Source organism: Aquarana catesbeiana, linkage group LG04 (assembly GCF_042186555.1).
Source record: "Aquarana catesbeiana isolate 2022-GZ linkage group LG04, ASM4218655v1, whole genome shotgun sequence".
Taxonomy (NCBI): Eukaryota; Metazoa; Chordata; class Amphibia; order Anura; family Ranidae; genus Aquarana; species Aquarana catesbeiana.
Window position 1 is genome coordinate 166,873,703 of NC_133327.1, and position 144,179 is coordinate 167,017,881.

Here is a 144,179-nt window from a genome sequence, read left to right on the forward strand (position 1 = left end):
CCCCAGATCCCGGCCCTCCCCCCTGTGTGAAATGGTAAGGGGGTACAAAAGTACCCCTACCATTTCACAAAAAAACTGTCAAAAATGTTAATGTTATCTTCCTTCGGTTTCTTCCTCCATCTTCTTCTTCTTCTTCTGGTTCTTCTGGTTCTTCCTCCGGTGTTCTCGTCCTGTATGTTCATCCATGGCGTCTTCTTCCCTTCTTCTCCTTGGGCTGCTCCGCATCCATGATGGCATGGAGGGAGGCTCACGCTTCTCCTCTTCTGACGGTTCTTAAATAACGGGGGGGGGCGGAGCCACCTGGTGACCCCACCCCCCTCTGACGCACGGGGACTTGACAGGACTTCCCTGTGGCTTTCCCCGTGATGTCAGAAGGGGGCGAGGTTACGTAATGGGTGACCCGCCCCCCTCTGACGTCACAGGGAATGCCAAAGGGAAGTCCCCGTCAAGTCCCCGTGCGTCAGAGGGGGGCGAGGTCACCGGGTGGCCCCGCCCCCGTTATTTAAGAACCGTCAGAAGAGGAGAAGTGTCAAAAAGCAGGAGCCTCCCTCCATGCCATCATGGATGCGGAGCGGCCCGAGGAGAAGAAGGGAAGAAGACGCCACGGATGAAGATGCAGGACGAGAACACCGGAGGAAGAACCAGAAGAACCAGAAGAGGAAGAAGATGGATGAAGAAACAGAAGAAAGATAGAAGAAAGAAGACAGAAGAAAGAAGAAGCATTTAAATAAAGGAATTGTCAAAAACTGTCTCTTGTCATTTTTAACATTTTTGACAGTTTTTTTGTGAAATGGTAGGGGTACTTTTGTACCCCCTTACCATTTCACACAGGGGGGAGGGCCAAGATCTGGGGGTCCCCTTGTTAAAGGGGGCTTCCAGATTCCGATAAGCCCCCCACCCGCAGACCCCCAAAACCACCGGGCAAGGGTTGTGGGGATGAGGCCCTTGTCCTCATCAACATGGGGACAAGGTGTTTTGGGGGGCTACCCCAAAGCACCCTCCCAATGTTGAGGGCACGTGGCCTGGTATGGTTCAGGAGGGGGGGCGCTCTCTCATCCCCCCTCTTTTCCTGCTGCCTGCCAGGTTGGGTGCTCGGATAAGGGTCTGGTATGGATTTTTGGGGGGACCCCACGCCATTTTTAAAAAAATTTTGGCGCGGGTTTCCCTTAAAGTCCATACCAGACCTGAAGGGTCTGGTATAGATTTTAAGGGGGACCCCACACCATTTTTAAAAAATTTTTTTTGCCGGGGTTCCCCTTAATATCCATACCAGACCTGAAGGGCCTGGTATGGAATTTAGGGGGACCCCCACATCATTTTTTTTTTTTTTTATTTTGGTTCGGGGTTCCCCTGTGGGGAATTCCCATGCCGTTTTTATCAATGAACTTTTATGTGTATTGTCTGACCAGCAATTCATTAATAGCCGCGAGTAGTTTTAAATGACTTTTTTTCCTTTGAAATGTCATTTTGCTGTCAGACTGTTCTAAACACGGGAAACATATGCCCCTTTACAGGCATACTATAGACACCCCCCAGGTACGAAATTTAAAGGAATATTACACTTTTATTGTTTCACTTTAAGCATTATTAAAATCACTGCTCTCGAAAAAACGGCCGTTTTTTAAAACTTTTTTTGCATTGATCCTTGTCCCCTGGGGCAAGACCCAGGTCCCCAAACACTTTTTATGACAATAACTTGCATATAAGCCTTTAAAATTAGCACTTTTGATTTCTCCCATAGACTTTTAAAGGGCGTTCCGCGGCTTTCGAATTTGCCGCGAACACCCCAAATTGTTCGCTGTTCGGCGAACAGGCGAACAGCCAGTGTTTCGACGCATAATTTGAAGCTCATCCCTACCCATTGCTATATGCTGTATGCTCCATCATGGAGGCTCTCATAGATTAGAGTTTGAACCACATTATACAGAGGGGCAATAGAGCTTACACATATATCTGCTGTGCAATTAAACCTCTGTTTTTAATGCAAATTTTTAGTGTATTTTTTTTCTCTACCTGGAAATTGTGTAGGAAAATACATTTTGTTTTTGTTAGTAAGCCTATTCTTTATTTCCTATATGTTGTGTCTGCTTTGATTACACAGTAGTCAACTGAAAACTGAATCTCACATATGCATCTGCTACTTTACTTTTTAAAATATTAATAACAATACGAGGGGAATTCAAACCAGGACTTTTGAGTTTATATAATAAAAGAACATATTTCAAGGAGTAGAAACCGCATTTATTTTTTGTCATACTCCCCTGCTACATTTATACACTTATCCCAGGATTTAATGAATGCCTGGAAAGCTTCGGCATAGAAAGATTTGTAAGCTTGAACCATCCTAGGACTGACGTTGTGTTCATCGTTCCCACAGGAAGATTCGCCTCTTGTGCAATTTCATGATAGGTTATATATCCATTATCCAGGATCAGGCGTTCCACGCGCTGAATGTTCACAGGAATGACTGCTGTAGGCTAGGAACTACCACTGCTGGGATCGTTACTGACGGACCTACGGCCAACTTTAAAATGTTTACACCATTAAAATGTCTTACTGCGGCTAAGCATCTCATCACCGTACTGTGCTTGATGTCTTCTGTAGATACCTGCAGGTTTTATGCCTTCATTCACAAGAAACTTTATCATCACACACTGTTCTATGCACGCACTAACACTGTTGTCTGCCATCTTGAATAACAGTCTTTGGACTGACCCGCAATATGTGCGCCACCTATCAGTAATAGGACACACTTTCTACTTACTACTTTGAGGCCCCATTTACACCTGAGTGTTTTGTAGCTTGAAACCTGAAGCTACAAAACGCTTGAGGGGAAAAAATCAATTATTCTCTATGGAGATGGTTCACATCTCCACTCCAAAACGCCTGAAGCCAGAAGCTCCAAAATGCTTGAAACTTAAACAAGTTCTGGAACTTTTTTTTAGGCAGATTTGGGCGTTTTTCTGCTTTTACATTGGTGACCTTTTGACTTGTACAAAATTGCAGCAAAATCGTGCGACTTTCTGCCTGAAATTGCTACGATCAAGTGTAAATGGGGCCTGAGGATCATTCACTAAGAAGAAGGCGCTCCACCAGTTCATACATTAGTTGGTGCGCCAGAAAATCATTAACTGAACGCGGGAACCCGGCGCACGGCGAAGCGCAAATAGCGATAATAAATACCCGCGTATGTAAACTGCAACTGGCGCTAGGGTAACTGCGGTTTTCTCGTTGATAATAGCACACGCTCAATACAATTGGTTAATGTAATCTCATTGGATGTGTCTTGTTAGGCAATTAGTAGGTGTTCTCAGTTAATTAACCCTTTTGATGCTAATCTCATTCCTATTACTTCTAATATATCTTTGAAATGTTTTTTTCTTTTTTTACCCAAATCTTTCAATACATTTCAAAGAACAGAGAAGTGTTTCTAAACAAAATAAATGTATATTTTCAGATCTTGATCTTTAAAAGGTGACCAAACACTGCAATCAGTTAGATCTTGAATAAATTAGATTTAGTGCAAGAGCCTGTTTGATTTCCTATAATTTGAATTAATTGTTCAAATGTATCTTCCTATTACCTATTTTGCCTAAATTTCAAGCTGTACAGAGATTGGCCAATCAGATTGCATAGTGCATGACAATCTTAAGTGCAAAATTTTGAAATAGATGTGCCATGACCCACTTGTATTTTCCAAACGATATTTCTTGGGCATTATACAAGGCACATGAGAACACACCTTTTTTCAAGACATGCTAGAGTGATCAGGAATCTTCAATCTACAGCTCTCCAGCTGTTGCAGAACTACACATCCCATGAGGCATTGTAAAACTCTGACATTCACAGACATGACTAGGCATGATGGGAATTGTAGTTCCTAAACAACTGGAGGGCCGCAGTTTGAAGACCCCTGTGCTAGACCATTATTATGCCTCCAGAATTGGGAGTGTGGCATCTACCCAACTTCTCTCTGCTGGTGGACACAAGAACCTACATCAATATATCTATATCTATATATACACACACACTGAAGCAGGAAGCAGTATACATTGACCCGGAAGTGAATCTGTACACAGGAAGTAGGTGTGTGTTTTGAGGCAAAATCATTTAAACATACACACATGGCCCACACAAACACCACCCCATGTAAAAAATAAATCAAAAATTATCTTCATTTGCAAATAAGGATCATCTCTTCCTCAGAGAACAGTAAGGGGGCATTTTGGTGAGAAGAATGTAGCAGAAGTACACAGCGGTCGCGCATCTAGGTGCAGGCCTATAAGTTTATTGGCGAATAATAGGAAAGCAGATGCATATTTCCAGGACTGAACTAACAAATATTTCTAGTGAAACAAGAAGTGAGGGTAAAATCCTACCAATGTCTTTCCTTGGGGACACACAGGTCAATCTAAATAGTGTCCCCATTAGGCAAATTGCACTCTAGAACTTTGCTATGTACACCCCTAATTATTAGGTATCTTGGACTTTGGGGTTTATTTACTAAAGGCAAATCCACTTTGCACTACAAGTGCACTTAGAAGTGCAGTCGCTGGGGATCCGAGGGGGACATGCAAGGAAAATAAAAAACAGCATTTCTGCTTCTACATGATTGGATGATAAAATCAGCAGCGCTTCCCCTCAGATTTACAAACAGTGCGTGCACTTATAGCGCAGAGTGGATTTGCCTTTAGTAAAACCGTGAAGTCCAAAATACCTAATCATTTGGGGTGTACACAGCAAAGTGCTAGAGTGCAATTTGTCTAATAGGGACACTAGTTAGATTGACCTGTGTGTCCCCAAGGAAAGACATTGGTAGGGTTTTACCCTCACTTCCTGTTTGGCTATGTGACAGGAAATTAAGCTAATTTTCAGAAAAGGGACACAAAGCCCAACCTAAAAAGACAGGCAGGGGTTCCAACACTCACTTGGTTTCCTTCAAATGCCCACAATTAGGATAATAGGATTGTCTTGAGCTAGATTTTAGCTCAGTGCTCTAAATCAGTGGTTCTCAACCCTGTCCTCAAGTACCCCCAACAGGCCATGTTTCCAGGTTTTCCTTTATCTTGCACAGGTGCTTTATATCAGAGTCAATGGCTTGGTATTTTGGACAGCTATTTTATCTAAGATAAATTCCCAAAACATGGCCTGTTGGGGGTACTTGAGGACTCAGGTTGAGATTCACTGTTCTAAAATAGCTTTTAGACAAATCACACCTTTTTTTGTTTTGCTATGCCACTCAGCCTATTTAACCACTTGCTTACTGGGCACCTAAACCCCCCTCCTGCCCAGACCAATTTTCAGCTTTTAGCGCTGTCACTCTTTGAATGACAATTGCACGGTCATACAACACTGTACACATATGAAATTTGTATCATTTTTTCCCCACAAATAGAGCTTTCTTTTGGTGGTATTTGATCACCTCTGGGTTTTTTATTTTTATTTTTTTTAAATTAAAAAAAAACGAATTAAAAAAAAAAAAAAATACAAAACCGTTTTATATTTTAAGAAATTTTGCAAACAGGTAATTTTTCTCCTTCATTGATGAGGCTGCACTGATGGGCACTAATAGCTGGCACTGATGGGCGGCAGTGATAGCATTGATTGGCAGCACTGCTAGGTGGCACTGATATACTTGTGGGCACTGATTGGTGGGCACTGTGGGCACATGAGGCGGCTTCGCCTCTCCCTACTCGGGACCGATGTCCCTTCAACAGGAGCCGGTGATCGGCTTTTTTTTCTCCTCACGCTATCAGCGTGAAAAGAAAAAAAAAAAAACGATTACCGATCCTCTGTTTACATCACGTGATCAGCTGTCATTAGCTGACAGCTGATCACATGGTAAGGGATCGGGATCGACCCCTTACTCCAATCTGTGATCACCCGAGTCTCATTGACTCGGGTGATCACAGCGCGTGCCACGCGCCCCCTGCAGGGGGGGCGCAGCCAGCTTGCAAAGGGGAGGACGTCTATTGACGCCCTCCCGGCAAAGCAGATCCACGCTGTAGCCGTGATTCGGCTATAGCCTGGATCGGAAGGAGTTAGGCTGCAGTTGGGAAATCTGTCCCAGGAAAATTGTTTAGGAGGGAGTGTAAAATGCATTAATTGGATTGAGCGTGCATCTGCAAGACAAATACCAAACACATAAAACATAAAAATTTGCTACAAGATTTATTGGTCAACAAAAAGGACTTGGAAAAGAGCAAGGAAAGCAAAAACACATGAATGCTAATTTGAGACATTAACAGAATATGGTTTTAAGGTCTGACCATTTTGCAGAGGAAAATAACAGGAGTTAAAAGGACTGCGCCCACAAGCAGACAGTCTCTTAAGGATTTAAACATTAGTAATGACATCTTGAGTAAGATTTTGCAAAATAATGCAGCACAGACAATTAAATCAAAGTGAAACTAACAACCTACAAACGACACATATTGACGACATCAAAAATATTTCAGGGAAAAAAATCCCCCCCCCCCAAAAAAAAAAATAAATACAAACAAAAATAAAAAAATACTTGCTCTAAAACACTTGCTCTAAACAAAAAATCTGTTTTGCAAAGACATAACAAACAAAATACAAACAGAAAATACATGTGTTACAAACTATATAAGGCCGCCCAAATGTACTCTCTTGCCCCACACACAATCTGTCCTCTTTTCAGGGCAAAGTAAAGAATGCTATCTGCAAGTTTTATATAACATAGGTTTGTGTGCTAATGAGGCAATTCAAAACACATGCACAGTCCATGAAACCCACAAAATGCAAGTTCACCCAATGTCAAGACATTACTTTAAAGTGGGTACACCTGTTAAGGATATCCTTAAAATTACTAACCCAAAAAACACACTCTTCTGAGCATGCCCAGAAAAATCTAAGTGCTGTTCACACACAAACACACAAGTTGGCCCATGAAAGGGGGGGTGGATGCTTGGGGGCAGGAGGGGCTCAGGCACTCCAAAAGTCAACCACCTTGTTCCCATATTCAAGGGGACAAGGGCCTCTTCCACACAACCCTCTTTTTACATAATTTTAACAAGGTGCATGTCACATGTTGGAAACGTAACATGCTAACATGACTTGTGTGCAAATCTCCTAAAAAAACATAAAGGTGAACCAGCTTCAAAAAAATTAGTCAGGATTAGAGGTGCGCCCTTACAACCCATGAAACTGCATGTACGTTGCTTAACATTTACTAAGAATTTGGGCATGTAATGAAAAAACTCATGACGACGAATGCAAGAGCTGCTTGCGCATGCGCAATGATTACCTGGATCTCACGCGGTTCTAAATGTACTTGCAGGCACAGCAGGCTATCTCTGTAAAAGTTACTGTCTCATTCTATTTTAGGCATGTTTGTTACTTGGGCAGTTGTTACTAAACTTCCTCACATCACCCCATAATATTGGCACCTCCATCTTATGTTAATATTGATTTGGAGATGCCGTGTAAGATGTCCAAAGTGGCGCACAGACTGCATTCTCCCGTGTGCCGAGATCACTATAGAAAATGGTGGATTCGAGCTCTGTTACCAGTGCACAATGTCATAAATATGGAAATGTACGTTGCGCCTCTACTGACAGCGCACTGCTTTAGTAAATCAACCCCTATGTGTAGTAGCTCCACGCTAGCATCTTTTTTTAACCCTTTAAAAGTCCCAGTTTGACTTGAACGCCCCTCGTATATGGAATGGAAAAAAACAAATAGGATACTTGGGTACAATGACAAATCATGAACACAGCAGAAAAGGATGCCAACACTCCCCTAGAAAAAATAACATTCTTTACGGCTCTGTACAACGTAGGCATTTTTCTTGCGCTTTGTAGTAAAGAGTGATCTTCCTTGCATTGGAGTCCCAATATCATTTGTCTACGATCAAAGATAGAGATATGTTTGTAGATGTGTTATTTCTTATTGGTTTGTATGTTATGCAAAGTATGCCAGTGCTTTTACAGACCTCCTGTCTAAATGAAGGCTGCAGGGTGTTAAGGAACAGATGATGCTGAGACAGGTGTCCCCAATGATACTATAGAGCAACACATGCAGGATTAACAGTAGGGCAGACTGGATGGGAATAAGCACTGAACAGAGGAATGATAGGAATGACATGTTCAGCTGGGGTGAGGGGAGGGGGTACTGATCAGGTGTTCCACAATATTGGTTACGTTAAATGCATTGCAAGCTACAGTATGTTAGCCATCTATGCAAGAGTTGATAATTGGGTCATGTATGTTAAAGTGTATGTAAGAGCTTACAATGAACTTCTCTTGCTCACTCTATTGTGGTCAGTTTATTATATCACTGGAAGCATTTTGTTATATCTAATAGGTAAAAAAACATTATATGGTTAACAATTCAAATTCAGTCCTATATCCTCTCCACACTTCCTGTTATATCAAAGATGTGAGTATGGATATTGTTTTTTTTTTTCATAGCCCTTTACTTCTCCTTTGCCGCTGACCTCCAGGCAGATATAAAAGCACACAAAAAATAGCAGCCTTTTGTAATTCTCTGTACAGACTGGTAGGGGCGGTGCTACCACTAGGCAAACTAGGCAGTCGCCTAGGGCGCCACGCCACTGGTGTTCCTACTCTTTTCTCTCTGCAGCAAGCAACTAAGTCTCAGCAGGTGGGGGGCTGTGTCTGTGTCCTGACTCCCGAATTAATAGACGCAAGCAAACATTCATTGATGGGTACTGGTAGGCCGCATTGATGGGCGTTGGTAAGGCTGCATTGATGGACACCGGTGAGCCTGCATTTGATGGGCACTGGTGAGGCTGCATTTGATGAATGCTGGTGAGGCTGAATTGAGGGGCGCTGGAAAGGGCTGCAATGAGGGGCGCTGGTAGGCTGATTTGATGAATGCTGGTGAGGCTGCACTGAGGGGCGCTGGTGAGGATGCATTGGGGGGCGCTGGTGAGGCTGCATTGAGGGGCACTGGTGAGGCTGCATTTGAAGAGCGCTTCATTAAAAAAGGTGAAGTTTACATGGGCAGGGAAAAGGGGGTGGAGCCGGGGGGGCGGCAAAATTAGGTTTCGCCTAGGGTGTAAAAAATCCTTGCACCAGCCCTGCAGACTGGGAGAGGAAAGGGTAGCATTAGGAACCAATCAGATGTGCTGCATGCACATGTGCTGAGAAGGAGTATGTTGAAAGGAAGAGGTGAAATGGAGCTACACCTTCACAGCTTTGGTGCATTAAGATAACCTACATTTATTGCTTGACTGGTCATCTCCCTGGTGCAGTTCCCTCTTTCCTTGACCATTATTGCCCTCTCCACTTCTGGAAGTGTCTAGCCATTTTAGCTCCGGAAGGTTTTACCCCCTTCCTGACCAGGCCTTTTTTTGCGATACTGCACTGTGCTGCTTTAACTGACAATTGCATGGTCATGTGATGCTGTACCCAAATAAAATTGATGTCCTTTTTTTCCCACAAATAGAGCTTTCTTTTGGTGGTATTTTGATCCCCTCTGTGGTTTTTATTTTTTGCGCTATAAACAAAAAAAGACAGACAATTTAAAAAAAAAAATTTCTTACTTTCTGCTATAAAACATATCCAATAAAAAAATGTAAAAAAATCGAATTTCTTCATCAATTTAGGCCAATATGTATTCTGCTATGTTTTTGGTAAAAAAAAAATATATTGTTTGGTTTGCGCAAATGTTATAGTGTCTACAAACTATAGGATAGATTTATGGACCTTTTTTTTTTTTTTTAATTGTTTTTGCTTAGCAGAAACACAAGACCTCTGTCTTTGTTACTAGCAGAATGGCGATCTGCCTTGTTTACATAGGCAGACCACCGTTCTGCCTCTCGCCAAACGATCACTGATTGGCTCCCACTGTGTCCAATCACAGCGGGAGCAGAGCTCCGGTGGCACGCACGCCCCAGAGCCAAAGAAAGGAATCACGTACAGGGACTTGATTTTTCACTTAAGGGCCACCCTGCCACAGTATATGTACTTTGGGTGGTCCTTAAGCAGCTAGTCACTCTCTGTAATGGCCCAGCACTTCCACCCTTCCCTTAACCTCCCTATTATAATTATACAGGATTTATATAGCACCAACAGTTTGCACAGCGCTTTACAATATAAAGGGAGACAGTATAGTTACAATACAATAAACTACAAGAAGGTTAAGAGGGCCCTGCTCATAAAAGATTACAATCTAATAGGGTGGGGCAAGTGGTACACGAGGTACAACCGTGGGGGAAAAGCTGATGGAAGTGATAAAAGTGTAGTTACTTGGAGGTGTGATAGGCTTCCCTGAACAGTTGAGATTTCAGGGATCGCCTAAAGGCAGCCAGAGTAAGAGATAGCCAACCAGACTGAAGTAGAGAGTTCCAGAGCATAGGAGAGGCTCCAGAGAAGTCCTGGAGATGAGCGTGGGAGGAGGAGACAAGGGAGCTTTAGAGCAGGAGGTTTTGAGAGGACGGATTGGGTAATTTTTGGAGACAAGATTTGTGATGTAGCCTGTGGCAGAGTTTTTGGATGGCTTTGTAAGTTGTTAGTATTTTGAATCCAATTTGCTGGGCAATCGGAAGCCAGTGGAGGGATTGGCAGAGAGGGGTGGTAGACACTAAGCAGTTGGTAAGATAGATAGACTGAATGATAGACTGAAGAGGGGATAGCCTATGGAGAGGCAGGCCAATGAGAAGGGAGTTGCAATAGTCAAGGTGAGAGATAACGAGGGAGTAGCTTGGTCATTAGTTTAAAAGGGGCACATTTTAGAGAAATAGAGAGAGAAAGTTTTTTTTTTAGCTTGTGATGTTACGGAAGTGAAGGTTGTAGACTTCACCTCCGTAACATCACAAACTAAAAAAAAAAAAAAACTTTTATATTACTGCTGGGGAGGAGCAAAGGGGAATATAATAGTGTCACTTGATTGACAGCTCTGAGTCTGCTGGGGCAGCACCCATTTGCAGTCTTACAGCATTTTAAGTTCTACGCAAGGGAGCCTTTTACAAGTAAATAGCACACATAAATAATGTTAAATTTATATATATATATATATATATATATATATATATATATATATATATATATATATATATATATATATCTTATGGGAAGATTTAAAAAAAAAAAAGAATGTTCTAGTAAGAGGATCTCTCAGCACAGCACAGCATGACAGGACTGTGTAAATCTTAAAACTGGATGAACAGAAATATGAATCCTTTAAACTTTATGAGCCTTGTTAAAGCTTAATAGCAAAGTCAGGAACTTAATATGTACAGTCTGGCGGAAAGAAGGGAAAGGGAAGAGAGGATTGTAACCTTTAACCACTTACGGACCGCCCACCATCGTTATATGTCAGGTGTTTGACGCTAAATACCATTGTTATGGCAGCAGATAGCTGCCATAACCCCGATATCTTTTTAAACAGCAGCGGTCCACTTTCATATAAAAGTGGTCTCTGCGGCGGATTCGCCGCAAGATCACTTTTATCAACGGCAGGAGAGGTGCCCCTCCCCGGTGGTCTCCGCCGCTTACTGGAGCTGTCAATAGCAACGGAGACGATCAGGTCCTTTCTCCTGTGAGGCTGGATGCCGAGTGAGGGAAAGATGGCCCCCACTCTGCTCCATACCATAGGATGATAGCTGCAACGTCAAACGTCACTTCCACCCAATAGTCTTAAAAGGAGAAACATTTTTTTTATTGGGGAAAAAAAAGACTTTTTTTTTTTTTTAATTTATTGCTTTTAAGTGTAAACGTAAGATCTGAGGTCTTTTTAACCCCAGATCTCACATTAAAGAGGACCTTGTAATAGGAATAAAATTGACCCCAATTTTTTTTTTTTTTTTTTAAATGGACAGTGTAAAAATAATTAAGAAAAAAAAAGCGCCTCGCCGAGTTCGCGTGCAGAAGCGAACGCATACGCAAGTCGCGCCGCATATGTAAATGGTGTTCAAACCACACATGAGGTATCACTGCGATTGTCAGAGCGAGAGCAATAATTCTAGCAAAAGACCCCCTCTGTATTTTAAAACTGGTAACCTGTAGAAATTTTTAACTGTTGTCTATGGAGATTTTTAAGGGTCAAAGTTTGTCGCCATTCCACGAGTGGGTGCAGTTTTGAAGGCTGACATGTTGGGTATCAATTTACTCGGCTCGGTGTAACATTATCCTTCACAATATAAAAAAATTGGCCTAACTTTACTGTTTTCTTATTTTTTAATTTAAAAAAAGTGTATATAAAAAAAAAAATATATATATAATTTGTAAGACCGCTGCACAAATACGGTGCGACAAAGTATTGCAATGACCGCCATTTTATTCTCCAGGGCAGGGATAGGCAACCCCGGCACTCCAGCTGTGGTGAACCTGCAAATCCCATCATGCCTCTGCCTCTAGGAGTCATGCCTGTGATTGTCAGGCAAACTAATTGGAGGAAAGTTCAAAATTAATCTTCCAAAGTATTATTTTACTGAAAGAGTAGTTGATGCTTGGAACCGACTCTCAGCAGAGGTGGATTCAAACATGCTTGGAACAAACATAGACCTACACTCAGACAAAAAAGTTAAAAAAATGTTTGTGTATGAAAGAAAAAAAAAAAAGGGGGGGCAAACTCAATGAACCACTTGGTCTTTTTTTTCTGTCGTCTCTTCTATGTTTCTAATGCAGGGCTTCTCAACCAGGGTTCCTCCAGAGGTTGCTAGGAGTTCCTTGAGCAATGAGAAATTTCCGCCTTTTATTTAGTTCCCACTGACCCTTTTAGTTATCTGTAAGGGGGTAATTATTCCCAATGACCACAAATGTAAGGAACATTCTTCCCACAGACCATCACACTAATGTATTATGAGTTGTAGATATAATCATTTTTAGCAGGGATTGGAACGTTATTTCAAGGGTTCTTGAAAAGGTAGAGAAAGGCTGTTCTAATGCATCTAAAGCTGGCCATAGATGAGTCCGTTTTTTCATCCAACCAGCGGGTTGAATGAAAAAAAAACGACCCAATTCCCTCCAATGTGTAGATGGGGGAATCTTCCCACTTGTGTCATTGTATTCTGACAGCAGAGAGACTTTCCTGCCGTCACAATACACATATCAGCATTGCAGGCTACAGCCACAGGGCCCATATATATATATATATATATATATATATATCTCAAAATTAGTCCGGCCACATTTCCATCCATTTATGGGCAGCTTTAGGCCTCATGTACACTGCAGCTGCACTTATCTGAACTTATCTTATATGTACATGTATACCCAGTCGTTTATAAGTAGTTTAGAGGCAGTTAAGGTTACAGGCATTTTTTTGAAAGCAGAAAAATTGCCTTCAGGACTATCGTTTACCAGCATTTCAAACGCCAAATGCTTGTAACCGCATTTATGTACGTTTGCTTTTATAAGTGCTATTAAAGGGGAACAAATTTCTGATCATTTTTGAACATATGAAAATGTTGAAAAAACACACATTTCATCGCTTGCTGCTGCCTGCATCAATGGATGAATTCAGTAGCGATGCAATTTTCTACGACTTTGGAACCTCAGCAACATCAGGAGCATTTCTTCACACATGCTCATGATGGGATCCAAAGTAAAAACACAAAAAATAAGACCGCACACTGCTCTCTCTTCTCTCACAGAATGGCTGAAATAATACTTGTTTTTCATGCATTGTGGGCATTTGGGAGCAGGGTTGCCAAAGCCAGTAAATTTACTGACAGTTTGTAAAAATCTGTTATTTTTTTTACAACTGCCAGTAAATATCAGGGGCTGATAATTTCATGCTGTGTTGACTTTTTAAGTGTAAATAAAAAAAATTACTTTGTTATAGGTATTATCAGTGTTTTCATATCATGTTTATACTGTTCAAATATTCACTGTGTTCATTTTCAATAGGAGTTCTGTAATTTCTCAGGTTGTCAGTAAAAAAAAGGTGCTCTGCCAGTAAATTTCCCATGTTTTGTCAGTAAAAAATGCTGTCGGAGGTTGGCAACCCTGGTTAGGAGGGTCTCCTAAGGTTATCTTTAAGGCTGGGTTCACGTCTAAGACGGATTCGGCTCGCAGCAGGGGTCCGGTGTGTCCCTGTTCTCAGTTTCAGGGACAAATTTTTCCCTGAATTCGGCCCTGAAACAGAGCCAAAGATGCACAGGACTCTGTGCAAGCCGCTCTGTAGCCACCCCCGAGATATGTGAACCAGCTCCATTGAGAGCCGGTCACAATCTCCTTTCGTGTGAATGGATGTGGGGAAACCCTCATCCTAATCACACTAGTGTGAACCCAGCCTAAAAAAAACGCTTCTAACTTCAAATGCTCATAACTGCTGCTAAACTCGCATAAACTCAGTATGTAAAAGCTTTAAAATGGACATTTTTCACCATCGGTTTCCAGCGTTCAGAAAAGGTTTTCAACCTCCCTGTGTACACGAACCCTAGAGTATCCGACTGTGAATAACACACTCTTCTCTGACATGATTAGTAATCAGAGTGGAAGTAAGTCTGAACTCAAAACAATACATTGATGTTAAAGCATGATTAACCGCTTGACATCTGCGCTATAGCTGAATGACGGCCACAGCGCGGACCTGAATATCTGGGAGGCCGTCTTACGATGGCCTCCCCTGTGCACACACCCTGCGCGCTGTGATCACCGAGTCACGGAGACTCGGGTGATCACTGATTCAAGTAAGGGGCCGGTTCCGGCCCCTTACCACGTGATCAGCTGTCAGCCAATGACAGCTGATCACATGATCAAAACAAAAGCTCTGTGATCGTTTTTTTTTCTCCTCGCGCTGATAGCACGAGGAGAAAAAAAAGCCGATCACCGGCTTATCTGCAAGGGACATCAATCCCAAAGAGGAAGAGGCAATTCTGCCTCATATGTGCCATCTGCCATTGCCACCTGACAGTGCCCACCAGTGCTACCTATCAATGCCCACAAGTGCCACCTATCAATGCCCACCAGTGGTGCCAATCAGTGCCACCTAGCAGTGTAACCGATCAGTGCCCATTTTTACCACCCATCGGTGCCCATCAGTGCCGCCTCATCAGCGTACATAAATGAAGGAGAAAAATTAACGGTTTTACATTTTTTTAACAAAATATAAAAACTGCAGAGGTGATCAAATACCACCAAAAGAAAGCTCTATTTGTGGGGAAAAAATGATAAAAAATTTCATTTGAGTACAGTGTTGTATGACCGCACAATTGTCATTCAAAGTACGTCAGCGCTGAAAGCTGAAAATTGGTCTGGATAGGAGGGGGGTTTAAGTGCCCAGTAAGCAAGTGGTTAAATCCAAAAACAACAAAAAAGTATTATATTGCAGTTTGCCTATCGTATGTGGTGGTTGTATTAGTTTTTTTTGTTTTGTTATTTTCACCTGGTAATCCAGCCAATAAGTCTGTTTATGCAACTTCATTTAAAAGGAATTAAACATTGATTCAATGGTTTCCCAAAACAGGTTCACTCAAGGCAAGCCACAAATGAGAACAGTCACAGTTTCTTGAGTTCTCAAACTATAAAGCCATCAAAGAAGCTGGTGTCATAACTGATCACATGTGCAGCACCAGGGTAAGTGCAGATCAAACAGAGGCTTAAACAGTGTCTGCCTTGGCTGTAAAGGATAGGAGGGTTTAGTTCTAACAGACCAAGCTGTGCAGCAAATGTGGCAATTAGAGGGTTGAGACAATCCATCAAACACTGACAGAGGTGCTTACAATGATCAGTTTTTATTAATTTATGTAAAACCTTTATCGCAGTTGGTGTAACTTAGAAAGTATTTACTGTAGTTCAGCTTTCATTTGTTAGTCAAGTCTATCTGAATCTGCTAGTACACTACCCTCTCCCTAAACAATGCTTCTGTCCAAAGGTGTCTCTGATGCTCTTCCACCCAGAGTGGAGACACCCCAAGACAGGAAATGCGATACTGGCCTGATCACCAGGTTAACAAACAAGGGGCAAAAAAAAAACACTAATGCAGTTACCACATCTAAGGACTGGTAGGCTGCAATATATTAAATTTTTTGTTTTTGGGTTTAATATTGCTTTAAACAATAAATAAATCAGATTTTATTACAAGTGCTTCATAGTTCTGGATAGAGTGGAGAGGGGTTCGATTACTTGTCAATTTTTATTGCTGTCTGTGCGTTATGGAAATTCACCCTCTATTTGTCCTGTTTACCATTATCATCAAGAGTGACCATGAAAGAAATGGTCCCCAGAACAGGAATAGGGGAGAAATATTCCAACAGGGACACTAGTTATAGTGACAACCAGAGATTTCCTCTCTTTGGAGAGATTTCCACTTCCTGTTGTGGCTTTGGGACAGAAAGGGAAGGGAAATCTGCACAATAGGACAAACAACTGACAGGGGTTATAACTTCCCTTACTCTGTCCAAAAAAAAAAAAAAAAAGGGTTTCCATCAGGTCTTACATCTAATGAAATCCCTAGAAGAGAAGAGGCCACAGTATAACATATTTAAAGCTAAACTCCAGGCAGAAATAAAAAAATTATACTCATGAATACATCATTAAGGACCATGAATGACACAGGAACGCATAGTGCTTTACGGTACGATCTGGGTGCAGTGCAATTTTAGCGCAATCATTTGAATGGGCTCAAATCACACCAGACCGCAGCAAAAGTAGCCCATGTACTACTTTACAAAACGCAGAGCAACTGAATCACACAGTACTTCTGTACTATGCGATCAGGCGCAGGCAAACGCACTGCATTTGGGGTGTCATTGGCATTGCACTGATACCCGCTGCAGATTGCAAGTGCAATGTGGGAAATGCACAAAAAAAAGCAGGTTTCACACACTGTGTTCTGGTGTGAACTGGCCCTGAATGTATTATTGAAATGCATGTAGTGTGCATACCTGTATTTGACCTGCGATCATCTTACAGTCCGTGTACAGCAGGGCTGGAGTGTGAATGTTAAAAAAACAGCACAAGGAGCCATTCAGGTTGTGTGCTGACAAGAAGCATTCTGATAGGAAGAGAAAGCAGAGTGACAGAGAGATGAGTATATCACTGTGCTGTTTCTTTTTTCCCTGTACAGTCACAGGCTAGTCTATACAAACGGCGCTTAGAGGAAGTGATTTGAATGCTGTAATGCCATTTTGTTCAGTTAAGCAGCCAGTCATGTTCCTTATTACATTTCTTCTAGTGAAGGTAACAATGAAGATTTGCTGCTGAAGGCTAATAATCAGATTTTTGCTGTATTGCCTTTTTTTTGGGGGGGGAAATCATATCCCATGTGTTGGTTTAATTCACAAGCATGCTGCATTTTGACAGCGTTTAGCTTTTAAACAGAGTAGTTGATATTGTTTCTGCAGGAGGACATAACACAGACAGGTGTCCTATTCTGATGCTATGCTGTGATAGACTTGTCCCTTTAGATTTAGCTGTGTCAGTGTACTACACACAGTAGTAAGACAGAGCACATTCCGCTGAATCCATCGTGTATTATTAGCAACAGGTATCTTGTGTAGCACTGCAAGCAGCTGAGACATGACAAATGGACATTGCAGACCTCAGAGTTACCTTTTGCTGGCAACTGTTTCTGACAATTGTTTTCTCTTCCTGGAGGGGCTGCCAAATGCTTCTTACTAATTTGAAGGCTCAGACACGCAGATGGCATTGAGCTGCTGTCAAAATACTACTGACGGATTACCATGGAAAGGCTCTGCTAAGTGGCAAGCCTGCCAGCAATATTTCTTGCTTTATCCTGGATGACGCATGTCATATATCAGGTATATATTCTGTATGATTTTTTTTTTTTCAATAAAACACTACAAATGCAAGGAGGAAAAAAAAACATTATTTTCAATATACCTGTGTTGTAATTAACATGCATTAATGGCCCACTGAAATCACTGAATTTATGTATATCTGTTCAGTTGTATCCAACACTTGCCAAGTCTATGGGCCAGCTCTCTTGGCTCCTTGTCTGATATGCTTGAGAGCCTTTGTCTATAGAATTTCTTTTAGAGAAATTTTCACAAGGTAGGTTGCCAAGTCTTTCCTCACCCCTACGCAATTACGGAGCTTGGGACTAGCATGCAGAATGTATTAACACATGTGCATAGCCAATTTGTACACACATACCAGAGCTAATTTAGACGGTAGTCAATTAACCATTGGAGTGTGGAAAAAGACCAGAGTACAAGGAGGCAACCCACACAGGGAGTCCCAAAAAGTATATTTTTTAATAACTTGCATTAGGCCAATTCCTACTTTTGCATGCACGTGGACACATACATTGCACATGCGTTGTTCTGGTGCTCATGTTCATTTTTTAAGGGACCCCCCAGTGTGTACCCACGCATTAAAAATGCCAACGTCACACTCAAATTTCTATGCAAAACGTTATTATTACTATGCTAAAAATGTACTACTACTATCTTTGTTATAATCTGCATGGTTTATATCTATTAATAAAACCTTTTTGGGAAAAAAAAAAAAACGGCAACGTGTCACATGAAGCAATGTGCAAGCATCGGTGTAAAGGGGCCCTCATAGCCCAATCAAATTTTTAAAAAAATTTTCTTGGTTTACAATCAGGCTGAGTAACAAGTAAAGAATATGGTGCTATTATTTTTTTGCTTGTGTGCTCCTTCTCAACATTGTACTAAGTTACCCTGTGCAGGTGGCAGGCTGGAGACACAGGTCAATGCAATCTGTGGAGAGCAACAGTCCAGCTCTCTAACGTGCGCAAACACACAGAGGTGGAAAAAAAGAAAACATATTGTCATATTCTTTACTTTTTAGCCAACCTGACTTTTTATCACAGCATAACTTTGTTCAAAATTTTAAATCATATATTTATTTTCACATTGTAATGCCCTGTACACACGGTCAGACAGATCAGACATTCCGACAACAAAATCCATGGATTTTTTCTGACGGATGTTGGCTCAAACTTGTCTTGCATACACACGGTTGCACAAAGTTGTCGGAAAATCCGATCGTTCTGAACGCGGTGACGTAAAACACGTACGTACGGACTCTAAATGGGGCAATAGCTTTCCTCTCTTAATTTATTCTGAGCATGAGTGGCACTTTGTCCGTCGGATTTGTGTACACACGATTGGAATTTCCGACAACGGATTTTGTTGTCGGAAAATTTTATAGCCTGCTCTCAAACTTTGTGTGTTGGAAATTCCGATGGAAAATGTGTGATGGAGCCTACACACGGTCGGAATTTCCGACAACAAGGTCCTATCACACATTTTCCATCGGAAAATCCTATCGTGTGTACAGGGCGTAAGGGTAAGGAATCAGACTGACCAACCCTATATGTGAAATGTGCTCTTGAATTGGGCTGTGACTTAAAGTTCAATCCAAATGACACTACTTTAACTGGCAATTGCACAGTCATGCAACATTGTACCCAAATTCAATATATATCATTTTGTCACAGAAATAGAGCTTTTTGGTGGTATTTGATCACCACAGGTTTTTTTTTTATTTGTTTGTTATATAAACGAAAAAAGACTGAAAATTTTGAAAGAAAAAAAAAAAATCTTACATTCTGTTATAAAACATATTCAATAAAATCAATTTTTTTTCATAAAATTTAGGTCAAAATGTATTCTACTACATGTCTTTGGTAAAAAAAAAAAAAAAAAAATCTCAATAAGTATATATTAATTGGTTTGTGTGAAAGTTATAGCGTCTGCAAACTATGTTATATATATTTGAAAATTGATAAATTCAAGAAATTAAATAAATAAAAAAAAAAATTATATATATTTTTTTTACTGTCACCAGTGTGGTACAGCATCATCATATAACTGATGTGATGGTGATCAGGGATACTGACTGCTGACTGTATGTAAAAATTAAAAAAAAAAAAAAATTTTTTTTTATTCAAGGTTTTTTTTTTCTTTTTTACATCCTGTCATCAGGGTAGCTCGGTATCACTATAGTGACACTGTACTACTGTGGGGGAGGGGTGATCATGGATTTTTTCCTTTACACGGTTATTGCTTATACAGCGATGATCACTTTATAAGCAATAGTTTTAGTTGTCATGAATGGGTTAACCATTCATGAACAGCTTGCTTTTAGTTGTGATCTACGATTGGCCAAGCAAATCACATGGTACAGGTAACATGTGATTGCTTTGGGCCAATAAGAGATCACAACCGTAAGCAAGCTGTCAATGAATGGAAAGTCATTCATGACAGGTGGCTTACATTGTTATCATGTGATTACTATGACCAATCAAAGTGATCATATGATAACCTAGTTATCGATTACCAGTAATTCATTGTGTCCATCACAGGAGGGCCCACATATGTGTGTGTGTGTGTGTGTGTATGTGTGCCCGTGCCGCAGTATATCTGCAGGAGCGGGGTGGCAGGTGGTTGAAATGAAATACAAAAGATAATTCTAGGAAGAAAGAAACATTTATAAACCATTAGAAATGTATCTATTTACAAGTCTGCCGTAATGTAACAAAACCATTTATGGCACATGGATCAATCTGCAATGAAGATCATCATCATTACCTACCATTGCTGTCTTATCAGATGAGAAGGTGACAGCTTTGTCCCAAACAGATCACACTACTCACACACACTGTATCTGAAATGTCACTTTAAACTTCTTAAGTGCTTTATAGAAACAATATTGTTCATTTATCTGTACATTTGCTACTATATAAGACCGACAATGAGGCCTCAGGATTATAATTGTTTTGAAGAGAAAGCTGTTCTTATTGCCCACTGCCTTTACTGACATTATGGTCTCATTCACACGGTGGTTATTACATGTGTTTTCTAGGAGAAAAGTTCCTCCATAATGATCAGTAAGATATTTGCATATAGATGCATTTAAATTTGTAAAGACGCGAATGCGTACCTAACGTGCGTTTATCATTATTTATTTTCCCCCTTTGTTTAGACTTAATTTAACAAACGTGTATACATGTGTTTATATGCATAATCGCATGTTCTCAGATTGATGAATTTTGTGATACAGATCTGAAAGCAGCTCATGTTTACACACCTGTGTGAATGGCTCAATTGAAAACATTGCGGCTGCATTCAGATCCCGAATTAAAAAACACTTGCACAGTATATGCATTTTTTCCCATTATGCATAAGACACATTAGAAAGAGATCCCAATTGGTTGCTCTGAGCAACAAGAACAGTTTTATCTTCCAACTTCTGAGCATAAGGCCTGAAATGCCAAACAGTTTATTTAATGTTGCGCACAATTCTGCGACAGTGGTTTGTCTTCATCTCTGCGAGAGCTTGCTCCAGTTCCTGGATGATATGGATTAGTGTGGCGGGGTCCGTCTGTAATACACTGGTGTTGACATCGTCGTTCTGCTTCAGGTGAAGTTTCATTGTCATGGTGGGTTTTACTTGATGCCTTAGACTTCTGCTGGCAAGCTGTAGGAGGACAGGTAAGACCAGTTAGACTGCAGACAAATTCCCAGTACATGAATATCTGGCACACTATACTGCCTCCTGCTGGCATTTTATAACTATATAATGCTATAGGAGTCCATTGAGTATTGCACAGATGAGGGCTAACCAGCCTGCTTTGTGCATTTGTGATGAACAAGAGAACTTGTAAATACTTTCTGTTTAAAGTCAAACATCATCTAAGACCTTTTTGTTCTCCTCACCAGAACTTGATTGGTTATCCAGTCTCATTGCTCCTATTCCACAGCAGGCATAGATACCATATCCAACCCTTATAAGAACTAACAAAGCTAAAAAGCTGTATGGAAGCTAAACAAGGACTCTGTATTTAAACTGTATATGTGCTGCAAAGCAGCAGTTTTGGATACACGGTTGACCTCTGAAGCATAAAAGGAATGATTTTCATGGCTCCACTCAATAGCCTTAAATGATGAATAAACTCCTTGTGTTTTTAGTATGTGATGAGAAGGACCGCATTTAAATTGCCTTCTCTTGGCTATGCTGTGCTTCATGGATTTCGCACAAATTGCTGAACACAGTGTATTTTAAACATGAAAAGCATGCTTTAGAAAATGTAACATCCATGCTTTTTACAGTCTACAAAGAACTAGCGGAAGGCTCAAAATATCCATGAAAATAAATTTATAGTACGGACATCAAATTTAAAACAGCAGATGGAAACTGCAAAGGCATTACTAAATTGATTTTGGAAAACTACAGCAAAGCTCACTAAGGAGGTTATTTACTAAAGCTGGAGAATGGAAAATCAGGCTCACTTCTACAAAGAACCATCAGCTTCCAGGTTTTATTGCCAAATCTTAATTGAACAAGCTGAGGATAGAAGTTCATTGGTTTCTATGCAGAAGTGAGCCCGATTTTGCACTCTCCAGCTTTAGTAAATAAACCCCATAACGACAAATGTAGATTCCACATTACAATATTCTCAAATGACAAAAATGTATACGCATTAACTAATCTTTTACAGGCTAATAAATAAACACCTAATATAACAAATACCCAGTGATGTGTTTTAATAGATTAATAATGCAGGGGAAAGTAGAGTTCATTACAGGACAGATTGGCATTTATACACAACCCCACCCTCTTTAGGCCCCCAACCTAATCGAACCCCTATGATCCTCAAGCAGGTTTCCATTTACGTCTGCCTGGCAGCGGCAGCCTCCCAAAGTGTTTACTCTCTTGTGCCTGTGGAGCTCGTCTTCATAGAATTGACTGGGGCCATACTCCTACAAAAAACATGCTAGGAATATGGCCATATTCACTGTGCAGGCACCAACAGCCATAGAGAAGATTTACAGCAAGGGGAGTATATAACCAGAGGTGACTTGCAAAATCGGTTGACTAAAATCGCTTTCGGAGCGATCGTACGATAATCTGATCGTTAGTACATAACTTTCGAGAGCCAATCACAACATCCATCCAACAATATGTGAAGGGACAAGCACAAACATTTTTCTCGTACGACAGTGGTTCTCAACCCTGTCCTCAAGTACCCCCGACAGGCCATGTTTGTAGGCTTTCCTTTGTCTTGCACAGGTGCTGTAACCTCCCTGGCGGTATGATTATGTCAGAATATTTAATCTCAAAGCGGTACATTGTTTTGCATAGAAATTTGACGTTTTATATTGTAGGCCTGTAATTCTTAGGAATAACTCACTTAAATCTGTCTAAAACAAGATTCTAGTAGACATCCCGGGTATGATAAAGTTTGAAACATGAAATCATAAATTATAATATAACAAATAACTATAAATAATTATAATAAAATGAATTTCCCCACGAATCACTATTGAGCAATTCTGCAAGTGTTCTAATTTACTATCGCTGTTTTCTAGCTGGTCTAAAACCACTTTTGACGTAAAAGGGATACTTTTTGGTTGCTATGGACAATCTCAAGTTTACAGGCAGAAAGAACAGTAAATAAATATATATATATATATATATATATATATATATATATATATATATATACACACACACACACACACACACACACACATACATACACACATATACATACACACACATACATATACAGTAATACCTCAGATTGCGAGTAACGCGGTTAACGAGCGTTTCGCAATACGAGCTATTATTTAAAAAAAAAACTCGATTTGCGAGTGTTGTCTTGCAAAACAAGCAGGATTCAAGCCTCAGCGGTGTGCAGTACCACATCTGGTCAGAGGTGCGGGGGCGCCGGTGACACTTGGAGCTGTTCAGAGCCTCTCGGATGCACTCGGAAACACTCCATTCCCGAATATTTCCGAGTCTCTCCGGCGCCCCCCCCACCTCTGGCCACATGCGGTACTGCATACAATAAAAGTCAATGTGGAACAAATTATAATCCATTCCATTGACTGCTATGGGGAAACTCGCTTTGATATGCGAGTGCTTTGGATTACAAGCATTCTCCTGGAATGGATTATGCTCATAATCCAAGGTTCCACTGTAATATAAAAGTGCATGCAGGGCATTGGACAAAGCACTAGGGACAAAAGGGAGGTGAAATTATTTGATACAGTAATGTAATCTGTAAGATTACAGTATACTGTATGTGTTATGTTTTTTGTACTTTTTGAATTTGCTGCCGGGCTCCACCCCCATGCGTCGCGACACTCTCAGGGAACGGAGCCCGGAACACAGAGCATCGGGCGGAAGATCTGGCGGAGGACACAGCGGGGGGGACATCGCAGGATCCTGGTGACAAGGTAAGTATGCTGGACCAGGATTCTGCAATGCAATCTCGAGTGTGGCTCGGTGTTACCGCTAATGGTACTGAAATTTAACCCCGAGCCACACTTGGGAGTACCCAGGAGGGTTAAATCAGAGTCAATGGCTTGGTATTTTGGACAGCTATTTTATCTAAGAGAAATTCCCAAAACATGGCCTGTTGGGGGTACTCGAGGACAGGATTGAGAACCACTGTTGTACGATACAGGGTCGTACGATGTATGTTTAACCAGTACAGAAATTCAGAAGATCACGACTACGCATGCTCGGAACAAAAGAATACATTACAGCAATATTAACAGAGACAGATTTAGAGTTTGAAGGTGCAGACAATCAATAAAGATTGATATTAGAAAAATATATAATTAAACAAATATAAAAAGAAAACAATTAATATATAAAAAAAAAAAAGGAGCACAACAGAGCTCAGTGGTCGGGATACAAAAGAATAGGTGCCTCTATATGTTTTACCACAATTGTAGCTTCTTCTGGAGCTTTTGTAGGACCTTATTACATTACCACCCTTTAAGAAGGTCACAGTTCCAAGGAGTCCTCAGAGCCCGTCAAGAGCTCTCATGAGGTGTCTGTGTACCGAAAATAACCCTGTATTCACACCCTATTACATCGGGAAGTTTGACAAATTAGTGGACTGGCACGAGTATCCTCCCCATGATGCACACTTCATATGCTAGCAACAAACTTAAGAATGCCACCTGAAAAATTCCTTTTCTGAAAGTGCCTACAGGCCAAGGAGGGTAAAAACAGCTGCTCTGTCCCACAGGGAATAAACCTTTCAACTTGATTTCATGAATATGCTGGTATCAGGGCGGCCGATCACCCTGATACCAGCATATCCATGAAATGATCAAATACCACCAAAATAAGGTGAGGTGATCAAATACCACCAAAAGAAAGCTCTATTTGTGGGAAAAAAAGGACGTCAATTTTGTTTGGGTACAGCGTCACACGACCGCGCAATTGTCAGTTAAAGAGTCGCAGTGCCGTATCGTAAAGAATAGCCTAGTCATTAAGGGGGCAAATCCTTTTGGGGTTGAAATGGTTAATGTCACATGACAGAAGCAGAAAAACAGAGCATTTAGATTAAAAACAAAAAACTGGTTGGCTACCAAGAAATTTAAGTCCAGTTATGTAATTAGCAGCTTATTAATTTCAATTTGTTTCAAGTTACAGTGTCACTAAACCCACATCATAAAAACAATCAACGGATGCTGTATTACATGCTGTTCATACTCACTCAGTCACTATGAGATTTGTTTTCTGTATTCTGCAAAAAACTGTTTGATCCTGATGCTCTCTAAATTCACCTTCTGTTCATGTCCCCAATTCAGCTAGGGATTTTGTGGTGGCAACTCAGCACATGCTCAATTTTCAGTGAGTTTCTATGCTGAGCATTTCCTCCCTATCACATCTGAGCAGCCCATGTGACTATAGAGTGGTAAATGACAGTGGTAAATGACAGCCCACTCCCTCCCTCCTCCTTCATGCCCACTACCTAGCTAAACACAATGGGGGTGGGATATTACATCTAGATTGATGGAAGCTTCACCTCCCCGTATTGATTTTTTTTATTTTGAACATGTGACCAGCAGCAGAGGACTAAAAGTTCCTCCTGCTTAGGTTTCCCTGCAGACAGGCTGGGAAAGATCTGGGTCATGTGACAGCTGTATATCACATAGGAAAAAGGTACTTTGTTTTTTTTTTTTTTAATTAAAATAATTACAGGGCCATCATCCACATACAGAAATAGAAGGGACAAAGTAAATTAAAGAGTGTGTGTTTAGTATGACTAAGTAACTGCAAAAAAATGTAAAGCCCAACTCCAGCCAAAACATTTGCTTCAGTTTTATATTGAACGCGGAAGGTTTAGACCCTTTGCAGGATTCCCTGTCTATTTGGCGGGTGTCGTGCTGAAATGGATACAAGGGGAAATCTAATAGGGACACTGACCACTATAAAAAAAATAAAAGAAAAAATGTTTTATTGGACTGGAGAAGGGATAGAATCTTTGTCAGGTGCTGACTGTTCTCTATGTCTCCACTATGAGTTCCCATCACTTCCTGTCCAAGTGAGAGTTGTCAGAAAAAAATAAAATCAAGGGGAAACATCTCCAAGATGCAAAGAAATTACATCTCATTAACTGGAGCTGAGCTTCAAACACCCATATAACCTTAGCTGGATATATTATATGCAGGCACTACTTTATGCTTGTGGACTTACCTGAACATCCAGTCGCCACTCCAGGTTGTGGTAATGTGGTAAATCTGGTTCCAGCTCACTCAGAATTTGGCGGATCTCTTTCCTATTATCTAGATATAGCTGGAGAAGAACTTTATTCAATTCTTCTGGGAATCCCAGGACAAGCACAGAATCTTGAAAATCTATTTCTGAGACCTGCCGATACACAAGAGGAAATTCATGAAGAAGAATGCAGATATTCAGACATTAGACAGACCGAATACCAGCTTACTCACCATAAGCTTGGAGCTCTCTGTGAGAAGGTAAGTCAGCCCCTCTACAGCCTGCTGAATGGTGCTACTACTGACCTCTAACTTCCCTACAAGTAAAGAAAACAAAGGATATCAGAAAAATTATTTACCTACAATTTAAGTTTCACAGGCCTTGTCCATAATCCAGACAATCCTGGCATTTAGGAAGACTTATTAGAAAATTAAATTAAAACAGCTCAGCCCCTATGCAAGCAAATTTACCAAAGCAAGCATGCCAAAAATGTAGTCACTGGAACTTTGCTCTTTCCTATAGTTCTGCCCAGTGCAAACTTTACTAATACTTTTACCTAAGGCCTGTATTTAGTAATAAAAAAACCCACAAGGGACATACTTACTATCACTCTGATGTATCCCTTGTGCTGTGGTCTCCTGGTTTAGTTAAAGTGGTTGTAATCCCCAGTCATGAAATTTGAACCAAGTACATATATCTGTAGTGTTTACTTGTCTATCCCCAAAGCTCTAAGTACCGTCTCTCTCTGGTGCTTCGTTCATCTGTTATCAGCAGGAGTCACTCCTGAGAAGTTTTCTGACAGATGAGATAACATGAACTAAAATTTGTGTCGGGAGGGAGCTTAGAGCTAGATACACAGGGAGCTCATCTATTCAGAATACAGCTCTGCAAGTTTCTTCATCCCTCTGCCTTTGAGGAAAGGGGGGTCCCTTTCCTCCAATCAGCTCTCACACAGTGTAACTGCCTCTTCTCTGCTGCTGAAAGATGAAAAAAGATTTTTAACATGATCTGCACTTTTGAAAAAAGGTGTAAAGAGGGGAAGACTGCAGTTAAACTAGTAAAACTTATGTAAGAGGATTTGTTTAATTTCTGTGTATCATCTGAGGCTATTCACTTCACTGGGCATATGTGAGGGTTCACAACCACTTTAGACTCTTCCTCCTCCTAAAACACCTTACCCCCTTTATTGCTGAGGTGTGGCAGTGGTTAATAGAGCTGATTAAGCTGTGAAAGCACTCCTCAAAAGTGCCTGACTTTGCCCGTCTTCCACCCACCTCCTCCATTTAGAGGATGTACTATAATTTCTATGATTAAAAAATGATGAATAAGGGACAGACAGATGATTTAGAGGTCCAACTGCTCCATTTATAGAAGCTACAGTACAACCTCTATGAATAGAGGAGATGGGCAGGAAGGGTGGGCATAGTCAGGCACTTTTTATGAGTGTCTGTTACAGCGCCCTTAGCGCTATTAACCCCTGCTGCACTGGAAGATTAAGGCAGCAGGATTGGGGGTGAGAGCAGGAAAACGTCAATGAAACCAGGAGACAGCTGCACCAGGATTGATAGTCCTCTTTTTGCTATTTGTTTTTAATGTAAACTTGAGCAGGGTATACACGCCAAGTTTTTTTTTTTTTTCCCCCAACCAGCAGGTTGAACAAAAAAACAAAAAACAAAAAACATACAAACCCCTGCATCAACACAAACAATAATGTGGATGCAGGGATCTCACACTCTGTGCTTTTGTATTCTGACAAGCTTAGACTGGCTTCTGTTCTGGATAGAGAGGAGTGCATACACAGGCTGATGGTTCCTGTTGAACTGACTGACTTTTGGTACATATATACCCAGCTTTAGAACAGGTTTAGTATGTGTATACCCAGCTAAAGAAATCCACCAAAATAAATTTTACTTAAAGTGTATGTCTTTTCCAGCAAAATAATGCTGCTGTCTTGACTCCGAAAATTCTGCCCACACACTTTGAATAGAGAAAGGGGCTTTTGGGATATGTACAATCGGGACGGAAAGTATTCAGACCCCCTTAAATTTTTCTCTCTTCGTTATATTGCAGCCATTTGCTAAAATCATTTAAGTTCATTTTTTTCCTCAATGTACACACAGCACCCCATATTGACAGAAAAACACAGAATTGTTGACATTTTTGCAGATTTATTAAAAAAGAAAAACTGAAATATCACATGGTCCTAAGTATTCAGACCCTTTGCTCAGTATTTAGTAGAAGCACCCTTTTGATCTAATACAGCCATGAGTCTTTTTGGGAAAGATGGAACAAATTTTTCACACCTGGATTTGGGGATCCTCTGCCATTCCTCCTTGCAGATCCTCTCCAGTTCTGTCAGGTTGGATGGTAAACGTTGGTGGACAGCCATTTTTAGGTCTCTCCAGAGATGCTCAGTTGGGTTTAAGTCAGGGTTCTGGCTGGGCCATTCAAGAACAGTCACGGAGTTGTTGTGAAGCCACTCCTTTGTTATTTTAGCTGTGTGCTTAGGGTTATTGTCTTGTTGGAAGGTAAACCTTCGTCCCAGTCTGAGGCCCTGAGCACTCTGGAGAAGGTTTTCGTCCAGGATATCCCTGTACTTGGCCTCATTCATCTTTCCCTCTATTGCAACAGTCGTCCTGTCCCTGCAGCTGAAAAACACCCCCACAGCATGATGCTGCCACCACCATGTTTCACTGTTGGGACTGTATTGGACAGGTGATGAGCAGTGCCTGGTTTTCTCCACCGCATAGAATTAAGGCCAAAAAGTTCTATCTTGGTCTCATCAGACCAGAGAATCTTATTTCTCACCATCTTGGAGTCCTTCAGGTGTTTTTTTTAGCAAACTCTGTTCTAGGCTTTCATGTTTCTTGCACTGAGGAGAGGCTTCCGTCGGGCCACTCTGCCATAAAGCCCGGACTGGTGGAGGGCTGCAGTGATGGTTGACTTTCTACAACTTTCTCCCATCTCCCGACTGCATCTCTGGAGCTCAGCCACAGTGATCTTTGGGTTCTTCTTTACCTCTCTCACCAAGGCTCTTCTCCCCCCAATAGCTCAGTTTGACCGGACGGCCAGCTCTAGGAAGGGTTCTGGTCGTCCCAAACATCTTCCATTTAAGGATTATGGAGGCCACTGTGCTCTTAGGAACCTTAAGAGCCCTTTCACAGTGGGATGGTTTGCAGGCGCTATTGCGCCTGCAAACTGACCCGAAAGTGCCGCTGCTGTCTCCAGTGTGAAAGCCCGAGGGCTTTCACACTGGAGCGGTGCGCTAGCAGGATGGGAAAAAAAGTCCTGCTAGCAGCATCTTTGGAGCGGTGAAGGAGCGGAGTGTATACCGCTGCTTCACCGATCCTGCCCATTGAAATCAATGGGACAGCGCGGCTATACCGCCGGCAAAGCGCCTCTGCAGAGGCACTTTGCGGTGGTTTTTAACCCTTTCTCGGCCGCTAGCGTGGGGTAAAATCGCCCCGCTAGCGGCCGAATACGGACGGTAAAGAGCCGCTTACAATAGCGGTGCTTTACCGCCGCCGACGCCCCCGCCCCAGTGTGAAAGGGCCCTAAGTGCAGCAGAAATTTTTTTGTAACCTTGGTCAGATCTGTGCCTTGCCACAATTCTGTCTCTGAGTTCTTCAGGCAGTTCCTTTGACCTCATGATTCTCATTTGCTCTGACATGCACTGTGAGCTGTAAGGTCTTATATAGACAGGTGTGTGGCTTTCCTAATCAAGTCCAATCAGTATAATCAAACACAGCTGGACTCAAGTGAAGGTGTAGAACCATCTCAAGGATTATCAGAAGAAATGGACAGCGCCTGAGTTAAATATATGAGTGTCACAGGCAAAGGGTCTGAATACTTAGGAACATGTGATATTTCAGTATTTCTTTTTTAACCGCTTGCCGACCGCCTCACGCAGATATACTGTGGCAGAAGGGCTTGTACAGGCAAAATCACGTACCTGTACATTGCCCTTTAAGAGGCGGCCAGCGGGCGCGCGCGGCAAGCTCCGTGAGTCGGGTCTCAGGACTCGATCGCCGCGGGGATACCCACGATCGCCTCACGGGGAGGAAGAACGGGGAGATGCTGATGTAAACAGCATCTCCCAGTTCTGCCTAGTGACAGTGTCACTCGATCTCTGCTCCCTGTCATCGGAGCAGAGATCAGTGATGTCACACACAGAGCCCATCCCCCTGACAGTTAGTAATCACTCCCTAGTACTGATTTAACCCCTCCCCGCCCCCTAGTGGTTAACCCCTTCACTGCCAGTGTCATTTACACAGGAATCAGTGCATTTTTATAGCACTAAAAACAAGGAGAAGGGGCGCCACTGAGTATGTATCAAAATAAATTTATTATTAAAAACAATATCCACTCACATGTAGGACTGAAGTGTAGATTTGTGAGTGGATATTGTTTTTAATAATAAATTTATTTTGATACATACTCAGTGGCGCTCCTTCTCCTTGTTTTTCTTCTAGCACATTGGACTTGGCTTTTGGTCCTTTTTGGCGGCTGCCTTGAATGACTCTTTTTTTCCACCCATATATATGGTATATATATATATATGTTTGTATGGATCCTGCCCCAGCGTACATAGACAATGTTAAATGAGGTATCTTGGATTGCGCCTTTTTCACTTGTATTATTTTTATAGCACTGATTGCTGTATAAATGACAATGGTCCCAAAAATGTGTCAAAAATGTCCGATGTGTCCGCCATAATGACGCAGTCATGATAAAAATCGCTGATCGCCGCCATTTAAAAAAAAAAAAAAAAAAAAAAAAAAAAAGAAGATTAATAAAAATGCCATAAAACTATCTCCTATTTTGTAAACGCTATAACTTTTGCGCAAACCGATCAATAATCGCTTATTGCGATTTTTTTTTACCAAAAATATGTAGAAGAATACGTATCGGCCTAAACTGAGGAAAAAAATGTTTTTTTATATATTTTTGGGGGATATTTATTATAGCAAAAAGTAAAAAATAATGCGTTTTTTTCAAAATTGTCGCTCTATTTTTGTTTATAGCGCAAAAAATTAAAAACCCAGAGGTGATCAAATACCACCAAAAGAAAGCTCTATTTGTGGGAAAAAAAACGAATCGCAAAAAGTGCTCTGGTCAGGAAGGGGGTAAATTCTTCCGGGGCTGAAGTGGTTAATAAATCTGCAAAAATGTCAACAATTCTGTGTTTTTCTGTCAATATGGGGTGCTGTGTGTACATTGAGGAAAAAAAATGAACTTAAATTATTTTAGCAAATGGCTGCAATATAACAAAGAGTGAAAAATTTAAGGGGGTCTGAATACTCTCCGTCCCCACTGTAGCTCTGGGAGCGTGTCTACGTCAACAGGAACTAGGCTCCCAGCAGCTGCCTCTGCAGGAGTTTTACAAGCCTAGAGTTGACGTCACAGTAATAAAAGCTTTTTCTTGCTATGGTAACCAGGTAAAAGAAAACTAAAATAATTCTGAGACATGCTGTACAGAAAGAGGAGAGAGGGAGGTTTGGGGGTAAACTAGGGCAATGCCCAGACACTACCTAGGTATTTTAGAAAGACCCACACTTCTCACAGCATCTACATATAGACTGAAACTAGAATGATTGATATGCTTTACACTTACCTCCAATACCCATAGAGCTTTAGTTACAACCTTCATATCTGGTCATGTATCTACCTTCAGCATACTGTTCCTTCTTGACAGTCAGCTGTTGGGGATATCCCATAGACAACTGAAAAGTCTGACATACAATTATGGCCAGCTGCAGACCGGCACACCAAGTAATGCGTCATGATTTTAGTGTTTATTTGGGGAGGGGGGGTTACTGTGTTCATGGAGGAGGCAATGAACTATAAAAGTGTAACGTGTGACATAAATGTAGCGCATACTGTATATTTGGAATTCTGTAACTTTTAGGCTGGGTTCACACCATTGCCCCATGCGGCTCACAGCAGGGGTCTGGTGCGTCCCCATTTCAAGTCCGATTTCAGCCCAAATTTTGGGCTGAATTCAGGCCTGAAACGGACCAAAAAGACGCACAGGACCCTGGTGCAAATTCGTACCTGAGCCGCAGCGGAGATATGTGAACCGGCTCCATAGAGAGCCAGTCACAATCTCCTACCAATATCCCGCATCCAATTCACATAGGTGTGAACCCAGCCTTAGTGTTGGAATGGATTTTCCTGTTATTGGGATCTCGGCACAGTATGCTTTAGGCATGCATATTTTTGCTGCTGGAGCAGTAATGTGAAGCAGGGCAAGGTAAGCATGCACTGGAATAGAGATTAGTGTTATAGCTAGGTTTATAGGTTGGATCGTCGTTGCCCTTCCATGTGCAACTTACTGCAATTGGATACCTTCAGCTGCCATTGTGCCATTTCTGAACATTCAATGTGTTCCTGTACCTTTAAGGAGTGGGCTCCCTCCAGGGAAGCCTGCCTTTAACCACTTCCACGGGCCAATTCTGGCATTCCTAGCTTACATGTAAAAATCATCATTGTTTTGCTAGAAAATTACTCAGAACCCCCAAATATAAAATATATATTTTTTTTTAGCAGAGGAAATAGGGAATAAAATGGTGGTCGTTGCAATTTTTTATGTCACATGGCACAGCAATTTTTCAAACGCAATTAAAAAAACAAAAAAAAAGCAAAAAAAAAAACACTTTCATGAATAACGAAACACAATATTTACCCCAGCTTTTTGTGTATAATGTAACAAATGGTGTTATGCCGAGTAAATAGATACCTAACATGTCACGCTTTAAAATTGCGCACACTCATGGAATGGAGCTAAACTTCGATACTTAAAAATCTCCAAAGGCTATGCTTTAAAAATGTTTATAGGTTACCAGTTTTAGAGGAGGTCTAGTGCTAGAATTATTGCTCTCATTCTACCGTTCGTGGCAATACCTCACATGTGTGGTTTAAACGCTGTGTACATATGCGGGCATGACCTATGTATGCGTTTGCTTTTGCGTGTGAGCACAAGGGGATGGGGGCACTTTAAATATTTTTTAGCATTTATTATTTTTACACTTTCCTTTCAATTTTTCATTTTTTGATCACTTTTATCCCTATTACAAGGAATATAAACATTCTTTGTAATAGGAATAAGGCATGACAGGTTCTTTTTACAGAGAGATCTGGGGCTTATGATTCCCCGGATCTCTCCTCTATGCTGGAAAGCCTGAGACTTAAAAAATCTTAGGTTCTCCAGCAAATAAACCACAGTGTTTGCATCTGCCGGAGCCAGAAGTGACGTCATGACTTTGCTTCCAGCCTCCAAGGGTTTTAGAGATGGCTGGGGACCATCTGGTCCATGGTTGGCTCTATGGTAAACCGGCGGCAGATTCATTCTCTGACTCCACGATTGCATGGGAGGGGCATCCCACTGACACCAGGACATTTTAACCACTTCCGCTGATATACGTCCTTACTTTGAAGGAGGATAATGTTGTTATGGCAGCAGCTAGCTGCCATAACCCCGGTATCCTCTTGTTGGGCCGGCGGTCCATTACAAGATAAAAGTGGTCTCTGCAGCGGATTCACCGCAAGATCATTTTTATCGGCGGCTGGAGAGGGCCCCCCTCCCGCAGCGCTCCGGTGCCCTCCGCCGCTTACCGGAGCCATCGGCAGCGGCGGAGGCGATCGGGTCCTCTCTGTGGCTGGGCAAGGAGACGAGTAAGGGGAAGATGGCCCCCACCCGTCTCCATGAAATTGCAGGGCAGAAGCGACGTCAAAACGTCACTTCTGCCCATAGCTCTTAAAGGGCCATTTTTAAAAAAAAAAATGACAAATTTATTATTTTTTTTTTAATTGCATTTTAGTCTAAATATGAAATCTGAGGTCTTTTTGACCCCAGATCTCATATTTAGAGGTCCTGTCATGTTTTTTTTTCTATTAAAAGTGATGTTTACATTCCTTGTAATAGGAATAAAAGTGACACTTTTTTTTTTTTTAAAGTGTAAATATAAAAAAGGTAAAATAAGAAAAAAAATGTATTTTTTAAATGCGCCCGTCCCGCCGAGCTCGCGTGCAGAAGCAAACGCATACGCGAGTAGTGCCCGCATATGAAAATGGTGTTCAAACCACACATGTGAGGTACTGCCGCGTACGGTAGAGCGAGAGCAATAATTTAAGCCATAGACCTCTAACTCAAAACATGCAACCTGTAGATTTTTTTTTAAACATCACCTATGGAGATTTTTAAGGGTAAAAGTTTGTCGTCATTCCACGAGCGGGTGCAATTTTGAAGCGTGACATGTTGGGTATCAATTTACTCGGCGTAACATTATCTTTCACGATATAAAAAAAAAATTGGACTAACATTACGGTTGTCTTATTTTTTAATTAAAAAAAGTGTATTTTTTCCAAAAAAAGTGCGCTTGTAAGACCGCTGCGCAAATACGGTGTGACAGAAAGTATTGCCATTTTATTCTCTAGGGTGTTAGAAAAAAAAAACGTATAATGTTTGGGGGTGTTCTAGCAAAAAAGTAATTTTCTAGCAAAAAAAAAGTTTTTTTTTAATCTCCAACTGGCCACAGTACAGCCCCCCATAAATTTGAAGACCCCCGTTCTAGATGTTTAACTGGTCCCCCAAGGATGCTTCTCTTCACCATTTTGTCAGTTGCTGGCACTCTGAAGTCATCTTGTACAATGAAGGACAAGGGACCAGGGCCTGCCTCTACTTCTGAGTAGTGGAGAGAAGAGGAGAATTGCTGGCTGCTGGGGGACTTTGGATGTTCCCATAGACAAAAATTAGCATTTACCCATACAGTGGGGAGGGGGAGCACTGCAAGGGTAGATTTGTATTTTACCTGGGGTAATCATATTTACCTTTCTCCCTCTTGCAAGCAGTATATTCTCAGCTTCCCTTTGCTCCCCCCCACTGCTCCATTCTAAAAGAGATACATGGTGCATCCAACTATGGAAAAGTATGCGATTCACTCACCTACCTCCAAATGTGACAGTGATGGTGCTCGGTGGCTGGCCCAGCCCCTCTCACATTGGGAGTGAGCAGACAGTACTCACAACTGTGCATGGTAAAACACAGGTTTTACTTTAAATGTTGCAGAGTTCTTTAGTGCAAGGTATAACATCTAGAAAGCTACACAGTTCATATTGGTTCTCAGTACTGGAAGTCAAGCACTAAAAAAAACATCTGCTTTAGATTCATATGCCCACACTAATGTCTGCCACTAGAAGTTACACTATGCCCAACCCCCAAGCCCTGCCATGTACCACCTACACACAGGATTGGTACCACCAGTGGAACACGTCCAATGATTGAAAGGGCTACTGATAATACTCACAATTATCTACAGTAGATGTCCATATACTGCACCACTTGGTAATCTAAAACCTTTGCATGCACTATATATCTGTGGATTTTACTAAAAACTATTTTATATTAACTAATTTAGGAGAACATTACAAAGTCTTTGCAACAAAATAAAGAACCAATTCAAATATGTAGCGATAAAGAGAGCCCATGACTCCCAGTACAAATGGAAGGCCAGTTCCAATGTTCACACAATTTACTGCAATCTTAAAGATCCAGGTGGAAACCTTCAGGTAGACTAGTTCACTGTTAACTGCTTTCTTTTTTCTCTCAGGAATTTTATTGTGATTTTATGTTAACCGCTTTCTTTGTTCTAATGCACATACTCCCATAGAGGAATCCTGGTATGATATGACCTTCCCATATACTTGCAAACGTGAGCAACTTCAACCATGGTACCGAATTACATTTTAAAGTAGCTTTTATTTGACCCCCCTGCTGGCAAATGTTGTTATGTGAGCTAGTAATAACTTGTCTTTAAAATGTAAACTTCCCTTTCTACTTTTAAATTGCCAACTATAAAGAGGCTGAGCTACTTAGAACTTTCCGTTGCAGATTCCAAGAAGATGACATTTTTATTACTTACTTGCAGCACCTTCATACACTTTTGGATTAGAACCCTTCCGTAAAAATTCAATAGCAATTCTGCCAAACTCTCCAACAACTGAAACGATCAAATACAAATATATTAGGATTAGATTTATAAAAACAAGCAACATTAATAAAGTGACTCTGTCAGCAATAAAATAATAGCTAAGGGGGAACCTAAAGTAACATTACACTGGTTCTAAAATTCTATTCAAGGATGTATTCTTACAGCAGAACTTCACCTAAAAGGGGACATTCTCCTTGTCTGTTTCTCCTCCCTCTCGTCTAAGTTTTGGCACTACATTTTTTTTTTTTTTTTGGAGGGGGGTTGCGGGTACCTGGTTTTGATAGGTGCCCACTCCAACTTCCAGTTGGATCACCACGTCCCCTTGTCGTCCTTCCCCCACAGCCTTCTGGGAAGCGTCATTCAGAAAGCGCAGCGTGGCTCGGGCATGCGCAGTGGGAAGCCATCTGTGAAACTGCAAGGAGTCACAGCCAGCTTCCCAAAGTAAACATGCCAGCGCCGGGGACCAAAGAGCCGGCTGGGGTGAGAACGGCACTGGATCTCTGGGCTGCTAAGTGTCCTATTAATTTAAAGCATTTGTTAACCCCCTCAAAAAATCCTGTTCCTGTAAAGCATTTTATACAGGACAGTGATTGTGCTGTCATTTGGCCCCCTGTAACACCTGTAATACCTGGCTGATCCTGCCTGGCTATACCCTCCCCCCTGTACGTTGACTCCGATATATCCCGGCTGCTGAGTTCTGACACCGTAGTCTTCCATACATGCCTCTGTCATCTGCAGCCTGCCACCTCCTCTGTGCTCCCCCTCCGTCTGTCAGATTGTGACTGTGCCTGCCCCATCAACTCTTGCTTCTCAAATAACTTTCACATCTTCATACCAACCCCTGTGTTCTTAACTTGTGTGCCCCTGTGTGAGAGATTTATAAAAAAAAAAAAAAAAAGAAAAAGCCTGCTATAACTCATTTCAGAGCACTTCTCAGCGATCACATGATCGGCAACGTCAGTGGGGGAATCTCAGCCCCGCCTGCTGCATCAATCAGATGGGGAGAGAAGAAAGCCAGCCGATCATGTGATTGCTGAGAAGAGCTCTGAAATGAGGTATAGCAGGCTTTTTTTTATATAAATCACTCACACAAAGGCACACAGGATTAGAACACAGAGGGGATGGTATGAAGATGTGAAAGTGGTTTAACAACCACCATTTGTAGCTGATGACTTTTAGTTTTTTGTTTTCAGGTTTATGATCCTTTTAAACTCAAAGTACCTTCCATTGTGTTGAGTCTCCTCCAAATTCCTTTTTTTTTTTTTTTTTTTTTTTTGCTGCTGTGACCAGACTTCCTATTAGAGGGAGGCTACATCACTCTCCACTCTACTGTATGTATGAATGTAGACACCCTCTCTTGCTTCCGGAGGTTGATTAGGCACTATTGACTATGGGATGTGTAGTGTGCATACAGCAGTGAACATGACTACAACTAATGTGAACTGCTCGTTCCAAATGAAAGTGAGGGATAAAAAGAAGAGGTTTGGGAACTCACAGAGGACAATACAAGCAGGCAGAAAAACATAGGAAGGCACAACTTTATTAAAAAAAACAAAAAACAAAAAAAGAGAGCTATTAAAGTGGCCGTAAACCCTTTACAACCACTTTTGCCTACAGGTAAGCCTATAATAAGGCTTACCTGTAGGTACCGTGAATTTCTCCTAAAATTGCACAGTTTAGGAGATATTAACTGCTTCTGCATGTGCCGACATCATCGGCACATGCGCAATGAAGAAACGTCTCGTACGTACTCTTCAGAGGACACGAACCCGGAAGTAACATTCCGGAGACATGTCGCCCGTCACAGTGGTGTACAGGGACTGCTGCAACAGCAGCGTTCTAAGGTATTTCATAATGAGCTAGTATGTGATGCATACTAGCTCATTATGCCTTAGTCGTGCAGGTTGTGTTTTTTTCTTTGCAGAGTTTACAACCACTAAGTATTGGATGTGTATGGATTATTTTTGGAGAATAAGGTTATGGTTTAGTGTCACTTTATTGGGGCTGATTGTGGTGAACTATACATAGAAACACATTTTATTTAAAGAAAAAAAAATGTAATCTTTATATCATAATGCCACATTGATTTCAATGGGCAGGGGCGCTTTAGGAGCAGTGTATACACTGCAGCTACAGCGCTGCAAAGATTCTGTTTGCAGGACTTTTTTTTTACCGTTCTGCAAGCGCACCGCTCCAGTGTGAAAGCACTCAGGCTTTCACACTGGTGAGACAGGAAAGGCTCTTTACAGGCGCTATTTTTAGTGCTGCGGTGTCTGTAAAGCGCTTCAGTGCGAAAGCAGTCAAAGGATATACATGCCTCCTGCATGTATCATTACTAAGGAGCTCCGGCGTGTTCGCACACCCCACGTGCAGAGCCCGCCAGGAAGTCGGCACTGCACTAATCACAGGCAGTGAGACATTGTCCCAATGCGCGGCTGCAGAGATTGGGAAATGTCTCACTGCCTGTGCCAGCACAGTGCCGACTTCCAGGCGGGCTCTGCACATGGGCTGTGCAAACATGCCGGAGCTCATCCTTAATCATTACTTGTCAAATATCCCCCCTTTTTCTGCTTTTAGCCTTGCAAAACTCTGGCTTCTGTGGGCAGGTCTGTTGTCCAGAGCTGGGTGGGCGGAGTCGTGATGTCAGTGGTAGTACACTCCCCTTGGCAACATATATTTTCTCCTGTGTATTTCTTACACTGAACTTCTGTTATGATCACTAACATCCAGTCAAAACCTAGGAAAGTCACCACATGACTTCAGCATGCTGGAGAAGAAAGGAAGGGGGATGTGAAGTACACAGAACGCCTCTCTCACACTCCTGCATGAGATAAGGAAATTGCCTGTCTGTCACAGCATGGGGGAGGAACTGACACCTATTTCTCTGTGTGTCAGTTTTCATCTTACTGAAAAAAGATAAAAGGACTGCTCAGAGTTGGATTTACTCTTTGTGGCAAGACTGGGCACAGATGACATGAAATCCTATACTCCACGAGGTACAAGCCTTAACTAAAAAAATTTTGTGTGCGTTTACATCCACTTTAATGAGGAAGTAAACCCTGATGGGTTTACTTCCTCTTTGTTTCCCTGCAAAGGTAAATCATAATGGGCTACTATGCATTGCATAGTAGCCCATTATGTGTCACTTACCTGACACAGGAGCCTGCGACGTCAACGCTGTCCCCTCTGCTACAGAGCGTCCATCTTCTTTCCGGGTATGGTGGCTCTGGCGCTGTGATTGGCTGCGATGACGTCACTCCTGCGCATGCACATGGGAGCCGCGCATGTGCCATAGACAGCGGTGCCTGTCTTTTTGAAAATATCTCCTAAACTGTGTAGGTTTAGGAGATATTTCTTGGACCTACAGGTAAGCCTTAATCTAGGCTTACCTGTAGGTCAAAGTAGTCTGTAAGGGTTTACAACCACTTTAAGTATGCTTCTGAACAGTGTTTACTTTAAAAGGAGTTGTAAAGGCATTAGGTTTTTTTTTATCTTCATGCATTCTATACATGAAGATAAAAAACCTTTTGTGTGTAGCAGTCACCCCAGCACCCCCTAATCACTTACCCAAGCCCCATCTCTCTCCAGCGATGTCCATGAATGTCTAAGCCATCTGGGACACTCCTCCTGATGGCCGAGACACAGCAGCAGCGCCATTGGCTCTGGTGGCTATCAAAGATAGTCAGCCAGCCAATCAGGGGAGAAAGGGGGCAGGGCCAGGTCGGTGCAGCTGTGACTCAGCTCCAGTGCCCCCATAGGAAGCTGCTGACTGTGGAGGTATGGATAAGAGGGAGGGGCCAGGAGCAGCAAAGAGGGACCAGAGAAGAGGAAGATCTGGGCTGCTCTGTGCAAAACCAACTGCAGGCAAGCATAACATGTTTGTTATTTTTATTTGATTTTTTAAATGAGACTTTACAAATCACTTTAAAATGTAGTGATTCCCAACTCCTGAGTTTCCAGATGCCAACTGAAGTTTTTTTTCTGGCATCTATCCATGTGTTTTGAGGTTTGTTAATTGTTGTACAATTAGCCTTTATCTCCTCGCTGTTCTAATGAAAATGTATATGATGCTTGTATTTGAGAGTCTGCCATTGCCTAGATCACGTGTCAAACACATGGCCCGCAGGCCAAATCCGGCCGTCCAGGTAATTTAATGTGGCCCTCACACCCAGGGGAGGGGTGGAAGTGAGATGTGTACAGCCTGTGAAAGAGAGCAGAACCCTGGAGATTGTGCATTGCACACCCCTAAACCCTGCACTATGTATGTAGCACACTCAACAACACTGTACTTTATACACCGCTCTCCACTGAACTCCGCACATGACGCACACTCCTGGTATTTATTGCACCTTTAAGATCCTCCCAGTTTTAGTGCAATTTGGCCACACCCACCATTCAATGCGTTGCGACGGGGGGTGGGTAATGGTGTGGTTGAGTTCCTGCACCTTATACCCCAGTTGAAGTCTCATAAGACGAAACGCGTAGAGTTGCTATGCTCCCTGAGCCACGATTTCATTGCGCTTTTTATCTTATGTAATACTGTTTTTTTTTTATTATAACACCCCTGCTGTTTGGGTGTTCAAATTTATTTTTAAATAAATGTTTTCCTTATATTTGGATTTACACTATGTGGAGGCTTTCTCTTTTTTTCCGTTTTATAATACCACTACCATCACAGAGAGAACTAAAGATGATGACCGGTGTTTACAATCACGCCGATCGTGGGTACTAACGAGAGTCCTGCTTAGATTTATAACATCGTGGTGGTGAGTAGGAGCCTGTGTATACCGACCTGCTAATACCAGCCCTCGACCTTCTGAGGATAAATTTGTCCATCACATCGCTCAAGACCCCATTTGTATCATCTCTAATCCGGTCTTTTCGGGTACAACCTCGGTTGACTCACCGCCAACGGCCTGCGAGTCCATCAGTTCTGGTAAGAGTACCACATCCGTTCTTTACTTATCCTTGGATGCTGATCGTATCACTTGGGGCTCCAGTTTGATCGCAGCACATATTGATATATACGCTTACAGCATAAACACCTAGCAGTCAGTTTTTACTTGCATGAACTTTAATTTTTACCAGTATGGACTTCCAACCGTCCCGAACCTAGGATGGTGCATTTCATGCTTTTTTTAATGCCAGTGGTATCCAGATACTATTGTGTGTCATATTAATATTGTTCACCTAGTGCCCTGACCCCACTGTTTGTTTTCAATCACATAGCATTATACAACTTGGTTTGTGTTCACAGGATTACTGAATATTGTTGTGTTACATTTATCCGGTATGTTGGACTTCAGTTGTCCCTTAATATATGTAACATTCAGCCTTTTAGATTACCTTTTTAGTTTTTTGTGGCTTCATGCGACATTTAGGCTGCTCATATTTTCATGTCTGTTTTCAGATTTATTATTTGAATCACCTTGTTCACATTCATCATTTACACATGTAGAACAGGTGTCACTTTATAAAACTTTGAAGTTGGATTTAGATGCGGATCACTACACTCTTCTTTTTGCACTATATATGATTTACATTTATATAGTTGTTTACACCAACGGTCACCGTAATTGGTTGACCTGCGGGTGCTTCTTCTTTTAAACACTTATACACCTGATTGACAGAGTTTTCTATCAGTATATTTGCTGCACATTTTTCCCCCAGATCTATGTTCTGGTTAAGCATATGTGTAGCATACATATCACCAGCGCTGCACTATTATACATTTAATTCACAATCAGTCTGATTGTTGTGTTGTTTTTCCAACAGAATTCCGCTCAAGCTGTCTTGTATACAGACGTCACACCAAAGTCTGGCTGTCAAGAACGCAGTGACGTACGACGGGACTAGAAAAATGAAGTTCAATAGCCAGTGTGCCACCCTTTGGGCTCCTTCTGCTATCTCATGTTAGAGACGATTCGCACGTTTTAGACTAGTGCTTTTCAGATCGTATAAAATAAAAGATTATTCATGAGATCACGAGAAGTAATAAAGAAATAAGTTTGTGGGAACTCTGTGTGAATATCAGCAGCAAAACAACTTCATTATTCCAGCATTATAAAGAATGAAAATATAAATAAAAAGAATGTGCTGCATTAAAAGATCGAAGAATTTGCAGCGTGAGGAATGTGCTATCTCCATTACGAATGCTAGTTTTACCAGACCGAGTGCTTCCTTCTCGTACTTGCTTCAGAGCATGCGTCCTTTTTGGTGCGTCGGAACAGCATATAGATGATCGGTTTTCCATCGGAAAAATATAGAACATGTTCTCCATCTAAGTCCGTCTGAATTTTCAACTGAAAAAGTCCGATGTGGCATACACATGATCGGAATGTACGATGAAAAGCTCCCATCTGACTTTTTCTGTCGGAAATTCCGACCGCGTGTACGCGGCATTACAGATACTACTGGCACTTTGAGGACAACCATAATGCTGATGTGGCCCATATGAGATTGAGTTTGACACCCCTGGTCTAGAAGATAGAGGAACTATGTATGTACTACAGTTTATGGTTATGTCTTTATATAATATTTCATTTCATAAATATACGAAACTTGAAAAGCTAGCAGTTTGGAGTGCAGCCTATTATTTATTTACAGTGTTTTTTTACAGTATTTATTTACAGTGGATTATTCCCAGGTCTTTCTTGAGGAAATCCAATCTATGGATTCAGCCCCCTATTTATTTGGATTTGGGGTGCGTTAGCTTATTTTTTCTTTTTACCAGTTCACACTTCTCCCCTTTCCATGCACTCTTCTGCAAAACGTTTAACCACTTGACGACCGCCTCACGCCGATGTACGTCGGCAAGGTGGCACGGACAGGCAGAATCACGTACATACACGTGATCTGCCTTCGTCCCGATCACACCCCCCCCCCCGGTGCCAGAGGCGGTCGCCATTTCTTCCGGGGCGATGAGAGGTGAGGGGGAGGCCATCCATTCATGGCCACCCCCTCCCGATCGCTCCCGGCGAATGAAAATCCTTCCTGTGCCTCTGTAATGTAAACAGAGGCACAGGAAGTGATGTCATCCCTCCTCGAGCCGGTCTTTTTGATCCGGCGCCGAGGAGAGAAGACATCCAAGTAAGTGCACCAACACTACACGTTCAGTAGAACATGCCAGGCACACTTTTCACCCCCCCGATCAACGCCCTGTACCCCCTGTCACACTGACACCAATAGCAGTTTGTTTTTTTTTTGCATTGGTGTCAGTTTGTGACAGTTATAAGTATTAGGGCAGTTAGGTTAGCCCCTTTAGGTCTAGGGTACCCCCCTTTAGGTCCAGGGTACCCCCCTAACCCCCCCTAATAAAGGTTAACCCCTTGATCACCCCCCCCCGTCGCCAGTGCCACTAAGCGATCGTTTTTCTGATCGCTGTATTAGTGACACAGGTGACGCTAGTTAGGTAGGTAAGTATATAGGTTCGCTGTCAGTATTTTATAGCGACAGGGACCCCCATATACTACCTAATAAAGGTTTTAACCCCCTGATTGCCCCCTAGTTAACCCTTTCACCAGCGATCACCGTATAATTGTTACGGGTGACGCTAGTTAGTTGGTTTGTTTATTATAGTTTATTATAGTTTTAGGGCACCCGCCGTTTATTACCTTATAAATGTTTAACCCCCTAATTGCCCGGCGGTGATATAAGTTAAGTTTTTAGGGTCAGATAAGGTCTGTGTCGCCCCAGGCAGCGTCAGGTTAGCGCCAGTACCACTAACACCCACGCACGCAGCATACACCGCCCTTAGTGCTATAGTATCTGAGCGGATCGATATCTGATCTGATCTATACTAGCGTCCCCAGCAGTTTAGGGTTCCCATAAACGCAGTGTTAGCGGGATCAGCCCAGATACCTGCTAGCACCTGCGTTTTGCCCCTCGGCCCAGCCCAGCCCACCCAAGTGCAGTATCGATCGATCACTGACATTTGCAAAACACTAAGCACACATAACTGCAGCGTTCGCAGAGTCAGGCCTGATCCCTGCGATTGCTAACAGTTTTTTGGTAGCGCTTTGATACAGTCGCCGACAGTCAGGAGCTTTTTTGCCTGTGAGTCTCACTAGTGTACCCCTAAATTTAGAGCCCAAAATGGTAAATCGAAGGTACACTAGTGAAGAGGCCTACACGTTTCTGAGCCTGACAGATAGTGAAGAGGAAGTCACTCATCTGTCAGATTCAGGCTCAGAATACGATCCTGTAGAGGACAGCGGCTCCATGACAGATAGCTCTGACGACGGAGTTGTGGTCCCTGCTAAAGGTCAGGCGTACCAGACCCCAATCTTCTTCTGTCCTTGAAGTGCAAGAACCGCAGGGCTCTCGTATGGAGCAGAGAAGTACTAGTGCCGCTATTCCTTCTGGTGAACTGGCAAGCACCAGCGGCCTAGTACACCCTGGTCATACATCCAGCACTGCAGTAACACTCGGTGACGTGGCGAGTCCCATAAGTGCAGTTCAAGCTGGCGAGGTGGCAAGCACAAGTAGTGTCCCGCTGCCACCAAGAAGACAAAGACAGGCCCATCGTGCCCTTCCTGCTGCATTCGCCAATCCGAATTGGGAACCCACCACTTCTGCAGCACCCGTACTTCCCCCATTCACTGACCAACCCGGAATTCAGGTGGAAATTATTCACTGTTTTTCACTGAAGATCTCTATAGATCTATTGTGGACCAAAGCAATTTATACGCTGGTCAACACCTCGCCGCTAATCCCCAGTCCTCCCTTGCCAGAGATTGGAGACCAATTACGGTCTCTGAATTTAAGATCTTTCTGGGCCTTTCCCTCAACATGGGCTTGAATAAAAAGAGTAAGTTGCGGTCATATTGGTCCACTGACTCAATTTACCATGCGCCCGTGTTCTCTGCTTCCATGGCCAGGGCATGATACGAGCAGATTTTGCGGTTCATGCACTTCAACAACAATGAACTCTGTCGTCCTCGTGGAGACCCTGGATACGATCGGTTCTACAAAATTTGGCCCCTCGTAAACCACTTCAACCAACGTTTTGCAGACTTGTTTACTCCCCATCAAGTTGTCTGCATTGATGAGTCCCTGATTAAATTTTCTGGCCGCTTGTCATTCAAACAGTACCTTCCCAGCAAGCGTGCCAGATACGGGGTCAAGATGTATAAGCTCTGTGACAGGGCCACAGGCTATACATGTAGTTTTATGGTTTATGAGGGCAAAGATAGTCACGTAGAGCCGACAAACTGCCCTGACTACATAGGAAGCGCTGGCAAGATTGTGTGGGACTTGGTGTCCCCCTTATTCGGAAAGGGGTACCACTTGTACGTGGACAATTATTACACGAGCGTGCCACTTTTTAGTCACTTGTTTGATCAGCAGATTGGAGCATGTGGCACCGTGCGACCTAATCGCTGGGATTTTCCTCAGCGGCTTGTAGATTCCCGTCTTAGGCTGGGGGAGAGAGCCTGCTTGAAGTGTAATAACTTGCTCGCTATGAAGTGGAGGGATAAGAAGAATGTTTTCGTTCTCACCTCCCTTCATGCAGACACGACGGCCCAAATTACTATGGCGACTGGTGTTGTGGAGAAACCCCTCTGTGTCCACGAATATAACCAAAATATGGGAGGGGTGGACCTCAACAACCAGTTGTTGGCGCTGTACCTAGTTGCCTGTAAGGCCAGACGCTGTTACAAAAAAGTGTCTGTTTATTTCAATTGGCTTTGCTGAACGCTCATGTGCTATACAGAGCTTCAGGATGGACTGGATCCTTCCTTAAATTCCAGGAAGAGATCGTCAGAGCCCTTCTGTATCCAGACGGTGCTCCACCTCACCATCCCCAACCAAATGCAGTAGGCCGGCTGCATGAGAGGCATTTTCCTTATGCCCTCCCGAGTACCCCTACCCAACGAGCCCCCCAAAAAAGATGTCGTGTCTGTAGCAAGCGCGGATTTAGGCGTGACACCCGGTGTTATTGTCCCTCCTGTCCTGGCAATCCTGGTCTTTGCATGGGTGAATGTTTTGAACGCTACCATACACTAGTTGAGCACTGCACAGACTAGGACACACTTTCACAGGGTCTCCCAAGATGCCATCGCATTTTGAGAGACCCAAACATGGTACCAGTTACAAAAGTTAAAGTTACTAAAAAAAGTGTATAAAAAAAATAAATAAATAAAAACACAAAAAAAAAATATAAAATAAAAAAAACAAAAATAGTTGTTGTTTTATTGATCTCTCTCTCTCTATTGTTCTGCTCTTTTTTACTGTATTCTATTGTGCAATGTTTTATTGTTATTATGTTTTACCATGTTTGCTTTTCAGATATGCAATTTTTTTATACTTTACTGTTTACTGTGTTTTGTTGGTAACCATTTTATTGTTTTCAGGTACGCCATTCAGCTGCTGAGCAGATTTATTCATCATGACAGCAACAGCGTTTGCTCCCATGATACATAAAGCCATGACTCCAGCGCTGTCGGAGGTGATTTCACCACCACAGTTACATACTTCAGCATATATGCCGAAGCGTGGGGGCAGCAGTGGGTGGAGGAGCGATTTGCTCCTGCCTTTTGTGGGAGGATGTCCCCATGCTTCTGCATATATATTTTAGGCACAGGTTGCGTTAAATGTTTTATTTTTTACTATTTTTTTTGTATTTGCTTTGCAGGTATGGTAAGTCTTACTGTTATACTGTAATGTTACTTTGTTTTATTGTTAACCATCATTTGCTTAGCAGGTAAGGCATTCAGTTGCAGCGCGGATTTATTTATCTTGACAGCAACAGCGTTTGCTCCCACGATATATTACACCACCACAGTTACATACTTCAGCATATATGCCGAAGCATGGGGGCAGCAGTGGGTGGAGGAGCAATTTGCTCCTGCCTTTTGCGGGAGGATGCCCCCATGCTTCGGCATATATAAATGGTGCATGTATGCCCATCATTAGAAGTGGGTGGATGAAGGGAGGTATTCTAATGGTGGGCATACCCACCGATCAATATCTTTTTTTTGTTCAGCCCACAGGCTGCATGAAAAAAAAGTTTACAATATATGCCCAACAAGGACCAGCAACGTACTGGTATGTTGCTGGACTTTGAGTGGTTATACCAGAATGATGCCTGCAGGTTTAGGTATCATCTTGGTATCATTCTTTTCAGCTAGCGGTCGGCTTTCATGTAAAAGCAATCCTAGCGGCTAATTAGCCTCTAGACTGCTTTTACAAGCAGTGGGAGGGAATGCCCCCCCCCCACCGTCTTCCATGTTTTTCTCTGGCTCTCCTGTCCCAACAGGGAACCTGAAAATGCAGCTGGTGATTCGGCCAGCTGACCATAGAGCTGATCAGAGACCAGAATGGCTCCAAACATCTCTATGGCCTAAGAAACCGGAAGTTACGAGCATTTCATGACTTAGATTTCGCCGGAGGTAAACAGCGCCATTGGGAAATTGGGAAAGCATTTTATCACACCGATCTTGGTGTGGTCAGATGCTTTGAGGTCAGAGGAGAGATCTAGGGTCTAATAGACCCCAATTTTTTTTAAAAAAAGAGTACCTGTCACTACCTATTGCTATCATAGGGGATAATTACATTCCCTGAGATAACAATAAAAATGATTAAAAAACATAAAAATGAAAGGAACAGTTTAAAAATAAGATACAAAAATAATAAAGAAAAAAAAAAAAAAAGCAACCCTGTCCCCCCCTGCTCTCGCGCAAAGGCGAACGCAAGTGTCGGTCTGGCGTCAAATGTAAACAGCAATTGCACCATGCATGTGAGGTATCACCGTGAAGGTCAGGTCGAGGGCAGTAATTTTAGCAGTAGACCTCCTCTGTAAATCTATAGTGGTAACCTGTAAAGGCTTTTAAAAATTTTTTTAGTTTGTCGCCACTGCACGTTTGTGCGCAATTTTAAAGCATGTCATGTTTGGTATGCATGTACTCGGCCTAAGATCATCTTTTTTATTTCATCAAACATTTGGGCAATATGGTTTGTTTTAGTGCATTAAAATTTAAAAAAGTGTGTTTTTTCCCCAAAAAATGCGTTTGAAAAATCGCTGCGCAATTACTGTGTGAAAAAAAAAATGAAACACCCACCATTTTAATCTGTAGGGCATTTGCTTTAAAAAAATATATGTTTGGGGGTTCAAAGTAATTTTCTTGCAAAAAAAAATAATTTTTTCATGTAAACAAAAAGTGTCAGAAAGGGCTTTGTCTTCAAGTGGTTAGAAGAGTGGGTGATGTGTGACATAAGCTTCTAAATGTTGTGCATAAAATGCCAGGACAGTTCAAAACCCCCCCAAATGACCCCATTTTGGAAAGTAGACACCCCAAGCTATTTGCTGAGAGTTATGTCGAGTCCATGGAATATTTTATATTGTGACACAAGTTGCGGGAAAAAGACAATTTTTTTTTTTTTTTTTATGCACAAAGTTGTCACTAAATGATATATTGCTCAAACATGCCATGGGAATATGTGAAATTACACCCCAAAATACATTCTGTTGCTTCTCCTGAGTACGGGGATACCACATGTGTGGGACTTTTTGGGAGCCCAACCGCGTACGGGACCCCGAAAACCAAGCACCGCCTTCAGGCTTTCTAAGGGCGTAAATTTTTGATTTCACTCTTCACTGCCTATCACAGTTTCGGAGGCCATGGAATGCCCAGATGGCACAACCCCCCCCCCCCCCAAATGACCCCATTTTGGGAAATAGACACCCAAGCTATTTGCTGAGAGGTATAGTGAGTATTTTGCAGACCTCACTTTTTGTCACAAACTTTTGAAAATTGAAAAAAAAAAAAAAAAAAAAAAAAAAATTTTTCTTGACTTTCTTCATTTTCAAAAACAAATGAGAGCTGCAAAATACTCACCATGCCTCTCAGCAAATAGGTTGGAGTGTCTACTTTCCAAAATGGGGTCATTTTGGGGAGTTTTGTGCTATCTTGGCATTTTATGGCCTTCGAAACTGTGATAGGTAGTGAGGAGTGAAATCAAAAATTTACGCCCTTAGAAATCCTGAAGGCGGTGATTGGATTTCGGGGCCCCGTATGAAGCTAGGCTCCCAAAATGTCCCACACATGTGGTATCTCCGTACTCAGGAGAAGCAGCAAAATATATTTTGGGGTGTAATTCCACATATGCCCATGGCATGTTTGAGCAATATATCATTTAGTGACAACTTTGTGCAAAAAAAAAAAAAAAAAAAATGTGTTACTTTCCCGCAACTTGTGTCAAAATATAAAATATTCAATGGACTCAACATGCCTCTCAGCAAATAGCTTGGGGTGTCTACTTTCCAAAATGGGGTCATTTGGGGGGGGGGGGGGGTTTGTGCCATCTTGGCATTTTATGGCCTTCAAAACTGTGATAGGTAGTGAGGAGTGAAATCAAAAATTTACGCCCTTAGAAATCATGAAGGCGGTGCTTGGTTTTCGGGGCCCCATACGCGGCCAGGCTCCCAAAAAGTCCCACGCATGTGGTATCCCCATACTCAGTAGAAGCAGCTAAATGTATTTTGGGGTGCAATTCCACATATGCCCATGGCCTGTGTGAGCAATATATCATTTAGTGACAACTTTTTGTAAATATTTTTTTTTTTTCATTATTCAATCACTTGGGACAAAAAAAAAATATTCAATGGGTTCAACATGCCTCTCAGCAATTTCCTTGGGGTATCTACTTTCCAAAATGGGCTCATTTGGGGGGGGTTGTACTGCCCTGCCATTTTAGCACCTCAAGAAATGACATAGGCAGCCATAAACTAAAAGCTGTGTAAATTCCAGAAAATGTACCCTAGTTTGTAGACGCTATAACTTTTGCGCAAACCAATAAATATACGCTTATTGACATTTTTTTTACCAAAGACATGTGGCCGAATACATTTTGGCCTAAATGTATGACTAAAATTGAGTTTATTAGATTTTTTTTATAACAAACAGTAGAAAATATCATTTTTTTTCAAAATTTTCGGTCTTTTTCCGTTTATAGCGCAAAAAATAAAAACGGCAGAGGTGATCAAATACCATCAAAAGAAAGCTCTATTTCTGGGAAGAAAAGGACGCAAATTTAGTTTGGGTACAGCATTGCATGACCGCGCAATTAGCAGTTAAAGCGACGCAGTGCCAAATTGGAAAAAGTCCTCTGGTCCTTAGGCAGCATAATGGTCCGGGGCTGAAGTGGTTAAACAAAGTTGTCCTTTGTACCCCCTCCCAGTGGATCCCTGTGGGTAAATACTTGTTCATTCCCACTGGTGGGTCAGGTAGTACAGAACATTCCATAGGAATGAAAAGGGACGAAGGAGAAAATACATGGAGAGTGCAGGGTCTGGCTAGGTCTGTTGGAAAGGCAAGCTGTACAGTGCCAGGTACGGTCATACAGTGACAATGGTGTTGTACTGCCTTTTTTTTTTATCCACAGGAGATCTACTGGGGGAGGGGGAGAAATGTCCATAAAGGAAAACATCACTAAAAGTGAAGCTCTTCTTTCTAAACAAGTTCGTGCACGCTGCAACAAAAAAAAAAAAAAACCTGCTTTTACAGGCATTTGAGCCTTTTTTTAGCTTGAAGAAGCTTGTGCTTTTTTGTGCTCTTGTGTTTGTATGTTTATGTGTATGTTTTTATTGAGCTTCTTCAAGCTCCTTTGTGCTTTTTTGAGCTTTTTTTTTTCACAAACCCTCCTAGATAGGATTTTTTTTAACCACCGTGTAAACAAAACAAAAAAGCTAGAACAAATGTTTTTCTGCTTCTTTGAGCTCTTTGGGGCACTAGCTCCTCTCAAAAACCTGAGTTTGGTGGGGGGGGGGGGGTTTCTGCCTGTAGGAGTATATGCCTGAAAAAGCCATGCGATTCCAGGCAGAAAAAAATAAGAGCCAAAAAAAGAAAAATTGGCTTAAAATATCAGCCACAAAAATCGGCATCATATATCGGCAGGCCCGATTTCTAAATATCGGCATCGAACAGAGAAAAACTAATATCGGTTGACCTCTAATGTCACTGCTACATTGCTTGCAAATGGATTCACACACATGTTCAGCGTTCATAACTAGGAAGTGACAGGACAGGAAATGAATTCAAAACACAAGATAGAGAACCACAGGCAGAGAAAACAAATAGCACTGCTTGTAAGAGCCCTTGCACACTGGGGCGGTTTGCAGGCGCTACTGCGCTAATAATAGCGCCTGCAAACCGCCCCGAAAGTGCCGCTACTTTCATTCCAGTGTGCAAGCCCCGAGGGCTTGCACACTGGAGCGATGCGCTGGCAGGACGGTAAAAAAAGTCCTGCTAGCAGCATCTTCGGAGCGGTGAAGGAGCGGTGTGTATACCGCTCCTTTACAGCTCCTGCCCATTGAAATCAATGGGACGGTGCGGCTATACCGCCGGCAAAGCGCCTCTGCAGAGGCGCTTTGCGGTGATATTTAACCCTTTCTCGGCCGCTAGCGGGGGGTAAAACCGCCCCGCTAGCGGCCGCATACCGACGGTAAAACGCCGCTAATAATAGCGGCGTTTTACCGCCGACGCCGCCCCCCGCCCCAGTGTGCAAGGGCTCTTAAGGAGACCTCCAGTCAAACATAACATCAAATAAATTAACAGGGGGAAAAAAAAATGACCCCATAACCCTTTCACTGCAGGACACATTTTTGCACATGTTACAATGTACATTTTAGGCCTAAAGATGAGTTAAACTTCCCAAATATTTGTATTTTGTGAAATCAGAAACCACAGAAAATCAAATGATGGTAGTTGCAATCTTATGTCACACGATATTAGCACGACTGTTTATCAAATCCATATTTTCAGTACAAAATAAGTTCATTTTAGTTCACTAAAGCAAATTACCAAAATAGATATCAAATATGTCAAGTCTTAAAACTGTATGCGCCTGTAAAACAATATCCAAATTCTCCATAGTGGCTTTAAAGAGGAAGTAAACCCTGATGGGTTTTACTTCCTCTTTTTTCCCCTGCAAAGTAAAAGCATAATGGGCTAGTATGCATTGCATACTAGCCCATTATGTTGCACTTACCTGCAAACGAAGCTTGCAAAGTCCCCGCTGGTGGCCGCATCCATCTTCACCCCTCTTCCTTCCGGTGCCGTGGACTCCAGCTCTCTGACTGGCCAGAGTTGCAAGTGCGCGGGAGCCGCCGGTCACGGCACGGGCGCTTTAGAAGTGGCATGATCGTGCCCTTTCTTCAGTGTGCCGATGATGTTGGCGCAAGCGTATATGGTAAATATCTGTGTAGGTTTAAGAGATATGTCCAGTACCTACACCTAAGCCTTTCTATAGGCTTACCTGTAGGTTAAAGCGGTAGTAAATGGTTTACAAACACTTTAATAGCTTTTACAGGTCATCAGTTTAGAGTGAACTGTGAATCATGGCCCTGGAAATGCTCTCACTCCCGAGTGCACGGCGATACCTAAATAAGACTAATGCTGAATAACTGTCACCAGTTGGGTGCTATTATCGCATCCACCCACATCAATACTGGGTGCTTTTATTGCTTCCACTGACATCAATACTGGGTCCTATTATCGCTTCCACTGACATCAATACTGGGTGCTATTATCGCTTCCACTGACATCAATACTGGGTCCTATTATCGCTTCCACTGACATCAATACTGGGTCCTATTATCGCTTCCACTGACATCAATACTGGGTGCTATTATCGCTTCCACTGACATCAATACTGGGTGCTAGTATCGCTTCCACCGACATTAATACTGAGTGCTATTATCGCATCCTCCGACATCAATACTGGGTGCTAGTATCGCTTCCACTGACATCAATACTGAGTGCTATTATCGCATCCTCTGACATCAATACTGGTTGCTATTATCGCTTCCAATGACATCAATACTGGGTGCTATTATCGCATCCACCCACATCAATACTGGGTCCTATTATCGCTTCCACTGATATCAATACTGGGTGCTATTATCGCTTCCATTGATATCAATGCTGTGGGTTAATTTTGCATCCACTGACACCAATGCTGGAGGTTATTATTGCATCCACTGACACCAATGCTGGAGTTATTACTGCATCAACTGACATGAGCTGCACGATTCTGGCTAAAATGAGAATAAAGATCACGATTCTTGCGGCGTAACATAATTTTTTACATTATACAAAAAAATTGGGCTAACCTTACTGTTTAGTTTTTTTTTTTAAATTCATTGAAGTGTATTTTTTTCACCAAAAAATGTGTTTGAAAGACCACTGCGCAAATACAGTGTGCCATAAAATATTGTAACAACTGACATTTTATTCTCTAGGGTGTCTGCAAAAAATATATATATATATGCCGCCATAAGGGGCGTGGTCATCGGGTGATGTTGACCACGCCCCCTTATGACGTCACAGTCCCAGGATGCCCCGGGACTGTGACCTCATAAGGAGGGGGGTCACCGCCTATATAAGTCCATTGCGGATCGCTCAGACAGCATTCCAGCTGGAGAGAGCGTCGTGTCAACATCGGAAGAAGAGAAGAGGGAAGAAGACAAGAAGGCAGAAAGCAGAAGTCTGGGCCACCACTAGCAAAAGAGCTGCAGGAGTTAGCGGAGGAGCCGGCAGAAGATCAGGACACCGGGAGGAGACGCCAGAGAGACCCCCGAAGTCGGAAGAAGACCCCTGGAGCTGCCTAATTACTTTAAAAACCTGTATACTGTGTTTTTTCATTGACACTTTTTTTCCTAGGTGAATGGGTAGGGGTACGATGTACCCCATACTCATTCACAAAGACTGGGGGGGCCGGGATCTGGGGGCCCCCTTATTAAATGGGACTTCCGGATTCCGATAAGCCCCCCGCCCGCAGACCCCGACGACCAACGGCCAGGGTTGTCAGGAAGGGGCCCTTGTCCTCATCAACATGGGGACAAGGTGTTTTGGGGTGGGGGGGCCGCAGGGCGCCCCCCTGCCCCAAAGCACCCACCCCCCATGTTGAGGGCATGCGGCCTGGTACGGTTCAGGAGGGGGCGCTCGCTCGTCCCCACCCCCATTCCTGACCGGCCGGGCTGCGTGCTCGGATAAGGGTCTGGTATGGATTCGGGGGGGACCCCCACGCCGTTTTTTCGGCGTAGGGGGGGTTCCCCTTAAGGTCCATACCAGACCCAAGGGCCTGGTATGCTCTTGGAGGGGGGGGAAAACATGCTTTTTTTATTTAAAATTTGGCGCGAAGTTCTCTCTCAAGATCATCTGAGCACAAGTCGCATGCCGAAGTCGGATCTTGCAAGATGGCGATCCAACTTTGATCCGACTTCAATGATAGTCAATGGGCTGAAGTAGGATCAAAGTCGGACCAAAGTAGTACAGGGAGCATTTCTAAAGTCGGAACGACTTGTGTCGGACCAGTTAGGACGGCTCCCATAGGGAAACATTGAATTTCACACGTCATGCAACATGAGCTCCCAATGTCAGAGCGTTTGTCGGACCAGTGTGAACCCACCCTCAGGGCTCTTTTGATCACTGAAAACAATCTCGGACACCTGTGATAATTAGATTGCCAGGTGAGCCCAATTAAAGGAAAAACTACTAAGACCCCTTTGACACTGGGGCGATTTGCAGGCGCAACAGCGCTAAAAATAGCGCCTGCAAAGCGCCCTGAAAGAGCCGCTGCTGTGTCTCCAATGTAAAAGCCCCAATGGCTTTCACACTGAAACGGTGCGCTGGCAGGACGGTAATAAAAGTCCTGCTAGCAGCATCTTTGGAGTGGTGTATACACCGCTCCTGCCCATTGAAATCAATGGGGCAGCGCAGCTATACCGCCGGCATAGCGCTGCTGCAGCAGCACTTTGCTGTGGTTTTAACCCTTTCTCGGACGCTAGCAGGGGGGTAAAACCTCCCCGCTAGCGGCCGAATACTGCCGCTAAAACTACAGTAAAGCGGCACTAAAAATACCTTTGTTTTACCGCCGCCACCCGCACCGCTCCAGTGTGAAAGGGCTCTAAAGGAGGGTGTTCCACATTATTAAGCAGAGCACCATTTTCAAGCAATATGGGGAAGAAAAAGGATCTCTCTGCTGCCGAAAAGAGTGAAATAGTTCAATGCCTTGGACGAGGTATGAAAACATTAGATATTTCACGAAAATGTAAGCGTTATCATCGCACTATTAAGAGATTTGTGGCTGATTCAGAGCACAGACGGGTTTCGTGCAGATAAAGGCACACTGAGGAAGATTTCTGCTAGATCCATGCATCGGATCAAGAGAGCAGCTACTAAAACACCATTACATAGCAGCAAACAGATATTTGAAGCTGCTGGTGCCTCTGGAGTCCCACGGACATCAAGGTGTAGAGTCCTCCAGAGTCTTGCAACCATACATAAACCTTCCATTCGGCCACCACTAACCAATGCTTACAAGCAGAAACGGCTGCATTGGGCAGAAAAATACATGAAGACTAATTTTCAAACAGTCCTGTTGAGTGCCTTGCAACCCTGGATAGTCCAGATGGATGGAGTAGTGGATAGTTGGTGGACAGCCACCCTGTTCCAACAAGGCTGCGAGGTCAGCAAGGCCGTGGTGGAGTCATGTTTTTTGGCCAGAATCATGGGAAGAGAGCTGGTTGGCCCCTTGAGGGTCCCCAAAAGCGTAAAGATGACCTCTGCAAAGTATGTGGAGTTCCTGACTGACCACTTCCTTCCCTGGTACAGAAGGAAGAACTATGCTTTCCATAATAAAATCATCTTCATGCATGACAATGCACCATCTCATGCTGCAAAAAAATACCTCTGCATCAATGGCTGCTATGGGGATAAAAGGAGAGAAAGTCATGGTGTGGCCTTCATCCTCCCCTGACCTCAATCCTATTGAGAACCTTTGGAGCATCCTCAAACAAAAGATCTATGAGGGTGGGAGGCAGTTTACATCCAAACAGCAGCTCTGGGAGGCTATTCTGATATCTTGCAAACAAATTCAAGCAGAAACTGTCCAAAAACTCACAAGTTCAATGGATGCAAGACTTGTGAAGCTGCTATCAAATAAGGGGTCCTATGTTAAAATTTAACGTGACCTGTTAAAATGTTTAAAAAGTTAAAATGTTGTTCAAAGTTTGATTGAAATAGCTTTTTATTTCAGTAAATATGCTGCAAACACAACAAATGACAATTTTAAGTTCTTTACATACTATAAAGTATTTTGAAACTTACTGTGCCTAATAATTTGGAACAGTGCATTGTAAGTTTTGAAAAATAAAAACGGTTATCATTAGGTTTATTCAATAAAATTTGAATTGTACTCTTAATAGTTGATAACATGAGAATTATACTGACTGTTGTTTACATCAATTATTTAGGGTCCTTTCACACTGGGGTGGGGGCTTTACCGTCGGTATGCGGCCGCTAGCGGGGGGGTTTTACCCCCCCGCTAGCGGCCGAGAAAGGGTTAAAACCACCGCAAAGCGCCTCTGCAGAGGCGCTTTGCCGGCGGTATAGCCGCGCCGTTCCATTGATTTCAATGGGCAGGAGCGGTAAAGGAGCGGTATACACTCCGCTCCTTCACCGCTCCGAAGATGCTGCTGGCAGGACTTTTTTTATTGTCCTGCCAGCGCATCGCTCCAGTGTGAAACCCCTCGGGGCTTTCACACTGGAATTAAAGCAGCGGCACTTTCGGGTCGGTTTGCAGGTGCTATTATTAGCGCAATAGCGCCTGCAAACCGCCCCAGTGTGAAAGGACCCTTAGGTAAATGAGAAAAATATAATTGGCATAATAATTTGCAACAGGGTGTAATTCTGTTTTACTAAGAATTTTAATCTGCTGTCTATACTTGTTTGTTTATTTTTGAAAGTGACACTTATTTTGTATTACTCTGCCTTGGACAAGATCAAACATTTAACCTTATCCTGTTGCCCCCTCTTGCATTGCACTCTGTCCAGGCCAGTTGTAAACCCCACCCACCCACAAGCTTGGTTTTATAAGCTCCTAACTGAAAATTTGTGAATCTTCCCCCCACACCATCCCTGTACAAATGTAGTTCATTTCTTGGGATGGCTGGCCACTCCTTGTGCAAATGTCCCTCCAGCAACAAGTGTTTGGCACTTGTACACAAGCACTTTGACTAAGGCACTGCTACAATAAAAAGAAAGTACAGACATTAGTGTTCCACACCTATTTTACACAAAGTTCCCCTTCATCCTCTAACTTTCCTCAGCCTTCCTTCTATTCCCATCTCCCCACCCTCCATCATGCTCACACTAATCTTTGCTATAAGTCCTCTCTCCTCAAACTCTCATTTCTTTACCCCCCCCTCCAGCCCCCAACCTGTACATATCTCCCTCTCTTCTGCTCACTCAATATTACTGCACTTATCACCTCCTGCTCATTCTAAGCCCACACAGTATCACCACTTCCAGTCCACTGCCCTCCTATAAACCCCACTCCCGCCTTACCACCCTACTACTCCTAATGTCTGGGGATATCACACCAAACCCCGACCCTCCAACACCCAATTCCCAATTAGAGGTTGACCGATATATCGGCCGATATTTGTTGTTTTTTTACTTAATCGTCATCAGCCGATTGTGCTGATAAAAAAGGCCGATATCAGCGGACTTGCAAATGACTTCTGTAATAGAAGTCAATACAAGTTGCCTGAAAACTTCTGTGAAGAGACTTCTCTCCTCCTCTGGGCAGCCTGCCAAATCTGATAAAAAGAACCTGAAGGATACAATGTTTACACTTATGAATGAACTGAACTCTGTGTGTAGAAGCTCTCAGTTTAACCATTTAAAGACTAAATCTTTTCTGACACTTGTTGCTTACAAGTAAAAATCCTGTATTTTCTGCTAGAAAATCACTTAGAACCCCCCAAACATTATATATATTTTTTTTAGCAGAGACCCTAGGGAATAAAATAGCGGTTGTTGCAATATTTTATGTCACACAGTATTTGCGCAGCGGTCTTTCAAACGTAATATTTTTTGAAAAAATACACTAATAAATTAAAAAAAAAAAAAACTAAGCAGTAAAGTAAGCCCATTTTTTTTTCATCCAAAAGTTTTGATTACCTGTTTTTGTGTATTTAATATTTAAGATATAGTTTTTTTTTTTTATCTAAATTCTACATACAAGTGAACTGATTGGAGGTTTGTTTTGTTTAATAAATGTTTAAATGTAAAAAATTTTCTGTATCACTTAATGTTGCTTTCACACTGGAGCAGGCATGCGTTGACAGTAAAACGCTGCTAGTTTTAGCGGCGATTTACCGTCATTTTAGTGGAGCTATTCGGCTGCTAGCAGGGCGCTTATAACCCAGCTAGCAGCCGAGGAAGGGGTTAAATGCGCCCCTGAAGCGCCGCTGCTGTAACGCTTTGCAGGCGCTTCGGCAGCGGTGCGCATTCATTTCAATGGGCAGGAGTGGTGGAGAAGCGCTATACACCGCTCCAAAGATGCCGCTTGCAGGACTTTTTATTAACATCCTGCCAGCGCATCGCCTCAGTGTGAAAGCACTCGGGATATCACACCGAGACTGCAGGGGAGCCGTTTTACAGGCGCTATTTTTAGCCCAAAAGCGCCTGAAAAACACCCCAGTGTGAAAGGGGTCTAACTGTTAGATTTTATGAGATGAAGGGGGAAAAAAAAAAAAAAAAAAAATCGGCATCACATATCGGCCATCTGCCACCGCGATTTCTAAATATCGGCATCGGCCAGAGAAAAACCCATATCGGTCGACCTCTATTCCCAATCCCCAATTGTCTGTCTACCTCCTCCAACAGTAGTCATAACTCCCACCTTCTCACCCCAATTTCCCTGATTCCACAAGTCAGCCCCCCTCTTTCATGTGCCCTCTCGAATGCCAGCTCAGTCTTCAACAAACTAGCTTCTGTCAATTACCTTTTCCTCTCCAAATCCCTTAATCTATTTGTTATTACCAAAACCTGGCTCCAGGAATTCAACACTACCTCTCCAGCTGCCCTGTCCCACAGTGGCCTCCTCTGGACTCACTCCACCAGACCCAGTGGATGAAAAGGAGGTGGCGTCAGACTTCTTTCCCCACACCTTCCTCTCTTTCCCTCTGCTCTTTCAAAGTGCACTGCATTCGTCTTTTCTCTCCAGCTTGTCTGAGGGTCACAGTCATTTATCGGCCTCCTGGACCAATGTCACGCTTTCTGGATGACTTCTCTGCATAGCTACCCTACTTTCTCTCCTCTGAAGTACCTGTCATCATCTTAGGTGACTTTAACATTCCAATCAATGTTAATACTGCAACCACTTCTCAACTACTCAACCTAACCTCCTCATTTAACCTTACACAATGGACACAAACCACCACTCACTCCAACGGCAATACTCTCAACCTTGTATTCTCCCATTGCTGTACTCCCTGCAACCTCTCTAACACCCCCTTTCCTCTCTCTGATCACAACCTTATCCGTTTCACACTCTTCTTGTCTCCTACCACCCATGCTGCCAACCCACGAACCACTACCCGCAGAAACCTTTGCAACCTCAACCCTTCCCTTCTTCACTCTGCTACTGATGGCCTTTATGACAAAATCGCACCCCTGTCCTGCCCAGACCTAACCACTTCCATCTACAACAACACGCTGCCATCCTCCCTAGACGTACTTGCTCCTCTTTCTACACGCAGAACCAGGCCCCATCTGCCACAACCCTGGCAAACAGAGGGCACCAGAAGTCTCAAGAGACGCAGCTCTGCTCTTGAGCGAGCATGGCATAAATCTAAATCCCTGCAAGACTTTACCCTCTACAAATCTGCTCTTCTCAAATACAACTCCTGCCCCCACGCTGCTAAACAAACCTACCACAACACTCTCATCAAAACTCTCTCATCCAAACCTGGTCAACTCTTTTCTACCCTTTATTCTTTACTTCACCCCCCACTGCCCCCACCCACCAACTTGCTTACCGCTCAACAGATTGCCAACCATTTCAAAAGCAAAATCGACACAATTCGCAATGAGATATCCAGCATTCAACTTCCTCCCCTACCCAACACATCATTTCCAACACTACAATCCATACTCTCCTCCTTCTGCCCAGTTACCACTGATGAAGTTGATAAACCCCTCTCCATTGCCCATCTCACCACCTGTCCCCTGTCCCCTGTCCCCTCACAATTACTGCAACCACCTTCCCACTGTACCTGAAACTCCCTAACCCACATCTTCAACCTCTCCCACTCCTCTGGTCCCTTTCCTTCCCCGCTCAAACATGCACTGGTTACCCCCATACTTAAAAAACCCCATCTGTTTGAATAACTTAAGACTCATCTCCCTGCTCCCATTTGCCTCCAAGCTCATCGAACGCCTTGTCCATGACCGAATGAGTCACTACCTCACAGACAACAACCTTCTCGACCCCCTAGAGTCCGGCTTCTGTCCACAACATTCCACTGAAACTGCCCTACTAAAACTCACGAATGACCATTACTCCATACGCATAGACCTCTCTGCTGCCTTTGACACAATTGACTGCATGCTCCTCCTCAGCAAACTACACTCCCTTGGCCTCTGTGATTCTGCTTTATCCTGGTTCTCCTCCTACCTATCTCAGCGCACTTTCAGTGTCACATACAACTTCATCTCCTCCGCTCCTCTTCCTCTCACTGTTGGGGTACCCCAAGGCTCCGTCCTTGAGCCCTCCTATTCTCGCTCTATACCTCTTCCCTGGGCCAGTTGATAGCCTCCCATGGCTTCCAATACCACCTCTACGCCGATGAGACCCAGATCTATCGCTCCACTCCTCAACTCACCCCCTCACGGGTCTCAAACTTACTGAATGACATAACAGTATGGATGTCACACCACTTTCTCAAACTTTCTAAAACTGAGCTTGTAATATTTCCTCCTTCCCGGTCCCCCCCCCCCATAACTTTAGCATCAAGATCAACAGCACAACCATTGGTCCCTCCACACATGCCAGGGTGCTGGGTGTAATCCTTGACTCTGACCTCTCCTTCAGCCTCCACATCCAATTACTGGCTAAATCCTGCTGCCTTAACCTTCGCAACATCTCCAGAATTTGACCCTTCCTAATGACACCACAAAGCAACTTATTCATCCCTTTATTTTTTCCCGCCTTGACTACTGCTACTCTCTCCTTAATGGCCTACCCTTATGCAGGCTACCCCCCCTTCAGTCTATTATGAATGCTGCTAGACTAATACACCTCACTAATCGAACCATGACTGCTGCTCCTCTCTGCCAATCCCTTCACTGGCTTCCCCTACCCCACCGTATAAAATTCAAAATGCTAGAGCCAAGACCATCCACATCACCAACCTCATCTGCAGATATCGTCCTAAATTACGACCCCTCCTCCACTCCCAGGACCTCCTGCTCTCTAGCTCCCTTGTTACCTCCTCTCATGCTTGCCTTCAGGACTTCTCCAGAGCGTCTCCCATCCTCTGGAACTCCCTGCCCCAGTATGTCTGATCAGCCCCTAACCTGTCCACCTTTAGGATATCCCGGAAAACTCACTAATTCAGGGAAGCCTATCCCACACCCACCTAACAACTGTCCACGAGCCACCCCACCCCCCATCAAATCATTCCCCGCATTTATTACCATTTGTACCACCACCACCTCCCTTTAGAAAATAAGCTCTATGAGCAGGGCCCTTCTGTACTGAACTTTACTGTAATTGTGCTGTCCCCCCTCCACATTGTAAAGCGCTGCGTAAACTGTTGGCGCTATATAAATTGCGTATAATAATATCCACTGACACCAATACTGGGGGTATTATTGTATCCACTGACACCAATACTGGAGGTATTATTGTATCCACTGACACCAATACTGGAGGTATTATTGTATCCACTGACACCAATACTGGAGGTATTATTGTATCCACTGACACCAATACTGGAGGTATTATTGTATCCACTGACACCAATACTGGAGGTATTATTGTATCCACTGACACCAATACTGGAGGTATTATTGTATCCACTGACACCAATACTGGAGGTAATATTGTATCCACTGACACCAATACTGGAGGTATTATTGTATCCACTGACACCAATACTGGGGGTATTATTGTATCCACTGACACCAATACTGGGGGTATTATTGTATCCACTGACACCAATACTGGGGGTATTATTGTATCCACTGACACCAATACTGGGGGTATTATTGTATCCACTGACACCAATACTGGGGGTATTATTGTATCCACTGACACCAATACTGGAGGTATTATTGTATCCACTGACACCAATACTGGGGGTAGTATTGTATCCACTGACACCAATACTGGGGGTAGTATTGTATCCACTGACACCAATACTGGAGGTATTATTGTATCCACTGACACCAATACTGGAGGTATTATTGTATCCACTGACACCAATACTGGGGGTATTATTGTATCCACTGACACCAATACTGGGGGTATTATTGTATCCACTGACACCAATACTGGGGGTATTATTGTATCCACTGACACCAATACTGGAGGTATTATTGTATCCACTGACACCAATACTGGGGGTAGTATTGTATCCACTGACACCAATACTGGGGGTAGTATTGTATCCACTGACACCAATACTGGGGGTAGTATTGTATCCACTGACACCAATACTGGGGGTAGTATTGTATCCACTGACACCAATACTGGGGGTAGTATTGTATCCACTGACACCAATACTGGGGGTAGTATTGTATCCACTGACACCAATACTGGAGGTATTATTGTATCCACTGACACCAATACTGGAGGTATTATTGTATCCACTGACACCAATACTGGAGGTATTATTGTATCCACTGACACCAATACTGGAGGTATTATTGTATCCACTGACACCAATACTGGAGGTATTATTGTATCCACTGACACCAATACTGGAGGTATTATTGTATCCACTGACACCAATACTGGGGGTATTATTGTATCCACTGACACCAATACTGGGGGTAGTATTGTATCCACTGACACCAATACTGGGGGTAGTATTGTATCCACTGACACCAATACTGGGGGTAGTATTGTATCCACTGACACCAATACTGGGGGTATTATTGTATCCACTGACACCAATACTGGAGGTATTATTGTATCCACTGACACCAATACTGGGGGTAGTATTGTATCCACTGACACCAATACTGGGGGTAGTATTGTATCCACTGACACCAATACTGGGGGTAGTATTGTATCCACTGACACCAATACTGGGGGTAGTATTGTATCCACTGACACCAATACTGGGGGTAGTATTGTATCCACTGACACCAATACTGGGGGTAGTATTGTATCCACTGACACCAATACTGGGGGTAGTATTGTATCCACTGACACCAATACTGGGGGTAGTATTGTATCCACTGACACCAATACTGGGGGTAGTATTGTATCCACTGACACCAATACTGGTGGTAGTATTGTATCCACTGACACCAATACTGGGGGTAGTATTGTATCCACTGACACCAATACTGGGGGTAGTATTGTATCCACTGACACCAATACTGGGGGTAGTATTGTATCCACTGACACCAATACTGGGGGTAGTATTGTATCCACTGACACCAATACTGGGGGTAGTATTGTATCCACTGACACCAATACTGGGGGTAGTATTGTATCCACTGACACCAATACTGGGGGTAGTATTGTATCCACTGACACCAATACTGGGGGTAGTATTGTATCCACTGACACCAATACTGGGGGTAGTATTGTATCCACTGACACCAATACTGGGGGTAGTATTGTATCCACTGACACCAATACTGGGGGTAGTATTGTATCCACTGACACCAATACTGGGGGTAGTATTGTATCCACTGACACCAATACTGGGGGTAGTATTGTATCCACTGACACCAATACTGGGGGTAGTATTGTATCCACTGACACCAATACTGGGGGTAGTATTGTATCCACTGACACCAATACTGGGGGTAGTATTGTATCCACTGACACCAATACTGGGGGTATTATTGTATCCACTGACACCAATACTGGGGGTATTATTGTATCCACTGACACCAATACTGGGGGTAGTATTGTATCCACTGACACCAATACTGGAGGTATTATTGTATCCACTGACACCAATACTGGGGGTAGTATTGTATCCACTGACACCAATACTGGGGGTAGTATTGTATCCACTGACACCAATACTGGGGGTAGTATTTTATCCACTGACACCAATACTGGGGGTAGTATTTTATCCACTGACACCAATACTGGGGGTATTATTGTATCCACTGACACCAATACTGGGGGTAGTATTGTATCCACTGACACCAATACTGGGGGTAGTATTTTATCCACTGACACCAATACTGGGGGTAGTATTTTATCCACTGACACCAATACTGGGGGTATTATTGTATCCACTGACACCAATACTGGGGGTAGTATTGTATCCACTGACACCAATACTGGGGGTAGTATTTTATCCACTGACACCAATACTGGGGGTAGTATTTTATCCACTGACACCAATACTGGGGGTAGTATTGTATCCACTGACACCAATACTGGGGGTAGTATTGTATCCACTGACACCAATACTGGGGGTAGTATTGTATCCACTGACACCAATACTGGGGGTATTATTGTATCCACTGACACCAATACTGGGGGTATTATTGTATCCACTGACACCAATACTGGGGGTAGTATTGTATCCACTGACACCAATACTGGAGGTATTATTGTATCCACTGACACCAATACTGGGGGTAGTATTGTATCCACTGACACCAATACTGGGGGTATTATTGTATCCACTGACACCAATACTGGGGGTAGTATTGTATCCACTGACACCAATACTGGGGGTAGTATTGTATCCACTGACACCAATACTGGAGGTATTATTGTATCCACTGACACCAATACTGGGGGTAGTATTTTATCCACTGACACCAATACTGGGGGTAGTATTGTATCCACTGACACCAATACTGAGGGTAGTATTGTATCCACTGACACCAATACTGAGGGTAGTATTGTATCCACTGACACCAATACTGGGGGTAGTATTGTATCCACTGACACCAATACTGGGGGTAGTATTTTATCCACTGACACCAATACTGGGGGTAGTATTGTATCCACTGACACCAATACTGGGGGTAGTATTGTATCCACTGACACCAATACTGGGGGTAGTATTGTATCCACTGACACCAATACTGGGGGTAGTATTGTATCCACTGACACCAATACTGGGGGTAGTATTGTATCCACTGACACCAATACTGGAGGTATTATTGTATCCACTGACACCAATACTGGAGGTATTATTGTATCCACTGACACCAATACTGGAGGTATTATTGTATCCACTGACACCAATACTGGAGGTATTATTGTATCCACTGACACCAATACTGGAGGTATTATTGTATCCACTGACACCAATACTGGAGGTATTATTGTATCCACTGACACCAATACTGGGGGTATTATTGTATCCACTGACACCAATACTGGGGGTAGTATTGTATCCACTGACACCAATACTGGGGGTAGTATTGTATCCACTGACACCAATACTGGGGGTAGTATTGTATCCACTGACACCAATACTGGGGGTATTATTGTATCCACTGACACCAATACTGGAGGTATTATTGTATCCACTGACACCAATACTGGGGGTAGTATTGTATCCACTGACACCAATACTGGGGGTAGTATTGTATCCACTGACACCAATACTGGGGGTAGTATTGTATCCACTGACACCAATACTGGGGGTAGTATTGTATCCACTGACACCAATACTGGGGGTAGTATTGTATCCACTGACACCAATACTGGGGGTAGTATTGTATCCACTGACACCAATACTGGGGGTAGTATTGTATCCACTGACACCAATACTGGGGGTAGTATTGTATCCACTGACACCAATACTGGGGGTAGTATTGTATCCACTGACACCAATACTGGTGGTAGTATTGTATCCACTGACACCAATACTGGGGGTAGTATTGTATCCACTGACACCAATACTGGGGGTAGTATTGTATCCACTGACACCAATACTGGGGGTAGTATTGTATCCACTGACACCAATACTGGGGGTAGTATTGTATCCACTGACACCAATACTGGGGGTAGTATTGTATCCACTGACACCAATACTGGGGGTAGTATTGTATCCACTGACACCAATACTGGGGGTAGTATTGTATCCACTGACACCAATACTGGGGGTAGTATTGTATCCACTGACACCAATACTGGGGGTAGTATTGTATCCACTGACACCAATACTGGGGGTAGTATTGTATCCACTGACACCAATACTGGGGGTAGTATTGTATCCACTGACACCAATACTGGGGGTAGTATTGTATCCACTGACACCAATACTGGGGGTAGTATTGTATCCACTGACACCAATACTGGGGGTAGTATTGTATCCACTGACACCAATACTGGGGGTAGTATTGTATCCACTGACACCAATACTGGGGGTAGTATTGTATCCACTGACACCAATACTGGGGGTATTATTGTATCCACTGACACCAATACTGGGGGTATTATTGTATCCACTGACACCAATACTGGGGGTAGTATTGTATCCACTGACACCAATACTGGAGGTATTATTGTATCCACTGACACCAATACTGGGGGTAGTATTGTATCCACTGACACCAATACTGGGGGTAGTATTGTATCCACTGACACCAATACTGGGGGTAGTATTTTATCCACTGACACCAATACTGGGGGTAGTATTTTATCCACTGACACCAATACTGGGGGTATTATTGTATCCACTGACACCAATACTGGGGGTAGTATTGTATCCACTGACACCAATACTGGGGGTAGTATTTTATCCACTGACACCAATACTGGGGGTAGTATTTTATCCACTGACACCAATACTGGGGGTATTATTGTATCCACTGACACCAATACTGGGGGTAGTATTGTATCCACTGACACCAATACTGGGGGTAGTATTTTATCCACTGACACCAATACTGGGGGTAGTATTTTATCCACTGACACCAATACTGGGGGTAGTATTGTATCCACTGACACCAATACTGGGGGTAGTATTGTATCCACTGACACCAATACTGGGGGTAGTATTGTATCCACTGACACCAATACTGGGGGTATTATTGTATCCACTGACACCAATACTGGGGGTATTATTGTATCCACTGACACCAATACTGGGGGTAGTATTGTATCCACTGACACCAATACTGGAGGTATTATTGTATCCACTGACACCAATACTGGGGGTAGTATTGTATCCACTGACACCAATACTGGGGGTATTATTGTATCCACTGACACCAATACTGGGGGTAGTATTGTATCCACTGACACCAATACTGGGGGTAGTATTGTATCCACTGACACCAATACTGGGGGTAGTATTGTATCCACTGACACCAATACTGGAGGTATTATTGTATCCACTGACACCAATACTGGGGGTAGTATTTTATCCACTGACACCAATACTGGGGGTAGTATTGTATCCACTGACACCAATACTGAGGGTAGTATTGTATCCACTGACACCAATACTGAGGGTAGTATTGTATCCACTGACACCAATACTGGGGGTAGTATTGTATCCACTGACACCAATACTGGGGGTAGTATTTTATCCACTGACACCAATACTGGGGGTAGTATTGTATCCACTGACACCAATACTGGGGGTAGTATTGTATCCACTGACACCAATACTGGGGGTAGTATTGTATCCACTGACACCAATACTGGGGGTAGTATTGTATCCACTGACACCAATACTGGGGGTATTATTGTATCCACTGACACCAATACTGGGGGTATTATTGTATCCACTGACACCAATACTGAGGGTAGTATTGTATCCACTGACACCAATACTGGGGGTATTATTGTATCCACTGACACCAATACTGGGGGTAGTATTGTATCCACTGACACCAATACTGGGGGTAGTATTGTATCCACTGACACCAATACTGGGGGTATTATTGTATCCACTGACACCAATACTGGGGGTATTATTGTATCCACTGACACCAATACTGCTTACACTGTGTTTGTCTTCTCGATGCCCTCCTGAATATATGTGGATATTAGGAGATGAGAGTACATTGGGCACAGCTCCCCTCCCCCCCGAGTAAACCCAGCACCTGTCACATGACTCACCCGCACTCTCCACCTGTGTGAGGATCCGCAGGTGTTCGCGGTGCTCGTCACTCAGAACCAGCAGCATGATATCCAAGCCCAACTCACACTACTTAGATATAGAGTCCGCTACAGGTATCACATGACTTGTGTGATGTGTGCGCTGCGGTGGACACTCCGGCTGGAAACAGTTCCCACAATGAATGATTCCGTGTACACTTCATTCCTATTAGCCGTGACAGCATCGCCTTCTAGTGGTAGAGTTGTGCAGTGCACAGAAATGGATCTGCTCTCTCTTCTTTGATAGACGTGTAGGACATAGACAGAGCTCCAGAGCCCCCTAGAGGGAAAGGGAGAAACAACAATGGACATCAATCAGTCAGCAGATACATGTTTAAAGCCCAACTCTGCAAAACTTTAAAATGACACCTTGTAGGAGGCTTCCCCTGTACTGCGATAGTTCATTTCTTGTTTAGGTCTAGTGACACAAAAACAAAGATTTACTTACCTGATCCTTAACGATGTTAGATCTGTGTCGTCTCCCCCATTTTCTAGTGGTCTAAAGTCCTGATGTCATCCAGACTGATGGAGGGTCCAAAACCCTGCATTGGATGTGATGATACTGAGGGACAGGCCGAGGGACAGTCCACCAGCGGAGCATAGGGGATCGCTATCTGTCAGAGGAGTGGAGGATCAGGTAAGTCTTTGCAGTGTGGGTGGATGCAGACCCCCCACCAAAGGGTGATTTTTAGGTTTTCCAGAGTTGGTCTTTAAATCCAAATTTCAGGTATGACAATTGTTACATATAGTAGTTACGTAGGTCCAGCTTGGAGTTTCTCTTTAGGTTGTGTTTACACTATTGGGAATTGGATGATGGTTTCCCCGCATCCAATTCACATGACAGGAGATTGTGACGGGCTCTCTATGGAGCTGGTTCACATCTCTGGGGTGGAGGGCACTGGAAAAGGGTCCTGTGTGTCTTTGGATTGGTTTTAGGTCCTAATTCGGACCTGAAATGTTGACGCACCGGATCCCCTGCTGTGAGCCGCACATAGTGTGAGCCCAGGATTTCAGAAGTGACATTTCATTCTTCTTTTCATTCACTCACAGACTAGAAGTTGGTTCCACACAACAAACCCAAATTCTAGGTTTGGTCATTTTTACATACTTACATTGGTCCAGTTTAAACCAATATAAGTATGGCACATTCACTCACAAGGTAAACCAAATAAATGGGATCGCAGGCAGCATGGCCCAGACATAAAGAAAACAAACAGTTTATTGATAAAATAACTTTATTTGGACAACATTTGGCCACGGCCTTTATTACTGGTTTATAACAAATAGGGTTAAACATAACTGTTATCAAGAGAGTCCCGCAGCAAAAAGGTGAAACACTGGGCGCAGGGACGGCATGACAGTGCTGGACAGCACAGATGCCGCTTTAAGAGAGAGTTCCCCTTTTAAGAATAGGGGAGGGGCTGGTCAGAAAAGTACAGGGAATGTGATCAGGAGGAGGGAAGTGACGTCAGTCTGTGAGCGGTGGAGGAAGAGATTGTTCACAGCACCTCACCGCTCTTCAATTCCCCCTTAGAGTATCTGTGATGGCAGCGATGGAGGGATTTATAGCACAGCTGAGAGCGGCGGTGGCCGCTCAGGGTGTGGACTGGCTTCAGCAGCAGCTAGCTGCAATAACGGACAGCGGAACGGCGGTGAGCGGGGGGGGGGACCGGCTACACCTCGTGCGCGGCGGTCCCGGCCCCCACAGAGGTTCAGCCCTGAATCAGGCCCTGGAACGTCTCGTGCAGAGCGGAGGCAGGATACTACAGGTGAACCCCAGACCCACAGCACCCAAGGGACACCAGTGAGCGGAACAAGCCTAGGGAGGGGGCTGAACAATCGCAGAGGCAGAGGGACAGTGGGTAGGGGGCCTGGCAGAACAAGAGGCTCTTCCCCCCCCCCTGCCCGTCGGAGATGCATGGAACGAGTGGATGGGTCTGCAGGGGAGGTGCGGAGAGGCCAAGTCACACGAGAGAAGGCCTCAACATCCCGGGAGATGGTGCAGACGGCAGGTACAACCAGTAGTGCAGCGCAGTCCAGGAGCGGGTTGGAGAGGCAAACGAGGTCCAACGGGAGGGAAAGAAGCAAGAGCCACGTGACACACACCACACAGAGAGATAGACGCAGGAGCCCGTCACGAGAGGCGGCAGGCAGGTCTGGCCGTAATTCAAGGAGAGAGGGTCGTCCACAGCACCGCAGGCCCGCGGCAACCAGAGCGGCCGCATCTGGGGTGCAGCAGTCGGTCGGCATGAATGAGATCAAACAACAGCGATCGATCGGAGGGCGAACTGTCCAGGTCAGAGGACGATGAGGACCAGGGACATCCGGCGGCGGTGGTTCTAGGAGTGGCGGCTGTTGGGCCCAGTCCAGGGCAGCCCGGTGAGTTTGATTCTTCGATTGCTGTTACATCTTTATTGCATAGCCTGTTGGGGCGGGGTACACAAACGGGTCATACTGGGCTGGGGGGGACAGCAAGGGCGGGGGTGGTTGAGACTACTCCGACTCCACCGTCCGCTGCGGTACCCCAGACGGGTAGCATGGGCTTCAGGGAACTGTTAGCAGGACTAAAAGAATTGGTAGAACACGTGGAGGCAGGGACGGGAGGCAGTCGGGCATGGACAACGGCGCAGGCTCCTTTGCTGTCGTCGGAGGACACTCGAGTCACGGGCGATATACCCGAGACGTCTGTGGTGGCTGCAACTGCAGTCGTTGAGTCTCCCAGCACGTCGGCAGCGGTTACGACTGCGGGGGATCAAGGGAAGACAGGTGATAAGAAAGCGGAGTCAGTGAGGTTGGCGGACGCGGCTAGAAGTGAAGTTTACGTCTGTTTTGAGGGCCCATTGGGTGCCCATCTGAAGACAGAGGTAAAAGAAAAAAATATGGAAGGGGGAATATGTGGAGATATTCACGTTATTGCCATTGGATAAATTCAACCTGGATAGGTTAAAACCGGTGGAAGGGAAGAAGGAAGATGAGGAGAAACGGAGGTTTCGCTTAATCCCGCGTACTTTTTCCAACTGGCTGCAAGCGTTTGCCATTTTGGCAAGCGTGGTAGGAGAAAAGGCCCCCGAACATTGCTCAGCGCTGTTTGTTTATCTGGAGGCCATTAGTGAAGCTTACAGGACGTATGGTGGCCTGGCTTGGCTGAGGTATGATGAGCAATTTAGACAACGTATGGCGGTACGATCGACTCTGCGCTGGGACCATAAGGACATAAGTCTATGGATGAAGTTGATGACGGCGGCGAGGGCCCCTAATCAGTTTTTTCAGGCAGGGGTCGGAGGTTCGACAACTCCGGGACAACCGACCGAAAAGAGATGGGGTGGTTATTGTTGGCAGTTCAACGAGGGCACCTGCAGATTTGGCTCCAACTGTCGGTTCAAACACTTATGTTCAGGCTGCGGGAGATCTCATGCACTGTCCAAGTGTTTCAAAAAAGGAAAGGGTCGTGCCGAAGAGTCTCCGGGAAAAAGGGAGGACCCCAGTACGGGTGGAAAGGATGCTTCCTTTCCTCAGTAGATACCCCGACCGGGCTGCGGCTGCTTTATTGGAAGCAGGCTTTACGGGGGGGTTTCGGATGCCATGTTCTCTGGCAACGATTCCGCCGGAGGCAAAGAATTTAAGGTCAGCACTTCTACATTCAGCGGTGGTTTCCAAGAAATTGGACAAAGAGTTGGCATTAGGGCGCATGGCTGGCCCCTTTCGGGAGTTGCCACTTCCAGGCTTAGTGGTCTCTCCGCTGGGCGTGGTTCCCAAAAAAGAGCCCAACAAGTTTAGGCTCATACATCACCTTTCATTTCCAAGAGGGGGATCGGTCAATGACTCCATTGCACAGGAAGATTGCGCGGTTACATACACATCTTTCGATGCAGCAGTTGCATGGGTTAGGAGGTATGGGCAGGGGTCCTTAATGGCAAAGGCGGATATTGAATCAGCTTTCCGGCTTCTGCCTGTACATCCGGATAGCTTTCGGCTGCTAGGATGTACTTGGAATGGGGAATATTACGTCGATCGATGCCTGCCAATGGGGTGCTCTATCTCATGTGCGTTCTTTGAGAGGTTCAGCTCATTCCTGGAATGGGCGGTTCGGGATGTGGCGGGTATCAACTCGGTCATTCATTATTTGGATGATTTTTTATGTGTTGGCCCGGCGGGTTCCAATATCTGCCCTGTCCTTTTGGGGACCTTACAACATCTGGCTGAGCGATTTGGGATTCCATTAGCTTCGGAAAAGACGGAAGGACCAGCGGTGACAATTACATTCCTTGGAATTGAGATAGACTCTATGAGGATGGAGTGCCGGCTTCCGAGGGACAAATTGGAAAAGTTGAAGGAGGAGGTGCGTGGGACCATTGGGGTGAGAAAATTACAGCTTCGCCAGCTGCAATCTTTATTGGGCAAGCTGAATTTTGCTTGTCGCATCATCCCTATGGGAAGAATTTTTTGCCGGCGGTTGGCGGCTGCCACCGCTGGTATCAGGGCGCCCACCCATTTTGTGAGTCTCAACAGAGAACATAGGGAGGACTTGAGGGTGTGGCAAAGTTTCTTAGCTTCGTTTAATGGGCGAGCTCTATGGATGTCTGGCCCCATCAGCAACTGTGACTTGGAGCTGTTCACTGATGCTGCGGGCTCTACGGGGTTTGGGGCCTTCTTTCAAGGACATTGGTGTGCTGCCAGATGGCCTTTGGCGTGGCAGGAGGCCGGGTTTTTACGTAACCTGGTTCTGTTAGAGTTGTTCCCAATTGTGGTGGCTATGGAACTTTGGGGGGAATCGTTCAGAAATTTGAAGGTCCGTTTTAATTGCGATAATCTTGGGGTGGTTCAAGTGGTTAATTGTTTGGCGGCGGCATCTGGGCCGGTTATAAGGTTGTTGCGACATTTGGTATTACGCTGCTTAGAAGTGAATGCATTCATCTATGCTGTACACCTACCCGAGATAGACAACACCTTGGCTGATGCTTTGTCTCATTTTCAGTGGGACAGGTTCCGGACGTTGGCGCCAGAAGCGGAACAACACGGGGTCGCCTGTCCCGCCTGGATTTGGAACATTGCTTTGGGTCCGCAGCAAAGTGGATACAGCAATCCGTGAGTACGGCTACTTGGAATGCCTACTCGAAGGTATGGAGAGAGTGGTTTGCTTGTTTGAAAGAGCTGTGTATGGATCCGGATGATCCAGACGCAGAGCAAGCCGTCATTTATTTCATCGTTGGGGGATTTGAACAAGGTTTCTCAGCTGCTGCCATAGACCGCAAGTTGGCGGGTTTGGCCTTTCTTTTTAAATGGCGAGGGCAGCGTGATTACACAAAGGAATTTTGGGTAAGACAAGCTGTTAAAGGGTACAGGAAGGCGCACAAAAAGAGGGACGGTAGATGCCCGGTTTCATTTGAAATGTTAAAAAAGTTATTTGCTGGTTTAGGCAAGGTCTGCAGGTCCATTTACAAAAGTGTTTTATTCCGGGCTGCTTTCGCTTTAGCCTTCTTTGGGGCACTGCGTATAAGTGAATTGGTCAGCCCTTCTAAGCGGTTGCAAGGGGGGCTTTTACGGGGAGATGTGGAGTTTTTTGCAGGACGCGCTCCGAATATGGATCAGACGGTCCAAAACGGATCAGGCAGGAAAGGGCAGTCACTTAGATATTGGCAGGATTTCGGAGTCTGGCATTTGCCCAGTTTGGGCTGCAGAAGCCTTTCTAGCTATAAGACTGGCAGTCGAGGGTTCTTGGCTAATACATGAAGACGGTTCGTCTTTATCTAAATTCCAGTTCATAAAAAATGCGTTTCACTGGCGGGGTTGGATCCAAAACAATTTTCTTCTCATTCCTTTCGGATTGGGGCGGCCACTGAGGCAGCCAGGGCAGGGATGAGTCAGGAGGTAATCAGGCGTATCGGCAGATGGGAATCTGACAGATTCAAATTGTATGTTCGCCCACATATGTTACAGTTATAGTTTTGGGTTGGGCATGTTTTTTGGTATTGTTTTGTGGGTATTTGGTGTTATATTTGACGTGCGTTGGTATTGTGTTTCTCTTTTCACAGGTCAAGAAGTAGGCCTAGTGTGGATACTCGGCCATTCTTATGTTTTTTGGGGGGCCAAGAGAGCGGATATTCGGCCGAACGGCAGGCAGCTCAGGATCCCCAGGCAAGCGGCACTTATCAGGTGGATCGGGGTGCAGGGCATGCAATGGAACAGGGTTTTGGGGGAAATACACAGGTTCTCCCGATTGGACAGGGCTCCTGACGTGTTGATTTTACATGTAGGGGGGAACGACATGGGAGCCAGATCCATGAGGGACCTCATCCGAGATATTAAGTGTGATTTCCTGCGCTTAAGAGCGGCTTATCCCAAAATGGTGTTAGTATGGTCGGATATGGTGGGCAGGTTGGCATGGCGTTGGGCATGGTCTGCGAAAAAAGTAGACAGGGCCAGGATAAAGGTGAACAAGGAGGTGAGCAGATTCTTCATGAGGAATGGGGGTTTAGCTATTCGCCATAGAGAGCTTGAGGTGGACACTTGGAGGTACTTACGTAGTGATGGGGTTCATCTGAATGAAGTGGGGACGGATTTGTGGTCCTTGGGACTGCAAGATGGGATTCAGAGAGGTCTGAGGGTGTGGAGGTGCGCTCAAGGGTAAGGCTTTACCCCTTGAGCGCTGTGGCAGTGTCGGTTTCCTGAAATAGGATAAGTTGTTACATTACATGTTGAAACGTGTACCCATCCATGGGATGGGGGTGGTTTATGGTACCCATCCATCGGATGGGGGTTGTTATTGTACCCATCCATTGAAGGTTGGGAGTTGAGTTTTGGTACTTTCAGGCTACGAAGGGTTAATCTGGAAGAGGTTAAAGTTTAGGTCACTGTGAAAGTTGGGATACCGCCTCCGGGTCAGGGGTTGCCGACTGGTAGGCTCAAAGTAAAACAAGTAGTTTACAGTGACCAAGGTTCAAGTTGTTGGATATTACATTTCCCATAATAAAACCAGTATAAAAAGTTTATGGTTATTTATTAGAGATTTATGTTAATTTATAAGTTTAATAAATAGGCCGGAAGGCCATTTACTCCAAGAACTGGTCTGAGTCATTTATGAGGTTTTTGGAGGGGTGGGTAATGATGGGTTAAAAAGAAGTGTACCAGGAGTATGGGCTTAAGTCCTACAATGTCATGCATATCAAATGTAATGAATTAAATGCATCAACCACTTACACAACCCAGCCACTAAGACTCAAGCTAATAATTGAACACAACTGTCCCCTTTTGTAAAACAAAAGGGACCCACCACGTAATAAGACCGCAACAGAAATACGGAGGGGGGGGGCTCCACTGGTGTATCCTACCTCAGACGACTAGCTCTGACTGACCTGGGGAACCCCTTGTCATGTGTCCTCAACTGACCCATCCTAGAAGGGGTCCCCCCAGATTCCAGAAGGTTCCAGGTCACCTGACCTGAACTGATTTATCACATACAGTGGGGGAGCCTTGAAACAGCTGCTGCCACGATCCCATGAGGAAAAGGGGGGGTCTGAAAACAGGCTTATCCCACCATCCCAGAGTATCAAACAGAGTACAATGCAGAGGGACTACTTGTAAAGTTGGAGCTGTAGAAGACAACAAGAGCCGCATAAGCCAATGCCTCCTCTGTTGTGCTGGCTCCTGTCTCTAGCGGAGTGATACCAACTGCACTCCACCTCTTATCCTGGCTAGCGGTCTCCAGAGTGGTGCCAGCATCAGGAAAGGAGAGATTTTCAGGTCAGTGTGAAGCAATACACTGGGCATAATAATATAAGGCTGCTTTCACACTGATGCCCTGCGGTTTACCCACACCTCGGGTACAGGGCAGTGTACCTGCAGTTTTCCTGCGCTTAGCCAAAGACTTTATTATATCCTGCAAGTTTGGTGCACTTTCTAAAAGCAGACGTTAGGCCTGATTCACACCTATGCAGCTTGCAGTTTGCATATTGCAGGTGCATTTTGCAATACACACTTTTGATCCATTGAAGTCTATGGAACCAAAAACCAGAAAAAAAGTCCCTGGTTCTTTCCATAAAATGCACAGTTGTGAACTACATCCATAGGACACCATGTTAAATGGATTGTAGCGTGTTTCTGCAAAACTAAAAATGCACTAAAAAATGCATAGGTGTGGACCAGGCCTCATGGTGCACTTTCAGAAAGTGCACCACACCTGCCGGATATAATATAATGTCTATGGCAAACTGTAGCTAACCCAGCGAAGTCGAAGATGCACTGCGCTGCACCCACGGTGCAGATAAACCACAGCACATCAGTATGAAAGCAGCCTTATAAGGGGCTCAGAACAGTAATGCCCTGTACACACGGTCGGACTTTGTTCGGACATTCCGACAACAAAATCCATGGATTTTTTCCGATGGATGTTGGCTCAAACTTGTCTTGCATACACACGGTCACACAAAGTTGTCGGAAAATCCGATCGTTTTAAACGCGGTGACGTAAAACATGTACGTCGGGACTATAAACGGGGAAGTGGCCAATAGCTTTCATCTCTTTATTTATTCTGAGCATGCGTGGCACTTTGTCCGTCGGATTTGTGTACACACGATTGGAATTTCCGACAACGGATTTTGTTGTCGGAAAATTTTATCTCCTGCTCTCCAACTTTGTGTGTCGGAAAATTCGATGGAAAATGTCCGATGGAGCCCACACACGGTCGGAATATCCGACAACACGCTCCGATCGGACATTTTCCATCGGAAAATCCGACCGTGTGTACGGGGCATAAGGGTTCTTTACATTTGAATTTGGGGTGGTAAAACCCCATGGTTAAGACGTGTTTTTACCCAACCTTACCCCCTTTAGCTGCAGTGGCCAGGATGTACACATGTCGCAGCCCCAGCAGGAGTTATAGGCCCATCATGGTTAGTGGGTGTAGCACCTACTAAGCATAATCCATTCAAGTGAATGAGGCCGCTCTGGAAGTGCCCTGCAAGCTTGTGTAGCACACCTCCGTAGGGATTGCCGATGAATAAGGATGATCTTAGGCGTGTTTGCAAACAGCACGTGCAGAGCCCACCAGGAAGTTGGCACTGCACAGCGCTAATCACAGGCAGTGAGACATTGTACCGATGCGTGGCTGCACAGATCTGGAAATGTCTCACTGCCTGTGATTAGCGCTGTGCAGTAGGCTGACTTCCCAGGGGGCTCTGCACGTGCTGTTTGCGAACACGCCTGAGCTCTTCCTTACTGATGAACTTGGAACACGCCTGAGCTCATCCTTACTGATGAACTTGGATCCCCCCTCCTGCACAGCCAGGCACACAAAATCTTCACAAGCACCCAGAGTCAGAGAACTTTGTTTTTGTTACTTATTGAGGGTTAATAACTTGGATAGGTTATGGGATGCCCACTTGACTTCAGCAAAACTTTTAGCAAAACTTCAAGGGACATCTTCCTATATACAGTCTATATACAGTCTCCTTCACGTGCTTCCTGCACAGCACTTGCTTGCTCCAGCTGAATCACTCTAGAATGATCTGACGGGCTCCCATTCAGATTTGACCCTTTAGCCCCTTACAGGCAGGAACTCGTAGTCCCTTGTGTAGCAAAAATGTAGTGATACAACTTGCCACTGATCTTAGCACCACCTCTTCAGGCACTGCCAACCCACCTGGCTGCAGCTGCCACTTTCAGCCCTCCAGGCTAAGTCTCCACACCAGTCCAAACAACTGACTCTTTACGTGATGTCAGAAGGGGTGGTGCCGCTGGGTGGCCCCACCACTTGCCTATATAAGAATTTTCAAAGCGCAGAGCGGGCAGATGGCAGAAGGTCTCCCAGGAGGTGGAGCATTTTTTTTCTTTCTATTTTTCGGATCCAGCGGGCGTTGAGATTGACGATGGATATACATTGAGGGACACTATTTTTTTTTATTTTTTAATAAAGAACTTGTCTTGTCTTTATTACTTTTTGACACTTTTTTGGTTAATGGGTAGGTGTAAGATGTATCTGATACCTATTCACATGGGAGGAGTGGGATCTGGGGGCCCCCTTGTCAAAGGGGATTTCCAGATTCCGATAAGCCTGCCGCCCACAGACCCCGACAACCAAAGCCCAGGGTTGTCAGGAAGAGGCCCTTGTCCCCATCAACATGGGGACAAGGTGCTTTGGGGTGGGGGACAGGACCCCCTGCCCCGAAGCACCCACCCCCTCATGTTGAGGACATGTGGCCTAGTATGGTTCATGAGGGGGGGCGCTTGCTCCTTCCCTCCCCTTTCCTGACCTGCCAGGGTGCATGCTTGGATAAGGGTCCTGTGTGGATTTTGGGGGGACCCCATGCCGTTCTTTTTTTACATTTGGCAAGGGGTTCCCCTAAAATCCTACCAGACCCAAATGTTCTGGTATGGATTTTTTTGGGGGGACAACCCCATACCATTTTTTTTTTTTTTTTACATTTTGGTGTAGAGTTCCCCTTAAAATCTATACCAGACCCAAAGGGTCTGGTATGGATTTTGGGGGGGGGGGGGGACCTCACGCTGGTTTTTTTTCTTAATTCTGTCATGGGGTTCCCATTAAAATCCATATCAGACCCAAAGGGTCCCCCCACACTGTTTTTCAGCTCTCAGCGGAGAAGCCTTAACAACCTTTTTACTGTGTGCTTGGTGGAGACCTCAAAGTTCTCCCATATAGAAGAGTGCATTGCTCTCATGGTTCAGAGAAGCAGGATCTCCCAATCCATGGATAGTGTAGGACCCACTAAACATGGGGTACTTTGACGCAGTAAGTGGGCTTAGCACCATATAGCAATATGGTGTGACCAAATCCCCATATTTTTTGATAATATTTTTTTTTAATTGTCTAGGTGTTTTAAACTAGCCCTGCTGGAGGTAAATGTCTTTTTTGCATGTGTGCGCTGTAATATTTTGCTCTGTTGTATGGTCTTATGGCTGCACCAGCTTTAATGCATCTTTTAGGGTGTGCCCCCCAAATATCTTGTTTGTCTATTGTATGGATTCTGACCAAATCCTTTTTGGTGAGGAGCACCCCACTCTTTCATTAAGTACCTCTCATTAGTGTCCACTTGTGTCATGGGTGGAGACCTCAAAGTTCTCCCATATAGAAGAGTGTATTGCTCTCATGGTTCAGAGAAGCAGGATCTCCCAATCCATGGATAGTGTAGGACCCACTAATAATGGGGTACTTTGACGCAGTAAGTGGGCTTAGCACCATATAGCAATATGGTGTGACCAAATCCCCATATTTTTTGATAATATTTTTTTAAATTGTCTAGGTGTTTTAAACTAGCCCTGCTGGAGGTAAATGTCTTTTTTGCATGTGTGCGCTGTAATATTTTGCTCTTGGTGGGCGAATATCCCGCTAAGTGCCCAGAAAGTGTGGGTGTTAGGTGTGTACCTGAATGGGCGATGTTCATGCCAAACTTATGCTCGACCCAAACCGTTCACTCATCCCTAGTGGTGCCTGAACACTGTAACCCCTCACAGCGGGGTAAGCGGGAGTTCCCTGCTCTGTGTAAACCGGTGGGTCTCCTCTCCCCATGCACTGGCAAGGCTGCGCTGATAGGCACTGGCAAGGCTGTGCTGATGGGCACAGGTAAGGCTGAGCTGATGGACACTGATCAGGCTGCATTGATGGGCACTGGTGAGGCTGCATTGATAGGGCAAATAGTGAGGCTGAATTGATGGGCACTGGTGAGGCTGCATTGATAGGCACTGGTGAGGCTGCATTGATAGGCACTAGTCAGGCTGCATTGATAGGCACTAGTCAGGCTGCAATGATAGGCACTAGTGAGGCTGAATTGATGGGCACTGGTGAGGCTGAATTGATGGGCACTGGTGAGGCTGCATTGATAGGGCACTAATCAGGCTGCATTGAGGGGCACTGATCAGGCTGCATTGATGGGCACTGGAGAGTCTGCATTGATATGAACTGATGAGGCTGCATTGATGGACACTGATGAGGCTGCATTGATGGGCACTGGTGAGGCTGCATTGATGGGCATTAGTGAGGCTGAGCTGATGGGCACTGATGAAACTGAGCTGATATGCACTGGTGAGGCTAAGCTGATGGGCACTGATCAGGCTACATTTAGGGGCACAGGTAAGGCTGAGCTGATGGGCACTGATCAGGCTGCATTGGTGTGCACGGGTAAGCCTGAGCTAATGCGCACTGATCAGGCTGTATTGATGGGCACTGGTGAGGCTGAGCTGATGGGCACTGATCAGGCTGCATTGATGGGCACTGATCAAGCTGAATTGATGGGCACTAATGAGACTGCATTGATAGGCACTGGTGAGGCTGAGCTGATGGGCACTGATCAGGCTGCATTGATGGGCACAGGTAAGGCCGCACTGATGGGCACTGATCAGGCTGCATTGATGGGCACAAGTAAGGCTGAGCTGATGGGCACTGATCAGGCTGCATTGATGTACACTGGTGAGGCTGAGCTCATGGGCACTGATCAGGCTGCATTGATGGGCACAGGTAGGGCTGAGATGATGGGCACTGATCGGGCTGCATTAATGGGCACTGGTGAGGCTACATTGATGGGCATTGGTGAGGCTGTATTGATGGGCACTGGTGAGGCTGCATTGTTGGGTACTGGTGAGGCTGCATTGATCGACACTGCTGAGGCTGCATTGTTGGACACTGGTGTGACTGAGCTGACAGGCACTGATGAGGCTGCATTGATGGGCACTGATGAGGCTGCATTGATGGGCATTGGTAAGGCTGCATTAATGGGCATTGGTAAGGCTGAGCTGATGGGCACTGATGAGGCTGCATTGATGGGCACTGGTGAGGCTGGATTGATGGGCACTGGTGAGGCTGCTTTGATAAGGCTGTATTGATGGGCATTGGTGAGGTTGCATTGATGGGCACTGATCAGGCTGCATTGATGGGCACTGGTGAGGCTGCATTGATGGGCACTGGTGAGCCAGGAAGCAACCAGCAAATGAGCCTATCCCCCTCATGATGCCGGGCTTGGGCTGGACTTACTTTAAAATGTGGGAGGGGTTATCAAATTGACCTTCGAGCAGAAGCCCCTGGTCTTTTTCCCACCTAGCAACACCCCTGGCCATGAGGGTACATTCTGTAATGCGTTATTAACATTAAAATCTTGGTTACTTTATCCCACCCTTTCCTTTGTGAAAACTGAGGAGAAGAATGCATTTAAAACCATTGCCTTCTCCTTGTCTTTTGTAACCAAATTCCCCTGATCATCCTTTATGGAGCCTATTTGTTCTGGCTAACTTTCTTACTGTTAATATATTTAAAAAATTTCTTGGGATTTTTTTATACTTTCCTCTGCTATGTGCCATTCGCGGTTTATTTTAGTAGCCCTGATTGCGCTCTTACATTTCTTATTGCCTTCCCTGTAGTGTTGGAATGCTGACAATGACCCCTCAGCCTTATATATATTTTTTTAAAGGTCTTTTTTTTTTTTCTATTTTCATTTTTACGTTATAGTTTAGCCACCCATGTTTAATCTGAGCTCTTTTATATTTATTGCCCATTGGGATGCACTGGCCAACACCTTTATTTAATATGTTCATAAAGAACCCCCATTTTTCCTTAGTGGTCAATTTTCCTAGGATTTTAACCCATTTAATATCATGTAGCATACAGCGCAGTTTAGGGAAGTTGGCTCTTTTGAAATTCAGTGTACTTGTGTTACCCTTGTATTTCCTTATCTTATGGGTGGGCTACAGCACAGCATTAGCCACCTTCACCTCTCTCAGATTCTCCCTTACTGCACAATACCCTGGTTTACCTTTTGCTATCCTCACTGGGGATGGGCGAATGGTTTGGCCCGAGCATAAGTTCAGGCCAAACTTTCGTTGTTCGGACGTTCTGCGAACATCTGAACAAACGGGTCGTTCGACCGTTTGTTTGGCCCCCCGAACTGACCACAATGAATTGCAGCTCTGAACAGTGCATTGCAAGCCCTGATTGGCTGAAGCAGTGAAAGCTTCAGCCAATCAGGTCACAGAGCACTGTCAGAGTCATGAATGGACACTGTCAACGTGACTTTATCCAATCATGGCTCATTCCCGCCCCACAGTATAAAGGTATTCCTTCAATGGCAGCCATTTTCAGTGTGATTTGGCGTGGAGAGAGATAGAACAGGGCTCTGTTCAGTGCTATTAGTTAGTTAGTGTGCTATACTGAGTTATTTTGGTTCAATTGTCAGTGTAGAATATTAGTTTAGTATCAGTCTAGGGATAATGTGAGTGTAGTGAGAAGGACCATCATTCAGCTTTGCATAGTGTGCAGCTAGAGTAGGAACAGCTCAGATAGTTTCACTGTAGTGTAGTGAGACAGTGTCATTCATACATACATTAGTGTAGAGTAGGGACAGCTCAGATAGTTTCAGGGTAGTGTAGTTAGACCGTGTCAGTAATCTTGACATTAGTGTATAGCTAGAGTAGGGACAGTTCAGATATCGTCAGTGTATTGACGGTTGAACACCGTCTATTTGTTTGCGTTACTGTAAGTTTAACGCCATTTACTTCTGTGTGCGTTACTACCAGTTTAATGCCATATAGTTCTGTGTACATTACTGGCAGTTTAACGCCATATAGTTTTGTGTGCGTTACTGCCAGTTTAAAGCCATATAGTTTTGTGCATTACTGCAAGTTTAACGCCATTTACTTCTGTGTGCGTTACTGCCAGTTTAACGCCATTTAATTCTGTGTGTTGTACTGAAAGTTTAACGCCATATAGTTTTGTGCGTTACCGCCAGTTTAATGCCATATAGTTCTGTGTGCGTTACTGCCAGTTAAACGCCATATCGTTTTTTGTGCGTTACTGCCAATTTAACGTCATATAGTTCTGTGTGTGTTACTGCCATTTTAAAGCCATATAGTTTTTTGTGCATTACTGCCAGTTTAACGGCATATAGTTTTGTGCGTTACTGTACATTTGGCACATTATATTGCAGTATATTATAGAGTATCCATGGAGTGTGTCTGTGTAGTGTGAGTACACAAATCAAAGTGCACCAAACACCACTTTATATTGATTAAAGTGCATCTATGTACAGATTTCCACTTCTTCTTTACATTTGCTTATAAGCACAGCCCCCTCCCTCCCAATATTGTCTGGGAGGACAACAAGGAGAGGCAGACGTTCCCTTGGGACTGTAAGGGGGCCAGCAACAAATGTGTCCACAGGCAAAGGTGGACGTGGTGATCAGTCCTCAGACAGGGCATAATTTCCTCTGTTTAGTGAGTTTGCCTAGGCTATCCAGCCACAGCATGCAGAGGAGGTGGTGGACTGGCTTACTAAACCTTCCTCATACTCCTCATCCTCTGTCATGCAAGCAGAGACAAATGTGCAGTCCCCTGCAGTTGCCAGAGTGGATAAACCTGCCTCCTTGTCCAAATCTATTCCTGCCATAGCCCCAACATCAGCCATGGAGGAGTCAGCTGAGTTATTTGACCACAGTGTCAGCACTTGCTCCTTGATGATGCCCAGCCATTACTGGATTCAGATCTTGGTTCTGAGGTTGCGGATGACAGGAACATGAGCCTAGAGAGAGGGGAGAACACTAGTAGACAAATTGTCATTCATGTTCCCCCAGCCGCAGCGTATTGCCAAGTTGTCTCCAGTGGTAATGATGATGATGATGATGATGATGATGATGATGAGGTCACTGATACGACTTGGGTGCCAGATAGACCAGAGGAGGAAACTGAAGGTGAGGCGGCACAGCCCCAAGGAGGCCGACATCAAGAAAGAATAGAGAGCAGCCACTCTATTCCATTACATTCTGCAGCTGTTATCTCCCGGCCCACTCCCCAAAACTCAGCTGTCTGGACCTTTTTCAGCACATCTGCAGCAGATTGCACTGTTGCAAACTGCGTCTCAGGCACATCAAACGTGGCAAAAACACCAGCCATTTGGGTACCACATGCTTAACAAAACAACGTCCAACCACTCAGCCCGTTGGCAAGAGCACCTAAAAGCCACACAAAAGGGTCACAAATCTGTCTCTCCTCCTGCTCCTCCTCCTCCTTACCCACTTCAGTCTGCCCCTGCTATACAGAGTTATTACCTCTCAGCAGCCTCCACTGACAGGGATGATGGTATAGCACAGGGTGTCCCAGGTCCTAGCAGCACATCTGCCAGCAGCACACCACCAGCTGTAGCCGGCAAATTCTCTGACCCATCTGCTGTAGCAGAAGAAAATACAGTCCCTGCCACCCACATGCCCAGCATCTAAATGCAAGCTTGTCAAAGCTGTTGGCTCTCTAACTTCTGCCTTTCAGCCTGATGGATTCTGCCCCCTTCCATGAATTCTCACAATGTGCTGTACCACAATGTCAGGTTCCCAGTCGCTACTACTTTTCATGTAAAGCCGTTCCATCTCTCCACCATCACGTGGAAGGGAATGCTCTGGCAATCAGCAGTAAAATCCACCTTACTGCTGACACGTGGTCCAGCAAGCATGGGCAGGGACGATATATTTCGTTCACAGAACACTGGGTAACGTTGCTTGCAACTCGAAAGGATGCAGGGCAGGGCTCGGGTCTGCAGCTTGTTGTGCCCCCACGTCTACATACAGCTGGTGGTAATGATGCCAGCCCTGTGAGCTCTAGCCCCTCCTCCTCCTCCACCGCCACCTTCATGCCCTCCTCTGCAGAATTTTCTTATGAACATCAGGTACCTAAGCGCTCAAAGGGCTATTCCATTAATCAGGCTAAAAGGTGCCATGCGGTGCTTTAGCTGGTGTGTTTAGGGGACAGGAACCACAGCGGAGCAGAGATTCTTGCAGCTCTGCAGGGATAGGACCAGAGGTGGTTCACACCATGCCAGCTGGAGCCAGGAATGGTGGTGTGCGATAATGACTCAAACCTGTCCGCCCTTAGACAGGGAAAGTTGACATACGTGCCATGCCTGGCACATGTCCTCAATTTGGTGGTGCAGCTTTTCCTAAATATGTATCCAGGGTTGCAAGATGTGCGAAAGCTGTCCAGAAGAGTCTGTAGCCATTTCAGGCGGTCATACACAGCCAGTGCTCGGTTGGCTGAAATTCAGCGGGAATTCCAACTGCCCAAATTCCAACTGATTTGTGACATATTGGAACATGCCCACCAGGTGGAACTCGACTTTGGCAATACTGCAGCGGCTATACATGCAGCAAAGGGCCGTCAACGAGTACCTGTGTAAATACGGCACAACGACAGGCTCAGGCCGCCTCAACTTTCCTTCCCCACGCCAATGGCTGATCATTAACGATGCATGCACTGTATTGTTACCATTTCAGGAGGCCACAAGGATGGTGAGCCGTGACAGTGCATGCATCAGTGACACAATCCCTGTTGTGTTCCTGCTGGAGCAGACTCTGCGTGCCATTATGGACAGGAGGCAGAACAGCAGGAGGAAGAGGAAGACTTCCTTTCCTCTCAAGGCCCACTTTATCCAGACACCATAATTCCTATGTCAAAGAACACACAGGAGGAGAGAGGGGAGGAGGATGAGGATTCTGGCACTTTCATTTCCTTCGAAGAAGAGGAAGACATGCGTCAATCTGTAAGCAATGGCTTTCCAACCCCAGGACCCTTGGGAGTAGTACGTGTCATCCAGATGCTGTCATCCTGAATGACCCAGAGGAGTCTGCTTCTCAAGCCTCGGCAAATTTGAGGCGCATGGGGAACCTCATGCTTCAAAGCCTGCAAAAGGACCCAGGAATACATGGTATAAAGGAGAAGGATGATTACTAGTAGGAAACCCTCCTTGACCTCCGTTATAAGGGTAAGGCCTCAGAACTCATCCCGTCCCCACAGAGAGTACAGAAGATAAAATCTGTTGAGGACATGTTAAAGAGGATTTTATTGAATGTTTTTCCTGACTCCAGTAGGTTACAGTGTCGTGGAAAACGTAGTTTTGAGTCTTCTGTTGGTCAAGAGAGCATTGGAGAAGGCGCCCGCCTAAGTGAGGCATTTTCAGAAATTTTTTTAGTCCTTGCCGCCCAGGGCTGTCAGCTTCCACATCCCGTCGGCAGCGTCTGTATCACATGGTGGACGATTACCTCTGGGCCAAAACAGAGATGGAGAGCTTTCCAGCTGACGATCCACTGACTTACTGGGTCATGAGAATAGACCACTGGCCAGAACTTGCCCAGTATGCTACTGAGTTGTTGGGCTGCCCTGCATCCAGCGTGCTTTCAGAACGGGCATTCAGTGGCAGTAGTTTAGAAAGGATGACATTGGGTTTACATCCACTTTAAGTATTTTTGGGATGTGGAATCTCTGCAGGACTTCGAGGCTGCCTAGCTTTGAGGGTGTTCAATAATTCCTGGAAGAAAGTTTTTGGTATAGGTTTTATCTTGTTCTTGTTCCCAGTGCACTACATTGTGGCCTTATCATACACACTGGCTCCCCAGCTGAGCAAAATAAAGGCAACTTGCAGGGAAAATGTCATTTTTTTGGCTTTATAAATGCAATTATTGCTGCAGCAGATTCTAGACATGGTACAGAACTGCCACATTACAGGCAGACTAAGGGGACCCCCGGGCACTATATTGGAAGGAATTTTTAATTTTTATGCTTTCACTTTAAACATAAAAAAATCACTCCATTTAAAAATGATGTTTTTCACAAACTTTTTTTTTTATTGATGCGTGTCTCACAGGGCAGGGACCTCTATAACCATTGTATGCCCAATTGCTTGCATATAAGCCTTCAAAATGGGCACTTTTGATTTTTGACGTTCGGGTCCCATTGACTTTAATGGGGTTCGTTATTCGGGTCCAAACTTTCATGGTGTTCGAAAGTTCTGGTGCGAACCAAACAGGGGTCCGTTCGACCCATCCCTAATCCTCACCACAGTTGACTAATCTTTAACTATTACAATTGCAAACTGCAGTCACAATAGTAAAGGATCAGTCAGCACTGGTGGAGCTGTGTGATCAATCTGACCACTTTTAGAAAACATTCCCCCACACTCAGCACAGATCACAACTAGGGATGAGCTTGGATTTGGCTCTGAGTTCGGTCTAAACCAGTGTTTCATCCAACCTGGATTGCAACTCTCATTGCTAGGCCAATCAGGGATTCCCCCACCTGCAGCTAATTAACCCCACGGTGACAGCTAATGTCTGGGTTTAGACAACAGTGGTTTTTGACCAAACCCAAGCCTGAGTGGGAGGACCGGTGTTCTATCAATATGTGCCTCCGTCGAAAAGCGCAGGATGGAGCCACACAAGCCATGCACACATCACAGGAGGCATTTTTCGACGGGAGAGGGAATGTCACGGACACAATTGAAAGCTATTCCCAGAGCGGAGGGGGACACCGTAGTTGTTACTTGAGTAGACTGAAACCCCGCCCCACAACAGCGAGGCGCAATATGAGAACTACAGTGTCCCTCAGCTCTCTCTCTCTCTCTCTCTCTCTCTCTTGTACGGGAGGAAGGAAACCTTTACTGGAGGAGGTGTGTACTGGTGGGGAGGCAGGGAGTATGTGCTGTGAGGGTGTTTTGTACTGAGAAAAGGCTGGCAGGGGGAGCGTGTGCTAAGGGGGTTTAGCGCTGTGTTTTTGGTTCTAATCTGTACACTGGCCAATGTAATATATACCTCTTTTATGTCATACCCACTGCTGACCACTGAACTCTATGTTATGCACTCCAAACCCCTGCACTCTGTGAATTACTTACTCCTGATCCTTGCACTCTCTGCGATACCCACTCCTGACCCCTGTATTCTATGCATTACGCACTCCTGACCCCTGCACTCTGTGCAATATGCACTCCTGAGCAGTTCACTCCATTCATTACACATTCCTGACCTCTGCACCCTGTGTATTATGCACTCCTGAGCCCTGCACAATAGACACTATGTTGTTATTTCATACCCCCTGACCTCTGCACTTTGTACGCTGGACTTTATATGACATAATCCTGAAGTTCTAGGGCCAGTTCACACCAGATGCAGTTCCGTGCGCTTTTTTCTGCACTTAAAGGTAGGCTGTGTGCAGAAAAATATATGTATGTGTTGAGGTTTCTATATGTCTGTTAGATTGTCGCGTGTGGCACAGTAATTAAAGCACATTCTGTGGGTAAAAGGATTGTGGCATATAGTATGTGTGCTGTGTATACTGTGAGTCAGCTTTGCAGGTGTTGCAGTTAGGGTTGCCACCTTTTCCTCAAGCCAAACCCGAACACTTTAGCAGCGCACAGCAATTTTTTTTTTTGTAAAGGGGGAATGCTGTGTAAAGGGGAACTTTGGTTTAAGGGGGTTTCTGCTCACCAAAGCCCCCACTTACATCAGAGTTTCCAGCATTTCCCCTTAAATCAGGATTTCCAAATCCTCACACCTATATTAGAGTCTGCAAAGCACCCCTTACATCTGAGTCCCTCTTACCTTAGTGTAATCACTTGGAGGCAGGAGAGAGAAGGGAGGAAGAGGGAAGACTCCAGCCACAAACAGTGGATGGTGAGCTCATTCACCCGAAGATGGAGCCTTGGGCATTGGCACCTTTTATCCACAATGTATCCGCCGATTGCTGGGCTTCCAGTTTTTTTTTTTCTCAAAACTGAATTGAACAAGCTGGAGTTAGAGCCCGATTGGCTACCATGCACAGCTGCACCAGATTTTACACTCTTTGCACCCCAGAATGTCACAGACACTCAACTTAGACAAATGTAGCCAGCCCTCCAGATAGTTGGCAGCCCTGGTGATTAGGGTGTGCCTAGGCACACCCAGCCTGCGTGCATGCCTTTGCACTCGGCAGGTGTAGTTACTTGGGGAGCCACAGTCCCATTTGGATTATATGTCCAGGATTCAGGCGGCCTGAAACTGGGATACACATTTCAAAACCCAGACTGTCCGGGTGAATACCAGATACAGTCAGGTCCATAAATATTGGGACATTGACACAATTCCAATCTTTTTGGCTCTATACACCACCACAATGGATTTGAAATGATAACAGTTGATTTGGCCACACCTAATGTTTTTGCTATTTCTCTGATGGGTTTGTTTTGTTTTTTCAGCCTAATAATGGCTTGCTTCACTGATAGTGGCAGCTCTTTGGATCTCATATTGAGAGTTAACAGCAACAGATTCCAAATGCAAATAGCACACTTGAAATTAACTCTGGACCTTTTATCTGCTCCTTGTAAATGGGATAATGAGAGAATAACACACACCTGGCCATGGAACAGCTGAGCAGCCAATTGTCCCATTACTTTTGGTCCCTTAAAAAGTGGGAGGCACATATACAAACTGTTTTAATTCCTACACCGTTCACCTGATTTGGATGTAAATACCCTCAAATTAAAGCTGAAAGTCTGCAGTTAAAGCATATCTTGTTTGTTTCATTTCAAATCCATTGTGGTGGCGTATAGCGCCAAAAAGATTAGAATTGTGTTGATGTCCCAATATTTATGGACCTGACTGTAGCTGGCAACCCTTGTTGCAGTACTGAGCATAAAGGTATGTGTCAAATGATGTTTTCTAAATATTTTATGCCAAATGTGTTTGCAGTGTAATTGGTGCAAAATTGATAATCTCTGCAAGAGCTCTTTGGTTGTCACACTATAAATAGACTGTACAGACTCTATGTTGTAGCTAGCTAAACAAATATATAAATAATTTTATCAATGAACAATGCCTTCTTGGATGTATTTACTTTATGTCCTAATTATGATAAATCTTCCAGTGCCAGATGGGCTTCTTATCACAGCTGCTGCACTTTCTTTCTCAGTGACAATAGTCACCAGAACAGATATAGGTGCAAATCTGCCCAATGAAGACAGAGACAGCAATAAAACTTGACTTGAGGGTCTGATCCTTTCCCACACTGTCCAAAACTATATATATATATATATATATATATATATATATATATATATATATATATATATATATATATATATATATATATATATATATAAAAAGAAATTGCCTAAAGATACACTTTAAATTGCTAGCAGGCAGGGGTGAACTTAAGGTTCAGACTGAACATAAGGCTGTTCACAGTTTAGTGAACATGTTCCTGCTTGTTTTCTGATTTACTATTATTGAAGCCTCTTATCTATAAACCAGCTTGTAGTTTATATTGATTAGCGATTGCAGAAAACAAAAGTAAAACATAATGGCTGCATTCACACCTTTGTGTTTTTCCACAATGCTTTTTCCATAGAAATTATTAGAAATGCATAAAAAAAGTGTTAAAATGCGCATCAATGCTCATCAACATTAGGATAAACATTAATGCATTAGACAGTGCTCGCTAAGGTGTGTTGATGTTCTCTATAATGTGCAATGATTTGCATTATAAGACCCCTTTCACAAGGGCACTGTTATGCCGCGTACACACGAGCGGATTTCTCGTCGGAAAAAGATATGACGGCTTTTCCCTCGGGATTCCGCTCAAGTTTGCCTTGCATACACACGGTCACGCAAAAGTTTGCTGAAATTACGACTGTCAAGAACGCGGTGATGTACAACACTACAATGAACCAAGAAAATGAAGTTCAATGCTTCCGAGCATGCGTCGAATTGTTTCCTTGCATGCGTAGGGATTTTGCGCGTTGGAATTGCCACAGACTATCGCATTTTTGGATAGGAACTTTTCCCGACCTAAAAATTGAGAGCATGCTCTCAATCTTTTGCTGGCTGGAATTCCACCAGCAAAAGTCCGATGGAGCATACACACGGTCGCATTTTCCGACGAAAAAATCTCATCGATCTTTTGCGGGCCGAAATTCCAACCGTGTGTACGTGGCATTAGACGGCAAAACTAGGCTGTTGAGGTATGTTTTTACCTCACTTCAGTTGCCCTTTCAAAACTAGGTAATGAATTGGGAGGGAATATGCCGCCCGATTTGACACTGAGATTCCCCATCATTGCACTGTAAATCTGGATTTGTTGCAACTGTATTCACCTTTTATGGGGCGTGGTGGCAGCTGGTATTGCTTGTGGAACGCTATGACACAATTTTCACTTGTGTATGAGGCAGTCAGAAAGCCCTTGCCTGGTTTTGACAGGGGGGGTGAGGTGAGTTCCAAAACACATCTCAGACCCCTGATTTTGTCTTGACAGTGATCATGTGAGTGGGAAATAAGACAGAAAGAACAATAAAAACCTGATAGTGCTTCCAACCCCTTCCCACTACATAAATGTGTAGCACCCTCTAGTGTGCTAGGACTGTAAATAGATTTTTTTGTTTAGTGCAGGTACATTTGTGCAGGCTTGGCTGGCAGTCAACCCTATCTGTGTTTTTTTCTGGGTTGGGCAGAGATCCAGGGAGAGCTGGATGACTCACAGGCAGCATCACTGAGACCTCCCTTCTACTTCTAGAATGTACTGGAACCTTCTAGAAGAATGGGAGGGACGCCTGAGAGGACTGGGATGGAGCAATCTGGGATGAGTGCAGAGCCAGTCAGGAGGACTGTGGTGGCATGGGCAGTGGAAAGGGGCAGCTGCAGTCAGGAGGGCTGGCACTGACTGCGGAGGTGGTACTGGGAGCAGTAGCCACAGATAGGACAGCTAGCACCAAAAACTTCTATTTTTGCTACACCATAGAGGCCCACAGTCCCTGCCTGCAAAGGGCATTCTCCTAAGATCCAGCCTAGTCTGTGTTTGATCAAAAACCTGTGCTAGCTGGTCCTGGGAGTTGTTGCCTTGCAATTAAGATTGTGCAGGAAGTAGAAGAGGAAAGTGTGTGTATATACTGAAGTGTATATAGTTCTAGTCCCACACAAGTTCTGCTGATCAAATGGACATCCCATATTATCCCTTCCCTATCCATGTTCAATTCCCCTAATAAAAAAAAACAAACAAAACTGCAAGGACTGTTTCTTGACTTTGAAATGAGTGGAAAATCTGTGTGCCTGGCTGTGTTAGCACTACAAATGTGTTGTTGGTTCTGTCTCTGGACCTCATCAATTCCTGTACGTGTGATCAGGAATGAGCTTGGGCATGTTCGGATACTAGCAAAAGTTGTCACATGGCAGGATCTAATATTGGAACAGAAGGTTAAAATCCCCAAAAAATCATACCCGCTAAGGTGTTTCAGTCTAGCAGCCTTAGTTAAAATTGTACTGTATGATCATATGCTATGACTAAGCCCGCAAGGCTGAAATCCATAGCTGATTTTTTGGGGATTTTAACCCTATTTTCCAATAATACCTTCATACTTCTATTAGATCTTGTGGTGTGTCAACTTTTGCTTGACATTCATTGCTTGAACCTTGGGTTAGTTGTCTGATCACTGGTGTATCTTGTTTACCTGCATTGGAGACTGGGTTGAGTGCAGTGGTTTTCTTCTATGTTTTGGATTCTAGTTGGACCCTGCCTGATGTATCCCGCCAGGAAGCTGTCACTGCAGATTGCCAATCATAAACAGACAAGGCATGTCCCTTGTATTGGGGCTGTGGGGTGAGTGATACCTCAGCTGCTTATTATTGGCAATCTGCAGAGACAGCTTCCTGGCGGGATAACTCAGGTGGGTTTCAACTACTATCCAAATGTGCCTGAGCTCATCCCTACTTCTTATACCCTGTCCACAATAAAAATATGACAGGGTTTCTAAGACCCCATACACACTATTAGATTTTCTGCAGATTTTTGTCTTCAGATTTACCAAAACCATATATATTTGGTCAAACCTTAAGAGTTTCACTTTGTATGCAATCAGGAAGGCCCTTGCACTACATGGTTTTGGTACATCTGAAGACAAAAATCTAATAGTTTGTTTGGGTTCCTAAGCCTCGTACACACGGTATGAAAATCAGAAGAGGATTGTCATTTGACAGTCTGTTGTCCGAAGTTCTTACCGTTAGTACGCTCCTTTCGACAATTGTTTTCCAATTTTCAGAGAAAACAAATGTTGGATGACAGGCTAGTAAATTTTTGTCAAACGACAGCTCCACGTCAGATTTTTGGATGGTCAGTACACAAATCCTTCACACAAGTCGAAAGTACAAACACACATGCCCGGAATCAATGCTCACCAAACAGGAAATTAGCAGAAGGGGCCCAAAGGGTGGTGCTCAAGAGCTGAAATTCCCTGTAGTACGTCACTACATTCGTGTTTGTGGCACGACAATTGTGTACCGTTAGTATGCAAGACAAGATCCTGGCACACGCCCTTTTGACAAAATCAGACGCTCGGTTGTCCAACAATCGTACCGTGTGTACCAGGCCTAACTCTTCCACACACTCTACAAAAGTTTGGGCTGAAGTTAAGCTTTCAGAAATATAACTTGTTTCTTCGAGTCTAGTTTCTCAGTCCGCCTATGTCTTGACATTACTGTAATATTTACTACAATATCATCAGATACGTAAAAGCCCTGAACTGGGAAATACACAAAAAGGCCAAAACAGCAAATGGTCATGTCAAACAACATGAACTCAGTGAACTAACACAACTTGTTTCACATGACTGCATTCAGAAGGGATCTTGGTGAAGCTGACCATTCTGCAGCGAAGGCAAAACTTGTCAGAATGGCACACTATTCTCCCTTGTATTGACTAACAAAGTTGTTATTATTACCTTCAGCTGTCTAGTCTAATTGTCTATGGACGGCCAAATAAAGAGACAAGCTGACAACTTGCTTCAAATTGCTCACTTTCCTGAAATGAAGCTGTCTTTTGTCTGATTCAATGAATACATTAATTTTGTCTTCAAAAACTTGGTTGACAATATATACAATAAAGCAAGGTTCGTGATTATTAGCCAGATGTGCTGGGGTTTGATGATTGGCACTTGAATAGTTTTCTGCAAAACAGAGCAGCACGCCGACAGCTACATTTAACATAAAGAAAAGAAAAAAACAAAAAATAAAATTGAACAAAAAAATTGCAGAAATTAATAAAGATATAGGAAGTAGTTACCATACTTTTATAATAACCGTTTGCTAACAACTGAATGGCTTTTTCAGAACCTTCATGTTTCATATGGACAAAAAGAAATATAATGTTTTACAGTTGAATGGTAAGAACAGCATTTCCTGTGGCTTCTAATCAGCTTCATTAATGTGTGAGGACACAGACACAGAAATCATGGCTGGAGTTATAAAGTTTTCTTAATTTTTTTATACAATAGTTGTATGGGGTGGTAGCTGCTTCTACTGCACAGTAACCACATAGGGACTGAATCTAAGATGTTCTTTTCCAACTAGCTTGAATCGTAAAGATATGATGGATATACTATATGTTGAGTTCTGAAAAGGGATGAGCTCAGGCTCACCTGAGTTATCCCACCAGGAAGCTGTCACTGCATACTGCCAATTATAAATAGCCGAGGCTTTCCCCAGCCAACAGCCACATGTATACAAGGGATAAATTCTAAAAGTGCAGCGCTGAACATAAACCATATTGCATGTGCAAAACAAGCAAAAACAATAGCAATGTTCAAATATGCAAATATGAACATAAACCATATTAAATGTGCAAAACAAGCATGAAAATGCAATGTGCAAGTACGCAAATCGATGTGAGCTCAAATATATGAGGTAAAGTTACAATATACCAATAATAGTAAAGTGCATAGTGCTACAAACAACCATTAAAAATAAATATTGAAAAGTCCACATATGAAAACTGGAACTGAGAGTGCAAGGCAGCCACTATGCATTCAAACAGTTCGAAGTAAGGAAGTTTGAAAGTAGAAATCCACTTAGTATGGATAAAGGTTATGTTGGAGATACAACAGACTTCAGCTTAGCCTATTAACTGCAGTTCTCAAACAGGACACTAGATGTCGCTAATGCTCAGTGGTATGCTGTGCAGTTTTCTATGATATGTTGTATTTCCTGTGTATAGTGTTGTACTTGTTGGTTTCTTTTTCCTGTCTGTGTTCTTCTTACCATGTGAGGCGATATCTGTGTACTTCTTGCCAGTTATGTTCCAATAAAGAAGTCAGTTCCTGTTACTCCACAACGTCTGATCTGAATTGACTCCGCTGCATCTAACAATCGCACTCTGCAACAGATTAACCACTGTCAACCTTAGGAGTCACCTGGAACTGTGCATCCGCCACCCAGAGGGGAGAGTAAATACTCTTACCAGAATGCGTGGACTCTATTGCCAGCGGCAATAGTCAAACAAGCATAAAGATGTAACTGTGTATTGATGCTCTGAGGAACAGCCACTGGAGATTCGTAACCACAGTATACCACAACTTCTCACCACTGAGTTGAATCTTGGGCTCCACAGTTCATAAAAGAAAAAAGGCCTCCACATAGTGTAAAACCATTATCCACAAGTTTTATTAAAAAGTAGAACACTTACATCAATGCTGACGTTTACAGGCACAAAAAGGTATGGCGTGGTCATATAGGCATTCCAAACAGCGCAATAACATGGAGCAGGCTCAATACGCATTCATGGGGAGGTCTAAAAATTATCTTCAGAAAGGCGTATAGGGAATAAGTGTTATGCAGCCCTTCTCAACCTTTTTACTTTGGAGGAACCCTTGAAATAATTTTCAGGTCTTAGGGAACCCCTGCTAAAACTAAACTATTGGTGATCATTGGGAAAAATGCCCCTTATATTGGTGTCCAGTAGTCAGAATGCTACCCTATAGACAACCAAAAGGATTATCCATGTCATGCAGCTGGCTCTACCAAGTGGTGTTGGCCCTAGAACCATCAAGTTAGATCAATCAGCCCAAGTTTAAGGAACCTCTAGCAACCTCTTGAAGAACCCTAGTTAAGAATAGCTGGTGTAATGTGAAAATTGAATGTCTTTCTAAGATACAACTCTCTAAAAACTGATGGGAGCACATTTGTACTGTTAGCTTATAACTTCCACTCTAGGAAATATAATTAGTTGCTGCAATAGACGTCTGTTGGGCAACTAATTCCATTGTATAAATAAGGGCCGCAAGCAGTAACATTAGAGGTTTCATTTAATACAGGAACTCAGCACCCTAAGGCATACATAGCTACAGTACATAGTACATAGTTACATAGTAGGTGAGGTTGAAAAAAGAGAAAAGTCCAACCTATGTGTGTGATTATATGTCAGTATTACATTGTATATCCCTGTTTGTTGCGGTCGTTCAGGTGCTTATCTAATAGTTTCTTGAAACTATCAATGCTCCCTGCTGAGACCACCACCTGTGGAAGGGAATTCCACATCCTTGCCGCGCTTACAGTAAAGAACCCTCTACGTAGTTTAAGGTTAAACCCCTTTTCTTCTAATTTTAATGAGTGGCCACGAGTCTTGTTAAACTCCCTTCTGCGAAAAAATGTTATCCCTATTGTGGGGTCACCAGTATGGTATATGTATATTGAAATCATATCCCCTCTCAAGCGTCTCTTCTCCAGAGAGAATAAGTTCAGTGCTCGCAACCTTTCCTCATATCTAATATCCTCCAGACCCTTTATTTGCTTTGTTGCCCTTCTTTGTACTCGCTCCATTTCCAGTACATCCTTCCTGAGGACTGGTGCCCAGAACTGGACAGCATACTCTAGGGGCGGCCGGACCAGAGTCTTGTAGAGCTGGAGAATTATCGTTTTATCTCTGGAGTTGATCCCCTTTTTAATGCATGCCAATAATCTGTTTGCTTTGTTAGCAGCAGCTTGGCATTGAATGCCATTGCTGAGCCTATCATCTACTAGCACCCCCAGGTCCTTTTCTACATACCACAGTAGGCATGTGAAGTCAGCTCCAGTGGCATCCATAAGATCGATAGTCACATGTCTACAAAACTTTTTGACATTTCTCATTAAAACATAACAAGGGAGTTTAATAGGATGGATTGGAGTGCCAAAGTACTCCAACTTTTATATATATAGGGGTCTGTCTTGATCCTTACCCATAGGAAGCATCCCACATGTACTATGCAGATTAAGTAGCTACTCAGGGTCCTACTCCCAACTAGAATCCACTCAAGGCTCATTACTCTTTATGCTCGTTTTGAGGTCACTGGCCACTCTTCTCCAACTGCATCTGTGCCTCTACCCATAACCATTCAGTTCTTACCTCTTCCCAAAATCCTGCCTTATAGAAAACCAGAAATTCGTTCATGAGCCTCTGTACCTTTTTCCCCTGGAAAAACTTTTGGTTTGTGGCTGGTACCTGGCTGTATACCAAAATATATTGTATTTTGACAACTGTAGACAGGCTTTAAATGAAGCAATATAATTTTCCTGATGCATCATGGCAGCACACACTGGGTCGTGACTCCGCCCCCCACAACCTGACAGGATTGGTTAACTATAAATTTGAAGGAGAGGCACCTCCCTTCATTCTCTTTTTTTCCTCATCTGACAAGATTGGAACAGGATTCCGCACCCTTACCGTATTCGCCCCACTAGGCTAAGCCTCTCCTGACTGTAAGTCTCTCCAGTATAGCCTCTAAAGGAGCCTTTATGGAGAGAGCCCATCTCTGGTGGTCTCAGGGGTAAGTATTACTGGCATAAACAAGCTTTAAAGAAGCTTAGATTTCCGCAGTGTCTTCCTACCTTTCTCCACTTTCTTAAGTGTTTCATTCCTTTTTTGTGTGTCAAAGGTTTGGCTGGGCTCTGTAGTTCTATGAGCTGGGTAGTTTTCAGCATGGCGGCCGCATCCTCCTTGGCGCTCTGCGCATGCGCTGGGGGAAGTGATGTAATTTTACAGGTCTCTTTGCCCCTCTCGAAAATGGTGCCCGGGACGACACTTCGCTACTGCGCAAGCGCGGTGACGTCATTTCCACCGCAATGGCGGCGGCGAATTTAAAAAGGCCTGTAACCTGTCAGTTTGTTGCTGATGTTTACAGGCATAGTCCAGGGGGTTCTTCTTGGCGTTCCTTGCTGCCCTCAGTCTCAGGTAAGTTCCACATCTCTTTTTATGACTAGTTTGTAACCATTTTTTTTCTCCTTGACTACTTTGCAATTCTATACTGTGTTGCTCTTTATTAGATACTGTCTTCCTGTTGCACTGTCTTCATGGAGGCCACTGCCCAAGCAGACCACCCTCATCAAATGAGGTAAGAGGTGCCCAGCATGTATGGTAGGTATAGAAGAGAAAAAAAGAATGCATATTCGCTAAATCTGCGATTTCTAAATCTACTAACTCCAAGCATCACGGATGCTCCAGCCATACTTCAAGCCATGGGAGATCTAGGAGAAGTCGCTCAAGATCTTTATCTCATCATCGTCACTCCATTGCAGCCACTCTCATTATAGTCGTGCATGCTGGAGTCGTTCATACAGAAGGTCATCTTCTCCCCGTCACGAGAGGAGCCATCACACCCGCCCTGCAGCAAACGCTTGCTGGGTGTGCGGAGCTCCAGCTTTGCCAGACAAGTTGGCCTGCCAGGCTTGCTTCAATGAAGCAACCAAAGAAAAGGAGTCTGACGTAAGAGAGGTAACTGACCTCATCAGAGAGTCTGTACGGGAGACTATCTTGGAGACATCACTCCCCGAACTGGACAAGGCAGGCCCCAACACATCTTCCATAGCTCAAAACCCTCTTATGGATTTGGATTCAGATTCTGACAATGTTGATTCAGAGATCGCTACTGGATTTGACTTCACTCTGGTGGAGCCCTTCATAAGATCAGTCAAGGAGGCCATAGGATGGGAGGAAGCAAAAGAAACCCCTAGCAAAGTGCAGAAGTACTTTCCTAATTTAAAGAGGGAACCAGAATCCTTCCCCTTTATCGAGGAATTGGAAGACCTCATTAAGGATGAGTGGGAGAGATTAGACAAAATTAGATAAGCCCTCTGAAGACGGAATGACGAAACGCGTCAGTGCGTGAGCACGTAACTCACAGCTTCAGTCAGGCATCGTCATCCTGGCACTCATCGAGGTGGGTGGGACGTTTTGAAACTCCAGCGGTGAGCTGACGCTATTGACATGACAGGCTGGTTTTCTATTTTAACATTGTGAGCATAACTTGTATCAAGGGGGGATTTTGTTATACGAAATAAACAGTTTAACACTATGAAGAGCCTCCTTCTATATCCTTACATGGTTTTCCCAATGGTACTCACACTTCATGAACCTGGAGGATTATGATCGGTGATAGCTAAGGAGCTGAGCAGAGCAGTGAAGGAGATTGCAGGCTTTTTTTATTCTTACCTCTGGTAAGCATACACACATAAGGGGCTTGTCACGTGGTGTTTTGGTGAAGGTCTACCATCTTGCGGAAAAACATCAAGTTCTATGTTAATTAGAAGCTGAGATTTTACCACTGCACTTACCTGCATGCATGGGACTGTTTTTAACCTGTAATTTTAATACTGCTCTCACCTGCATGCATGGGACTTACTTCAAAAGGATAACCCTACAATACAGTCTTTTACTATATTGAGTATTTTAAACTTTTGGACTATTTCATATGAATTTCCTTGGATTTTATAATCAGTGAACCCTGTTAAGGTTTACTGTTGTTTTGGTTCTAGAGTAATTTTCTTAAGTCATTTTTTATTTTTCTTCTTTTTATTAGAATTTTAATGAACCGTATTATTAATCATGGCTGCCAGTTAATGGTTAGTCGTAGGTACATATATCATAATTTGAATACGCTGTTAACACTTTCTTCTCCTAAGAAAGCATGGACACAGATGGAGGAGACGAAATACCAGGGAACCATTTTCAGTCAACCAGACTGCCTTCCTCTCCAATCAAGAAAAGGTTACTTCTCAAATATGTGTCGGAGCTAGTAATGGAGGGGGCAATTTTGGAAGTTCCAACATCCCAAAGAGGAAGTGGGTATTACTCCCCTCTATTCCTGGTAAGGGAGAAGACAGGTGACTTGCGACCTGTTATGGACCTAAAGGGACTCAACAAAAGCATTCAAGTAGAAGCCTTCAAAATGGAGAGCCTCCAATCAATTCTGTTAGCTGTAAGCTTAGGAGACTGGATGCTTTCCATAGATTTATTGGACGCCTATCTGCACGTGCCCATACACCCCGCCTTTCAAAAGTATCTGTGATTTTCAGTCAATCATCAACATTTCCAGTTTCAGTGTCTGACGTTCGGCATCTCCTCCGCTCCTAGGAAATTTACCAAGACTTTCCTTCCTATGATCGCTTTCCTAAGGGAGAAAGGCCTGAGGCTCCATCACTATTTAGATGATTCAATGGGCACAGTGGCTCATGAGAAAAATGCAGTACTCATTCCTTACTCAGTGGAATGGAACATCAATGCTCCAGTCGATCACTGTTCATCGCAACGTGAAGCAGTCAATTTGGTGGTGGATGCATACAAACAATCTCAGGAGACACAGACCCATAGTCCACCCAGAACCGGAGGTGATCACCTTGGATGCCAGCCAGACAGGATGGGGAGCCCACTATTGGAACCAGGTGGCTCAGGGTCGATGGCAACTTCAGGCGAGAGACCTAGTATTGAATGTCCTCAAGCTCAGAGCAGCCTTCCAGGCCCTCCTAGCTTTCAGCCTGTCCTTGAAGGGGAAGAGTGTCCTAATCCGGATGGACAACAAGGTGGCAGTAACATACATTCAGAGACAAGGGGGTACCAGAAGTATTACACTGCTGGAGGAAGTCTGTCCCATTCTAGAATGGGCTCAGATATTTCTATCAGACCTGCGAGCGGTGTATGTTCCGGCAGCTCAGAACTTACTAGCCGACTGTTTGAGCAGAGAGTTCCTGTCGAATAACAATTGGTCCTTGAACCATCAAGTCTTCAATCTCCTGACCCAAACTTGGAGAATTCTGGAGATCGATCTGGCCGCGACACCCTCAAACACCAAGTGCCAGAGGTTCCTATTGAGAGCAGCATATCCATTTGCGGTGGGGGTGGACTGCCTTCTTCATCCATGGAACTTTCGATTGGGGTACATATTTCCACCAACACTTCTAATTGTTAGGTTCCTATCCAAGCTCAGGAGGTCTTTGGCCTCAGTAATAGCGGTAATTCCTTTCTGGCCCAGGAGGCCTTGGTTCACGATTCTGCTGCAGCTCAGTCTGGAAGACCCACTACTTCTTTCATTGTCTCAAGATCTTCTTCATCAGGGGCAGTTCCTGCATCCAGCCTTAGAGAGGTTCCATCTGATGGCCTGGATGTTGAGAGGAATAGGTTCCTAGAGCAAGGCTGTTCACTTTTCAACTTTACTCCAGGCTAGAAAATACACAAGTAAAAGTGAAATGCAGCGCTAAAAATGATAACCAATGGTAAAAGGCACATCAGACATGGTGACCATTACCAATATATACATAGCTGAAACACATGAAGCATAATACCAAAAAATTGAATATTAGACGGGATATAGTAAAGTCCTAATGTATGGCTATAGGAAATACACAACTAACGTTACTTATGACAGAATATGGGCTATCACTATTATGGCCCAGCAGAATGGTTGGGACCCTCTATCTCCAGAAGTTCCGCAAGTGTTGAAGTTTCTTCAAGCAGGCTTATCTAGAGGACTCAGCTCAAGTACTCTTAAAGTACAGGTTTCGGCTCTTTCAGCAAAAACAGGTGTCAAGTGGGCCACTCACCTCTTTTAATCCAATTTATAAGAGCACGTGTAAAGAAAGAAGACCGACATTCCCAGCATGGGATTTATCAATAGTTCTGAATACACTATCAGATTCGTCTTTTCACCGAGCGGACTCAATTACACTATAGAACCTAACTCTGAAATTAACATTTCTTATCGCCATCACTTCAGTTAAGAGAGTCTCAGACATACGGGCGTTAATGATTTCAGAGCCATACATGGTATTCTACCCAGATAAGGTGGTTCTGAAACCCTACTTCGTCACTTGTTTCACGGCTAACACATAGATACCACTATTTACCTATTATATTACATACTCTGATATACTGATATCTATATGCAGTCCTACTTACCCTTGTTAACCCCTTCCCCTCCCCCCTTTTGTTACCATCATCACTATAGGAATATTCATACATTGCTGACCCCAAGCACAGACAACATCCAACAAATATTTAATTAAATAAATTACAGAGTTATCTCTTTTTTTCAAAAAATGACACATGATACATATATCTCTATCCGTGCTAAACCGAACGCACTGATGGTACAGTTGTCTGTTATTTGATGCTTTGGCTGCAGGTCTCGCTCCCTTGCCCCCACGCTCCTCCCCAGTTTTGGGAAATATCCACTTGGTGTGACTCCTTGTAAGACACGCATGGACGATTTACCCCCCTTTTCCCCTGTTGACGTGGTGGACGGCCGGGGACTCTTGTCGGGACCCGGTGGGGGAGACGTCGGAGAACTATAAGCTCAGGAGAAACTGCTCAAACACAATGTGATTGGTAATTATACTGTTAAACATATATATATTATATTGTATTTTTATGGTCACATCCATGAACTCTAATACGCAAATTTTGTCACAGCGCCTCAATCCTCTGAAGATGACCCAACAGATGATCAAGGTCAACCACACACTTTGGACATTAAGACTACTATTAGGAATTATCTGTCAGCCACCTTCTCTTTCAGCAAGACCGATAACCTATTGGTGATTCCCCATGGAGGGAGAAGAGGCCATATGGCATCATCTTGCACCATCGCATCTTGGCTGTTCAAGACCATCAAAAAGACCTACGACATTCAGAATCTGCCGGTACCTGGAGGCATTAGGGCTCACTCAACAAGGGCAGTGGCAGCTTCCTGGCAGCGTATTGCAGGGTGTCTTCCGAGAAAACTTGCAGGGCAGCAACCTGGTCCTCCAGGCATACTTTCATGTCCCACTGCAGAGTGGACTCAGCTCAGTTATCAACAGTAGATTTTGGAAGAGCCGTTGTTCGAGCAAATTCTACAGCTTTGTAATAAATACTACTACTTTAACTTGCACCCACCTGACTCGCGAGTTATTTCCCAATGTGTGCTGCCATGATGTATCAGGAAAACGGAAAATTGTATACTTACCTTTCTGTAATTTTCCTTTCCTGACGCATCTCCATGGCAGCACACAGCATCCCACCCTTCTTTAAGATGATAGTTACAGAGAATGAAGGGGGATGCCTCTCCTTCAAATTTATAGTTAACCAATCCTGTCAGGTTGTGGGGGCGGAGTCACAACCCAGTGTGTGCTGCCATGGAGATGCGTCAGGAAAAGAAAATTACGGAAAGGTAAGTGTACAATTTTCCATTTTCTGTTCTTTTTTTCCACGTTATTTTATTTATATTTTTATTCACATTTACTGTATATGTGGATCAAACTCTAAAGCAAAGTGAGAGTGACAGGGATTAGAACAATGAATATGTAGTAGTTGTGTGCTGCCACCTAGTGGTGTATGAATAAAATGAGTACCACTAAATGCAGATAATATATGACACTAATGAGTGCAAAGCATGTCTGATCCCTGCAGGACCTTGGTGGGAACCATTAGAGACTAGTGTGGAGCCTTTTCCTGATGGAAATTATCATTAGTTTTGAGCGAGTTTGAACCTTTCAGGGTCTAGGAAGGAGGTGAGCAACCATTGCACCTGGTGAAGGGAGCACTTGTCACAGATTGCTATTTTGTATGGGAAGCACTTTTTTGGGTTCTGCAGAGTGCAGCCTGCACCTTCTGCCTTTCTTGCTGAGAATGCTATACCATGACCTGAAGCATTCTGGGATAGCCACATAATGCATCCCAGGAGGCTTTCTATGTAGAAACCACTGCACATGTGCAATTGGTGTAACCTGGGGCTGTCTGCAGGGACATGGAAAAGACAGCCGGTGTCCTGATGACATCAGGGAAGAAAATGGCTGTCCAGGACTCAGTGAGTGACGCATCACAGCAGGACAGCGCTGGGCAGGTGAGCATGTTATTACAGCTCAACCCAGTGGAAGACATAAGATCATAATTAACCTGGGTGGGGGGGTCTAAGTTCCTCTTTAGGCATGATTTAAAATGAAAATGTTATATATATATATATATATATATATATATATATATATATATATATATGGCAAGCAACTGCATCTGTTGCATACTACTATGTAAACAGGCTTTCATATTTTATTGGCAGTTTAGAAATTTTACACCTGCTAAATTTGAAGCATTCATTTCATATATACCACAGAAATAATCTATATGGGTAAATAGCATATGTAGCAAAGTATATAATTGCTCTACACTTATTAATCCACAAGGGGGAGATGTAGGTCTTTCTTTAATCTCTGCTCCATTGCTCTTTCTTCAGTACTTCAAAGTCACCCCTTTACCATCCTTATTCCTAATCTATCACAAAACCTAAGGATTCATATTTCAAACAAAATGATTTTAGCTTCTAACAGCTTTAAACATCTGCATGGATTTATCTAGTTTCTTATGTGCTAGAGGTGAAGTGTTATTAACCTGATATTATACATCCTGTGATTTCATGAGTTATAAAGTTGACAGCAATAGTGATGCATTCCATTTAACCGGATAAAGCACAGGTCCAATATTTTGGCCACATCTCCTTGGTCTATTTTCTAACAATTGAGCTTTCCATGGACCTTAGAAATCAATTACCTGTTACACATTTACTTTCCTCTGACTGCTAACAGAACTGTACGTCAAGGATTTGTTCATCTTCAAATTTCTTGCACATTCACATACACTACATAAGAATGTCATAGGTGTACTAGAAGTGGAAATGGAGGAACCCCCTAGGGGTGGGAATTTTAAGGGCACTACCATAACAACAATGTAAAAAGGTATATAAAGTTTATTACTCATAAGAGATACATATAGTAAAACAAAAAGACATACATAGCACAGGATGCATAATATTTGTACAGATATATGACATAGGATACACAATCCAGAAACCCTAGGAGTACTAGAAGCCACAGGACTTATTCAGTCTGGTTCAGATGTTTAATATAAAGGTGTACGTGCCAGTTCAATACATAAAGCAACAGTGTAGACTGATATGAAATACCTGTATTTAATTCAGTTAAGTTCATTGGAAATAAAAAAGCCTTCAAGTGGTATTAAAGTCATTTTTTTCATAAATCAGATACTAATAACAAAACTTACATGCATTTGCTCTTTTTTAACTTCTCTGGGCCTCCTTTTGAAACTATTTCCCAGCCATGCTGCCACACTCCTGCTATATTTGTGCCCCCTGTGCTACCATGACCTTAGGATTCCTGTAGAAGTCTCCTGTGTGGGCATGCTCCCACTTAGAACGCCAACTCTATGGGTTTGATGTACAAAAGGCAAATAGTCTGTGCACAGTGTACTGCAAGTACAGTTGCTCTAGATCTGAGAGGGGACACGCAAGGAAAATAAAAAAAACAGCATTTGTGCTTGCACATGATTGGATTTTAGAAATCAGCAGAGCTTTCCCTTATTTCAGAGCTTCCCCTCAGATCTAGCACATGTGCACTTGCAGTGCACAGTATATTTGTCTTTAGTAAATCAATCTCCATGTGCAGTAATTCAGAGTGCTGCATGGGGGACACAGAGCAAAAGCCTCGCCTCTCCTCCTCCTAATCCACAGAGGTAATCAACATCAGTTGTGTGTCCCCTTTGCAGTCCCTGTGTGTGCAATGAATGTATGCACTGACAGTTGTTCTTCCATGCGGGCATGCGCACCCATTTAGAGAAGACCCCTATTGGACTCCACAGGTCCCAGCAGCACAGGGGACACAAATATAACAGAAGTGTGGCAGTGTGGACAGTTTCAAAAGGAAGCTTAGAGGAGGGAATTTAGGAAAAAAAAAACAGCAAGTACAGCCAAGAAGCTATATTATTATTATCTGATTTATAAAAAGTGTCTTTATTATCATTTTAAATCCATATTTTTTAGCTCTGGATAGAGTTGGGAAGTCCTAACATTTTGGCCAGGTTTTTATTTCTCTGTGTGACCCCATTAGTGAGATTTTTACCCTTAATTTGTGTGCTTGTGACTTCCATACAAGAAATAAGGAGTACAACACTCACCAGAATGAGGAAAGAATGAATGACATGAAAAAAAAAAAAACATTGCCAAAAGTTCAAACTCATCCTAACGCTATCAAAAATGTACTTTTGCGTGTGACCCTGATTGAAAGATCTTTCATCACTTTCTGTCCTGGTAGGCAGTGAGTGGAATTTACCAAATAAATGTACCAATGTAAAAAAATCTGAGTGTCTACCCCTTACTCACTCACTCCAAAACAAAAAGTTGGCCTGAGGTGCACTTTATTTGTATGTATCTGTACAAATTTTAAATAGTGGGGTTGATTTACTAAAACTGGAGAGTGCAAAATCTGGTGCAGCTCTACATAGAAACCAATCAGCCTTCCGTTTTTTTGTCAAAGCTTAATTGAACACGCTGAAGTTAGAAGCTGATTGGCTACCATGCACATCTGCACCAGATTTTACACTCTCTAGTTTTAGTAAATCAACCTCAGTATCTCAACATGTTTTAGGCTGGGTTCACACTGTCTTCACATGTGGTTCGCGGCAGGGTTCCGGAGTGTCCCTGTTCTCCATTTCAGGGACTAATCAGGCCCGAAATTTTGCCTGAATTCTGACCTGAAACAGAGCCAAAGATGCACAGGACCCCTGTGCAATGCGCTTTGCAGCTGCCACGGAGATGTTTGAACCAGCTCCATTGAGAGCCAGGAACACTCTCCTGTCATGCGAATTGGATGCGGAGAAAGCCGCATCAAATTCGCACTAGTGGGAACCCAGCCTTAATGATAGCCTTTTGTAATTCTAGCACAGTATGATGAAAATCGCAAGAGGCAGCCCTGGAAGCCAGTCAGACTTTACTACATTGCTCAGTATGATGGGAACTGGCTGACAGGTTGGGTTCAACCCAAGTATGATTATCATTGGCTGGAGGGACCTTGACCAAGCTGTACTGCTTTAAGGGCCAGTTCACACCAAATGTAGTCCAGGGCATTTTTTTCTGCATCAAAAATGCACGGACAGTAGATTATATGGATTTTAATGGCATAGTTCACACCAGTGCAGTCAGTCCCAGTGTGTTCCAGTGCAGAAAAAAAAGTAGAACATGCAGCATTTTTTCTGCACAGAACTGTACTTGAACATGTCAAGATGCAGCAAAAGCTTTTGTGGTGTGAACTGTAAGCAAAAATACATCAGAAACACATCTGGAGTGCGTTTTATTTGGTGTGAACGGCCCTAAATGCAGTAGAAAAAGAGGTCACATCCTAGCAATGTTATCTGGGAAGACTGTCTGGATCAGGAAACTAGCTAAAGAGATCCAAACACTGGTTACGACACTTTATATGTATATATTTTAGCTAAGCATTTATGAATTTATTTTCACTGTTTTAATTAGCAGGTATGGAAAAGGGCATATGAGGAAAAGAGAAATTCAGATTTTTTTTCTGCACACAGTATAATTGCGTGAACACACAGGTACAGTAGCAGCAACACACAGGTAACAAGATAATGTTATGGCATAAAAAGAAAGGACAGTGCATTGAAGCTTGCCTCTTGCCCTGTCTGCAGTAAAAAGCTGAGTGCTTCCTGGTGTGTTTCTTTGGGTCATGAAATGCAGGCCATAGTGAGTATAGCAGAAAGCGCATAGTGATATCAGGACTCTGTTATAAATGAGTTACAAAGGATCATGAGTAGGATTCATGAGTGAGATTGAGAAAAGTTTAGAGCCACCAGCCAGGTGGTCATTGAACTGCTGGCTATGGTAAATGTTATTAAAGCTCATTGCAAACTGTCTTTTGTGTCTCAACCCCCTCACAAGCAACATGTTATGTAAGTACCATCTTTGCTCTAGGGAGGTCCTCCTGTCTTTTATTATCCCACAATGGAGGTATGTCACCATTTAATGAGTGTAGTGCAAACCTAATATTTACATCTTGCAGGTGCTCCAGGTTCTGAGTACTAGGGATGAGCTTCGTGTTCGAGTCGAACCCATGTTCGACTCGAACATCGGCTGTTCGATCGTTCGCCGAATTGCGAACGTTATGGGCCGTTCGCGCTAAATTCGTGTGGCGCGTCACGGCCCATAATTCACTGCGGCATCGCAGTGCATTGCTGGCTGATGATTGGCCAAGCATGCACTATGACCCGCATGCTTGGCCAATCACAGCGCTGTCAGTAGAGAGAGCTGTAATTGGCCAAAGCCAGGGTGGCTTTGGCCAATTACGGCTCAGGGCATTTAGTACACACCCCACACTATATAAGGCCGCCTGCACGGCGGCCCTGTGTAGTGTGTGTTCCGGTGTGCTGAGAGATAGAGAGAGAGAGAGACAGTGTCATTTGATTTGAGTTAGATAGATTAGGCAGAACAGTCAGTCAGTTAGCTGCACTTACAGTGTATTGTGTATATATATGCATCCCAGGTGTTGCATATATATATATACACTGTATTCAGTTTAGCTAGATCCGTTCCTGTTATCTTCTATCTAGACTATTTACATTTAATGCAGTGCGTCCTGCTCACAGTGTTCAGCTAGATCCGTTCCTGTTATCTTCTAGACTATTTACATTTAGTGCAGTGCGTCCTGCTCACAGTGTTCAGCTAGATCCGTTCCTGCTATTTACATTTAGTGCAGTGCGTCCTGCTCACAGTGTTCAGCTAGATCCGTTCCTGTTAAATTCCTACTGACCGGCAGGCTTGTCTGGTTACAGTATATAAAGCTACCTGAAGAAAATTACAGGTGTTCTATTTGATCCTATTAGTACCACGGTCAGGCAGCTAGACTATTTACATTTAGTACAGTGCGTCCTGCTCACAGTGTTCAGCTAGATCCGTTCCTGTTATCTTCCTACTGACAGGCAGGCTTGTCTGGTTACAGTATATAAAGCTACCTGAAGAAAATTACAGGTGTTCTATTTGATCCTATTAGTACCACGGTCAGGCAGCTAGACTATTTACATTTAGTACAGTGCGTCCTGCTCACAGTGTACAGCTAGATCCGTTCCTGTTATCTTCCTACTGACAGGCAGGCTTGTCTGGTTACAGTATATAAAGCTACCTGAAGAAAATTACAGGTGTTCTATTTGATCCTATTAGTACCACGGTCAGGCAGCTAGACTATTTACATTTAGTACAGTGCGTCCTGCTCACAGTGTACAGCTAGATCCGTTCCTGTTATCTTCCTACTGACAGGCAGGCTTGTCTGGTTACAGTATATAAAGCTACCTGAAGAAAATTACAGGTGTTCTATTTGATCCTATTAGTACCACGGTCAGGCAGCTAGACTATTTACATTTAGTACAGTGCGTCCTGCTCACAGTGTTCAGCTAGATCCGTTCCTGTTATCTTCCTACTGACAGGCAGGCTTGTCTGGTTACAGTATATAAAGCTACTTGAAGAAAATTACAGGTGTTCTATCCCAGCTTAGTGCAGCTACAGGCCATTAGTATGTCTGGAAGGCCAAGAAGGAGAGGCAGACAGTCACAAGCCAATAAGAGAGGGCAAGCAGGCTCTGTGTCTAGTGCTGGTCGTGGAGACGGTGCATCCTCATCAGCACGTGGCCATGGGACACGCTTGGCCTTTTTTTCGGCAGCTGGCCATGTTGAGCCGCAACATGCGGAAGACTTGGTCGAGTGGATGACCAAGCCGTCCTCATCCTCCTCATCCTCTCTCACCCATGCCCAGGGTGCTTTGTCTGGCAAAGCAGCGGCCTCTTCCCTCAGCTCAATGTCATCAGTGACTCCTTCCCTAGCTCCACCATGTCCTCATGAGGATTCCCTCGAACTGTTTGACCACAGTGTTGGGTACATGCTCCAGGAGGATGCCCAGCGTTTGGAAGGCTCTGATGACGATACTGAGCTCGATGAAGGCAGTAACATGAGCGCGGACAGAGGGGGTGCCCAAGAAGGACAGCAATCTGGCAGTCATGCTCCCCCTGCTGCAGCATACTGCCAGGTTTGCTCCAGTGATGAGGAGGGAGGGGATGATGAGGTCACTGACTCAACGTGGGTGCCTGATAGGAGAGAGGAGGAGGAGGAGGAGGAGGAGGAGGAGGAGGAGGAGGAGGCGGCAGCACATCACCAACGAGGCAGGATGCCCTCCAGGGGCCAGCCTAAGGGCAACACATTGACTGCATCACACCCCAAAGCTCCACATGTGCAGGGCGCTGCAGTCTCTGCGCGTTATTCAAAAAGTTCTTTGGTGTGGGCCTTTTTTGAGACGAGTGCATCAGATCGCACCGCTGCTATTTGCAACATATGTCTCAAGCGTATCTCGCGTGGCCAAAATATCTCCCGCTTGGGTACCACATGCTTGACCAGACATATGTTGACCTGCCATGCAGTTCGTTGGCAAGCGTATCTAAAAGACCCACACCAAAGAACAAAGAGGATCTCTCCTTGCTCCTCATCAGCTGAGATTTCCAACCCCACTAGACCTTCAGTCCTCTCTGAGACCTGCAGTGAGAGGAATGAAGGTGTAGAATTAGGTGTGTCACAGCCAAGTACTTGTGGGCAATCTGCTTTTGGTACACCGACGTCAGATTGTACCAGGCAAATTTCCCTGCCCCAGCTGCTGCACCGCCGAAAGAAGTTTGCTCCCAGCCATCCACATGCCCAGCGGTTGAATGCTAGCTTGGCAAAATTGCTAGCACTTCAACTGCTGCCTTTTCAGTTGGTAGACTCTGCCCCCTTCCGTGAGTTTGTGGAATGTGCGGTTCCTCAGTGGCAGGTACCCAAACGCCACTTTTTCTCACGGAAGGCGATTCCGGCTCTCTACCGGCATGTGGAAGGCAATGTCCATGCCTCGCTGGACAGGGCGGTCAGCGGTAAGGTGCATATTACCGCTGACTCATGGTCCAGCAGGCATGGACAGGGACGTTACCTAAGTTTCACGGCGCATTGGGTGACTCTGCTGGCAGCTGGGAAGGATGCAGGACAAGGTGCAGTAGTGTTGGAGGTTGTTCTGCCACCACGCCTCCAAAATGCTGATTGTGACACACCTCTCTCCTCCACCCCCTCCTCTTCTTCTTCCTCCATGGCCTCTTCCTCGGAACCAGCGGTGCTCCGTAGGCGTTCAAGGGGCTACGCAAGTACGCAGGCCAAAAGATGCCATGCGGTGCTTGAGCTGGTGTGCTTGGGGGACAGGAGCCACACTGGGGCAGAGGTTCTGTCAGCTCTGCAGGGGCAGGTTCAGAGGTGGTTGACGCCACGCCAACTTAAGGCAGGAATGGTGGTTTGCGACAATGGCACCAACCTCCTCTCTGCCCTCCGACAGGGACAAATGACCCATGTGCCCTGTTTGGCTCACGTCCTTAACTTGGTGGTGCAGCGGTTCTTGGGCAGGTACCCGGGCTTACAGGATGTCCTGAGGCAGGCCAGGAAAGTCTGTGTGCATTTCCGCCGGTCATATAATGCCAGTGCTCGGCTGACGGACCTCCAAAAGGAGTTTAACCTGCCCAAGAACCGCCTAATCTGTGACATGCCCACCAGGTGGAACTCAACGTTGGCCATGCTGCAGCGGCTGCACACGCAGCAGAGGGCCATCAATGAGTACCTGTGCGACTATGGCACCAGGACAGGGTCAGGGGAGCTTGGTTTTTTTTCCCCACGCCAGTGGGCCATGATCAGGGATGCATGCACTGTCCTGTCACCATTCGAGGAGGCCACGAGGATGGTGAGCAGTGACAGTGCATGCATCAGTGACACTGTCCCCCTTGTCCACCTGTTGGAGCACACGCTGCGTGGAATAATGGACAGGGCACTTGAGGCAGAACAGAGGCAGGAAGAGGAGGACTTCCTTAGCTCTCAAGGCCCCCTTTATCCAGACAGTGTTCCTGCGTGCCCGCCGATCACACAGGAAGAGGACGAGGAGGAAGAGGAGGAGGAGGAAGATTGTGTCAGTATGGAGGTGGAGCCTGGCACTCAGCATCAGCAGCAGTCTTTAAGGGATCAGTCCCAAGAAACACATGGACTTGTACGTGGCTGGGAGGAGGTGGCTGCGGACCATGTCGTTCTTAGTGACCCAGAGGACTCCGGACCGAATGCCTCAGCAAACCTACGCTGCATGGCCTCCCTGATCCTGCAAAGCCTGCGTAAGGATCCTCGTATTCGTGGTATCAAGGAGAAGGACCAATACTGGCTGGCAACCCTCCTTGATCCACGTTACAAGGGTAAGGTTGCGGACCTTATCTTGCCATCGCAGAGGGAGCAGAGGATGAAACATCTTCGGGAGGCCTTGCAGAAAGGTCTGTGCAACGCGTTCCCAGAGACTGGGAGGTTACAAACTCCTGTTTCTGGACAACGTGTTGCTGAGGCTTCGGTCAGTCAAAGAAGGAGCGGTGGAGAAGGTGGCCGTCTGACCGATGCGTTCAGACAATTTTTTGGTCCGCAGCCCCAAGGTATGATCGGTTCCAGCAACCATCGCCAGCGTCTGTTTTACATGGTGCAGGAATACCTAGGGGCAAGATCAGACTTGGACACCTTTCCCACCGAAAATCCTCTGGGTTACTGGGTCTTGAGGATGGATCACTGGCCAGAGCTTGCACAGTATGCAATTGAGCTACTGGCCTGTCCTGCATCCAGCGTTCTTTCGGAACGCACATTCAGTGCTGCTGGAGGCGTGGTAACCGATCACAGGGTGCGTCTGTCCACCGACTCGGTCGATCGGCTGACCTTCATAAAAATGAATGAGTCTTGGATCACCACCAGCTACCAAGCACCTGATGCTGATGTAACCGAATAATTTTTTTTGAAATCTCAGATCCCTTCAAAGACTGCCTATGCTGATGCTGAGTGACTATCCCTGAGTAATTATCCTCTTCCTCCTCAATCATCACGCTGATAGCTTGTAAGAACATTTTTGGTTCTGGGCGCCACCACCAGTGCCTAAGGCACAATTTTTCAGCCCCTGTTTAACAGGGGCGTGTAATTACAATTTTTGATGTAATACTTTGCAGCAGGGCTCGTTCCTGCATTCCAACTAGAGTGTCTGTGAGGGGTTGCAGTGTTGTGGCACCAGCACCAGTGCCTAGGGCCCAATTTTTCTGCCCCTGTCTAACAGGGGCGTGTAATTACAATTTTTGATGCAATACTTTGCAGCAGGGCTCGTTCCTGCGTTCCAACTAGAGTGTCTGTGAGGGGTTGCAGTGTTGTGGCACCAGCACCAGTGCCTAAGGCCCAATTTTTCTGCCCCTGTCTAACAGGGGCGTGTAATTACAATTTTTGATGCAATACTTTGCAGCAGGGCTCGTTCCTGCGTTCCAACTAGAGTGTCTGTGAGGGGTTGCAGTGTTGTGGCACCAGCACCAGTGCCTAAGGCCCAATTTTTCTGCCCCTGTCTAACAGGGGCGTGTAATTACAATTTTTGAAGCAATAATTTGCAGCAGGGCTCGTTCCTGCGTTCCAACTAGAGTGTCTGTGAGGGGTTGCAGTGTTGTGGCACCAGCACCAGTGCCTAAGGCCTAATTTTTCAGCTCCTGTTCAACAGGGGCATGTAATTACAATTCTTGATCTAATATTTCACAGCAGGGCCCTGTGAGGGCTTACAGTGTTGTGGCCACAGCAACACCTAAGGCCCAAATTTCTGCTGAGTATATAGGGCAGGACCCTACTTTCAAACATCTAACTTACAAACGACTCCTACTTGCAAACGGAAGGAGACAACAGGAAGTGAGATGAAATCTACCCCTAGGAAGGGAAATTCTCTCCTGTAAGAGTTAATATGGGAAAACAATTTCTCCTTTCCACTGATGCTTTCCAATCCTTGTTCCACAAAAAAACCCAAATTTTCAAAAAACATTTTTCATTGGGACAAAAAAGTGAGGTGAAATCTTCTGAAGAGGAGGAAAGACAGCAAAACAAATGTCACAGGGGTGATAACCCTTCCCTATGTTTTCCAAAAAGCTTAGAAAAGATTTTTTGGCTGGAGCTAAACACGTTAAAAATGTTCAAAATTACAAACAGATTCTACTTAACAACAAACCTACAGTCCCTGTCTTGTTTGCACCGCCTGTATACTGCTGTTCAGAGTATATAGGGCCTGGTGGCCCCACACCTTTCCTTATTTTAATTTGGGTGCGGGGTTCCCCTTAATATCCATACAAGACCCAAAGGGCCTGGTAATGGACTGGGGGGTACCCATGCCGTTTGTCTCACTGATTTTCATCCATATTGCCATGACCCGACATGACATTAAACCCGCAAGCAGTTTTAAATGAGATTTTTTCCTTTAAAAATGACATTTGGTGCAGGGACTGTTCTAAACATGGGAAACACGCGTCACTTTACAGGCATACTATAGACACCCCCCAGGTACGATATTTAAAGGAATATTTCACTTTTTTTTTTTTACTTTAAGCATCATTAAAATCACTGCTCCCGAAAAAACGGCCGTTTTTAAAAGTTTTTTTTGCATTGATACATGTCCCCTGGGGTAGGACCCGGGTCCCCAAACCCTTTTTAGGACAATACCATGCAAATTAGCCTTTAAAATGAGCACTTTTGATTTCGAACGTTCGAGTCCCATAGACGTCAATGGGGTTCTAACGTTCGTGCGAACTTTCGGTCCGTTCGCGGGTTCTGGTGCGAACCGAACCGGGGGGTGTTCGGCTCATCCCTACTGAGTACCATGGGTCGAGGTAGAACACAATTTTACCATGCGTATGGTAAAGAACTGCACCTTGTGGTGCCTGCTATCACATTTTCACAAATTTTGCCTGATTTCCTAGTGAGAAGTGCACTTATCTTGTAAACCAGACAACCAGAATAATTAGTGCTCATCCTAATTAATTATAATTGGTAGTTAGTAGGAGTCCTGTAGTGTCTGTGCCCACCCATCACAATCTACAGTCATCCTAAAGAGGAGATACAGTAGATGAGCTACACATGATAGCCTGATTTCTTGCTTTGAACCTGATTTTCTTGAATTTTCCTCTTTCCAGGCAGTATCTCTGAAAGTACTGAAACCAGCCAGATACAGCCAGGTAACTAACAACAAATAAGTAATTTATCAGTACAGGCCTTTAAAGGATAAGTATGTGTAGCGGGCACCTACTTTTAGGTAGGTGACCCTTTTTGCTAGCTTTCTATGTCAGGTAAATTTAGACAGGCTTATGCTATTACAGCAGGCCTGTTGTTGTTAATTACCATTTGAGTGGCAGGTAGTTTATGTGAAAGTCTCAACCAATCATTGATTTGCTTGGTAATGCCCGGGACTCTCATATAAAAAGGGGGTCACGTGGGGCCCGAGAGGTTGAGTCCAGTCCTGTTCGGAGGAGCGAGAGAGCCAGCCTGGTTCCCAGGGGAAGGTGGAAGTTTTTCCCCTCCGGGAAGCCAATGGAGCTTCACCTTTGTGAGACGGGTGAAGAACTGGTCCTCATGGAATAACAGACGACATCTTACAGCATGTAGTCGCTGATGTGGTTGGCCGCCCCTGCGGGGAGGGGAACTGGCCACAAAAGAGAAGAGGAACCAGGAATCATTGCGGGAGAAGTAGAGTCAAGCGGAAGAAAACTGGGTGATCGATCGCTTAGGAGCAGCACACAGGCTATTGATCAAGTGAGTGAAAAGCCCAAGGGAGAGGTACTGTCCAGAGGCTGAGGGATGTTGGTACATAAGTCAGTGAGACAGGTGGTTGTGGCCTGTGACTTTGGGTTCAGCATTGCCCCGGGATTCCAATCAGTCAAGCGGGAGAGGTCATTCAGAGTGACTCTTATCGTTTATTCTGGGTCAGAAATCTACTTCCCTCTTCCCTGATAAAGTAATCATCCAGTTTTAAATTGCTGTCTCCCGCAATGCTGTGAGTCTTTGCAAGTGAAGCAAAGGAAAAGATCAGAAATCAACCAAAGAGCATCTCAAAGAAAGTCCTTCTCCCATCCCAGTTTATGTTGATGAATAAAGCATTAAGAAAAAGCATTAAGGACTTAGACTTTTAAATCTATGGGCTGCGAGAGTTGAGTAGTAAACATGAATTACGGATATAACAATTATTAGCTGCTCCTTCGGGGGTAAGAGCTGCATATGCTTGCACAGCATAGTTCCATGTCCCTCCCACTTGCTTCTCCATGAATTTGTATTTCTGCAATTCTGTGCTACCTGCCTTATGCCGCGTACACACGAGCGGACTTTCTATCCTACTTGGTCCGGCACACTTTCCGACGGACTTTGTCCGCCAGGTGCGCCGGACTTTAAAACGAACGGACTTGCCCACACACGCCGGGATTTTCCGGCGGGCTAAGTCCGCCCGTCTTTCCGACGGACTTTCGCCGGAGTTCCGGCGGACTTTCAGAATGAACGGACTTGCCCACACACGGACAAGTCCGTTCATTTTGAACGTGACTCAGGTGCGACGGGACTAGAAAAGGATGTCAATCTTGCCGCTTTTATCGGCTAGATTGACACCTTGCGAGCCCCGTCGCGGGGCATACCAGGCCCTTAGGTCTGGTATGGATTATAAAGGGGAACCCCGCTACGCCGAAAAAACGGCGTGGGGTCCCCCCTAAAATCCATACCAGACCCCGATCCGAGCACGCAGCCTGGCCGGTCAGGAAAGGGGGTGGGGACGAGCGAGCGCCCCCCCCCCTCCTGAACCGTACCAGGCCGCATGCCCTCAACATGGGGGGTGGGTGCTTTGGGGGAGGGGGGCGCCCTGCGCCCCCCCCCCCCAAAGCACCTTGTCCCCATGTTGATGAGGACAAGGGCCTCTTCCCGACAACCCTGGCCGTTGGTTGTCGGGGTCTGCGGGCGGGGGCTTATCGGAATCTGGGAGCCCCCTTTAATAAGGGGGCCCCCAGATCCCGGCCCCCCACCCTATGTAAATGAGTATGGGGTACATGGTACCCCTACCCATTTACCTAGGAAAAAAGTGTAAGTAATAAAACACACCACACAGGTTTTTAAAATATTTTATTAAACAGCTCCGGGGGGGGGGTCTTCTTCCGGCTTCGGGGGTCCCTCCGCTTCATCTTCTCCCGGCGTCCGGTTGGTTCTTCTCCGCTCTCCGGCCTCTTCTCCCGGTGTCGCAGGTCTTCGGCCGGCCCCTCCGCTCTCTTCATGTAGCTCTATTGCGAGCGGAGGTCCGGACTTCTGGGCTTCTTGGCTTCTTGGCTTCTCTTCTCTTCTCTTCCCCCAGATGTTGACACGACGCTCTCTCCGGCTGGACTGGTCTCTGAGGGCTGCGTTGTGACTTATATAGGCGGAGACCCCGCCCCCATATGATGTCACAGTCCCTGGGCATGCTGGGACTGTGACGTTTTAGGGGGCGTGGTCGGGGGGGGCGTGGTCGACCACGCCCCTAAAACGTCACAGTCCCAGCATGCCCAGGGACTGTGACATCATATGGGGGCGGGGTCTCCGCCTATATAAGTCACAACGCAGCCCTCAGAGACCAGTCCAGCCGGAGAGAGCGTCGTGTCAACATCTGGGGGAAGAGAAGAGAAGAGAAGCCAAGAAGCCAAGAAGCCCAGAAGTCCGGACCTCCGCTCGCAATAGAGCTACATGAAGAGAGCGGAGGGGCCGGCCGAAGACCTGCGACACCGGGAGAAGAGGCCGGAGAGCGGAGAAGAACCAACCGGACGCCGGGAGAAGATGAAGCGGAGGGACCCCCGAAGCCGGAAGAAGACCCCCCCCCCCCGGAGCTGTTTAATAAAATATTTTAAAAACCTGTGTAGTGTGTTTTATTACTTACACTTTTTTCCTAGGTAAATGGGTAGGGGTACCATGTACCCCATACTCATTTACATAGGGTGGGGGGCCGGGATCTGGGGGCCCCCTTATTAAAGGGGGCTCCCAGATTCCGATAAGCCCCCGCCCGCAGACCCCGACAACCAACGGCCAGGGTTGTCGGGAAGAGGCCCTTGTCCTCATCAACATGGGGACAAGGTGCTTTGGGGGGGGGGGGGCGCAGGGCGCCCCCCTCCCCCAAAGCACCCACCCCCCATGTTGAGGGCATGCGGCCTGGTACGGTTCAGGAGGGGGGGGGCGCTCGCTCGTCCCCACCCCCTTTCCTGACCGGCCAGGCTGCGTGCTCGGATCGGGGTCTGGTATGGATTTTAGGGGGACCCCACGCCGTTTTTTCGGCGTAGCGGGGTTCCCCTTTATAATCCATACCAGACCTAAGGGCCTGGTATGCCCCGCGCTCGCCGCAATAGGAAGATTTGTTTTTCCTATTGCAGCGAGCGCGAGATGCAATACCATCCCCTCGTGTCGTATTTGGTCTGTCGGACCAGCCTACACACGAGCGGGCTTTCCGTCGGACCAGCACACACACGAGCGGACTTTCCGCCCGAAACTGAGTCCGACGGAAAGATTTCAAACATGTTTGAAATCTAGGTCCGGCGGGCTTTTGGGAAGAAGTCCGCCGGAAAAGTCCGCCGCCGCCCACACACGGGCGGATTGTCCGGCACACTCTGGTCCGCCGGACCAAGTATGCCGGAAAGTCCGACCGTGTGTACGCGGCATTAGAGTATAATGGAATTTCTGTTTACCTACAGGCACTCTTTTCAATGCCGATCTCATTTATCTAGATAGATGCAGTTATGTACCACCAGTGAGGATCACATTATTATCAATAAAGTATATCTATGTCTGTAAAAGTGCACTTATAAACCCATATTACCAAAAATGTAAACATACACATAATAAAAATACCTTCTAACTTCTATTTGAAAACTATTATTTTAGTCACCTCAGACACGTTTGTTATACTCCTTGTTGTGTTGATATACAGCAGAAATTTTTTATATTGCATAGCTGATATTTACACCTGTTATGTGGCAGAGTTGGCTATCATTTCACAAAGACAGTCTCTTTTTCCCTACAGGCACATCTGTTTCGAAGCAGCTTGCCAGCATGGAGTTCAGTTGACTCCAGACTATCTCAAAAGGGCCACCACAGTTTACCTGTATAGGACAAAAAAGGAGCATGCAACAAGTGCAACAGGGGCCGCCCCCTTGCACTTTTAAGGCAGAAATATAGGTAATGGGATAAATAAAAGGCAACCATGTGCCACTTTTATTGAGTACACAGTATCTGATACATTTTGTAGTCATAAACAATCACATTAAAATATACAAAAAGTACACCAATATACCAATTAATACATAGACATATAACAAACCCAAAGCTAATAATCCAGGCACTGCCAGAGTCAAGCTGAGGTCAGTCCATGAAGATTTGTAACATACATCCCGACATGTTTTGGAAATTTTATTGGTACATATTTTCCTTCATCGGGGGGATTTATACTTGGGTGACTTTATCTGCAACATAGATATAGTTAATAGTATTTGTACAATAGTACATAAAAAACAAGTGATTTTACATAATGAGCTATATAGTATTTAGGCTTAAAGGTACTTACATATAGGGTTCATTGAAAAGACATGGGGGAATGGTAAAAACAAATGCCGGGAATCCACATTCTCTGAAAGAGTCCACATGGACACAAAGATAGACAAACATACAACCCAGAGCCGGCCACTGATTCATATCCACAAGAGACGCCCCGATGTTAAACCAGCAAAGGAGTATTGCTGTCTGAAAGGCCATAAATAAACAAAGAAAATTCAATCAATGTTTTTAGAATAAGTATACAAGCACAACTAGTGTGCTGTAACAACAGGACAAGGACATGTGTTATCCAGAATTGCCTATAAAAACTAGTATGTTACCTTTCACTGTGCTGATAGAGGTGCAGACATCAGAGCGGCAGTCCTCAGACTGAGACATGTCAGCTGTGTCTGAGCACTCTAAATAGTGAGTCAGCAGATGAGAGAGCCAATCTTCACAGGTTGTTTGGGTAATGCTGGTTATTCTGCCCCATAAAATATATGAAAAACAGCTGAGGCCAGAATTCAGAGCATCTCCCTGACGCAGAGACGTGCGGCATAGCCCCGCCCCTCGGGCGTGATGATGTCACGCGCTGGCGCAAAGAAAGTCCCCACCTGTGTTAGAGAAACACAGTGGGGACAGGTAGTTGCTCCTCCCCACACATATGGCCCACATGGAGACAAGGAGAACCCTGTCATCCATTTGCCATGCACGGGTGGAGCCTACCCGCTGGGTGTTTGTGAAGAAACAGCGCAGCCCAGGGAGCACACCATACGCCACCCAGTGGACAAAGAGGACAATAACAGCCAACATGTGTACAATGAAAAATACATGAAAATAACCAAAAACAAGCAATAAAAATGGAGAGGAAAAAGAAAGAAAGAAACATGGTGATTAAATATCAAATGGACATGGTTAACAATGAAGTGAATCCTCTACATTGCACGCATGCAATTATAGAAATGATGATATAGTCACAGGGCTGTACTGTGATAGATAAATCGCAGTATATAGATGTTAAAGTGTCACTAATTGTAATGTCCCCATACTGTCAAAAGGGGCGCCTTTATAGCTAATAAATTTGTGAAGCCATGGTGTGAGGGATGTAGCATAAAAATGCCATATCCAGAACTTGAAAAAAGAAGCTATAAATTAAATTCACAGCCCTCTGAAACAAAGCCCGGAAGAAAAGATTTTAAAGTTGAAAGCCTCATTTAGGCCAGGTAATGACGTGGCCTGTAAATTAAATATCCATCTCAACTCACATTGGAGGAGACGCTTGTTAAAGTCACCACCTCTGGAGTTGAAGTGGATACGATCAAATGCCAGAAAGTATACCTTGGGGATAGATACTGGGTGAACTAATGCCATATGGCGACCAATAGGCACATCGGGGTCTCGTTTACGTATGGTGGTAAAGTGTTGGTCTATTCATTTCCAGAATTCATTTATAGTTTACCCGACATAGCAGCACCCACATTCACACGTGAGTAAGTACACTATGCCGGGAGTCCTACAGTTTACATAATGTTTAGGACGAAAATTGTGTCCATTGGGTAAAGCAATGTGTCTACACCTACCCATGTATTGGCAATAGGCACATACACCACACGTAAAGGTTCCCAAAGTTTTGCATATATCACTTTTATAAGGTTTGTATTTGCTTGCTACCAGTTTGTCACCCACAGGGGGAGGGGGGGGGGAGCTGGTATATCAGGGACATATGGAGCAAGCAATGAATCCATCGTTAGTAGGTGCCAGTACTTATTCAGGATGCACCTTGTTTGTGCTGTGTCGAGTAAGTGGTGATAATTCTGGTTGTATTATCATTTGAAGGTTGTTTTTGTACATTCAATAAATCTTGATGAGATAAATTAATTGTCTTTCTATAAGCTTTCTTAACCACTTCAGCCCCGGAAGGATTTACTCCCTTCCTGACCAGAGCACTTTTTACAATTTGGCACTGCGTCGCTTTAACTGCTAATTGCGCGGTCATGCAATGCTGTACCCAAACAAAATTTGCGTCCTTTTCTTCCCACAAATAGAGCTTTCTTTTGATGGTATTTGATCACCTCTGCAGTTTTTATTTTTTGCGCTATAAACGGAAAAAGACTGAAAATCCAATAAACTCAATTTTAGTCATACATTTAGGCCAAAATGTATTCGGCCACATGTCTTTGGTAAAAAAAATGTCAATAAGCGTATATTTATTGGTTTGCGCAAACGTTATAGCGTCTACAAACTAGGGTACATTTTCTGGAATTTACACAGCTTTTAGTTGTCACTAAATGATATATTGTTCAAACATGCCATGGGCATATGTGGAATTACACCCCAAAATACATTCTGCTGCTTCTCCTGAGTACGGGGATACCACATGTGTGGGACTTTTTGGGAGCCTAGCCGTGTACGGGGCCCCGAAACCAAGCACCGCCTTCAGGATTTCTAAGGGCGTACATTTTTGATTTCACTCCCCACTACCTATCACAGTTTTGAAGGCCATAAAATGCCAAGATGGCACAAACCCCCCCAAATGACCGCATTTTGGAAAATAGATGCCCCAAGCTATTTGCTGAGAGGCATGTTGAGTCCATGGAATATTTTATATTTTGCCACAAGTTGCAGGAAAATGACAAACTTTTTTTTTTTTTGCACAAAGTTGTCACTAAATGATATATTGCTCACACAGGCCATGGGCATATGTGGAATTGCACCCCAAAATACATTCTGCTGCTTCTCCTGAGTATGGGGATACCACATGTGTGGGACTTTTTGGGAGCCTAGCTTCATACGGGGCCCCGAAAACCAATCACCGCCTTCAGGATTTCTAAGGGCGTAAAATTTTTGATTCACTCCTCACTACCTATCACAGTTTCGAAGGCCATAAAATGCCAAGATAGCACAACCCCTCCCAAATTACCCCATTTTGGAAAGTGGACACCCCAAGCTATTTGCTGAGAGGCATGGTGAGTATTATGCAGCTCTCATTTGTTTTTGAAAATGAAGAAAGACCAGAACATTTTTTTTTTCTTTTTTCAATTTTCAAAACTTTGTGAAAAAAAGCAAAATACTCACTGTACCTCTCAGCAAATAGCTTGGGGTGTCTACTTTCCAAAATAGGGTCATTTGGGGGGGGGTTTGTGCCACCTGGGCATTCCATGGCCTCCGAAACTGTGATAGGCAGTGAAGAGTGAAATCAAAAATTTACGCCCTTAGAAAGCCTGAAGGCGGTGCTTGGTTTTCGGGATCCCATGCGCGGCTAGGCTCCCAAAAAGTCTCACACATGTGGTATCCCCATACTCAGGAGAAGGAACAGAATGTATTTTGGGGTGTAATTTCACATATTCCCATGGCATGTTTGAGCATCATCATATCATTTAGTGACAACTTTGTGCAAAAAAAAAAAAGTGTCTTGTTCCCGCAACTTGTGTCACTATATAAATAATTACATGGACTCAACATGCCTCTCAGCAAATAGCTTGGGGTGTCTACTTTCCAAAATGGGGTCATTTGGGGGGAGTTTGAACTGTCCTGGCATTTTATGCACAACATTTAGAAGCTTATGTCACACATCACCCACTCTTCTAACCACGTGAAGACAAAGCCCTTTCTGACACTTTTTGTTTACATGAAATAATATTTTTTTTTTGCAAGAAAATTACTTTGAACCCCCAAACATTATATATTTTTTTAAAGCAAATGCCCTACAGATTAAAATGGTGGGTGTTTCTTTTTCTTTTTTCACACAGTATTTGCGCAGCGATTTTTCAAACGCATTTTTTGGGGAAAAAACACACTTTTTTAAATTTTAATCCACTAAAACACACTATATTGCCCAAATGTTTGATGTAATAAAAAAGATGATCTTAGGCCGAGTACATGGATAACAAACATGACATGCTTTAAAATTGCGCACAAACGTGCAGTGGTGACAAACTAAATACATTTTTAAAAGCCTTTAAAAACCTTTACAGGTTACCACTTTAGATTTACAGAGGAGGTCTACTGCTAAAATTACTGCTCTCGATCTGACCTTTGCGGTGATACCTCACATGCATGGTGCAATTGCTGTTTACATTTGACGCCAGATCGACGCTTGCGTTCGCCTTTGTATGAGAGCAGGGGGTGGCAGGGGTGCTTTTTTTTTTCTTTATTATTTTTTTGCTTTTTTATCTTATTTTTAAACTGTTCCTTTCATTTTTTAAATTTTTTAAATCATTTTTATTGTTATCTCAGGGAATGTAAATATCCCCTATGATAGCAATAGGTAGTGACAGGTACTCTTTTTTGAAAAAATTGGGGTCTATTAGAACCTAGATCTCTCCTCTGCCCTCAAAGCATCTGACCACACCAAGATTGGTGTGATAAAATGTTTTCCCAATTTCCCAATGGCGCTGTTTAAAACCGGCGAAATCTAAGTCATGAAATGCTCGTAGCTTCCGGTTTCTTAGGCCATAGAGATGATTGGAGCCATTCTGGTCTCTGATCAGCTCTATGGTCAGCTGGCCGAATCACCGGCTGCATTCTCGGGTTCCCTGTTGGGACAGGAGAGCCAGAGAAAAACATGGAAGACGGTGGGGGGTCATTCCCTCCCACTGCTTGTAAAAGCAGTCTAGAGGCTAATTAGCCGCTAGGATTGCTTTTACATGAAAGCCAACCGCTGGCTGAAAAGAATGATACCAAGATGATACCTAAACCTGCAGGTATAACCACTCAAAGTCCAGCAACATACCAGTATGTTGCTGGTCCTTGTTGGGCATATATTGTAAACTTTTTTTTCATGCAGCCTGTGGGCTGAACGAAAAAAAGATATTGATCGGAGGGTATGCCCACCATTAGAATACCTCCCTTCATCCACCAACTTCTAATGATGGGCATACATGCACCATATATATATGCCGAAGCATGGGGGCATCCTCCCGCAAAAGGTAGGAGCAAATCGCTCCTCCACCCACTGCTGCCCCCACGCTTCGGCATATATGCTGAAGTATGTAACTGTGGTGGTGAAATCACCTCCGACAGCGCTGTAGTCACAGCTATATGTATCGTGGGAGCAAACACTGTTGCTGTCAAGATAAATAAATCCACGCTGCAACTGAATGGCATACCTGCTAAGCAAATGATGGTTAACAATAAATTAAAGTAACATTACAGTATAACAGTAATGCCCCGTACACACGGTCGGATTTTCCGACTGAAAATGTGCGATCGGAGCGTGTTGTAGGAAATTCCGACCGTGTGTGGGCTCCATTGGACATTTTCCATCGGATTTTCCGACACACAAAGTTTGAGAGCAGGCTATAAAATTTTCCGACAACAAAATCCGAGCGCGTCAATTCCGACCGTGTGTGGACAATTCCGACGCACAAAGTGCCACGCATGCTCACAAGAAATTCTGAGACGGAACAGCTCGGTCTGGTAAAATTATCGTTCGGAATAGATACAGCACTTTCGTCACGCTGCAATGTTTTAAATTGTTTAATACAGCACACTCTCTTCTTCTTTATAATGTGAGAAGAATGAAGTAGTTTTGCTGCTCATATTCACACAGACTTCTCACAAACTTCTTTCTTTATTATTTATCGTGATTCCCTCAATATATTTTGATTTGTCACATCTGATCAAATTTCTTTTTTGTTGTTTTATTTTTGTTTTGTATTTTTTTCAAGGCTGATTTTTTTTTTTGTGTTTGTATTTTTTCCAGGCTGATGTATTTTTTTTTTTTTTGGGTTTTACTCCATAATATTTTTGTGTGTGTTTTATCTGTCAAGTTACCACAACACCATTATTATCTTGTATTATTTAATCTCAAGGAGGTTGCTTGGTGTTGGTGTCTCTTGTTAATTTCACATTGTATTTTTGAAATGTACCTGCCTCCTCACAAACAAACTGTCCTTTTTGAAGGAAAACACACATAGGCGAGTATAATTGAAACAAAAATTCCTTTATTAAGGGCTCAGAACCAAACAAAGAGGGAGGTAACTCTGGAGAAACTGCAGAAATTGGCGAAGCCTTTGGCCCCCAGGGCACACATCAATTCTTTTCCAGCAAAATTGGTGGCCTGAGGAGTCCATATATAAGGGAGTGCAGTCTGGTCCAGAAGTCCCAGAGATCCTGAAAGCAGCAGATGACATCTGTGTCCCCAGGCTGTGGTCATACAAGAGACTGCATCTTTTGTCACACCAGACAGAACCCAGGGCCATTACTCTCTGGTCTTCCTTCCACGCTTCCTTCCACGCTGTGGCTGTGGTGGTGTAGTTGTGGCAGGAGGAGGAGGAGGATGGTCCAACTCAATCACGTCGGTATTGGGTGTGATTTCGCCACTCACCCCCTTAGTTAGGACTTTATAAAGAAGTTTCTCACACATGAGGCGTTGAACCTCCTGCATGCCCTTCAGTTTGGTGGCAGCCATGCAGGCAAAGGCCTCTTCAGGAGTGGGTAAGGCTCTGAGGGATGCAGAAGCCTCCTGAATGAGCCTGAGTGCTGAATCCTGCACGTGACTCCCCTTCCTGGGTCTTTTGTTTGGAAGGCGGAGGGGAGGAACCTGCCATTCGGTCAGGCTCCTACTGGTCCCCGGCTTCTCCTGGCTGCCACTGCTGTGTATGAAAAAGGGACATAGTTTTAGTTTTTTCTTCATCAATCACACACAATTTTTACCTCATGACTGTTGCAAATTGAATGTTAACAAATATAACAGACTATCCTTCTGAGCCCAGCATTTTTCATTCTTGTCCCAATTATTTTTGCCCACTACTGTCTATTGATATGTAAAAATCTGTATTAAATCAGCAAATTAGTGATCACTAATAACATCTAGTAAACATCATTTATTTATTGACCAGAAATCTGTAGAACAATGCTATATCTGGTCCCATCTGGGCTCCTCCACTTCTTCCTGGCTGGAAGTCCCAGGTTGGACATCGAAAGCCTCAGCTGGGGTGGAAGGAAGAGTGGAAGGAAGAGTTGAGAGGGATTCCCTGACTCCAGTCTGGTCTGACAGAAATTGCAGTCTCTCATAGTACCACAGCCTGGGGACATAAACGTCATCTGCTGCAGCTCCGGATCTCTGGGAATCCTTGACCTTCTAGCGCTCCCTAAGATACGTGCTCCTCAGGCCACCAATTTTGGCTTTTAAATAGGGGATGGTTGCCGTGGGGACCACCGGCTTCACCAACTCCAGCAGTTTCTCCAGCGCTGTCTGCCTCTTTTGTTGATGATTATAATGTGGATGTTTCACCTGCCACAGACAGGGCAGCTCCCTGTACTTGTCTATGAACAGGGGGAGGAAGTTGTGGTCATTGAAGCCATCCATTTTCTCTGCAAGACACAACACAAGACAAACCATAATGTCAGGCAAAACTCTCCTAATCTTGTTACAATATAGGCCTCAATCTAGAAGAAGTATAGGCCCAAGTTTAGATCTTACCTTTGTTATCACGATCGGCGCCTCCGATACTCCTTCCTCTGCTCACAGATTATACGTACTACGCACACGTGTTACGCTTTATACACACTGTGCATGCGTGTAACTCCGCCCACCCCTGACGTTCTTTCTAGTCTATTCCCCGCCCCTTTCATTCGGCGCAGTGGGGAGGAGCACATGGCGGAGACACAGCAGGTGCGTGCTAATTACAGCAATGAGGAGGAGGGGGAGGAAAGCCCGGAGCCTGAAATGTCTGGATCCAGAAGGAGAAGATTTAAGGCATCGGATATGTCCTTTGGGGAGATGTTAGAGATGGTCGACATCCTGAAGAAGGCCGACTATGACGGGAAGTATGGACCTTACCCCAACCCCAATGTCAGAAATGCCAAGATCATGGCGAAAGTGGTCAAGAGTCTGCACCAGAATTTCGGGGTCGACGATCGAAAGATCAGCTCAGGAAACGGTGGTCGGACCTCAAATTAAGAGAGCACGAGCAGTACAGAAAGATCCGGAGAGTGCTGCAAAAAAGTAAGTAGTTGTCCTGTGTTCCTATTCTTTATGTTTATTACGTTCGTGCTGCTCCATGTGCTTTTCTTAACTGTTATCCAGTTTCAAAAGGCAACTTTCATGTTCATGGGCACAGTATTCGTTTGTATAAAACATTGTTCGTTTGACCTCGAAAACACCATTGTTTTGGTCATATGCATTTGCCCACATTTTTTAGGGCCTACTTGTCTGAAACTAATTTGGTTGTGTAGATGTGTTTGTTACTAGAATGAAATGCAAACTAAATTCTGTGTAAGGAGAGGACACTCAGCAGCTGGTTACACATCTGGACGCTGGAGCTCAAGTGTGGGACACAAGAACACCCTTTTTATTAGGGGGCCCACACAGGTGCTCCAGTGTATACTATAGGGGTGTCTCCATCTGTGAAGCTTGTACAAAACAGGTAAAGTATTGAAGCTTGACAAAGGACACTAAAAATTCTACATCTTGGAACTCTGCCAAAATAGACAATTGTACCCCACTTCCAAGCAATGTTTCATATTTATAGTTCTGCCATCAAATATCTGTGAGCTAAGTATACCAATTTTTTTTTACATAGGGGAGAAAAGACTCGGAGGACACCCCTCATCCAAGGAGACCACAGACCCCCCACCTCTGGAAGAAGGGGAAATCCACCCAAGACAAGCAGAGCAGGAGGAGGAAGATGTGGTGGAAATTGGCACCACAACAGGTGAGTGTCTGAGACCACAGGCTCAGGTAAGAGATGGATGCTGGCATATTTATAATACATGGTGTTTTATGGTTTCTATCTTTTTAGGTGATCGTGATGTTGTGGATCCAGATCCTTTCACCTCGGAAAGTGCACAGAATCTGATTGGGGAGATCATGGGGTGTAATAGGGACTTGGAAAACATCAAGAAAAACATCAATGATGTTCTTCAAAAAATGAAGAACATCATTGATGTTTTAGGGAGAGTTTAAAACCCCTCCAAATCCCTTTGTTTTTTTGTATGCTACAAACTTTTGACATTTTTTGACAAATTAGAGAAAAGCCAAATTTTGAAGAGGCACACAGTGTGTCAACATGTGCTATCTGCCATCACGGGAGATCAATGGATGCGTTTTGGGGGTGCAACCCCTTCCTCAATAATAAAGTAGCTGTGAGGAAGGGGTTGCACCCCCCAAACACGTCCCTTGATCCCCCGTGATGGCAGGTAGCACATGTTGACATTCGTAAATTTGTGTACATCTTCAAAATTTGGCTTTTCCTGGGGTGACTTCACTCCATCTGAACGGAATATCAAACACAGTTTGTAAATACTCATGTCTGATATTGCCTTCAAGTTCTACCAAAAGTGAACTTTGTAAGTTCAAGATTTGTGCCTTTCTTGTTGGTTTTAAACATGCCTGTTTTATCTTAAATGGACATTTCTACTTTTTCTAATGTGACCCCAAAAATTGTTATACAACAAACATGTTGGTTTGTTTTAAAAACCTTTTCTAAATGCGATTGTGCTTGTATTAAAAAGATTGTTAATCAAGAATGTGTGGATTATTGTCTCAACGCTACAACACTTTTGTGGTGCTCTAATTGGTGTTTTCTGTGACAATGGGTGTTATTTCCTAAGGGCAAATCCACTTTGCACTACAAGTGCAGTTTCAAGTGCACTTGTAGTGCAAAGTGTCTTTGCCTTTAGTAAATAACACCCAACAATGCTTTGTAATGTTATACACAATCATGCCATTTTCAGGACTCACCACATTTCTGTCAGGGTCAGCTAAAAGAAACACAAGCAATAAATGTCACCAAAGATTTTAGTAGGTAAATTTTTTTTTATTTGAAAAAGGTTTCAGACATTGTCTGGCATATTGATAGCCCCCTACCCGCAAAGTATTCAAGATATCTTAGACGGACATCACGGGCACTCAGGGGGGGCAAGCCAGGACGGCCACTTTCAAGCTCTGATCCAGCATAGTTGGCAGAATGTTTCCCTAAAAAGTTGTGTAGAACACAGCACGCCAGGATGATATGATTCAGTTTTACTCCACCATGTGTATGGGTGTAAGAAATAGGCGGAACCAGCTGGCCATGATTCCAAACGTGTTCTCCACCACTCTTCTGGCTCTGGCCAACCGGTAATTAAAAACCCTCTGGTCCGGGGTGAGGGTCCTCATCGGGAATGGCCGCATAAGATGGTCCCCCAGCACAAACGCTTCATCTGCAACGAAGACGAATGGGAGTCCTTCCACATTGTCTTCTGGAGGTGGCAAGTCCAAGCTGCCATTCTGGAGACACCTGTAGAACTCCATCTGGGCGATGACTCCACCATCGGACATCCGGCCATTCTTCCCCACGTCCACATACAGGAGCTCATAAGTAGCCAACACCACCGCCAACATCACAATACCATTGAACCCCTTATAATTATAATAGTACGACCCCGAGTTGGGTGGTGGGACAATGTGGACGTGTTTCCCATCAATTGCCCCTCCGTAGTTAGGAAAGTCCCACTTCTGGGCAAAGTGGGAGGCCACAGTCTGCCATTCCTGTGGCGTGGAAGGAAACTGTGGAGTCAAACAAAAAAAAATATTTAGTCATTTTGCACATAAACAGGGAAAGCAGATTAGACACAAACATTCTTGGCCAACATCAAGATAATATTTATTTGAGGGAGTTTTTAAAAGGATAAGGTACACCTATCAGATTCCCCCTCCCCCCCTCTCATGAGCCATTTCTAAGATTATAGGGGGGGAGGACTCTTGGACAGGTAACCCTCTCCACTTCTTTGAGAGATGAATAAATAATAAGTATTACTTTGAACAGCCCCTCCTTAGTTACACTATTGGCAGCCCACTGGACAGGTAAGAAGTGTCATAATACAAAGATATAAGTACACATTGTACACATTTGAGCACATTTGGACATTCTGCTATTACCTATCAAGATAATAATAGTATACAGAAACTTCAAACAGTACCATTTGAAAGTATGCAGGCAAGCCCTTGCACTACATGCTTTGGGGAATTCATCCATAAATCTGACCACAAAAGAGATGGCTATAGTGTGTATGGGTTTGGCAAAGTCAGCAGATAGATGATTGAGGATAGATAGAGAATTGGTATCAGCTGACTTAGCAGTTGGGGGGAGGGAGGGTTAAAAATGATTTGGGGACCCCCCAAAAAAAGCCTCTGGCACTCTGCCTGAATTTAAAGCACAAATCACATTTTAAAACATTTTAGGAGGTTTTTGGGGTAAAGCACTACTATGGAGCTGATAAAATACATTGTTAAGTGACTACATGAGGTGAATATAGGGCCAGAAGACCATGCTGGGGAGGTAAGTGAAGGCAAATATGTATGAAGGAGAAAAAAAATAATTACCTAAAAAGCCAGCATACATGAGGACAAAGGGGACATTCACAGCATATTACAATCATGGTAATTAGTGAGGAAATGAGGAAAGAAATACAATACATTATCAAACATTAAATACAATAAAATGTGAGATTAAAGGATCAAAATCTTACCTTCATATACTCCTTCTGCAGGACCTGTATGATGGCAGAACAGGTCTCTGGGATAATGATCCCCAGAGCCTGGGGGGAGATGCCTGTCGAGAACTTCAAGTCCTGCTGCGAGCTTCTCCCCAGGACATCAACACCAAGCTCCCGCACAGCACGAACTCTACGAGGAGTACATATACGCAACATGGCTAGAAAATGGTCGGCTGCTCAGAACGAAGTAACAGAACGCACTGAAGAACAGCAAGGCCTGTGAAGAGAGACCTGAAAAACAGTAACGAATGGACAAGAACAGAATGACAAGAGTCACGCGTCACTTGCTGCACGCACTGAAGAGCAGATACAAACCCACAAGCACAAACTGAACAGCAGAAAACAATCTGAAAACCACGAGTCTGAAAAAGCGCGAATTGTCTCTCACCAAACTTTTACTAAAACGAGATTAGCAAAAGGAGCCCAAAGGGTGCCGCACTTGGTTCTGAAATGGCCTTTTCTAGCCTCGTCGTATGTGGTGTACGTCACCGCGTTCTTGGCATTCGGAAATTCCGACAACTTTGTGCGACTGTGTGTACGCAAAACAACTTTGAGCCAACATCCGTCGGAAAAAATCCATGGATTTTGTTGTCGGAATGTCTGATCAATGTCCGATCGTGTGTACGGGGCATAAGACTTACCATACCTGCAAAGCAAATACAAAAAAAATATTAAAAAATAAAACATTTAACGCAAACTGTGCCTAAAATATATATATATGCCGAAGCATGGGGGCATCCTCCCGCAAAAGGCAGGAGCAAATCGCTCCTCCACCCACTGCTGCCCCCACGCTTCGGCATATATGCTGAAGTATGTAACTGTGGTGGTGAAATCACCTCTGACAGCGCTGGAGTCACGGCTTTATGTATCGTGGGAGCAAACGCTGTTGCTGTCAAGATAAATAAATCTGCGCTGCAACTGAATGGCGTACCTGCTAAGCAAATGATGTTTAACAATAAAACAAAGTAACATTACAGTATAACAGTAACACTTACCATACCTGCAAAGCAAATACAAAAAAACATAGTAAAAAATAAAAAATTTTAACGCAACCTGTGCCTAAAATATATATATGCCGAAGCATGGGGGCATCCTCCCGCAAAAGGCAGGAGCAAATCGCTCCTCCACCCACTGCTGCCCCCACGCTTCAGCATATATGCTGAAGTATGTAACTATGGTGGTGAAATCACCTCCGACAGCGCTGGAGTCACGGCTTTATATATCATGGGAGCAAACGCTGTTGCTGTCAAGATGAATAAATCTGCTCTGCAGCTGAATGGCGTACCTGAAAACAAAAAAATGGTTACCAATAAAACACAGTAAACAGTAAAGTATAAAATAATTGCATACCTATAAAGCAAACATGATAAAAACATAACAACAATAAAACGTGGCGGGAATAGAATACAGTAAAAAAGAGCAGAACAATAGAGAGAGAACAATAAAACGACAACTATTTTTGTTTTTTTTATTTTATATTTTTTGTGTGTTTTGGCACGCTTGTGTAATAATTGTCCACGTACAAGTGGTACCCCTTTACGAATAAGGGTGACACCAAGTCCCACACAATCTTGCCAGCGCTTCCTATGTAGTCAGGGCAGTTTGTTGGCTCTACGTGACTATCTTTGCCCTCGTAAACCATAAAACTACATGTATAGCCTGTGGCCCTGTCACAGAGCTTATACATCTTGACCCTGTATCTGGCACGCTTGCTGGGAAGGTACTGTTTGAATGACAAGCGGCCAGAAAACTTAATCAGGGACTCATCAACGCAGACAACTTGATGGGGAGTAAACAAGTCTGCAAAATGTTGGTTGAAGTGGTTTACGAGGGGCCAAATTTTGTAGAGCCGATCGTATTCAGGGTCTCCACGAGGATGACAGAGTTCATTGTTGTTGAAGTGCATGAACCGCAAAATCTGCTCATATCGTGCCCTGGCCATGGAGGCAGAGAACACAGGCATATGGTGAATTGGGTCAGTGGACCAATATTACCGCAACTCACTCTTTTTGGTTAGGCCCATGAGGAGGGAAAGGCCCAGAAAGATCTTAAATTCGGAAACCGTAATTGGTTTCCAATCTCTGGCAAGGGAGGACTGGGGAATAGTGGCGATGTGTTGACCAGCGAACAAATTGCTTTGGTCCACAATAGATCTATAGAGATCTTAGGTGAAAAACAGCGAATAAAAATCCAGTGACGTAGAAACAACTGTTTCCACCTGAATGCCGGGTTGGCCAGTGAATGGGGGAAGTACGGGTGCTGCAGAAGTGGTAGGTTCCCAATTCGGATTGGCGAATGCAGCAGGAAGGGCACTATGGGCACGACGGGCCTGTGTTCATCTTCTTGGTGGCAGCGGGACACTACTTGTGCTTGCCACCTCGCCAGCTTGAACTGCACTTATGGGACTCGCCACGTCACCAAGTGTTACTGCAGTGCTGGATATACGACCAGGGTGTACTAGGCCGCTGGTGCTTGCCAGTTCACCAGAAGAAATAGCGGCGCTAGTACTGCTCTGCTCCATATGAGGGACCTGCGGTTCTTGCACTTCAAGGACAGAAGAAGAAGATTGGGGTCTGGTACGCCTGACCTTGGCAGGGACCACAACTCCTTCGTCAGAGCTATCTGTTATGGAGCTGCTGTCGTCTACAGGATCGTATTCTGAGCCTGAATCTGACAGATGAGTGACTTCCTCTTCACTATCTGTCATGCTCAGAAACGTGTAGGCCTCTTCACTAGTGTACCTTCGATTTGCCATTTTGGGCTCTAAATTTAGTGGTACACTAGTGAGACTCACAGGCAAAAAAGCTCCTGACTGTTAGCGACTGTATCAAAACGCTACCAACAAAAACTGTTAGCGATCGCAGGGATCAGGCCTGACTCTGCGAACACTGCAGTTATGTGTGTTTAGTGTTTCTAAGTGACAGTGATTGATCGATACTGCACTTGGCTGGGCTGGGCTGGGCCGAGGGGCAAAACGCAGGTGCTAGCAGGTATCTGGGCTGATCCCGCTAACACTGCATTTTTGGGAACCCTAAACTGCTGGGGACACTAGTATAGATCTGATCAGATCAGATATCGATCCGTTCAGATACTATACCACTAAGGGAGGTGTATGCTGCGTGCGTGGGTGTTAGCGGTACTGGCACTAACCTAACACTGCCTGGGGCGACGCAGACCTTATCTGACCCTAAAAACGTAACTTATATCACCGCCGGGCGATTAGGGGGTTAAACCTTTATAAGGTGATAAACGGCGGGTGCCCTGAAACTATAATAAACTATAAAAAACAAATTAACTAACCAGCGTTACCCGTAACAGTTATACGGTGATCATTGGTGAAAGGGTTAACTAGGGGTCAATCAGGGGGTTAAAACCTTTATTAGGTAGTATATGGGGGTCCCTGTCGCTATAAAACGCTGACGGTGAACCTATATACTTACCTCCCTAACTAGCGTTACCTGTGTCACTAATACAGCGATCAGAAACACGATCGCTTAGTGACACTGGTGACAGGGGGTGATCAAGGGGTTAAAACTTTATTAGGGGGGTTAGGGGGGTACCCTAGACCTAAAGGGGGGTACCCCAGACCTAAAGAGGGCTAACCCTAACTGCCCTACCACTTATAACTGTCACAAACTGACACCAATGCAAAAAAAAAAAAACTGCTATTGATGTCATTGTGACAGGGGGTACAGGGGGGTGATGGGGGGTGAAAAGTGTGCCTAGTGTGTTCTACTGAAAGTGTAGTGTTGGTGCAACTCACATTGATGTCTTCTCTCCTTGGCGCCGGAACGAAAAGACCGGCTCGAGGAGAGATGACATCACTTCTCTGCCGCTGTTTACATTGCAGAAGAAGATTTTCATTTGTGGGGAGCGATCGTGAGGGGGTGGCGACGAATAAGTGGCCTCCCCCTCAGCCTGTATCGCTTCCCCAACGAAGCCGACCGCCTCGGGCACCGGGGGGCGCGATGCGCTCCCAGCCTGCGAGAGGCAGATCACGTACCGGGTACGTGATTTTGCCTGCCCGTGCCATTCTGCCGCAGTATATGTGCATTAGGCGGTCGGCAAAAGACAAACATTGGAGTATCCCCTTTCTAGAAGTCTGTTTCTCATGGTGTCAGCCTCATTTTTGAAGCTAGCATCATCTGAGTAGTTCCGACGAGCCCTCAAGTACTGGCTATAAGGGATTGATGCAAGTAGGGGTTTGGGATGAAAACTTGAAGCATGTAATAATGAGTTCTCTGCTGTAGGTTTACGGTATAGTTCACTAGAGAGACCACCATCTATCTGTTTTTTAATAAAACGGGAAAACAGAAAAGAAAGGGTGCACCAGCCTTGTGCATTATCTTTTGATACATTTATTGAGAAAAAACATTATTAAAAACTACTCATAAAAGTAGAAAGAAAATCACGCTTGTAACAATCTTTGACTTGTGACAGTCCGTCCACTGATCGCAGTCTCCAGGTCCTGAAGAGAGGACGTGCGAACCACCACTGATGCGTTTCAAAGGTTTACCTTCTTCCTCAGAGCCTAACGGTGTTTATCTCTTACAGCTACTTATACATGTGTTCATCTAGGAAGCACATCCCACATTGGCTCCGATGCCCCTCCCCCATTTCTGGGCGGTCCAGTGAAAGGCGGACCATTACTATGTACTTTAAAAACACCCACGTATATACACACATATATACACACACACATAAACCATCCGTATGTGAATGCAAACGAATGGATCCAGAAGCACGCTTGTTTCCAGACTGGCTTACACGCACAACTCGATCATATTCACATACACACGTTAAAACCCCTGAATGGCTAGATATGTGCTAGTATAGAGTCCCCGCATACATGTGCCACATGTACATACAGTATGTGTGCAGGGACCATGCACAATGGGCTACAAATGGGAAACGTCAAAGTGCAATCTAGAGAACAGCGGTAACAACATCACCCACATTGGCATCTACACCATCCTAATGGAGGCCGTATCTAATCGCTCTCTCAGGGGTATAAATCTCCTCTCATTTGTACATTCTAGTCGACACACTTATAAGACATACAGTCGTTTACCTCAGACTGCTGTCCTACCTCCGAGTATACTACGATACTCTAGAACTGCGGGTGGAACGCACGCCGTGTTGTTTACTTCCTTGTGCGGTCCACAGGGCGGAAGTGTGGTCCAGACGTCACTCCCCGTGTGCCTGCTGTTGCGCGGGATCGACGTCAGCAGTTGTGGATGCTGTCCACCATCTTGCTGGAGATGTAATGCGGAGGGCAAGGCAGACGAATCTACCATTTCACTCTCCCCTCCACAGTCACTCGAAACCATAAGAGTGACATAAGGAGGGAAAGCGACTTAGCAGGCCCGCGGAAAAGAGAATAAATAAAAAAATATAATAATAAATAGTAAATAATGAAATAATAAAATATAAAGATTGTATAGATTATAAATATAAGAAGGAAGAGGGGGCTCCAGATCTGTACCGTTTGGTTTACTGTGTCCTCAGGTGGAAAGTGGGGATAAAAAAATATATATATCCACATATATACATACATATATATATACACACATGTGGGTACATATACATATATACACACACACATATGCACACATGCACATGTATGTGGGATTAAGCCATAGTGGGCAGTCCAAGAAATACCAAATGCCTCATCATTTATCCATGCAAAATCATGCACACACGCACAGTGTGTATACATGTGTATTTAAAATATGTATACGTGTATATAAAAGGGTGCAACTGTCAGTGCATTTGTATAAAAATTCCACAAAGTGCACGACAGTAGATGAATATGTTGAGTGTAAAAAGAAATTAATATTAGTATTACTATTAAAAACTATGTTATACACCCATTATTAAAGGTATATGCCTATAGCTAAAGGGGCTAGTGCGCACATGTATAGAAGCATACACAAGATTACATGGTTGTGCCTGTACGTATGCACATAGGTGCACATGCTCAGGCACTTACATAAATGCAGCGATAATAACATGTACACATAAGCAATGCATATTAATAAAAGCATGATTATATATATGTTTTTTAAAAAGGTATATAAAAAGCATTATTTTAAAAAGCCGGAACTATGAATTGTGTATATATAGCACAAAGAAAGATTTCCAATTTTTAAAAGGTTTTAGAATGATTTTTTTTAAAACTTAAACCTTTAATCATAATTGATAAACTGTTGAAATGTATATATTTTTTGATGGAAAAAACTATATATATATATTTTTAAAAAATATTTATAAAGAAAGAGATATGAAGAAATATGAATATACTAACACTAACATATGCGTGTTCCTAGACATCGCATATTTAGTGAATGATAAGGACTTTTTTGATAATGGAGGAATTATGAGTTAAAAAAAAAAAATTTAAAAATGGGGCGGGCCAAAATCATGGATCCCTACACTAGTGGTTATGGACTTCGTATTCTAAAAGACGGTAGATACAGTTAGTGAATGGACATAGGCCTATTCTACAGTTGACTCTATAGTGCGTTCACACTATTTTGTGTTATTCAGGGTATTCGTTGAGGCCTCCGGGGGCGAGACTGTCAAGGGTGAAGATCCAGTAGGCCTCTCGCTTGCATAGCCTCTGGTGTCTCCTCCCTGCATCTAGCTCTCCTCCTATTGACTCTATTCCAAATACTTTCATGCCTGCAGGATCCCCTTGTTGAGCCTCTAAAAAATGCCGGGGGACTGGGTATTTGTCCCTTAGATTAATAATACCATAGACTACATATTCTGTCCCGCAGTTCATGAATTGTTTAAGTTTATGGACCCTTCCATCTCTCCCTACTACAGTTTTCTTTCTGTGCCACATGTACATGCATGTGCCACAGTTTTTAACACCGCATTTGTAGCTTGAAGTAGAATAGTAAAGTATCGATCCAGGCAGAACTTCAGCAATGCAGGTTTATTAACAGCTGATAACATACAGATTTATGTTCAAAGTATTACAAGATACAGGTCTAATTTATACAGTTTCTTACAATGCAAGCATATTAGATAAAGGTATTCTTATCCTCTAACCAAATTGAAACAATTGTGAATTGTTCTCACCTTGAACCAGAATGGGTCTTTTCTGCCAATTCTTGGGAACCTGTCACCTGATAGGGACCAGTCAATCGGCCAGTGGTCTGGTCCCCTCACAGAGTTTTGGGCTCCAGCTCGACCAAGTTTGTGAGGGAAATTCACCTGAGACAACATTCTGGAACAAGTTAAGAAGTCTTCTCTGACTCGTACGAGGAGACAAGTCATGGACAGATACTTGCCCATTGGTTCTGACCTCTATGACCCGTGCAATAGGGCAGCATACACAGAGTTCAGCCTTATGAGCTCCTATCTGACTTGTCTGTCTAACAATTGTAGAGCTTGCATTTATATACCCTTTTACAAGTCTTATCTCAACCATCTTTCTAACATATGATTGGTCGCTAAGATCTACGTCAATGTAACTAACCATAAATCTGACACCTGTTCTACAACCAGATAAACTTAAATATTCCCAAAATTCCTATATGTTCATTAAAGTGATTTATAACTGGTTTTGTCCAATTAAAAACACCTGTGTAGAGACAGTCTGGCACCCAGCTGCGTTATCAAACTCTTCTCATCTTGATAAGATTTAACTAAGTTCAAGAATTACAGATTTATGACATTTGGGAAAATGAACTTTCAATAACCCCACCAGATGTGTTATATGTTTCACTATATGTATGTATTTTAACAGTTTTAATGAGGGCACAAGCAGACCTTTGTTTGACCCTGTCAAACTTAATTTAATGTACTGTACATAACTTGAATTATTTCTAAACCACCTGTTTTCTTATCTTTATCTGTCTGATTTATATGCATTTCAGACTTGAGACAATTCTATATTACTTGAATCTATCCTAATGAACTTTCACCCAGTAGACTATCTTAATACATTTTCGAGAACACTTGTGTACAAGTACTGGTCATAAAGCAGAGGTCATTTAAAGTTCAACACTTAAAAATGAAGACTTTCTAAATCTGGAAAACACAGTATACATTATTAAAGATTTATAATTGTTGCTTTACTTATTGAATAATAATATTGATAAAACCACTACTATATAATAATATGAATAATAATAATAATTATTATTATCAATAAAATACATGCAAATCAATATGAATAATATGAAATACATTGGCTAATATGAGATTCTACAACAAGCTCCCTTTTTGGTCAAATATTGTTGAACAAATACTAGTAGGTTTGTTGGTAGATATTTTTACCCTACTCGAAGCTATCAAGCTCCTTGAATCGCGGGGCTTGTGAAAAACAATACTAGGATGATCAGGGAGTATGTCGCCTAGCACAGGGTCATGTTTAAGGATATTCCATTTACTTTTGATAATATTCTGAATCTCAAAGGCCTTGTTGGTGTACTGGGTAGAGAATCGAACCTGTTGGATATCAGGGGTGGTCTGGCATGGAGGTTCTTTGTTACCATCTATTTTATTATCATAAAGGACCAAATATTTATTAAGGGCTGTCTCTATATGGCCTGCATCATAACCTTTTTCTATAAACTTCTTTGTAAGAAGCTTACTCTGTTCTAAGTAGTCTTCTTTTTTGGTACACGTGCGCCTCAGGCGACAAGATTGTCCATAGGGGACATTATGCATCCACCTTGGATGGTGATTACTTTTCGCATATAGGTACGAGTTACCTCCACTAGGTTTAAAATGCATTTTAGAGAAGATATTGCCATCTAGGTCCCCCTGGAGTTCTAAGTCCAGAAAGACTAGACATGAGTAAATTCTATGCTGAAGGTGTTGTTCTTACAGTGTTTTTTTAATCTATTCTCTTTTCCGCGGGCCTGCTAAGTCGCTTTGCCTCCTTATGTCACTCTTATGGTTTTGAGTGACTGTGAAGGGGAGAGTGAAATGGTAGATTCGTCTGCCTTGCGCTCCGCATTACATCTCCAACAAGATGGTGGACAGCGTCCACAACTGCTGACGTCGATCCCGCGCGCAGCGGGTGCATGGGAAGTGACGTCTGGACCACACTTCCGCCCTGTGGACTGCACAAGGAAGTAAACAACACGGCGTGTGTCCTACCCACCGTTCTAGAGTATCGCAGTATACTCGGAGGTAGGACAGCAGTCTGAGGTAAACGACTGTATGTATTATAAGTGTGTGAACTAGAATGTACAAATGAGAGGAGATTTATACTCCTGAGAGAGTGATTAGATACGGCCTCCATTAGGATGGTGTAGATGCTAATGTGGGTGATATTGTTACCGCTGTTCTCTAGATTGTACTTTGACGTTTCCCATTTGTAGCCCATTGTGCATGGTCTCGATACTAGCACATATCTAGCCATTCAGGGGTTTTAACGTGTGTATGTGAATATGATCGAGTTGTGCATGTAAGCCAGTCTGGAGACAAGCGTGCTTCTGGATCCATGCGTTTGCATTCACATACGGATGGTTTATGTGTGTGTATATATGTGTGTATATACGTGGGTGTTTTTAAAGTACATAGTAATGGTCCGCCTTTCACTGGACCGCCCAGAAATGGGGGAGGGGCATCGGAGCCAATGTGAGATGTGCTTCCTAGATGAACACATGTATAAGTAGCTGTAAGAGATAAACACCGTTAGGCTCTGAGGAAGAAGGTAAACCTTCGAAACACGTCAGCCAGCAGCAGTTCGCACGTCCTCTCTTCAGGATATGGAGACTGCGATCAGTGGATGGACTGTCACAAGTCAAAGATTGTTACAAGCGTGATTTTATTTCTATCTTTGTGAGTAGTTTTTAATAATGTTTTTTCTCAATAAATGTATCAAAAGATAATGCACAAGGCTGGTGCGCCCTCTCTTTTTTGTTTTCCTGTTTGATTGCCAGGATACCCCTATCCTGGAGGGCAGCAAGGCCGCTAGCTATTATCCATCCTGAACTTTGGACTGCTTGGCTAACACATTCATGCGCAGTATTTTGTTTTACTGTTTTTTTAATAAGTACATCCAAAAAAGTGAATTCGGTTGTACTGTGTGACATGGTAAAACTTAAATGTAATTCATTGATGCTAATACAGGCCATAAACTTGTGTAAAAGATCATCTGGTCCATCCCAGATGAGGAACACATCATCTACGTAACGGTGCCATGCAAGTACATGGCCCATATACATAGATAGCGAGTCATTAGTAAGCAGTGAATGTTCCCACTCCCCCAGGTACAGGTTGGCGTACGATGGGGCACAACATGTCCCCATCGCCACCCCCTGCACCTGGAGGTAGTGGGAACCATCAAAGCAAAAGGCATTGTGATGAAGTATAAATTCAAGAGATGTTAAAGTTAAATCAGTATAGCTAGGTTCACATCCACTAAATTGTGACAGCACATGATCTATCACTGCAAGGCCCTTCTCATGAGGAATGGTACAATATAGGGACTCGACATTTATAGCAATCAATTGAGTACCATCTTCAATGTGCATATCTTGAATGATTTGTAAAAAGTGGATGGTGTCACGCACATAAGATGTCATACATGTTATGAAGGATTTAAGATGACTGTCCACTACAGGACTGAGATTGATTTTCAGTTAAATTTCCACACCCAGATATGATGGGTCTGCCTGGGGGATTCATGGAATGCTTATGCAGCTTGGGCAGAGCATAATAGGTAGCTTCCCTAGGGAAGCCCACTCTTATAAACTCCCATATTTGTTTGGATATGACATTCTGACAAAATGCATCATCCACCATCAAATAAAAATCTTGAGTAAATGTATCTAGCAGCGACAAATGTATAGGTCAGTACCATTCAGAGTTACCGAGTAGTTTCATACACGTTTCAATGTAGTGAACGCTGTTCATAACCACAACATTGTCACCCTTATCAGAGGGTTTAATGACAATGTCGTGGTTACAAGCCAGCAGGTCTAGTGCCCTCTTCTCATTATAATTGAGATTAGCATGAGACCCAGAGAAATTTTTCATTCTCTGGATATCAGCAGATACCAATTTGAGAAAAACTTCTGCATTATGGTTAGAATTGGGTGGAGGATACATAGTAGATTTCTTTTTTATTGAAGGATAGGGATGAGCCGAACACCCCCCGGTTTGGTTCACAGCAGAACATGCAAATGGACCGAAAGTTTGCATTCGAACACCGTTAAAGTCTATGGGACCCAAACGTAAAAAAAAAATATGGCCTGCCCTATATACTCTGCAGAAAATAATTGGGCCTTAGGTGTTGGTGGTACCAGAACACTGTAAGCCCTCACAGTTACTCTTGGTGGGAGCTGGAACGGGCCCTGCTGTGAAATATTATATCAAGAATTGTAATTACATGCCCCTGTTGAACAGGGGCAGAAAATTGGGCCTTTGGTGGTGGTGTGGTGGTGGTGCCATAACACTGTAAGCCCTCACAGTTACTCTTGGTGGGCGCAGAAACAGGCCTTGCTGTGAAATATTATATCAATAATTGTAATTACATGCCCCTGTTGAACAGGGGCAGAAAATTGGGCCTTAGGCGGTGGTGGTGGTGGTGGTGTCACAACACTGTAAAGCTTACAGATACTCTTGTTGAGCGCAGGAATGGGCCCTGCTGTGAAATATTAGAGCAAATATTGTAATTACATGCCCCTGTTAAGCAGGGGCAGAAAAATAGGGCCTTAGGCACTGGTGGTAGTGCCATAACACTGCAACCCCTCACAGATACTCTAGTTGAGCACAGGAACGAGCCCTGCTGTTAAATATTACAGCAAAAATTGTAATTACACGCCCCTGTTAAACAGGGGCAGAAAAATAGGGCCTTAGGCACTGGTGGTGGTGACACAACACTGCAACCCCTCACAGATACTCTAGTTGAACGCAAGAACAAGCTCTGCTGCTAAATATTACAGCAAAAATTGTAATTACACGCCCCTGTTAAACAGGGGCAGAAAAATTGGACCTTAGGCACTGGTGGTGGTGCCACAACACTGCAACCCCTCACAGATGCTCTAGTTGAGCGCAGGAACGAGCCCTGCTGTGAAATATTACAGCAAAAATTGTAATTACATGCCCCTGTTAAAAAGGGGCAGAAAAATTGGGCCTTAGGCACTGGTGGTGGTGCCACAACACTGCAACTCTCACAGATACTCTAGTTGAGCGCAAGAACGAGCCCTGCTGCAAAATATTACAGCAAAAATTATACTTATAAGCCCCTGTTAAACAGGGGCAGAAAAATTGGGCCTTAGGCACTGATGGTGGTGCCACAACACTGCAACCCCTCACAGATACTCTAGTTGAGCGCAAGAACAAGCCCTGCTGCAAAATATTACAGCAAAAATTATACTTATAAGCCCCTGTTAAACAGGGGCAGAAAAATTGGGCCTTAGGCACTGGTGGTGGTGCCACAACACTGCAACCCCTCACAGATGCTCTAGTTGAGCGCAGGAACGAGCCCTGCTGTGAAATATTACAGCAAAAATTGTAATTACACGCCCCTGTTAAACAGGGGCAGAAAAATAGGGCCTTAGGCACTGGTGGTGGTGACACAACACTGCAACCCCTCACAGATACTCTAGTTGAACGCAAGAACGAGCTCTGCTGCTAAATATTACAGCAAAAATTGTAATTACACGCCCCTGTTAAACAGGGGCAGAAAAATTGGACCTTAGGCACTGGTGGTGGTGCCACAACACTGCAACCCCTCACAGATGCTCTAGTTGAGCGCAGGAACGAGCCCTGCTGTGAAATATTACAGCAAAAATTGTAATTACATGCCCCTGTTAAAAAGGGGCAGAAAAATTGGGCCTTAGGCACTGGTGGTGGTGCCACAACACTGCAACTCTCACAGATACTCTAGTTGAGCGCAAGAACGAGCCCTGCTGCAAAATATTACAGCAAAAATTATACTTATAAGCCCCTGTTAAACAGGGGCAGAAAAATTGGGCCTTAGGCACTGATGGTGGTGCCACAACACTGCAACCCCTCACAGATACTCTAGTTGAGCGCAAGAACAAGCCCTGCTGCAAAATATTACAGCAAAAATTATACTTATAAGCCCCTGTTAAACAGGGGCAGAAAAATTGGGCCTTAGGCACTGGTGGTGGTGCCACAACAC

General features: G+C 44.1%; 1 protein-coding gene across 1 annotated transcript; it reads right to left on the bottom strand.

The window, feature by feature from the left end:
* Nucleotides 1-20,340: 20,340 nt before the first annotated feature.
* Nucleotides 20,341-68,653, bottom strand: COMMD2 (COMM domain containing 2). The gene is made up of 5 exons (XM_073625924.1): nt 68,468-68,653; nt 36,317-36,394; nt 26,630-26,712; nt 26,376-26,549; nt 20,341-21,350 (listed from the first exon to the last, which is right to left on the bottom strand). Exons 1-5 carry the CDS (start codon nt 68,532-68,534, stop codon nt 21,153-21,155), a joined length of 600 nt encoding a protein of 199 aa, XP_073482025.1. The 5' UTR covers nt 68,535-68,653; the 3' UTR covers nt 20,341-21,152.
* Nucleotides 68,654-144,179: the final 75,526 nt, after the last annotated feature.

Coding starts and splice junctions, on each gene's coding strand:
- COMMD2 (XM_073625924.1), bottom strand. CDS start 68,534: ATGCTGCTGGTTCTGAGTGACGAGCACCGCGAACACCTGCGGATCCTC. Junction 36,395..68,467: donor CACACAGGTGGAGAGTGCGG/GTGAGTCATGTG, acceptor TGATCGTTTCAG/TTGTTGGAGAGTTTGGCAGA. Junction 26,550..26,629: donor CAGAGAGCTCCAAGCTTATG/GTGAGTAAGCTG, acceptor GTGTATCGGCAG/GTCTCAGAAATAGATTTTCA.